This window comes from Lissotriton vulgaris, chromosome 1_1, assembly GCF_964263255.1.
Source record: "Lissotriton vulgaris chromosome 1_1, aLisVul1.2, whole genome shotgun sequence".
Taxonomy (NCBI): Eukaryota; Metazoa; Chordata; class Amphibia; order Caudata; family Salamandridae; genus Lissotriton; species Lissotriton vulgaris.
Window position 1 is genome coordinate 746,038,108 of NC_141685.1, and position 144,179 is coordinate 746,182,286.

Sequence of the window (144,179 nt, forward strand, 5' to 3'; positions counted from 1 at the left end):
GGCAGCAGGTTGTGAGGTAAGAAAGCAGAGCTTTCTGGTCAATCTAATTCGATGACTTCTTATTTAATGTTTTTCCTTACTTTTCTTGTCTTTCTCGGTCGCTTGGAGCACAGCTTCACATCTTTTTGACTGGATTACTTTTATCCCTCCAGTGCTTACATTCAGAGAAGTACTTTCTATTTTATTTAGCTCCGGGGCCCAAGGCTTTACAAACCGGAGTCCTTGCAGAGTAGATGAACAGCTATGCGTGCTGATAAAATAAAAGGAGAGCAATGGTGAAACATGAAAGCGGGCACCATGCTCATAAATCAAAGGCAACAAGATTTACAGGTCTGTTTTCAATTGCGCTTGAAAATGTGCTGTGCTAAAAGAGAGCTTTCCCATGCCATGGCATGCAGGAGAAAAAAGAACAAATAGTGTGCAAAACCAAGCCTAAAAATACACAAGTGGAAGGATACAAATACTGGGGTGTTGCTCTCTGTGGACTGAACATATGGCAAAAGGAGGGACAAATAGGAAAGATTATCCACTTGGAAGCAAGGATTTTTGAAAAACACTGAAATAAACAAATGAAAAGGAATGGGCCCACACAGTAAATACAACATGTCTCAAAGACACAGCACAAGCTCAGTCTAGGCTTGACCTAAAAACGAGTGACCTGAAAGCCATTTGGGTGCAGAACATGAATTTGTATTCTGCCAAGTCCCGGGAGACGGCAAAGCCATCTCCCTACCTCATTTAGACCTTTGTAAAGGAACCATCTCCTGATACCCCCCATAAAAAAACACACCCTGCCAAGGCATCATCCCCTGTTCAGCCAGAGTTCCCTTCAGTGCAGATGACTTTCCACAGGGCCAGCTACACCACTACCCTCTAAGCTGTCAATATTAAATTAAATTATTCCTATGGCCAAAAGGTAGTTAAAGATATTTTCTTGTTAGTGGCTCAACTTGCAGGCTCTCTGTACTAGGACATACACTCCAGTCCTCTGTCGGAGGAGGACCTTAAGTGAGAACCTTACCCTGAAGCAAAGTATGTGATATTCTGCAGATTCCAGTTTCCATGGGTGGATCCCTTTGCTACAGACCAGAACAGTAAGTGTCTTCAGTGTTTTGCATACACTTCCCTCTGAATGGATCCCTGCAAATGCTTTCAGATTCATCTGTGTCAGGGCCCATTGTATGCATTTTTACAGATTTTATCACTGTCAAATGTAGGAGGATCTAGCAAAACTGACCCTAAATACATCTGACTGGGCACATAGAATCTGGTGGTCTGGTCTGTTGACACTCACTATTTGGCCACCTCTTTCTCACCTGTACAAGGTGGACCTGCTCCCACAGCAGGATGGTCAGACCCTCCATCCGAGTCCTTTTGCCTTCCATGTGACATTACTGACATTATCTTGATAGCCAGCAAACCTGCTACAGAGTCTATTTTCATGGGTCACTGGATCATATATATTTATTGAATAGTGTGAGTCTGATGACCTTGATCCTTTTAAATCTTGCCTTTCCAATGCCCTGAAATTTGCTTTCTCCCATGCACTGCATTATGTGGCAGTGGCTACTGTTACCGTTATTGGGCTGGCCTGTCTGTCTTCATAAGTCTTACTGACCAACCAATCCCATTTGTGGCACATTTTCAGAAAAGTGTGTTCTATTTGTTTCATCCTTTATTGAATCTTGTGTTAACTTTCTTGATGGCATCGCGTTTGAGCCAATGCATAGCTGCCCTACTCGACGTCTCACCTTTAATACTGTATTACTGGTGTCTATATTTAGCTTTGTTACATGGCCATTAGGGTCATTAGCGACATTGCTAAGTTAGCCTAAGTTTTGCTGCCATGATGCTGCTTTTTGCACATGTTACTACATGACTTTATTTTGCAAGACTCAGTTTATGCTTTTCACATGAGAACTTTCTCCCTTACGCATTCTCTGCTAGTTTCTTAAGTTTAGTCTGATCATGATGTGCAAGGTTGATAAACAATGCCACTTTTTATTCTGTTCTGGCCAGTCCCTACCATCTAGACAAAACACAAAACACAGCTGCACTAGTGGAGTATCGTGCTTTGATATTACAGGGATGCATGTTGTTCGAACACACTTGGAGAGATACCTTTCCATGGAGAAGAGCTATGCTGTTCCTATGATATAAACCTTCCATCCAGGCTTTAAGGTACGGGATCTGCTGGCAAAGCCCAGAGATCTTCTTTTTTATAATAAAACTTCCTGCCAAGGGGAGGGTGGTTAGGCCTTATAGTCCCTCTTCACTGTCTGTATATGATGGCATCCCCCTTCATATTCTATGGAATTGTAACAATTCTCATTGTTCTGAGTTTATGCATTTTGCTGCTGGTAGTGGCTTGTATACTGCATTATAGAGCCTGATAGTTAAAATAAGCATTTCAAACTATTACCGTGACTCTGCCAATTCTTATTGTGGACAAGTACGAGTGAGTGAGCGAAAGGGTATGTCTTGCTATCGCGATTCCTGATCGAGTCAGGAGTGTTGTGTTCTGGGTTGTCTAATCATGTGTAGCTTTGTGATTGTGTAGGGGAACAAATGAAACACTATAGGTAGTTGGATTTGGGATTTTGTATACTAAGGTGATAGGAAGGTACAGCCCCTATACACCAAGGTCCTGTTTTCCTGCTCATATTTCTGTGTATGTGCAGAATCCCAGCAACAGCTTGTTCTGTCAGACACCTTTAGGGCCTCTCAACTTTTTGCCTTTCACAGTCCACATCCAAAATAAATTTGTCGTTTGGACATGGCCATCTGTCTTACTCAAGGTGGTATTTGCAGATTGGCTTGTCTATTACTTTTCCATCTTTCTTCCCTTCTCCTCATCCAAACTAGGAGGGCTGAACCCCAGAAGTGTGGTGTCATTTTACATGCATTGTATATAATAGGAAAAAGTGGATGTTGAACTCTCTATGGGCTTTACCAGTGCAAAGAATGGCAGGGTGATGACCAGACTTACCATTTCATGTTGGGTTTCTCTCTGTATTAACATCTCCTATGGGTTATCCAAGAAAGGTCCTCCTCAGTGCTTTCGTGCCCATTCCAGTAAGGCCCTACCACCATCACCAGCGGTGTCTCCGTGGCTGACATCTGCCTGGCAGCCACATATTTGCACACTTTTACCAAGCACTACTGCCTCACCGCTCAAGTACACAGTGCTTCTGCAAAGCTGTGTTGCATGACTTCCCTGGTTAATCAGCATTACTCAATCCCATTTCCTAGTGGGTAGCGATTTGGGGACTTATTCCTAATTTCAGAAAAAACAGGACGACCTATTCCTCAGAAAAGAAGTTACCTACCTTCGGCAATCAAATTGCTGTGGGACACAATCTTCCTGCAGATTGCTCATTACCCTGCCACCTTCTGTGTGAGTTAGTGCAATAATAAAAAACGATCCAGAGGTATGCAAGGATATTATGAGCATTAGAAATTCACGAACTGACTCAAGTAAACTGGTTGGCAACTAAAATATTCTGATTCATCATATCCAGAGGCATCTAGGACCACTGGATGTTCTTATGTGACCTGAAACTGCTCAGTGTGGCCAAGGACTGCATTTGAGGCTGAAACCAGATTAGAAAAATATAGTAGATTTCAATAAGTAAAACAAGACCAGAATGGCAAACACACTCAGTAGAACCAGAGATATACCAGTTTAAAGATTTAGGAGAATATAGCCCAAAAAAAGCACAAAGCGCCAACTGTGGATATCTGAACGCACATGACTGGGATAAAGTGACAAGTTCAGTCCGATGCAATGGAGTGTGCGCTGGTTACATGGAGACAGATAGGCCTGCTGAACAAGAGTCCCTTATACTGGTTGCAGAGTATTGTGAGGTCCAGCGTTGAGGATACGTCACGTAGCTGAGGTGATGTATCGGTTCCGAGTAGCTGTGCAGCTGAAATGTGATGTCCTGCGTCATTGTTGAGGATACCCTCGATGAGGGCTTGTGATGCGGAGTCAGGCATAGAGGATGTGTCGTGCAGTTGAGGCGATGCGTCGGTTCCAAGGAGCTGCAAGGCTGTAATGCAAGACCCTGTGACATTGTTGAGGCAGCCATCGAACTGAGATTTGCAATGTGAGGGCCTGCGTGAGAGACACTTTAACTCAGCGGCAGTTCCGATGCAGGATGCGAAGTTAATGCGGAGCCCAGCAGGACTCCTCGCTGAAAGACTCTTCGCAGCAGAGGCAATGCGTCAGTTCTGCTGGAGATTGCACTGCACAGCAGCGGAGATTCATCACTTCTGCTGGATCCACAATTGGGCTGGCATGACACATTCAGGCCTACTTCTAAGGGTGCAGAGCTGCAGGGTTTGATCACATGGCAGACTAGGACTCACATGTGACAAAGTCCAGGTGCTGGGTTCAAGGTAGTTGGAGCCTTATGTCCCTGAGGCTCTAGTCAGGAGGCCAGCCACTAGCCCTTGAAGTGACTCTGGGGTCCTGTGTTCAACAGATGCAAGACCAGTTCTTTTCACCTAGGTAAGGGGCAGCAGGCAGCAGCTCAGCACAGGAGGCATGGCAGAAGTCCTTCAGAGCAGCAGTCCAGCAGAGTGGCAGTTCTTTCAGCAGCACAGCAGTACTTCTTCCTGGCAGAGTATCCACAGGTCCATACGTGTACTGAAGAGTTGGTGTGTGAGGTCCAATGAGGTCATTTGAAGTAAGAGAGACTTCTAGCGGTTTCCCTTTGAAGTGCACAGGTTTCCTACCGACCCTGCCCTGACTCCAGACTAACTAGATGGTCAATGCAGCCCTTTGTGTAGAGGCAAAACACACGCCTATTCAAGTGTAAGTAAGGCTGTGCCCAGCTTCGCTCTCCCATCCTGCCATTGATAGCCCATCCAGGCACATAGTCGCTCTCTATTGTATGTAGCTGTCTAGGAGGGAGACATACACAATGCTCAACTGTCAACAACATTATGTCACGCTACCCAGAGACAGGCTACAGGCACTAAATGGGTAAGGCATAAAAAATGTAAACTTTCTAAAATTGCCATTTTTAAAATTGTTGCAAAAAATCGCACTGCACCATTAGAGAGTCTTTTGCATTACACTTCAGAAAATACCAAACAAGAGCTGGTTACCTGTTTCCATTTGGAAGTTACTGCTTAATAAATGTGGTAAGGTAATTCCAATTATATCCTATGGGACAAGCAGGCATTGCAGTAATGAAAAACGAATGTAAGAGTTTTTACTACTAAAATACATGCCTTACTTTTTAAATACACCCAGCCTCTTGGCTGTTCAGGGTCTTTCCGAGGGGTGACTTATATGTATTAAAAAGGAAGGCTTGGGCCTGGCAAAAAGATTATTTTTCCAGTTCAAAATGGCAGTTTAAAACTGCACACACAGGCTGCAATGCAGACAAGAGACATGTTTAACAGGCTACTTAAATGGCTACTTAAATCGGTGGCATAACCTGAGCTGCCGTCCTACTAATTTACCGGACTTGAGCATAGGTAGTGTCACTTTATTAGGAACTTACAGGATAATTAAATATGCCAATTGAGTGTAAGCGAAGTCTACCATGTTTTAGGGAGATAGCACAAGCATTTTAGCACCGGTAAACAGCCATAAAGTGTGCAAACTCCTAAGGCGAGCAAAAACGAGATCAGCAAAAATATAAGGGGGTGAAAGCAAAATGTTTGGGGGGTAAGACCACCCTAAGTCTGACAGGCCTAACAATTAACACACTCTGTAGAGCGTGCCATTTAAACTTTTGTTCCAAAGCCAATATTGTGGTTTGTTTTTACTCTATGTAAATAACTCTAGATCATAACAGCTCATGTTGGTAAAAACTTATTCCAATATACGATTTAGAGGGAAGGATTTTTCCACATTAATTCTTTTTGTATTGGTTGATGATTTACAGGGAAGGGGCAAATGTCTGAGATAGAGTTGTGTAATAGAGAGCTACAACTTGCAAATAAGGGATGCTAATGTGGTAGTGAATGGATCACTGAGCAGAATTTATAATATGTGCTGATATCCGATGCTATATTAATAATCTGATTTGCTATGAAATCTAACCATAATTAATCTTGTGCTCTTTATAACTTTCAGGGTAAGATAGGTCAAACAGGGCCTGCTGGCAAACAAGGACCGAAAGGGCCACAGGTAATTTGGTTGCCATATCATACTCTGTAGCTACTTTATTATGTGATTAATAAAATTAATTCAGATGCTCATTGTAGTGATGTTTGCAGGATATGAAAAATAAAACATGTGCAATGCAAAAGGTGCAGGTCTAGAAAAACAAATTGAAATATTGCTCCAAGATGTAGCAGATAAGAATTTGCATAAACTTCATTTAGTTTAATTTAATTTCAGTTTATGCTCCCCATACCCTCGCATATTTATTGTCTTTGATGTTTAATGGATACTTGTTCCCCCAGATTCCTTAACCCATTAAAACTGCCTCGCAGCAGCAGTTCCTCTGCTATGTCTGGGGAGCATCGCCCCTCTGCTAGCAACCTAAAAACGTGAGAAAAAAGAAATGATAATAAAACATGCTTATTACTGTTTTAGTCTTTGGGGGGGCATCAGGGTAACAGTGATAGAGGGGAAGTGGTGGGCACTGTTGTCAGTGCGCATGTTGGTTCGGACGACCGGCTTGGGATGGCAAAACTGACATGCGCACTGAGTTGTCTCCAAAATGAGCTGCATTGCCGGGTTGGAGACAGCAGGCAAAGGCTCCCAGTCTCCCTGGGAGTGCAAATCGAGGGCACTAAGGCCAGTCCAGATGCTACTCCCAGTCCATCAGCATGTGTTAACTTCTGAGCCAAGCCAACATTAGTACCTGTTTTTCTTCACTTCAATGGCTTAGCCAGACTTTGTGGTGGCCGTGGTGCCAAATTTAAGAGTCTGGGGGTGCTGGTGATCTCTTTGTTTGCTGTCCGGCCACAGGTAAGAGCTGGGGAGAGGCTGCTGCCCCAAAACTCATGGACCACAACCCCAGCACCTCTTTGCGTTAATCCACTGCTTCACCTAATTGACGCTCTCTAGAGCATGCTCTTGGTGTCTCACTAACAGATTCCTTGGCTTTAAACTGCCACTATATCAAATGTCTCCACAAATGGTGGCTAGCAGCTGAAGAGAATGGCCGCTGGTTAGTAAGGCTTTCACATCCCCACAGTATATCCTACATCATCCTGTGTCCCTGCAAGCTACAGAGCCCCTCTGTGAGTGACCCGCTAGCTAGGCGATCCACCGCTGCCGACGGCGAGGTGAAGGGACTCCTCTGTGGCCCATAATTGATAAAACGTTGCTGTCCGGCAGCGCGTACACCAACATGGCGGTGCAGTGATTCCCGATCAAAGTGAAACGACCAAGACGGAGCGACACGTAGGAGACTCTACAGGCACCGTGCTTAAGTGCTGGACGTTGAAACTAGCGGCCCCGGTTGCAGAGCTGGGAAAAACGAACACTGCTGAGCTGCTGCGACCAATTGGAGGTAACCGGGCGGGCGCTGCAAAGCAGAGTCCCCTAATTTAGGTCCCGGCTTTTACGGCCTGCTGGGCCTGGGCCCGGCCGGATTTATTGTGCAGCACTAGTGACAAGGGGGACATATGCGAGACATGCTGGAATAAGTTCTTGGGGCAAGATAACTATTGGTCGAAGATGACTGGACCATACCGTCTCAGCGCCCCCCCCCCTCCTCCTGATGTATGAGGCGAAGATCCGACCTCCGACGCAGGCACAGCATGAAGTGATCGCCTAGACGGGGCCAGCGAGCGCACACTGGTGACCGAGGTGTAAGCCCCCCATTAAGCATGGGCGAATTTTGCGAATTTGCGATCTGCGAATTCGCGAATTCGCGAACCGCAAAATTCGCAAATTTGTGCGAATTTGCGGATTTTTGGTTTTTTGCGTGTTCGCGGGGCTTTTTGCATCTTCGCGAGCCGCTTGCATAGCGAAGTTACCCATGCAGTCGTTTATGGGAAAGGGAGAGAGAGATAGATAGAAAGATAGATAGATAGATAGATAGAGAGAAAGAGAGGGAAAGAGAGAGGGAGAGAGAGAACGAGAGAAAGAAAGAGAGGCCGGATCTCTGAAGGGCCAGATTCCTGAGTTGCCCCTACAGAACATACAGCTTTTTATTTTTAGCAAAATGCATATGAAAATTGTGCTGTAAAGGTCTCTTTTAGTTTAACCCCTCCTGACAACTCAAAATGGGTGTATTTGCCATCCTCTCCCTTCTTCCTGTTTTTTATATCTGTAAGTGCTTCCTGATGAGGTTTAATTCCTTGGACAGGTGCCTCGTTGCCTACTTGTAACTATCCTCTGAGCCTGCTTCAAGGGTCAGAGCAGGGTCAGAGAATAGTTGCAAGTAGGCAACGAGGCGCCAGGAAGCAATTAGCAGCAGGTGTCCAAGTTGAAGTTAATTTGTTTGTAACCCTTTTGTAAAAGGTTACAAAGAAATTAAGTTCAACTTTTGCACCTGCTGCTGTAACCCTTGCTTGGCTGAAAATTCGTCCCCGCTGATTCGCGGTTTTAACTGCGATTTCGCGAGATTCGCGGATCGCGAAATCGCGGAAAATCCGCAAATTTGCCCGCGAAACGGATTTTACGCCCACCCTTACCCCCCATGCACCTACTTATCGCCAGCAACAACTTGACAGAGAAGTTGAGACTTGCGACGAGACCAGAGGCATATCAGCAGGACTATTTGCGGTGGCGCTGCTACCTGAATTGCTACTGGACGTAGGGTCCCCAGGACAGAGAGAGACCCAGGTATGGGGGGCAAAGGGTGTAGAACGCGGATGATCAGACACCCTGCAGTTGGTACCTGAGGCCACAGCATCCAAGGGGGGGATGGGGAAGGGGGGGTGCCCTGCAGACAGCACTTGAGGACCCTCACATGTATTGGGAGCGCCAACAGACCCCAGAATAGTGCACAACCTCCCAGAGACTGCCTTGGTCCCAGAGCAAACTGAGTGGGCACTGTAACAAGGGGAGATGCTGTTTTGCCCAGCTAGACGCCCTTGGAAAGGCGCAGCAGCAAGCGCACAGTGAGTGGAACCCCAAACGTCAGGGTGTGCTGGGACACAGTTGGTGCATTGACGAGGAGAGCGCTTGAATACAACTGGCAAAAGAGGAAGAGCCTTAGGGAAACCCGACAGGCCAACGGCGAGTTTGCAATACTCGCTGGGTAGGCGGCAAGGATTACAAGGCCTGATCCTGAATTGGATGTTTGATTAAACAACGACTGTCTAAACAACAACTTCCTTAACCACGACGGCGATACAACGAGCAATCCCAAGCCACTACTTATTTAACGAGTTCCTAAACCACGAAAAATCTATAAATTGCTCATTACCATTTTGCGCCACTATGTTCTTTGAAAAACACATCTTTTTGATATTTAAAAAAAGGTTATATTACATTAATTTTTTATAAACAATTTTTTGTGAATAATCCTTCCATTGACGTATTTTCCAATAAAAACTTTTGGCCACAAGATGGTAGTGTTGCATCACAATAATCCTAGCTGTTCAGGCCCGTTCCACACAGATTGCATAGAAACCAATATGTTGAAGTTACATAAAGATAGTTGTGAATAAGGCTGGATGTTCTTTGGATCTTGCAACAGACAGCATTTTCTTTTGGCTGCTCTTAAGAAAGGATGTATGCAAGAAATGGTCTTTAAAGCACTGTTGTGTGGCGTTTTAGGCTCTGAGTGAATTTTCCCGATTCATGCCCTTATATAGGTACAATTCACATTGCCCTTATATAGACATAGAAAGCAAGCCCTTATTTAGGCACAGCCCATGCTATTCAAATACAAGCATGGCTACTTCTACCCATACCAATCGTCACAACGATTTCTTGGAAAATCGGCTTAAGCAGTTAGGGAACTTCCCCTTGCTTGAATATTGATTTGTCCAAGAACTCATATACTTTGCAAAGAACAACTATTCCCTACTGGTTCTTTCCTGATATTATTATGCATGACTTTATATAAATCTATGGCATTCCTACACACCTTCAAGGTATAAATATACCTTCACTTGCTATGGCAAACTACGGTGGTTCGGAGCAGTTCGACCATCTACTTGCCCGACGCAGCACGCTACAGCAAGTGCTGAAGGAAGCCGACCCTCCAGCTAACGCACTGATCAAGAGACTGCCTTTCTCTTGCCGAGAATCCAGCTCCAGTGTTTCCAAGCTCCCCTTGTGGGGTGTTGGGAGATCGAGTCCTGAGAAAGAGATACCAGACCTCCTTCATTCTAAACCAAGGTATGGAGCTGATTAGAACCTAGAGAAACCTTTGGTAGATTCTTGGCAAAAACAACGAAACCTATGCTACACAATACTTACTTCTTCCCAGGAAACAACCTTTACAACGCAACTTTTACAATGCACTACCATTACAACAAAACTTTTACAACGCAACATCCATTACAACGCATGCCATTACAACGCAACCATTACAACGCATGACACTACAACGCATACCACTACAACGCATGTCATTACAACGCAGTCATTACGACGCATACCATTACAACGCATACCATCACAACACATAGTACCCTTACACTATCCAACACTTACCCTACTGTTGCACCCCCTGGAGTTAGAATAGTAATTTTTACCCCTACACTATCCAACACTTACCCTACTGTTGCAACCCCTGGAGTTAGAATAGTTATTATTACCCCTACACTATCCAACAATTACCCTACTGTTGCACCCCCCTGGAGTTAGAATAGTAATTTTACCCCTACACTATCCAATACTTACCATATATGCAATGTAATGGTATGTGTTGTAATGGTATGCGTTGTAAAGGTAGTATGCGTTGTAATGGAATGCGTTGTAAAGGTAGTTTAAAAAAATTCGTTGTAATGGCATGGGTTGTAATGGAATGCGTTGTAATGGATGTTGCGTTGTAAAAAATGCTTTGTAAAGGTATGCGTTGTAAAAGTATGCGTTGTAACGTCATACAACCATTGATAGACACCCAAGGCGGCCGGGGGCGAGACCAAATGTGCTAATGGCAGAATTTATGCCTACTATTTCAGCTGGAAGATGAGCTCAAACAACTGGAATTAGATCACATACATGGACCGGCAGAGGACACACAACACTGTCTTGCACTTAAGCAGGTAGAATACAAACTCAAAGCCAGGGAACATATGATGGCCAAGCACTCACTTACCCAACATAGACAATATGAATTAGGTGATAGAGACGGAAAAACATTGGCGTGGCTGGAGAGAAGAGAGCAAGGGGATAGATGGGTACCGAGGCTAACACTACCAACCGGTGAGCTATAGCGGAAGCATTCGTAGATCACTTGGAGGAAATATACTCCCCCTCTATTAATTACACAGTGAAAGATTCCCGCCAACTCCTCTCCGATAGTGACTTGCCAACACTCTCTGAGCTAGATAGGGATGCTCTTGAGAGTGATTTGACAGACGAAGAGATTCAGAAAGCCATTAGTCAAATCCGCTCTGGGAAAGCAATGGGGCCTAAAGGCACTCCCATCGAGTTCCTGAAAGTAACGGCCTCCAAAGTGGCCCGCATCAGCGAGCTATGTATAACGAAAGTTACGAGACTGGAAAGCTGCCCAGAGACCAGCGTCTTGCCACCATAGTAATTATTCGTAAACCAGGGAAGCCGGGGGACGCCTGCGGCTCATACAGAACGATTTCACTGATCAACGTAGAGGCTAAGATCTTAGCAAAAGTGCTTGCCACTAGACTAGTTGCAGTTATCCCCTCTTTAATTCACCCGCACCAATCTGGCTTTATGCCAGGTAGAAACACGACACTCAATATCTGCCATCTTCACAATGTGCTCACATGAAGAGACTACATTGAGGAAGATGCAGTGGTTCTTTCACTGGATGCCTCTATGGCGTTCGATTCTATAGAATGGCCGTACCTATTCACGGTTCTGGCAAGGTTGGGATTTGGTCAGAAGTTTCTGGGATGGATGCAATTGCTGTATACGGATATACAGCGACAAATACCAGATAACAATTACACATCCCAGGCCTTCACACTGCGAAGGGGTACCCGACAGGGCTGTCCTCTTTCGCCACTAATCTTATCCCTCATGTTAAAACCACTCGCTGCATTGATACGTCGGGATGTAATGGTAAGAGGGCTGAAATGGGCAGACGATCAGGAGGTTCGGGTATCATTATATGCTGATGATATACTGTTATTTCTTGCCTCCCCTTATAAATCCATACATGCTGTTCTGAACATCTTGACGAACTTTGGAAAGTATTCCGGTTATGCAATTAACTGGAACAAGTCGGTACTGTTTGTGCTTCAGGGACAGGTTTCTCATCTTCCGGCGGGCTGTACGATAGAAGTGGCTACGGATGGTTTCCGATATTTAGGAATCTTCGTCACATCGGATCAGACCCTGTTCCATGACCGTAACTTGGCCCCTCCGCTAGCCCGGTTGCGAGCAGATGTAAAACACTGGCGGTCCCTGCCTTTGTCCCTAGTGGGCTGTGCTGCCCTTTTTAAGATGCTGGCTCTGACGATGTTTTTATACATACTACAGAACTGTCAGAATCGAGTCCCAGATACATATGTTGCAGCGGTGTTGAGTGAGGTCCGTACACTACTGTGGGACGGCAAGGCCCCCCGAGTGGCACTGAAAAAGTTAACCAAAGGGTGATGTGATGGAGGAATAGACTCCCTGATCTTAAAATCTATTATTGGGCCTCTCAACTGGTAGTGGTGAACCACTGGATGTACCACCTCCCTAATGACCCGGCATACGTGCCGGACAGATATCAAACTGGTCGGTCCGGTTACTTGGGAGCATTATATTCCAAAGTCAAGAAACATAGGTATTTTGGGCCCACCTCTCATACGGTAGGAATCTGGCACCAGGAAAATTCATGCCTGGACTAATATCCTCAAAAAAAGCAACGCCACTGTGGCAGACCATAGACTGGGCACTCTATGCCACCAACCAGGGTTCGACGAGTGGGACATGATTGGGATCTCAGTGGTGGGAGATTTGATCCACAAAGGCTCTATACTTAGTTTTGAGGAACTCCGAGGGCGTTACCGAATGGCACAAGGGGAACAGTTTCGGTACCTACAAATTAGACATGCCCTTATGGTGGTTTTTTTAGACCTCAAAGACATACCAGAGTCTTCACCGTTAGAGGATAGACTGCTGGAGGGGCCACTGCACGCGATAGTCATATCCTTAACCTATAAAAAACGATATAATAACTTGCTGGACACTTTCGGTAAACTCGGAAAGCAGTGGCAAAGTGACCTGGGGCCAATCAACGATGACGACTGGCAAACGGCCCTGATGTCCACTAGAGAAGCCGCTTTCACCCTCCGCTTTCGATTGATTCAACTTAAATTCTACATCGGTCCTATCTGACAGGGGTCATTTTGGCCTGAATAGGTGCAAGGACTGACGCACTCTGTCTTAGGGGGTGCGAGCAAGTAGCCACCTTTTACCACACAATCTGGGAATGCTCTACCGTAAAACACATATGGAAGGGTGCCACAACTCACATTCAAACTGCATCGGGGAAGGAGTTAGCTCTTATACCGCAACTAGGCTTACTTAACATATGAGCAGCCACAGACCTCACAGAAATTGAACAACAGTTGGCAACATTAGGATATACATTAGTTAAGCGAGAGTCCCACTGTCCATTCATATATGAGCGAAAGAGCTAGACAAGTGTATGGTAGCGGAAAAGGAGGTATTTATAATATGTGGATGTCCTAAAATGTTGGACAAGAAGTGGAAGAAGTGGAATGTATACCGGGAAAGTATATGTGTATCCCCAACTGTGGAACTAGAAATGCGAAGACGTGGAGACGGAGCTGTGCCAGATTTGTAACTGTGACTTGTAATCCCCTGACTTTTGTATAGTGTGTTGATAATTGTAAAGAATAATGAATGGTACAATGTATATGACTATTGTTTAAATTTAATAAAAATATATATTTTTTTAAAATGGCTTCACAAATAGCATAAGACTTTAATCCTTGCTGTTGCAAGATGATTGTCACTTTCGGCCTCCATTATCATTGTATGGGGTATCTAGGGTCAGGTCAAGATGCCGCATGCTGCAACTCTTGCACCTACATGCCCCCAAAGCCAATCAGGGAGTAGGAGACCAAGTTATAATGCAACAATTGCCTCAGAGCTCACTCGGCACTAGCCAAGAAGTTCATAGCACAAATTATTACCTGTGTAGCAAGGTAAAAGCTAACTTTAGTGATGAATAGGCCTGAGAGAAATTTTAATTATGCTTGTATAATTTTCATAATTTTAGGAATTTAGCTTTTCATAAAATTATGTAATTATGTGTCATTCGTTTAAAAAATGTACCACAAATGAGCCTTTTACAGTAAAATTTTCCAGCAATTGATTAGAACGACACATTAGCATCTGTTGTTCGAGGTGCTTTTGTTTTTGCACTTTATTTAGCGTGAAATGCATCCTCGTGTCAAAAATTTGGCACAGGGATGCATTTTGTGATAAAATATAGAGCAAAATAGACAATTTGTGGAATTTCACATAATTTTGCCAAAATTTCACATAACTGTGTGAAAGCAAATCCTGCAAATTCTGCACACTGGGAATGAATACCCTTTGGAGAACACCTTCCCAGGACCCAGACATTCACTTGCTTGGAAGAGGCAAAAGACTTATTTTAACAGGTCGAAAGGCAGTTTAGTACTACCCACTCGGGTTGAAGGCCTGGAGACATATTTTATAGAGCTACTATGAGTGCTGCAGCCTCCTATTAGCATACAACTGACAGGCCTTTGGTGCAAGTAGTACCATATACTAGGGGCTTGGAAATAAATTAAATGGGCCAATTAGGAACATGCCAATTTTACCTTGTTCAAAGGGAGAGCACAAGCACCTTACCACTGGTTAGCAGGAGCAAAATTCTTAAAGTCCTATGGCCAACAAAAACTGGTTCAGCAAAAGAAGGCAAAAATCTGGGACAAAACCATTTACAAGATGGGCTTTTTTCAACACAACTTTTCTTGCAGAGTCTGGTAGTTAAATCACTGTCTTTACAGCAGAAGCAAGAAGTATTTCCCATGGCTCTTCCAGGCAGGGAATCCGAGATACTTGAAGCCTTGGGTCGTAAAGTCTTCACCTTCACTAATCAGGCCCTTCATACAACTAGGGCCAACTGCCATTTGTTGACAAATATGTCCATGAGTTAGGGGAACTGGAAAAATTACAGTTATTGACCTGCAAGAGTATATGAAACAGCTATTCTGTGACCTAGGTCCACATTGCACATAAAGCGCATTTTCATTGTTTGCACCGGGGGCAACGCGAAAAAGGTGTGCATGGTGCAAACAATGAAAATGCACCCTATTATGATGAAGCAAACTCATGCTGCCCTGGGGGCAGCGCATTCAGTTGAAAAACGGAACGGCTGCTATACAGGCACTCTGTGTTTTCACAGTGCAGGCGGCAACCTGCCTGCACTTTTGATGGGGATTAGAGATCCCCTTGCATGTGAGTGCAATCAGTGACTGCACCAGCCTGCAAAAGGATGTCTGGGGGTCCCTTTCCCCCACCAGAGGGCTGCCATCAGGGGGCGCAACGTGGGTGCGCCTGCTGAGGGCTTCTTTGCCTCTGCGCCCTCGTCTGAAATATGGTGTGGGTGCAGAGACAAAGGGATTTCCTCATTTGCATGGGGCACACCCCACATGTAAATGAGGGAACACCCCCTTGAAGATAGAACTGGTGCTTCATGTGCAGCAGCGCTATTGGTACTTACAAAAGGGTCTGCAGAGGCATCTGCGGCCCCTTCTGTAATACCAAAGTGCCCCGGGGGGCGCAAAGCAGGCGCAAATGCCCATTGCGCCCCGGGGCACTTTATGTAATGCAGCCCCTGGTGAGCAAAGGCCTGGATGCTTCAAAACAGATCCTAAAGTGTCACCTAGACTTGGAAGACACTGTAGCTTCATCTATGGGTACAGCTGTCACACTGCGTAGCTTCATCTATGGGTACAGCTGTCACACTGCATCAATAGGTTTGGATGTGTTCCACTATATTTTTAAGTGATGTCTAGAATACGCTTGTGGTTCACTACATTTTTAAGAGATGTCCAGGATACGCTTGTGGACACAGCCTTTAATGGCAAGCTGCTCCTGGAGAGAAAGATGACTCCTTCTCCACATGTTTCAAGAACAGCAGGGCTATGCCTCACTCCCAATGCCTGGTCTCCCCTGAATGGCAATGACATAGACAGAGTCAGAAGTTCCGCGGTTAGTCTTTGAGCTGTGTATTGTCGACAAAGGCAGCCATTTTAGGGCCAGATGTAGGTGGCCGTTTCAGGCCATTTACCGATCGGTAACGGCCGATTTTGGCCGTTACCGATCGGTAAATGGGTGACAGGTATGTAGGGGGAATTTTTTTTACCGATTCGGTAAAATTACCGAATCGGTAATTTTACCGAATCGGTAAAATAAAAATTCGGTAAATTTAGCGAATCTGAGGCTCCCAGATGTAGGTGGGACTCTTCTGAGTCCCAGAGGCCTTACAGAATCGGTATTTTACCATCAAATCCAATTTGATGGTAAAATACCGATTCCGGTGTGCATTCACATGTGTGCATGCACACCTATGCCATGTGACAGGCAGACCTGCCCTTAGGGCATGTATGCCTGCCACATGGCACCCAAGCCCGTTTTGGGGGTGCCAGAGGGTGTCAAAGTGACACCCCCTGCACCCTTGTGGAAATCGGTATTTACCGATTCGGTAAATACCGAATCGGTAATGCCCATTTATTCCTATGGGCTTCGAAGCCCATAGGAATGAATGGGCATTACCGATTCGGTATTTACCGAATCGGTAAATACCGAATACTTCCGATTCGGTATTCCAGCACATCTGGAATACCTACTTGTCCACAGCTTAGATTTACCGATTTTTAATTACCGAATCGGTAAAATTCGGTAATTAAAAATCGGTAAATCTATTTTACCTACATCTAGCCCTTAGTCTTTTCCAAAACCACAGCAAATATATTGCTTCTATGGGGGCAGAAATGGATCTGGGGGAACACCAACAGCAGAAGCAGTTTTAGTTTCCACCATTATCGCCATTCCTTGCCCACTCACTCCTAACCACTACAAAATCTAGGAGGCCTCTGAATTAAAATACGTCAAATCCACCATGTTTAGCACATTCATACCCAAAATGTCGTAGGGGCCTGGGACAGAACATAGATCCACAGACAGTATGTGAACAGAGGACTGATGAACAAGATTCAAGGGAGAAAGAGAGTCATTTCCAACCCATTCAACAGAAGTCGAAGACAACATTGGCAGGAGTGCAGCCTCTGTACAGGTACCATAAGTTGAAGGAGCATCTGGCATAAGCAATTGCTGCTCACAATCGGCATCTTGCTGCAAAGGGAGCAGAATCACAGGACAACACAAGTTGGGCAAACTGCAAAGGATGCACAAAATCCCCAATACAGAATCAACTTTTGCTGGGTGGGCGAGTCTCCAGGTTTGCAACCCATTGGGAGGAATTCATGATGGACAACTTAGTCATAAAGCTGAGAAATTGGAACTACTCCCATACTTTCTCATCCTCCACACAACACCATGCCTCTTCCATTAAAGCCTACTCCCCGACTAACACCTTAATACGAAAGATGTATGTCCATTCGTTACTGGACAAGAGATCCATAGAAGTAGTGCCTTTTAAACATATAGGCACTGGATTTAAATTTCTTTACTATATGGTCCTCAAGAAGGATGAAGGCCTGAGGCCTATCCAGGATGTCCACCTTATGAAGCTGTTCATCCAGAAGGACAAATTCAAGATACTATCCCTGGGCCAGGTTCTATTGACCTAAAACTAAGGAGTTTAAGGCCAATACCTGGACATTCATCTTTTGGTGCACCTCACTGCAGCAAAGTTGGATTACATTTCTATCAGTTTGTGGTCGTCCAGTTTGGAATAACAACAGTCCCAGAAATCCTTTCAACAGTGCTGGTGGTCATGGCAATTTCACTGGGGTGGTCATGAGACCATGTAATCTAAAGTTTGATGTATACTTTTAACAGCAGATCCCTCACCTTTAGTACATTCCTGGACGCGACAGACTCACTGGGCAGAGTGATTAGTTTGACAGTGGCCCTTCGACACCACACCTGGCTGAGGACTACTGGCTTTTCCAGCGATGTCCAAGGAATGATTAAGAACATGGCCTTTGATGGCTCCTGTCTTTTTGGAAAGAAAGCGGGCTCATCACTAGAGCGCTTTAAGGGATCCAAAGCTATGGCCAGGTTCTTGTGCCTTTCTATGGCCCCTCATCACCTGCAGACCGCCATAAGGCCCTTTTGTGGCCATGGAAGGGTTGTCCAACTGCATCCATACACTCCCAGGCACCATGGCCAGCAAGCTGCTACACCTTTTTGTGGTCAAATTTCATGTGGGACAGGTAGCCAGAGGTCGAGCCAGCCCACTACTACCCAGCAGCTACAGCCATCAAGCCCCTTTAGTTTGCCTTCCTACCATCATGGGCATCAATGGTGAGCACAATACACCATCACTTGCCCCACTGGAGGTCAGTAACATCAGACTGTTGGGTACTACAGATTGCATAAGTGGGCTACTCCATCCCATTTGTGGTTGCCCCTCCACCTATGTGACCCACTTACAACTGGTTGAGGGAGGACTGTCTTTCCTTACTCTGCCAGGAAGTGTTGGCTCTCTTGGCCTAGGGAGCTATAGAGATGGTATTCGCATCAGACATAGGTTGTGGTTGCTATTCCTGCTACATTGTGGTGCCCAAGAAGGATAGCTCTTCATCCTATACTAGACCTGAGCCTTCCAAATCTCTTCCCAAACAGGAGAAATACAAAATTCTCATGCTCGCTCAACTTCTGTCTGCCCTAGACCTGGTAGACTGGATGGTAGTGTTGAATTTGCAGGATGCATATTTTCACATCCCCATCCTGCCCACCCACAGACATTGTCTGAAGTTCAAGGTGGGCAATGAACATTTTCAGTTTGTCATGCTTCCCTCCAGCCTTATCAGCATCCCGCAGGTTTCCACCAAGGTGACTGAGGTGGTTGCAGTACATCTGCAGGAGTCTGGGGTGCCAGTCTACCCCTGCCTCAGTGATTGGCTGTTGAAGGTGGGCTCACTCTAGGTAGTATCTCCCACCTCCAGACTATGGCAAACTTCCTGCACTTGCCAGGGTTCACTATCAACATGTCAAAGTCACTCCTGACTCCATCGCAGATGCTCCTTTTCATCTGAGCTCTTCTGGCTCAGTTTTGCTATGCCGTAACAAAATCCCCCACAGCCCCTGGGCTCTGGGGGCCTCATTCAGCACTGGCAGGTCCCTGGCCTGACAACTCCGAACAGAATCCAGTACATCAAGGGCCCCATGCATGTACTTTGCAGGGGGGCCCCCTAAAATTTGGTTTGCCACTGCAGTTTAGGGCATATCCTCTTGAACGGCGAGTCCAGGATATTCAGAATTTAATACTGATGTTTCAGACTCCATCCTGGATTTTAGTGAGACAGACTCTGATGCTACTGGGCCTCATAGCCTCCTGTATCCTGTTTTATAGGCTCTGCAGTGGGGCTATAAGTTTCAATGAGTGCAACATCAGGGGAATCTCTCCGCGATGGTCGAGATCTCAGAGAGAACTGTGAAAGACCTGCAGTGGTGGGTGACAACCCGCGACTGGGTCAGCAACAAACCCCTCTACCTTCCCCAGCCTGAAGTGACTGTAGTGACAGATGGTCCACTCCCGGGGAGGGGTGACCATCTGGGAGAGGAGGAGATCAAAGGATTCTGTCTCCGGCGAAGTCTGGACTTCACATAAACTTTTTGGCGCTTCGGGCATATAACCCGACATTGAACAACTTTCTACCCTCCATCAAGGGAAGGCCAGTGCAGTTTTTAATGGACAACAACACTGCCATGTAGTACTGCAACAATCAGGGCGGGGTGGGGTCATGGACCCTTTGCCAGCAGGCGCTGTGTCTCTTGACACTGCTGGCACATTAAGGCATTTCCCTGATGGTCCGACATCTGGCAGGCCCTCTGAACGCCAGGGCGGGCAAACTTAGCCGGCGATGCCTAGCCAATCATGTATGGCGTCTCCATCCGGGGATGGTGCAAGACCACTCCTAAGAGTGGGTAGAGCCTTGGTTAAGTATATTTACCACCACCAAGAATGTGAAATGTCAGCAATTCTGCATGCTGGAGTTTCCAATGTGGCTCTCGCTCAGAGACGCGTTTCGCCTTCAGTGGAGCTCTGGCCTGCTGTGCGCCTTTCTGCCAATACAACTCCTGCTCAGAGTTCTAAAGAAGATCAGGAAGGACCGGGCCCAAGTCATTTTTGTGTCTCCATATTGGGCACGGAGAGTCTGGTACCCTGAGCATGGGTCCCCCGATCAGCCTTCCCTCTTCGGGAGGGTCTTCTGTCACAGCAACGGAGGAGGGCTCTGCACCCGAACCTGCACAGTTTCCATCTTCATGAAAGGAGATTGAGTGGTGACCTTGCTCCTGAAGTCTTTGATGTTTTTCTGGCAGTTTGGCGTCCCTTCACCAAATTGGTATATGCCTGCCTCTGGGACAGATTTGTGGTATGGTGTGTATCAAAATGCATTGATCCCCCATTTTTTTTCTTCTTTATTAGGTCCTATTATTTGTTGCTTCTTTGGCCCAGTAGAGCTCTGCTCTTGGCACATTTAAGGGCTACCTTTGAGCCATGTCTCTGTTTTTGTGGTTGCCAGACCAACCTTCCTTATTAAAGTCACCTGTTTTGCCTCAGGGTATTTATCATGCCCCACTAGGACTAGAAATTAGTCCTCACTTTCCTGATGTGCATGTCATTTGAGCCATTATACAACTGCACTCTTCATTTGTTAACCATCAAGTCTGCCTTTCTGGTGGCCATTACATCAGCCACGAGGGTCGGCAAGTTGCAGGCTCTCTTGGTGCACCCGCCTTATATACTACTTTTTATCCTGAAAAACGGGTTCTCCGGACACGTGCCTCCTTCCTCCCGAAGGTAGCTACTGCTTTCAATGTAGACCAGACAATCAGCCTGTCTACCTTTTTTTGCCCGCCTCATCCTTCTAAGGAATAGGAGAGACTCCACTGCCTGGATCCCAAAAAAGCGTTGTTGTTCTATTTGACTGCGCAGAAGAATTCCAGGTGAATAATCAACTCTTCATTGGGTACGTAGGGCCCAAGAAAGGCAAGGCTATGCAGTAATGAACCATCTCTGTATGCATAATGATCTGCATAAAGATCTGCTAAGCATTGCCAAAAAGCAACCACCTGAGGGCTTGCGCACTTGTTCTCCCAGAGCCAAAGCTGTGACTAATTTTTTAGCTTGTGGAGCTCCAGTCCTGGACATTTGTCAGGCTGCAATGTGGGCTTCACTGTACACGTTCACTAAGCGCTACAGTCCGTTCTGTCAGGATGGGTAATTAGCCCACTTGGTCCAGCAGGACTTTCAGGTCTAAGATTGGTTTGCAGACCCGCCTCCAGGGAGACATTGCTGGGTATCTATTGTAAGGTAAGGAACCTACGGCTAGTATTCAGATCAGATGAACAAGGTACTTACCTTTGGTGATGCCCTATTTGGTAGAGATCAAGCTGTAGATTCCTTACTGAAGCTTTGTGACTCTCCCCACTTTATGACCTGATTAAAGTATGAGGGGTTTTCCATTATAAAGGTACCTAGGAACTCACACCATTAGTGAGTCTTCATCGTGGTTGTGCGTTCCTGGCGTTGAATTTTGGGAAAGTGAACTGACATCCGCGTGCCAAGGTGGCACCTATATAGGTACATGTATTTAGCATCCTGTGCGGATGACGCAGGTGACACCAATGCGGAGCTGAATGACACCCCCACCTGGCGTGTGGGGTTACTGCTTGAAGATTTCCAGATCCACTCTGATGCCTGAGTATAATTCTAAGGTAAAGAATCTGTTGCTAGATAGAATCTCTGCCAGATAAGGCATTATCAAAGCAAGCTGTCCTCAGAGGCTCCAATATTTTTTTGGCTCCAACTCCGATCAAGCTTGCCACCACCCAGAGATGATTTTGGTCCTGGGAGATGATTTGCCCTCTCATCAGGATTACAGTTTCTACATGGACTTACATGAGGCCAGTAAACTAGATACTTTATATTGCCTTTTGGGCTACCAATGGAATAAAGTGTTCCTTTGGAGTGGTAATTTGATGTGCTGCTGAGGTCCTTGATCTACAGCTGCCACTGTTGAACTTAAGACATGTGTCCTTACAGACACCTTGCAGCCTTGGCCTGCTTCCTCTGAGCCCTTACTTCTGTTCAATGAGACCCTCACTGACACTTTGGTAGGCACTTGGTCTAAGCCGTTCTGGTGCCCACTGGTGAATAGACAGGTGGTCAGATGCTCCATGCCGGCACTTGGTGACCCTGATTTCTGTATGCAGCATGCTATTCCAGAATGATTGGTGGTCCAGGCTTTCACCAGCAAAATGAATTCTAACTTATTCTCTACAACACCAACGAGCAGGTAGCCAAAAAGGATTGAGGCATTAGGGTATTTAATGTTAACTTTATCCAGGTATCTTTGAGGTGGGTTAATGTTGTTTTCCCATTTGACCACTATATGCACTCCCTCTGGGACATGACCAGCAATATCTTGCCAGTGGTCCAGGAAGAATTTAGGGGCTTCTTGTCTCAAACCATTCAAGATAATCAAGATGCGGACAAATATCCATGCTAATCTGGATACTACTGATTTTCTGGGGTGAGCATACTGCACTAGTTTGGTGCTCCAGGGCCATGCCTGGATGCGATCCATGGGTTTCACAACTGTAAAGACATCCATTTTGGATGTGTCTTTCAATGGCTCATTTGGTGAGAGAGCTGAATGCGCCTCAAAATACTTAAAAGGGAGTTGGGCCATGACATGCGCCATGGCAGATAGTTTCCTCATGAGCTGCAAATCTTCTGAGGATACTGGAGGAGTTTGGTCTATGGGCAAGTCCAGTTTCCACAGCCCCTTCTAAAGTGACTTCAGTCCTTTTGAGGCTGAGGATGTTGATATGGCAGCCAATGCACCAGTCAGCACAACTGCCAGTTCTCCCAATACTCCTTACCTACAACAGCCTCCAAGCCACTTTAGTTTGGCGTTAGTGGTTTACAACTAGACAGGATTCAGTGCTCTCTTTAAGGGTGGCAATGCATCACACCCTACAGATGGTCCCTCCACATCATTCAGCATGGCTAAGCCCTTCCATTTCTTTACTCCCCATCTCACCTTCCTCCCACACCAGAGAAGCTATCAATTCCCTTTCAAGACGTGTTAGCAATACTTTCCTAAGGAGCCATTGAGAAGGTCCCGGACTCAGAAATGGAAAGGGGTTGTTGCTCCTATTATCAAATCTTCGTGCCTAAGTTGGATGTAGGTTGTTCGGCCTATCTTAGATCTTTGCCCTCATAAGGCCTCACTGTGGAAGGATACATTCAGAATGCTCCTGTTGGCTCACATCCTGTCTGCCCTCGATCCTTTCGACTGGATGGTGGCATTAGACCTGCAGGAGGTATCAGTCTTGCAGTCCCACAAACGTTACCTGTGGTTCAAGGTAGGTCAAGCGTATTTTCAGTTTGCAATGCTCCCCTTGGCCTCACTAGTGCACCTCAAGTGTTCAAAAAAGGGATAGCAGTGGTCATTACCAATCTTCAGTGGTTGAGGGTATCAGTGTTTACCTACTTTGACAACTAGATGTTGAAGGCTGGTTTGCCACCGTCAGTCATGGACGTCTCCAGGCAGCAGCGATCCTCCTGACATCACTGGGGTGCTCGATCGATCAATAAGCAAAAGTCGCACCTGACTCGTCCACAGAGGATCCCTTTTCTAGAAGGCTTCTTGGCCTGTTAGCTTCCTACATGATGACTAAGCCAGGTGGCATATGTGTGCTGTGCAGTAGAATCTGAAGTCTCAGTGAGCCCAGTACCATGAAAACCTGTCAGATGCTATCCAGGTTTCAGAGGAGACTGCACACAATCAGCAGTGGTCGCTGCTTAAATGCAATTGGACCAGTGGCAAAATCCACCTCCCTTCCAACCCAGAGATGATGGTGGTGATGGATGTGTTAATGCACGGTTTGAGAAGTCACCTGAGGAGGTGGATATCAGTGGACTCTGGTCTCCGGAGAAAACCCAACTTCATATTAATCCTTTGGGGTTGCGATCCATTCATCTGTTGCTGAAAGCCTTCCTGTCTTCCATCAAAGGGAGGCTGGTACAGGTTTCCATGAGTTCTGAAAAAGGTCAGGAGCAACTGTGCCCAAGTCATCCTAGTATCTCCGGATTGGGCCAGAACAGAGTGGTACTCAGAACTGCTGCAGATGAGCATCTGCCCATTAAACGGGTTACCGTTCTGGGGGGGGGGGGTCATCAGTTGCAGGAACAGGGCAGGATTCTGCACTCAAACCTGTGCAATCCACACCTCCATGCATGGAGATTGAGCTTCAGCAATTAACTGTGCTTGAGCTACCACATGAGGTTGTGGATGGCACCCTTACTATCAGGCATCCATATGTGTCCTGGTGTGGGGTACTCAAGACAGACACTTTACAAGCCAATCTATCGGATGTCTTTTTGTTTACTTTGCCTTTGACCCAGCAAGTCCTTGCAGTGGGCACTATTAAAGGTTATTTGTTTTCCTTTTATGCCTTTTTATGTTTGCTGGACCAAGCTTCCTTGTTTAAATCACCTATTTTGATGCTGTTTATTAAACGTTTGTACAGGTGTTCCCTCATAAACAGTTTGTGATGCCAAAGCTTAATTTGGACATTTTCATGTTTACTCCCTTCGAGCTAGTGCGCTACTACTTATTGCTTCTTCTGACCTTGAGTGTACTCCAGGCTCTCGCTGTAAAACCGCCCGACACCACTTTGTTTCCAGACAAAGTGGTAAGTGTTTTTTTTTCATTTGGATGACTGGCTAGTGTAGGAACATTCCACAGCTTCCCCAGCTCTGGTCCAGTAATGTCTCTAGCAGATGAAGTCTCTCCTAAATGACCTAGGTTTTACCAGCAACTTCTAAAAGTCTCACCTCTCTCCTACACAGTGGCTGACTTTTGTTGAGGCGTTGCTCAATACAACATTTATGATGGCCTTGCCTCCTCAGAGACTGCAGATATCCAAGTAAAGATTCTGATATGTCTGATTTAAGTTGTTCAGACACCCATTATGTAGACCTTGTACTTAATGGCCACATGCATTCTTTTCAAGTCTCAGGCCAGGTGGTGGATGAAAGCTCTCCAGAAATGTCTAAGGAGGCAGTGGCTGCCACACTTAGATAGTGGTGGGACCAAGGTGCAGATCTTCCAGTTGGTGCATCATGCTCTGCACTAGTGAATAGGCCCATTTAACCTTTTCAAGAGGCTCCATTCAACCATCTTCAGGCTCAGTCTACAGTGGTCATAAATACCTCCTCGTTGGGGTGGTGTGCTCATCTGTGGAAAATGACGATACATGGTCTGTAGCCTGTGCCAGAGCTTCATTATATCAACAAACTGGGAAGCGTGTTATTTTGAAATCTGTATCTGATAGAGACATATAGCCACAGATTCCTTACCTGTGATTTTACCACGTATCAGACTGGATCTGGAAGATTTTTATTGAGCAGTACCCGTGCGTGCTCATAGGTGGCACAGTCGACTCCCTGTGACATTGTCAGTGTTGTCAAGTCTGTGTTGTCAATATACGCACCACTTCGGCATGCTGGCGTCAGTCTCGACATTCGAGGGCTCATTCTATGGAGCGTGTGCATGAGTCGGTTCCGCGTTTACCTCCCTTTCTGGGACCAGGAGCGACCTCTGGCCAGTTATGGGAGTTTTATAAAGCCATGAGCGCCATATCAGCATCTACACTGAATCCTCTGTTTAAACAGATTTAGATTTGAAGTCAAGAGTCTGTCTGATTTCTGGCCTTTATAATAGCTACTCTGTGAAGATAAAAATAAACCACAGCAGAAACTTAAAAGCACGTGGATTTTAAATAAAATAAGTCAGTTTACATCACACAATTGAAGGCTATGTATGGGCCTCTCTCGAACCAGCGCGGGGAAGCAAACATTTCTTTTTTACATTGATGGAAGGAATTCACAGTTTGAACTATGTAAATATATCCCTAGCCCTCTCCTATTCCATGATAATTAGGCCTGTGCAGCAGTGGCCACTTTATGTATATACTGAATAGATTTGCATGTGTGGTGATGGGGCCCTAAATCAATGACACAGACACCAGTTAGGGGATCGTAACTCTGGCCACAAGCACGTGCACTCGGCCTCTTTTATTATCAGCGTCACCTGACCCAGTGACGTCTGTGGTGAGTGGGTGCACAGTGTAAGGTTACACGAACAAACAACTAGACTGCGTCCTTGCAGGACACTACATCCCTCCCAAAGTTTAATGAAAAGAAAACAAAATGTCCAACCTGCAAGAAAACAGGATAACAACAATTTACAGCCCCAGCAGATTTTCTTCAGACGATTGGCTGGGAGAATGTTGAAAGTTCCTGGATTACAAAGTCAGTCAGATGAGCTTCACCTGAGCGGTGTACTTCAGATCATCCTTGTCCTGCTGCGCTTATGTACATTGTTCAACACTTGGGGTATCTGGAGCAGAATAGGATTGACCCTAGAGGGGTCTCGCCGGTGTTCCGAGTCCGGTGAATGACAACGCTTGTTAGTTGTTGGATCGTAACTCTGGCCACGAGCACATGCGCTCGGCCTCTTTTATTATCAGCGCCACCTGACCCAGTGACGTCTGTGGTGGGTGGGTGCACAGTGTAAGGTTACACGAACAAACAACTAGACTGTGTCCTTGCAGGACACTACAGCATGCAGTGAACGCTGGATTTTCAAGTGTGAATGATAAGTTAGTGATATATGCAGAATTCCCTCCATTTTACGTAAACCATAAGGAGATTACAGACACTGAATGACAAAAATGTAAGGTGCGAGTACAAAAAACAATATTGCCAAAAATACAGGATCATGAATTCACCAAATAAATACAAAAATGCAATTTAGTCTAAACTTGATTTTGACCTCATTAAGGAAACACTTTAAAAATAAGACTGCCCGGTCGTGGCAAGATCTGTTTGCGGATGTGAGGAACGGGAATTTAGCAAGTATCATATAGACTAACGCGTTTCTTCTTTTTTAAATTAAAAAACATTGTATATCGACAATTGCATGATCAACCGGATTGGAAAGAATACGCCTGGTAGATGCCCATTGTAGCAAAAGAATATATATATAACCACATAGCACATTCATGTAACCATCAGGAAGTAATGGAAGTCAGGAAATCATGATATGTTGACGTCTTCTTGTGATTGCATTTAAGGAATCTCAAATTGAGATTCCTTAAATGCAATGCATGAATGTAAAATAGCTAGCGATTCCGCTGATAGGGGTCGCTATTTACCGTGAAATCAAACTTCATGGTAAATAGCGAAAACTGTGAAAAATGCACTAAAGTGCATCTTTCAAAGTTGTATGTTACACACACACATGTCCTTGGGACATGTGTGTGCGCAATACCAGTGTCCAGGTCAATTTAAGGGGTGCAACAGGGTGTCCTTGAGATTGCATTCTCAAATTGCGATTAGCTAATTGCTAATCGCAAATTGAGAATTTCTCCCCATTCATTCCTATGGGCCTCTTGGCCCATAGGAATCAATGAGATGTCATTCCTTATTTGCGAATCGCACTCTGCGAGTCGCAGATAAGGAATATTTAGGAATTTCTAATATTTTAGCAAATCCTACATGCATCTGATTTTGCGAGTCCCTAAATGCGAATCCTTAAACTTCGCAATTAAGGACCTGTAAAATCGAACGTTGATGCATCTAGCAGATACTATCTACTCTCCTGTGTATAAACTCAAGTTTTTGGTTTATTTTCAGCCATGTTTTCATGTTTACAAAACACGAAAACATATTTCTGACATAGTTATACCGTCAAACTGCATTTAAATCGCTTCATCGTCTGTGTCTTAAGTTAGAGTTACAATGAATGCTTTTCATTTTTATTTCATCACAGCAGATTTATGCGAGAAAAGAAAGCATGTTAAAGCTTTGTACTCATTTTTTCATGAAAAATATCTACAGTACCTGCAACAGCCGCAAATCCTGGTACCTTTGCATCTGCAGCGTCAAAATAGGTAGTGTTTCATGCTTGCATTACTCAACTTCCACGCTCTACACACCTTGAAGGTGTTGCATTTAAGGGTTGGAAGCAGAGTCTAGTCTTGTGTATGTTTATTTATGTACATAAGTGATTGGCGTATTATGAAGAGCAAGCCTGGAAGAGGAGCACTGGAGGCTGTATATAGATATGTCAGGGAGACATATCAACATTGTGTACATCAAAATGTGTGGGAGGATGGCGAGTAAAATGTCTCTGTGACACACCTGGGTGGTAGGCAGATGTGATCAAGGCTACACTTTATCAATGATGAAAATCTATTGTCATAATTTAGTTCAATAAATTGTATGAATACCCTCCCCCCTAAAAAGAATAATAGTCTTTCTGACTCTAGGTGAGGGTATTACTAAAAAGGCTCTTGTCCTTCCCTTTTTTTCCCCTTTTTTCTTTCTCACATTTTTATTTCACTTGTGAGTCTGATACAGTGTGTAAGGTTTTCAGTATGAGTGTTGGTTGTATGTCGTGTTCACTGAGGATAAAATGAATGATGCATGTTGTGAGCTTTGATGTTTTGATATTATTCACTTGTTACACCCACATCTTTTGTGTGTTTGCCTATTCTGTGTAAAAAGAATTCCTTTTAGCTTCTCTCCCTGTCTGTAATGAAATATTCTTAAAATTATCAGGATATAACAAAAAATACACTTTTTGAAAAAATTTAAAAATAAAAACTGATTGAATTTGACATTTGTTTGTCCTCGTATATATCAACAGTTTAATTTCGTTGATTATAGAAATTAGGTGTACTTATCTTGCAGTATAGGCATCTTGTCTTGTTTACAATCCAAGGCTATGAAGGCAGCCCTGATTCACCATCCAATTCCTTTTTGTGGTGATCTAGAGACTGATGCTTTAAGTCTGGAGAGCTGGTCAGAGCGCCGTGTCTTTGACTTGGCCCCACTTACCACCGAGTGGCCAAACTGACTTGTGCCTCTATCCCGTGGTTTACTGAGACGCTTAGGAAGAGCTGAAGCACCTGTAAACGGCTGTACAGAGTGCGGATGATTACGTTTGATCCCGAGGACAAAGTTAAATAGAAACAGGCCCTGAAAACCCACCATTACAAAATTTGTGAGGAAAATAAACTTTTTTTTCCTCTAAAATTGAGGTAGCAAGCAATAAGAGTAAGGAAATCTTTAAGATTTACAAAGATTTCTCCTCCCTGAGTGCGGTGGGAATCTCATTTACCCCCTCTTCTACCTGGGTAAATCATATTGCTGACTACTTTCATAATAAAATCTGTACCATTCAAAAGTCTTTTACCACTTTACCTCCTGTGAAGGCAGATAGGGTGGAGCCTCTTAGTCTGGCGGGTCTTGGTACCTGCCCCTCCTTCACTCAATTTCCCCCTATTTCTTTAGAGATATCTCTTGAAATCATGAACTCTTTGAAGTCGGGTTCCCCGTCGGACCTCTGCCCAGCAAAAACAATGTCTGCCAGCGCAGAGATCCTAAACCCAGCCGTCACTGCTGTTCTGAATTTGTCACTACAAGAGGGGCTGGTCCCTAGACGCTGGAAAATGACCAAATGTATTCCCCTCCTGAAGAAACCCTCTGCAGACCCGACAGTATTTCATTACTGCCCTTCTTTTCTTAAGCTCTTGAAAAGTATGTTAATTTCCAACTGACAGAATACATGGAGGCCAATCATATACTCCATGATAGTCAGTCTGGTTTCAGACCCCATCTGAGCACTGAAACTGCCCTATTGGAAGTCTCCGACACCAAAATAGAGCAGCTGGATAGAGGGGGCAGTGCTGTCCTAATATTATTGGATCTGTCCGCGGCTTTCGTTACCGTGCCCCACGATCGACAACTACAAAGCCTGTCGGACTGTGGCATCGGGGGCACGGTACGTAAGTGGTACACCTCTTTTCTGAACGATCGCCACCAGGAAATCTGGTCTCCCCCCTTTGTGGCTCCCATCCAAACCTATGAAGGTGGGGGTCCCACAGGGATCCATCCTTAGCCCATCATTATTTAACATTTATATGGCTCCTCCTGCACTTGTAGCTGAGTCCATGGGGCCAAGATAGTATCATATGCAGATGATACTCAATTATTGTTTATGTGTGACAAAGGCTCTGGTTTTAAAGGCGAGGAGATCAATGCCTGTCTTACAGAGGTCTTCTCTTGGTTACGGCTTAATCAACTAAAGTGCAACCTAGAAAAATCAGAAATCATCTTTTTCGGTTGCCGGCCTCGTGAATCATGGCACAAATGGTGGCCTCTGGACATGACCCCTCCTATTGCTCCTGTCAGCCCTGTAAAGAACTTAGGGGTCAAGTTAGATACTACCCTTACAATGAAAGCTCAAATCCAGACCGTGGTGGGCTCATGCTTTGGCATGTTGAAAATTATCAAAAACGTTCGTCCTTTGCTACCGGTCGAGTGCCGCAAGACAGTAGTTCAAGCCCTGATTACATCCAGGCTGGATAATGTTAATATCTTGTACCTGGGCCTAACTGAGTATTTATTGAATCATCTGCGGGTGGCTCAAAATGCAGTGGCTAGGGCCATCCTAACGGTAGGGCCCAGAGCACCTATGACAATCCACCTGAAGGACCTACAATGGCTTCCGGTATGTAAGAGGATCCAATTAAAAATGCTGGTCCTAGCTTTCCATGCCTTTCATGGCACAGGCCATGGTATCTTAGGAGAAGGATCCAACCTTACGTGCCACAACGGGCCTTGAGGTCCTCTCGCCAGTCACTAATACACATACCCAAGTTTCTCAGCTCCCATATAGGCGGTCGTTCGTTTCAACTGCTGGCCGTCTGCTCATGGAACCGATTGCCTCCTCATCTTAGGCAAGTGCAGGACCTGTTGACTTTCAGAAGACAGCTTAAAACCTGGCTTTTCCAGCTGTAATTCTTCCGGTGACCGTGGCCTGTTGGTAAGTTTTGTTTCTGTTTTCCAGTGGTCCCGTTGTCCGCACCAGGACACTCTGTGGAGTAGCCGTGCGCTTTACAAGTACCTATTTTCATTTTATTTCATTTCATTTCAACAACTGCAGAACTAAACAGGCAAGAGTTGTGTGCTGGGGTGGGGGGGGGGGGGGGTGTATTGTTTTAGATTCTGAGTGCAGTTGGAAACCACTTGCTTCCAGTTTTCTATTTTGTGCTTTCCTAGACTTGAGATGCATTTCTTTATTTTCTGTGACTTTCTGAGTATTCAGCAGCGCAGGGACATCTTAAGGATTTCGGGGACCCTGAGCCAAATGTAATTTGGGGGCCACTGTTCTGAACAGCTTTGGGGTCATGATCTAATTCCAGCTCTTTCGTGCCCTCTTTGGCATGGTGACTGAAGGTGCACAGGCGCGCACTGGTCCATATTCTAAATGTGTTGACATTTAATACTCAAAGATAATGGCCCCATTTTCTATATTAGAAAGTACAGCTGCATCTCACTAATATTATTGAAAATAATCTTTGTAACCCGAACCCATTTCTCGTTTGTGAGGTCCCGTTTTGATCTAAAAGAAACGTTTTTTATGGATGTTGCTAGTGTTGAAAAAAAAAATTCGGAAAAATGTCTGTAATAGACTCCCACATAAAAATTAAATTAAAGGAAAACGGTGCTTAAAATAATCTGTTTCAAAATTCTCCAAGGTCATCAGGCCAACACTCTGCAGAACAAAGTTGGCTGTATCAATGAGCGGGCCCCCTGGAAGGCTGGGCCCTGGGACAGGGCTCACTTTGGCCATGCCTTAAAACTTCTGCAGCGGCGGTAGCTGCAGTTTTTTTTATCCCTCTGTACCTCTGCAGAGAAACCTTGGTGCTCACGTTGGGAGAAGCAATGGAAATGAGACACCCGCAGGGTGATCAGTGGGGGAGTGGCTAACACTTCAATGACTTCACATTTTATTCAAAGAGCTTACACGTTTTGACAGATCGCAGCCACAGATAAAACACTTTCCTGTACAAAGTAACTGTAGTACGACCAGTGATCGGCAATAATTTATTTGTATCTGCAGTACCCATAACAATGAATTTAAGTGTTTATTATAGGTTTGTTTCCTTTGCGAAAAAGGAAAACTAAAGTTGGAAGATGTTTGATTAGCTTTGATTTGAATTGTGAATTCCCCACCCTTGCTCTCCCCTGGCTTGCATAACCTCACATTTTTCATCCTGATAAAGCATACCAGGTCTCAACACCATGTTTACTTCTTAATTGTGGATTCCTTCATATATCTCATGTCTCCTTTCCCCATCCAGGGACGTTTGGGTCTACAAGGAAGGCCAGGACCACCAGGCCCAGTGGGACCAGTGGTAAGTAGTTCAGTTCCATCAAGGCGCAAAGCAACTCCAGCACTGTTCCAACCCTGCCTATGTCCAACATGGTGCATCAAGCCTTACGCCTGCTTCAAGCAGGTGCAAGGTTTTGACGCAGCGGGGTCGGAAAAGTGACTGAGTGAAATCTTGTAGCTTTCACTCAGCCACTTTTGCGAGGCGTTCCTGCGCCGAACGCCCCACCCCCGCTCCGTAACACCCACATGAAACCTGACGCAGGTTTCATGTGGCACAGGGCTTTATAACATGACGCATCTCACTAGATGTGTCACGTTGTAAATACCCCGTAGCATGGCGCTGGCTTTATGCCGCCGTTGCGTCACAGAAGTGACGCAACGGCGGTGCAAAAGTAGCGTACTGGGCTTGTAAATCTGCCCCTAGGTTTTTGCTGTGCTTCCATTTGGCTTAACAATGGCACCTTGAGTCTTCACAAAGGTAATGATGATGGTTGAGGCCCACCTCAGAAGATCAGGCATCCTATTTAACCATACCTGGACAGGTGGCTGATCAAATTCGGGTCATCAGAGGTGATATTACACTACCTGCAGTCAACAGTGTCCTTGCTGTTTGACTTGGACCTTTCGATCAAGAGGCCAAAATATCACCTGTGTCCCTTCCAATGAACAAATCCAGTACATGGGGTCGGTACTGGACACCACTTTGATCTATGCCCCCCCAACCCCCAGAGGATTGGCAACATCAAGGAGATGGTTCAATCATTCAAATAAGGCATATGAGGACCAGTTCTGAAGGTAACATAACTACTAGATCTGTTAGCTTCCTGCATTCTCATAGTCAAGCATGCACTTTGGCACATGAGGGCCATGCAGTGGTGCCTCCACATCAGTGGCTACAGCGCAGGTGACCTTTTGGATTCCATTGTGATCTCTCCCAGGGCTCTCACAGTAGGTGATCTATCAGAAGAATTGAATAGTAAAAATAGGAGTACTCTCACAACAGGTCTAGGGCTCTGTATAGCAAACAGTGCTAGCACAAACATGAGGCTGTGACAGAAGGAATAGCTCTTATGTTGGTGGCCATTGCTGACAGCAGGTGCAATTCCAGATATGGTCTGCAGAACTGACAGTTTTCTGTGTTGTCAGTTTCTTTGAGAGCAGTGTTCACCCAAAATCATGTAAAGGCTGCCTATATTAGCCTACAATCCTCATGATGCCCTCCATGACTCTGCTATCTGTCTGCGACACCCAGTTTTATGTCAATCCCTGGTAAGCCTTTCCATTTCCAGCTAGCTGAAGAGGGTAGAGGGGACTGATAGGAGTCAGTATTTATGTAAGTGGGGGAAAGAGTGGTGCTTAAGATGGATACTCTCACCAGCCTAAGATATGATTCAGAGGCTGATAATCTCTTCCCTTCTTTTCAGTTGAATGCTTGACATCACCAAGATCTCCAAAATGCTAGTGGTTGTGGTGCATCCCCAAAAGGTGATGGTCAGCACTCTTCTGGCACTCCTTCCCCAATTAAGTTTGTTCATTCACATCTGTTGTCTTCAAGGCAGCGGAGGCGCTTGAATTGGCCATACCAACTGCGGAACCTAAGTTCAACATCCTCCGTGAAATACTGCAGACATCTTTTGCAGTCCCCGAACCACTCTTGCCATTTAACAAACTTTTACTGAAGCCAGTAATGACTGCCATGGAGAAACCTCTCTTGGGACAAGTAGTTCAAAAATGGTTGTGGCATGGTTACTTTGCCTGACTTTTCTGGCCAAAAATTTCCACCAACAATGTGGTCACTTTTGGGGCTTTTCAACTAGAAAACCGTCAAAGGAATGGCAAACATCTCAGTTGGTTCCATATCATTTTACCAGTTGATTTCCATGGCCATCCACCTACTGCAAGGAAGTGTTCCTGAGTACATGTCTCAATCTTGGAGGTGGTAGCTCTCGCCCAGTTGCACAAGGGGGCTATAGAAGCAGTGTCATAGAATGAAACAGGCACAATGTTTTACTCTATTGACTACTTGTTTTCCTAAGAAGTACAGGGATCACAGACCCCATGTTAGAAATAAGGATTCAGTACCTCTCTGATTAGCAAGACAAATTCAAAATGCTGACCTTAAGTCAGGTCCTTCTGGCCCTCAGTGCACAAGATTAGATGGATGGCATTTCTGGATCTCCACTATACCTATTTCCATTTGTCTATCGTCCAAGCTCACGGACATAACCACTGCTTCACAGTGGGGTCTCATCACCACTATTTGGCTCTACTGTTTGGTCTCACAACCATCCGTGAGTCTTCAACAAAGTGTTGGTTGTGGTAGCGATTTTACTCAGGAGGTCAGGAGTCCAAGTAAATCCATACTTGGATGACTGGCTGCTGAAGGCAGGGTTCTCTGCAGTAATCACAGACCATCTGCCCCAATGCAGTACTCCCTTTCACTGCTTAGGCTTCAACCGTCAGAAGTTCTGCCTCATCCTTGCAAAAAGGCTAAGCTTCATCTACACAGTGCTTGACACAAGCATATGTGAGATGTTTCTCCAGCTGAGAGGATTTTGCATCTTTGGAATGAGTCCTAGCCTTCTGATTCAGATTCTGATCCTGGTTCTACAGGCCCTTTGCCTGGCAGACTTGTTGGGTTCTTGCTGTTTGCGTTGCATTCCAGGTGACAGATGAGGACCTTTTAATAGTGTTTCAGGAAATATTGACTCTAGAACCACAGGAGTTTTTCAGCTCATGTAGACATCTTCTGTTCTGTCCTCCTGAACCTCTCTTGGTGGACATTTTCCCTCAATCTCAAGGAGAGTCTCTGCTTAATTTCTTCGCACTCACATGTTACAATTTCTGTGGATTCCACCTCGTTCGACTAGACTGACAATCTGTTGGATTCTCGGCTCAAAGTCTTTGGTACATATTAGAGCAACAAATATATAACAGCGTGTTAGGGTTGCAGGCGTTCATTTTGCCCTGAACATATTTCTTTCTTCCATCTTTGGGTGTGTTGGTCGGATGGTTTTGGATAACACCACCACCATCCATTATTATCAAAAGACTATATAGTGTTCCATCTAGGACCCTATATTGGGAGCCCCATGTTTGTAACAGTCGGATTTGCAATGGGCCATTTTCTCAGTGGTGGCCCATTTAGTGATCACTCTGAACATGGAAGGGGGATGCTATGAATTGGAATCACCTGTCACTGGAGAATCATGAATGGGCATGTCATTCAGAAGTGACATCTTGACTCTCTTCACTGGGATGCTTTTAGATAGGCCTCTTTTCAAGCGTGATGCATAGGACATGCTCTCAATTCTGTTCCTTAACCTTCAATCTACATGGCTCCTATGGGACACCTTCTAGTCCAACTGGCCATGGCAACTACTCTACGCCTTCCCTCAGATTCCTTCTCTGCCTGGGGTTTCCTGGCCAGCATTCTTTATTCATGTCTCAACTTCTTTATTCATGTCTCCACCAGTGGCACCATTTTTGAATGCTTTATTTTGCTTATTCCCCCTGTCCTTTTATTGTTCCACAGAAAGATTTACATTTAATGTTAACTTACTCATTGGTTTTGGTATTCGATCACAGTTGTTCTTTTCACCTACTTACACTTAAAAGGGCATTTTAGTGGAAATCACCTTTTTCCTTTAAAATCAGCGATTTACTGGTCTTCCCCCGTCTAACCACTATTACTGTTTTCTACTCAGACAAGCTGGTTCTCTGTACTTGTCTATCCTTTCAGCAGAAAGTTGTATCTGCTTTCCCCATTGTCTGATCTACAACTCTAACAAGCTTCTTTCCACCTCCTTTCCATTACAAGTAACTGAAGAAGTTACACACTGGACTATGAGCCTGCTGCATTGACTAAACATAGCATAACAGAGTAGACGATCAGCTCTTTGTACGCTTTTTCAGACCTATGAAAGAGAAAGTGGTGTCTCAGTATAATATTTCTTGTAGGGTTACCCTTTGATTCAGGATCTGCCATACTTTGGCCAAGTAAACCCTCCCTCTGTGGGCCATGGAAACTTTCAATGCCTTGTCAGGGGCAACCCTTGGCTGATATTTTTCACATGGTCACTTGTTTGTCCCTGCATACATTTGCAAACGTTGCTGTCTGATAGCTCAAGCACACTATGACAGATACTCCACCAGGGCTGTGTTGCATGACTTCCTTGTTTAATTGATACTTGTCAATTCATACACCCAGATGCGTATTGATGTGGGACTCATTCATAAGGTGAGGAATCTGCAGAGAAAAGTATATGTCATATGGAAAATGTACTTACCTTTGGTAATATTATTTCTGGTGAGTACTATATCTTCCTGTAGATTCTTTACCACCTCCCTCCTTCCCTTCTGAGATAGTGCTGCTCTTAATAAGGTCCCATCATGTGCAGTGAGGTTTCTGCTAGCATTGCTTTCTGCACGTTAACTCTCCCGTTTCCTCTCTGCATTTGGGTGCAGGATATACAGATAGCACCTTATGTAGGCTGGTGCCATCACATCCTGGGTGGGCGCAGCAGCGACAGAAGCCATGTGGCTCCACCTGGCAGTGCTGAAGAGCTATTGAGGGTAATAAAGCTTTCAGAATCCAGTCTGGCAACTGGAGAAATGTCATAATCTGTGGGTAAATATAGTTTTCACCACAAACGTTATCAAAAGTAAGTAATGTTATTTTTATGGAATATGAGCCATATTTACCATTTTTTCACACAACAAAACGCAGCAAGACATATTGTGAATTCTGTCCTCTCCTTGCACAGTCCCACTCAGTGCAGCCTTTTGACAATACAGTCGCCCTTGCCTCTTGGTGCAAGGGTGCCTGCGTTGCAGGTAGGATTGTTTTTTACAGAAATGGAAACCGTTCTGCCACTTAGAAAGAGGAACCAATGAGTAGAAATAAAGATATTTCTCGTTGCTGCGCCTCAGGTGGGAAGGCGTACAATTCTGCTGCATTTCCAGGCCTCCCAGAGTTGGTAGGTCTGGTGGTGCTTCAGAATGCATGGGTGGATGCGTGAGGGCACTGACGCTCCACCTATGGGATGCTTCCACCACGCAGTGTAAGGCAAGGCAGCGAGTTGCACTGCCTTGCAGTACACCAGATTTATCAAACTAGGCAGGGCCACGCGGGTGGACCTTGCGTGGCTTGGTGAACCTAATTCTAAGTTTTTTGTCGCCCTATGTCACATTGCGTGGCACAAGGAGAAACCAAAACAATGAAAATCCCCCCCCTAAAGGTTCCAACCCATATTTATCATAGTGTTGTATTACACATTGTGCCACACATGGGAGTGTAAGGGCGACGCAAGACTAAAGTCTGATTTATCAAGCCATGTAAGGCCACCTTGCAAGGCCCTGAATCGCTTGATAAATCAAGAGTAACAAAAGGTAGAGGGAAAAGCTGCCTTGCGTTACTTTGCCCGAGGGAGGCATGGGTGGAGCATGGGTATTCTCAAGCATCCACCCAGGGATTTTGATGCATTCACAAATTCACCATTAGTGGTAGACCTGAGAATGCGTCAAAATGCTACGCCTCCCCAGGGGAGATGTTACAAAGATAAATATCTTTATTTCACCAACTTTTTTCTCTTTCTATCTGTGCTGCATTCTTCAGCACTCATAGAAAGAGGAAAATCCCTCTCAGGGTTGTTTTTGTGCAGGAATGTGTACCTTCCTGCACAAAAACCTTCCTGCTAAAAACAAAGGCACTCTTGTACCTTGGTGCTGGTATATGGCAGTTAGGATCATTGTCGACATTGCTAAATGAGCATGCGCTCTGCTGCCATGATGCTGCTTTTGCACACGTTACTACATGACTTTATTTTGCAAAACTCTGTTTGTGCCTTTCACATGAGAACTGTCTTCTTTCTGCGTTCCCTGCTTGTTCCTGGAGTTTAGTCTGAACACGATGTGCAAGGTCGATAAACATGCCTCTTGTTATTCTGTTCTGGGCAATCAGTAGCACCTAGACAAAACATGCTAGACACAGCAGCACTGCTGGAGACACGTGCTTTGATATTACGGGGATACATGTTGTTCACGCACGCTTGGAGAGAGACCTTTCCTTGGAGAAGAACTATGCTGTTCCTATGATGTAGCCCTTCCAACTAGGCTCTAAGGTATGGGGTCTGCAGACAAAGCCCAGAGATCTTCCTTTATATAATAAACTTCAACTATCAAGGGGAGGTGGTTAGGCTTTATAGTCCCTTTTCCACTGTATATGATGACATCCCCCTTTCTATTTTATGGTATTGTAACAATGCTAACTGGATTCTTGAGAGAGTCGGGAGTGCTGTGTTCTGAGTTGTCTAATCATTTGCAGCTTTGTGATTATGTAGGAGAACAAATTAGACACTATAGCTAGTCAGTTCTAGGATTTTGGGTACTAAGTTTGTAGGAAGGTACAACCTCTATACACCGAGGTCCTGTTTTCCTGCTCATAGTTTTGTGTATGTGCAAAATCTTTCAACATGGCGCTGCCAACATTTGGTATGGTTCTTATCTGCAAAACGCCTGAGTAGTGTTTGTGCTTGTCCACAAACCCCTCACTTCTGTTTCTGGAGACAGCTGTGATGGTGTAGCCTCTTATGTTGTGATATTTTATAGGTTTTTCAAGCTTGAATTTTGAAAGGACTTTCTCTTTTATATTACCCTGTTATTGCTCTGCCACGCATAGGTTGTTCTAATCTATTATTGAAAATGGCGATTGTTATAGTGCCTCCTAACCGCGCACCACTCAGGGCTTATTTGACTTAATATGGATTACCTGATGCTGTTGTTGCGCTATCTTTTTTGTAGATCCAGCATTCCGCTTTGAGGTATTTTATTCTTGGGGCACCTTTCCGGCAGTCGATGGAACAGATAATTTGTTTCACAAGTACACTGCCAACGCGACTCAGCAGGATTAAAGATCTTATAGATCTCTTGAGGTTCCCTTAACAGCCTGGCAACACCAAATATGGTTTAATGGCCCTTCCTCACCCAATAACACCCATCCGTTTAGGCTCCTTGTCTGCAGATGGGGCCACTTGGCCCGGTTTGGCTGGGTACACCTGCAACCAACTTGTCTCACTGCTACAGTCGCAGAGCTACGCATATTACATTCTTCATTAATACGTATACATAGGGCTGTGTTTCTGTTCATGTTGCACAACTTCCAGATGGGACCACCTGGCGCTGCAGCACAAGCACCTGCACCTGGTGGTGTGACCATCAGTCCCTTAATGGTTAATTCTGTGATGGACAAGCGTCTGCAAAATAAGGATGAAGTTCCTTATTGGCTTGCTAAGAACTTTGGACAACTCAAAGCTGTTTTTCCAAATACCACACCTGTGGAGAAACACAGGATTTTGACCATAGTTTGCCTATGGCCTGGTTCCTGAATTAGCTGATTGTAACAGTTGGGGTAGAGTGTTTGCAGCGGTGTATTCAATGTGTTTTGGCACCCCCTCAATGACCATTCTCCCATCCATGATTAAACGTGTTCAGGATGAACATAAGGCCGAGGGGGCCATGGAATTGGGAATGGGACTGGTGGGTGTGTTCGATATTGTTTGCGATATGATACTTGCTAATGTTATGGGTGATGCTGTGTGCTTACAAGTGGAAAGCAGAAAAAGGGGGTGATTCTAATTCTGGACTAGAAAGGCTTGAATCACATACAAAACTAGTCTTACAGAGAATGCCTCTCCCACCACAAATCAAACATTATTCTTAATGCCTTCAGAAGTCATCTTTATTAACTCCGGGCCTGTTTTTCTTTTTCTTTGCTCTTTCTTGTATTCATTACGTTTTTTCTTATTTAATATTTACACGCACCTCATTATCTCTGTAAGACAAGTGGTGTGCTTACAAGTGGCACAATGGTTGGAGGCTGTGGCAGACGCAGATAAGCAACGCAAATTGCCAAAGATTATTGCTAATGCTTATAAAACCATAAGGCACAATAGCCTGGGAGTCAAACCTTCTACTCAATCGCAAACTCAACAAAAAGCCCAAACTCATAAGGATGGGCGACTGTTCTTTCCTAAAAAGAAGTGGAGAAATAATAAACAGGAGCAGCAACAACAGAAGCAGGGTTCGTGTGCTGGTTCACCGACACCCGAGTCTTCTGAGTGTACTTATGACTTGCGCGATCGTGCAAAAATTGAGACTCCTGTTAGATTCCAAGTCCCTGATCAGTGCTCTCCTAATTCTTTACAGTACACATCGAACTCTCAAGTCGGTGGTGGGGAACACTAGATCGAGCCAAGGGTCCAACCACACAACAAAGGCGAGATCAACTTCGACATTTTGACATTAAATTAAACAAGACCCCCTTATCAAACGAAGAAAGTTGCCGCTTTAATAGCGAAGTATGCCTCAGACGGTGAGAACGCATCTTCCAGATTGGACATGGGTGGTGACTCTGCTCGACAGTGCGGCAGAGGTAACCATAGTGAAGGAGGCACTGCGTCACTGCCTGGAGGCAAAAGCAACTGATTTCATTACAGTAGAAACACCTGATATACAAGCTGCCCTCCCCCGGATAGACTCTATGAAATTGTCTTCCAAATCGAAGGTGATATACAGCGAACAATCGCAGCAGTTTTTAGGGAACATTTGACTTCCACTCACGACATTTTGCTGGTGGAGGCGGATTGGCCCCCACCATCTGTGCAAACCTCTCCTAGAGGGGAAGACGTGATACTTCCGAGTTTTTCGTGTTACATCCCTGAGGAACATGCAAAAGCTTACGCGTCGGAGTGGGCTTTGGCCCTTGCTCCAGCGGTGTACCTTAATCAGGTGGACTGGGATAGAGATTCCCCGGCACATGCTGCAATATCCAATCAAACGAGAAGCTAATGCTCCTGTTTGTGACATTCTAACTCAGTTGGAGTATCAAGGAGTGATTGAATCCGTCATATCACCGATGAATAATCCTCTTTTTACGGTATCTAAACCTGGCGGCTCATATTGCATTGTATTAGATTATCGAAATTTGAAAAGTCATTGTCGTACATTTGCGGTATAGAACACACATAGCTCTTCACTAGTGAACAGTCTTATTCATAAGAAGTAAAAAACTACGATGTATAAAGCCAATGGTTTCTATAGTCACAATTTAGCTCATAAGAGCAGTGACTTGACAGCATTTACCACCGTTGGGAATCAGAAAATATGTATGTGTTTGCCTATGGGGTATAAGAATAGCCCCGGGGCTTTCGCTGCACGTTTGAGTCTTTGTTAGACAGCATAGGCCCTGATGCGTTCTCGTATGTTGATGATATTTATCTGATGGACGATAAACTGATACAACATCTTGTCCAAGTCGATCGCATTATTTTGTTGTTTGCCCACTATGGATACAAATTCAATTTTGCTAAATCGCACATTTTGCGGAGCTCTTTTTGAGCTACGAGCTTAATAATAAAGGTAGGGGGTTTGCCCCCAAGTTTCTGGAGAAATGTGCACAATTGTGACCTCCTTCTACACTGAAAAAGCTTCAGTCTTTGCTGGGAATTTTCAATTTCGGGGGGGGCGGGAGGTGGGGGGGGGGGGGACATTCCAGATTAAGCCCAGTGTATCAAACCGCTATATGCGTTGATACAAACAACATTTTCTTCTTACAGATGGCTTCCGGAACATACCTCTATTCTGCAATCTTTGCAAACAAATTTGCTTGCAACTAACTGCTTGCTGATGTGTGACAATACCACAAACCTGGTGATCCATATAGTACTGGGGACAGTGGGTTTCACATTCTTGAAGTTCAATGAGGGAGACACATTACCTATTGCATACAAATCACATTTATACATAGCGGCTGAAATGTGATTTTCGAATGTTGAAAAAGTTTTGCCTGCGGTCCAAATGGCGATTCTGAAATGCATTCTTATGGGTACACCTCTCCGTGCTTCAGAAGCAGTGACTGAGGCAAGTGTACCAAACTCTAACGCATTACATCCCTGTTGGATATAATGGGCTACTTCTTTCACATCGGCTGATGTCACGTTTATCTTTGATCCTGCTATTCAGACACAGGAGTGTTTATAGTATGAACATGTTCATCCTCCTCCACTGTTGTTGCTTCCTTTGGATGAGAACAAATGTATCATCTATGCTGATGGCTCGGCCCAACCGGCCGTCGGTTCCAAATACGCTTATTCAGCTACTTGCGCTATTGTAGCTGGTTCAATTGTCAAATGAGAATGTAAGTCTTCCATAGTGCATACACAGGCCCTTGAAGACTGTACAGCACAATTGGTGGAGCTGCATGCCCTTGTTCTTGTTCTCGAGTTAGCTGATCCTAATGTGAATACTTCTATTGTTTTCGATTCTTTCTCCCACTCACACAGGTTATCCATACTCTTGGCCACCGCGCTTGTCGGAGCACATGCTGTTGGTAATTCTTTCCGATTCAGAAAAGGGGGTGGTGATGAACAGAGTGTCTGAATTAAGCAGACCACTCTTACCCAGTCCTAAGATCAGGGCTTGATCCATCACCGTTATTTATCTCACTGCCCCATCCCAGCTCAGAACCTGGCTATATGCAAATCAGTCTGTCCCTGGCCCAGTGCATCATGGGAACAGGGCAGACTAAACTACCAAGCCAATTCTTCACCAGAAAGGAGACAAGCTACCGGGGACCGGTTTCTGGCATTTCAGCCGTCTTCGGCCCGGCTTATTTGAATCCTGATGGAGCAGTGAGAAAGGGACTCATGTCTGAGTATACCCTGCCACACCTATAGTGGCCAAAAACGATTCGGAAAAGGGGGTGGTGATGAACAGAGTGTCTGAATTAAGCAGACCACTCTTACCCAGTCCTAAGATCAGGGCTTGATCCATCACCGTTATTTATCTCACTGCCCCATCCCAGCTCAGAACCTGGCTATATGCAAATCAGTCTGTCCCTGGCCCAGTGCATCATGGGAACAGGGCAGACTAAACTACCAAGCCAATTCTTCACCAGAAAGGAGACAAGCTACCGGGACCGGTTTCTGGCATTTCAGCCGTCTTCGGCCCGGCTTGCTTTAATCCTGATGGAGCAGTGAGAAAGGGACTCATGTCTGAGTATACCCTGCCACACCTATAGTGGCCAAAAACGATTCAGAATAGGGGGTGGTGATGAACAGAGTGTCTGAATTAAGCAGACCACTCTTACCCAGTCCTAAGATCAGGGCTTGATCCATCACCGTTATTTATCTCACTGCCCCAGCTCAGAACCTGGCTATATGCAAATCAGTCTGTCCCTGGCCCAGTGCATCATGGGAATAGGGCAGACTAAACTACCAAGCCAATTCTTCACCAGAAAGGAGACAAGCTACCGGGGACCGGTTTCTGGCATTTCAGCCGTCTTCGGCCCGGCTTGCTTGAATCCTGATGGAGCAGTGAGAAAGGGACTCATGTCTGAGTATACCCTGCCACACCTATAGTGGCCAAACACGATTCAGAAAAGGGGGTGGTGATGAACAGAGTGTCTGAATTAAGCAGACCACTCTTACCCAGTCCTAAGACCAGGGCTTGATCCATCACCGTTATTTATCTCACTGCCCCATCCCAGCTCAGAACCTGGCTATATGCAAATCAGTCTGTCCCTGGCCCAGTGCATCATGGGAACAGGGCAGACTAAACTACCAAGCCAATTCTTCACCAGAAAGGAGACAAGCTACCGGGGACCGGTTTCTGGCATTCCAGCCGTCTTCGGCCCGGCTTGCTTGAATCCTGATGGAGCAGTGAGAAAGGGACTCATGTCTGAGTATACCCTGCCACACCTATAGTGGCCAAAAACTATTCAGAAAAGGGGGTGGTGATGAACAGAGTGTCTGAATTAAGCAGACCACTCTTGCCCAGTCCTAAGATCAGGGCTTGATCCATCACCGTTATTTATCTCACTGCCCCATCCCAGCTCAGAACCTGGCTATATGCAAATCAGTCTGTCCCTGGCCCAGTGCATCATGGGAACAGGGCAGACTAAACTACCAAGCCAATTCTTCACCAGAAAGGAGACAAGCTACCGGGGACCGGTTTCTGGAATTTCAGCCGTCTTCGGCCCGGCTTGCTTGAATCCTGATGGAGCAGTGAGAAAGGGACTCATGTCTGAGTATACCCTGCCACACCTATAGTGGCCAAAAACGATTCAGAAAAGGGGGTGGTGATGAACAGAGTGTCTGAATTAAGCAGACCACTCTTGCCCAGTCCTAAGATCAGGGCTTGATCCATCACCGTTATTTATCTCCTGCCCCATCCCAGCTCAGAACCTGGCTATATGCAAATCAGCCTGTCCCTGGCCCAGTGCATCATGGGAACAGGGCAGACTAAACTACCAAGCCAATTCTTCACCAGAAAGGAGACAAGCTACCGGGGACCGGTTTCTGGCATTTCAGCCGTCTTCGGCCCGGCTTGCTTGAATCCTGATGGAGCAGTGAGAAAGGGACTCATGTCTGAGTATACCCTGCCACACCTATAGTGGCCAAAAACGATTCAGAAAAGGGGGTGGTGATGAACAGAGTGTCTGAATTAAGCAGACCACTCTTACCCAGTCCTAAGATCAGGGCTTGATCCATCACCGTTATTTATCTCACTGCCCCATCCCAGCTCAGAACCTGGCTATATGCAAATCAGTCTGTCCCTGGCCCAGTGCATCATGGGAACAGGGCAGACCAAACTACCAAGCCAATTCTTCACCAGAAAGGAGACAAGCTACCGGGGAGCGGTTTCTGGCATTTCAGACGTCTTCGGCCCGGCTTGCTTGAATCCTGATGGAGCAGTGAGAAAGGGACTCATGTCTGAGTATACCCTGCCACACCTATAGTGGCCAAAAACGATTCAGAAAAAGGGGTGGTGATGAACAGAGTGTCTGAATTAAGCAGACCACTCTTACTCAGTCCTAAGATCAGGGCTTGATCCATCACCGTTATTTATCTCACTGCCCCATCCCAGCTCAGAACCTGGCTATATGCAAATCAGTCTGTCCCTGGCCCAGTGCATCATGGGAACAGGGCAGACTAAACTACCAAGCCAATTCTTCACCAGGAAGGAGACAAGCTACCGGGGACCGGTTTCTGGCATTTCAGCCGTCTTCGGCCCGGCTTGCTTGAATCCTGATGGAGCAGTGAGAAAGGGACTCATGTCTGAGTATACCCTGCCACACCTATAGTGGCCAAAAACGATTCAGAAAAGGGGGTGGTGATGAACAGAGTGTCTGAATTAAGCAGACCACTCTTACCCAGTCCTAAGATCAGGGCTTGATCCATCACCGTTATTTATCTCACTGCCCCATCCCAGCTCAGAACCTGGCTATATGCAAATCAGTCTGTCCCTGGCCCAGTCCATCATGGGAACAGGGCAGACTAAACTACCAAGCCAATTCTTCACCAGAAAGGAGACAAACTACCGGGGACCGGTCTCTGGCATTTCAGCCGTCTTCGGCCCGGCTTGCTTGAATCCTGATGGAGCAGTGAGAAAGGGACTCATGTCTGAGTATACCCTGCCACACCTATAGTGGCCAAAAACGATTCAGAAAAGGGGTTGGTGATGAACAGAGTGTCTGAATTAAGCAGACCACTCTTACCCAGTCCTAAGATCAGGGTTTGATCCATCACCGTTATTTATCTCACTGCCCCATCCCAGCTCAGAACCTGGCTATATGCAAATCAGTCTGTCCCTGGCCCAGTGCATCATGGGAACAGGGCAGACTAAACTACCAAGCCAATTCTTCACCAGAAGGGAGACAAGCTACCGGGGACCGGTTTCTGGCATTTCAGCCGTCTTCGGCCCGGCTTGCTTTAATCCTGATGGAGCAGTGAGAAAGGGACTCATGTCTGAGTATACCCTGCCACACCTATAGTGGCCAAAAACGATTCAGAATAGGGGGTGGTGATGAACAGAGTGTCTGAATTAAGCAGACCACTCTTCCCCAGTCCTAAGATCAGGGCTTGATCCATCACCGTTATTTATCTCACTGCCCCAGCTCAGAACCTGGCTATATGCAAATCAGTCTGTCCCTGGCCCAGTGCATCATGGGAACAGGGCAGACTAAACTACCAAGCCAATTCTTCACCAGAAAAGAGACAAGCTACCGGGGACCGGTTTCTGGCATTTCAGCCGTCTTCGGCCCGGCTTGCTTGAATCCTGATGGAGCAGTGAGAAAGGGACTCATGTCTGAGTATACCCTGCCACACCTATAGTGGCCAAAAACGATTCAGAAAAGGGGGTGGTGATGAACAGAGTGTCTGAATTAAGCAGACCACTCTTACCCAGTCCTAAGATCAGGGCTTGATCCATCACCGTTATTTATCTCACTGCCCCATCCCAGCTCAGAACCTGGCTATATGCAAATCAGTCTGTCCCTGGCCCAGTGCATCATGGGAACAGGGCAGACTAAACTACCAAGCCAATTCTTCACCAGAAAGGAGACAAGCTACCGGGGACCGGTTTCTGGCATTTCAGCCGTCTTCGGCCCGGCTTGCTTGAATCCTGATGGAGCAGTGAGAAAGGGACTCATGTCTGAGTATACCCTGCCACACCTATAGTGACCAAAAACTATTCAGAAAAGGGGGTGGTGATGAACAGAGTGTCTGAATTAAGCAGACCACTCTTACCCAGTCCTAAGATCAGGGCTTGATCCATCACCGTTATTTATCTCACTGCCCCATCCCAGCTCAGAACCTGGCTATATGCAAATCAGTCTGTCCCTGGCCCAGTGCATCATGGGAACAGGGCAGACTAAACTACCAAGCCAATTCTTCACCAGAAAGGAGACAAGCTACCGGGGACCGGTTTCTGGCATTTCAGCCGTCTTCGGCCCGGCCTGCTTGAATCCTGATGGAGCAGTGAGAAAGGGACTCATGTCTGAGTATACCCTGCCACACCTATAGTGGCCAAAAACGATTCAGAAAAGGGGGTGGTGATGAACAGAGTGTCTGAATTAAGCAGACCACTCTTGCCCAGTCCTAAGATCAGGGCTTGATCCATCACCGTTATTTATTTCACTGCCCCATCCCAGCTCAGAACCTGGCTATATGCAAATCAGCCTGTCCCTGGCCCAGTGCATCATGGGAACAGGGCAGACTAAACTACCAAGCCAATTCTTCACCAGAAAGGAGACAAGCTACCGGGGACCGGTTTCTGGCATTTCAGCCGTCTTCGGCCCGGCTTGCTTGAATCCTGATGGAGCAGTGAGAAGGGACTCATGTCTGAGTATACCCTGCCACACCTATAGTGGCCAAAAACGATTCAGAAAAGGGGGTGGTGGTGAACAGAGTGTCTGAATTAAGCAGACCACTCTTACCCAGTCCTAAGATCAGGGCTTGATCCATCACAGTTATTTATCTCACTGCCCCATCCCAGCTCAGAACCTGGCTATATGCAAATCAGTCTGTCCCTGGCCCAGTGCATCATGGGAACAGGGCAGACCAAACTACCAAGCCAATTCTTCACCAGAAAGGAGACAAGCTACCGGGGACCGGTTTCTGGCATTTCAGCCGTCTTCGGCCCGGCTTGCTTGAATCCTGATGGAGCAGTGAGAAAGGGACTCATGTCTGAGTATACCCTGCCACACCTATAGTGGCCAAAAACGATTCAGAAAAAGGGGTGGTGATGAACAGAGTGTCTGAATTAAGCAGACCACTCTTACTCTGTCCTAAGATCAGGGCTTGATCCATCACCGTTATTTATCTCACTGCCCCATCCCAGCTCAGAACCTGGCTATATGCAAATCAGTCTGTCCCTGGCCCAGTGCATCATGGGAACAGGGCAGACTAAACTACCAAGCCAATTCTTCACCAGGAAGGAGACAAGCTACTGGGGACCGGTTTCTGGCATTTCAGCCGTCTTCGGCCCGGCTTGCTTGAATCCTGATGGAGCAGTGAGAAAGGGACTCATGTCTGAGTATACCCTGCCACACCTATAGTGGCCAAAAACGATTCAGAATAGGGGGTGGTGATGAACAGAGTGTCTGAATTAAGCAGACCACTCTTCCCCAGTCCTAAGATCAGGGCTTGATCCATCACTGTTATTTATCTCACTGCCCCATCCCAGCTCAGAACCTGGCTATATGCAAATCAGTCTGTCCCTGGCCCAGTCCATCATGGGAACAGGGCAGACTAAACTACCAAGCCAATTCTTCACCAGAAAGGAGACAAACTACCGGGGACCGGTCTCTGGCATTTCAGCCGTCTTCGGCCCGGCTTGCTTGAATCCTGATGGAGCAGTGAGAAAGGGACTCATGTCTGAGTATACCCTGCCACACCTATAGTGGCCAAAAACGATTCAGAAAAGGGGTTGGTGATGAACAGAGTGTCTGAATTAAGCAGACCACTCTTACCCAGTCCTAAGATCAGGGTTTGATCCATCACCGTTATTTATCTCACTGCCCCATCCCAGCTCAGAACCTGGCTATATGCAAATCAGTCTGTCCCTGGCCCAGTGCATCATGGGAACAGGGCAGACTAAACTACCAAGCCAATTCTTCACCAGAAAGGAGACAAGCTACCAGGGACCGGTTTCTGGCATTTCAGCCGTCTTCGGCCCGGCTTGCTTGAATCCTGATGGAGCAGTGAGAAAGGGACTTATGTCTGAGTATACCCTGCCACACCTATAGTGGCCAAAAACGATTCAGAAAAGGGGGTGGTGATAAACAGAGTGTCTGAATTAAGCAGACCACTCTTACCCAGTCCTAAGATCAGGGCTTGATCCATCACCGTTATTTATCTCACTGCCCCATCCCAGCTCAGAACCTGGCTATATGCAAATCAGTCTGTCCCTGGCCCAGTGCATCATGGGAACAGGGCAGACTAAACTACCAAGCCAATTCTTCACTAGAAAGGAGACAAGCTACCGGGGACCGGTTTCTGGCATTTCAGCCGTCTTCGGCCCGGCTTGCTTGAATCCTGATGGAGGATGCATATAGCCAAGTTCTGCGCTGGGATGGTGCAGTGAGCTAAAAAACGGTGATGGATAAAGCCCTGATCTTTGGACTGGGAAAGAGTGGTCTGCTTAATTCAGACACTCTGTTCATCACCACCCCCTTTTCTGAATCATTTTTGTCCACCATAAGCGTGGAAGGGTATACTCAGATATGAGTCCCTAGCTCATTGCACCATCAGGATTCAAGCAAGCCGGGCCGAAGACGGCTGAAATGCCAGAAACCGGTCCCCGGTAGCTTGTTTCCTTCCCAGTATAAGAATTGGCTTGGTAGTTTGGTCTGCCCTGTTCCCATGATGCACTGGGCCAGGGTCAGACTAATTTGCATATAGCCAAGTTCTGCGCTGGGATGGTGCAGTGAGCTAAAAAACGGTGATGGATAAAGCCCTGATCTTTGGACTGGGTAAGAGTGGTCTGCTTAATTCAGACACTCTGTTCATCACCACCCCCTTTTCTGAATCATTTTTGTCCACCATAAGCGTGGAAGGGTATACTCAGATGTGAGTCCCCAGCTCATTGCACCATCAGGATTCAAGCAAGCCGGGCCGAAGACGGCTGAAATGCCAGAAACCGGTACCCGGTAGCTTGTTTCCTTCCCAGTATAAGAATTGGCTTGGTAGTTTGGTCTGCCCTGTTCCCATGATGCACTGGGCCAGGGTCAGACTAATTTGCATATAGCCAAGTTCTGCGCTGGGATGGTGCAGTGAGCTAAAAAACGGTGATGGATAAAGCCCTGATCTTTGGACTGGGTAAGAGTGGTCTGCTTAATTCAGACACTCTGTTCATCACCACCCCCTTTTCTGAATCATTTTTGTCCACCATAAGCGTGGAAGGGTATACTCAGATGTGAGTCCCTAGCTCATTGCACCATCAGGATTCAAGCAAGCCGGGCCGAAGACGGCTGAAAAGCCAGAAACCGGTCCCCGGTAGCTTGTTTCCTTCCCAGTATAAGAATTGGCTTGGTAGTTTGGTCTGCCCTGTTCCCATGATGCACTGGGCCAGGGTCAGACTAATTTGCATATAGCCAAGTTCTGCGCTGGAATGGTGCAGTGAGCTAAAAAACGGTGATAGATAAAGCCCTGATCTTTGGACTGGGTAAGAGTGGTCTGCTTAATTCAGACACTCTGTTCATCACCACCCCCTTTTCTGAATCATTTTTGTCCACCATAAGCGTGGAAGGGTATACTCAGATGTGAGTCCCTAGCTCATTGCACCATCAGGATTCAAGCAAGCCGGGCCGAAGACGGCTGAAATGCCAGAAACCGGTCCCCGGTAGCTTGTTTCCTTCCCAGTATAAGAATTGGCTTGGTAGTTTGGTCTGCCCTGTTCCCATGATGCACTGGGCCAGGGTCAGACTAATTTGCATATAGCCAAGTTCTGCGCTGGGATGGTGCAGTGAGCTAAAAAACGGTGATGGATAAAGCCCTGATCTTTGGACTGGGTAAGAGTGGTCTGCTTAATTCAGACACTCTGTTCATCACCACCCCCTTTTCTGAATCATTTTTGTCCACCATAAGCGTGGAAGGGTATACTCAGATGTGAGTCCCTAGCTCATTGCGCCATCAGGATTCAAGCAAGCCGGGCCGAAGGCGGCTGAAATGCCAGAAACCGGTACCCGGTAGCTTGCTTCCTTCCCAGTATAAGAATTGGCTTGGTAGTTTGGTCTGCCCTGTTCCCATGATGCACTGGGCCAGGGTCAGACTAATTTGCATATAGCCAAGTTCTGCGCTGGGATGGTGCAGTGAGCTAAAAAACGGTGATGGATAAAGCCCTGATCTTTGGACTGGGTAAGAGTGGTCTGCTTAATTCAGACACTCTGTTCATCACCACCCCCTTTTCTGAATCATTTTTGTCCACCATAAGCGTGGAAGGGTATACTCAGATGTGAGTCCCTAGCTCATTGCACCATCAGGATTCAAGCAAGCCGGGCCGAAGACGGCTGAAAAGCCAGAAACCGGTCCCCGGTAGCTTGTTTCCTTCCCAGTATAAGAATTGGCTTGGTAGTTTGGTCTGCCCTGTTCCCATGATGCACTGGGCCAGGGTCAGACTAATTTGCATATAGCCAAGTTCTGCGCTGGGATGGTGCAGTGAGCTAAAAAACGGTGATGGATAAAGCCCTGATCTTTGGACTGGGTAAGAGTGGTCTGCTTAATTCAGACACTCTGTTCATCACCACCCCCTTTTCTGAATCATTTTTGTCCACCATAAGCGTGGAAGGGTATACTCAGATGTGAGTCCCTAGCTCATTGCACCATCAGGATTCAAGCAAGCCGGGCCGAAGACGGCTGAAAAGCCAGAAACCGGTCCCCGGTAGCTTGTTTCCTTCCCAGTATAAGAATTGGCTTGGTAGTTTGGTCTGCCCTGTTCCCATGATGCACTGGGCCAGGGTCAGACTAATTTGCATATAGCCAAGTTCTGCGCTGGAATGGTGCAGTGAGCTAAAAAACGGTGATAGATAAAGCCCTGATCTTTGGACTGGGTAAGAGTGGTCTGCTTAATTCAGACACTCTGTTCATCACCACCCCCTTTTCTGAATCATTTTTGTCCACCATAAGCGTGGAAGGGTATACTCAGATGTGAGTCCCTAGCTCATTGCACCATCAGGATTCAAGCAAGCCGGGCCGAAGACGGCTGAAATGCCAGAAACCGGTCCCCGGTAGCTTGTTTCCTTCCCAGTATAAGAATTGGCTTGGTAGTTTGGTCTGCCCTGTTCCCATGATGCACTGGGCCAGGGTCAGACTAATTTGCATATAGCCAAGTTCTGCGCTGGGATGGTGCAGTGAGCTAAAAAACGGTGATGGATAAAGCCCTGATCTTTGGACTGGGTAAGAGTGGTCTGCTTAATTCAGACACTCTGTTCATCACCACCCCCTTTTCTGAATCATTTTTGTCCACCATAAGCGTGGAAGGGTATACTCAGATGTGAGTCCCTAGCTCATTGCGCCATCAGGATTCAAGCAAGCCGGGCCGAAGACGGCTGAAATGCCAGAAACCGGTACCCGGTAGCTTGCTTCCTTCCCAGTATAAGAATTGGCTTGGTAGTTTGGTCTGCCCTGTTCCCATGATGCACTGGGCCAGGGTCAGACTAATTTGCATATAGCCAAGTTCTGCGCTGGGATGGTGCAGTGAGCTAAAAAACGGTGATGGATAAAGCCCTGATCTTTGGACTGGGTAAGAGTGGTCTGCTTAATTCAGACACTCTGTTCAACACCACCCCCTTTTCTGAATCATTTTTGTCCACCATGAGCGTGGAAGGGTATACTCAGATGTGAGTCCCTAGCTCATTGCACCATCAGGATTCAAGCAAGCCGGGCCGAAGACGGCTGAAAAGCCAGAAACCGGTCCCCGGTAGCTTGTTTCCTTCCCAGTATAAGAATTGGCTTGGTAGTTTGGTCTGCCCTGTTCCCATGATGCACTGGGCCAGGGTCAGACTAATTTGCATATAGCCAAGTTCTGCGCTGGAATGGTGCAGTGAGCTAAAAAACGGTGATAGATAAAGCCCTGATCTTTGGACTGGGTAAGAGTGGTCTGCTTAATTCAGACACTCTGTTCATCACCACCCCCTTTTCTGAATCATTTTTGTCCACCATAAGCGTGGAAGGGTACACTCAGATGTGAGTCCCTAGCTCATTGCACCATCAGGATTCAAGCAAGCCGGGCCGAAGACGGCTGCAATGCCAGAAACCGGTCCTTGGTAGCTTGTTTCCTTCCCAGTATAAGAATTGGCTTGGTAGTTTGGTCTGCCCTGTTCCCATGATGCACTGGGCCAGGGTCAGACTAATTTGCATATAGCCAAGTTCTGCGCTGGGATGGTGCAGTGAGCTAAAAAACGGTGATGGATAAAGCCCTGATCTTTGGACTGGGTAAGAGTGGTCTGCTTAATTCAGACACTCTGTTCATCACCACCCCCTTTTCTGAATCATTTTTGTCCACCATAAGCGTGGAAGGGTATACTCAGATGTGAGTCCCTAGCTCATTGCACCATCAGGATTCAAGCAAGCCGGGCCGAAGACGGCTGCAATGCCAGAAACCGGTCCTTGGTAGCTTGTTTCCTTCCCAGTATAAGAATTGGCTTGGTAGTTTGGTCTGCCCTGTTCCCATGATGCACTGGGCCAGGGTCAGACTAATTTGCATATAGCCAAGTTCTGCGCTGGGATGGTGCAGTGAGCTAAAAAACGGTGATGGATAAAGCCCTGATCTTTGGACTGGGTAAGAGTGGTCTGCTTAATTCAGACACTCTGTTCATCACCACCCCCTTTTCTGAATCATTTTTGTCCACCATAAGCGTGGAAGGGTATACTCAGATGTGAGTCCCTAGCTCATTGCACCATCAGGATTCAAGCAAGCCAGGCCGAAGACGGCTGAAATGCCAGAAACCGGTACCCGGTAGCTTGTTTCCTTCCCAGTATAAGAATTGGCTTGGTAGTTTGGTCTGCCCTGTTCCCATGATGCACTGGGCCAGGGTCAGACTAATTTGCATATAGCCAAGTTCTGCGCTGGGATGGTGCAGTGAGCTAAAAAACGGTGATGGATAAAGCCCTGATCTTTGGACTGGGTAAGAGTGGTCTGCTTAATTCAGACACTCTGTTCATCACCACCCCCTTTTCTGAATCATTTTTGTCCACCATAAGCGTGGAAGGGTATACTCAGATGTGAGTCCCTAGCTCATTGCACCATCAGGATTCAAGCAAGCCGGGCCGTAGACGGCTGAAATGCCAGAAACCGGTCCCCGGTAGCTTGTTTCCTTCCCAGTATAAGAATTGGCTTGGTAGTTTGGTCTGCCCTGTTCCCATGATGCACTGGGCCAGGGTCAGACTAATTTGCATATAGCCAAGTTCTGCGCTGGAATGGTGCAGTGAGCTAAAAAACGGTGATAGATAAAGCCCTGATCTTTGGACTGGGTAAGAGTGGTCTGCTTAATTCAGACACTCTGTTCATCACCACCCCCTTTTCTGAATCATTTTTGTCCACCATAAGCGTGGAAGGGTATACTCAGATGTGAGACCCTAGCTCATTGCACCATCAGGATTCAAGCAAGCCGGGCCGAAGACGGCTGCAATGCCAGAAACCGGTCCTTGGTAGCTTGTTTCCTTCCCAGTATAAGAATTGGCTTGGTAGTTTGGTCTGCCCTGTTCCCATGATGCACTGGGCCAGGGTCAGACTAATTTGCATATAGCCAAGTTCTGCGCTGGGATGGTGCAGTGAGCTAAAAAACGGTGATGGATAAAGCCCTGATCTTTGGACTGGGTAAGAGTGGTCTGCTTAATTCAGACACTCTGTTCATCACCACCCCCTTTTCTTAATCATTTTTGTCCACCATAAGCGTGGAAGGGTATACTCAGATGTGAGTCCCTAGCTCATTGCACCATCAGGATTCAAGCAAGCCGGGCCGAAGACGGCTGAAATGCCAGAAACCGGTCCCCGGTAGCTTGTTTCCTTCCCAGTATAAGAATTGGCTGGTAGTTTGGTCTGCCCTGTTCCCATGATGCACTGGGCCAGGGTCAGACTAATTTGCATATAGCCAAGTTCTGCGCTGGGATGGTGCAGTGAGCTAACAAACGGTGATGGATAAAGCCCTGATCTTTGGACTGGGTAAGAGTGGTCTGCTTAATTCAGACACTCTGTTCATCACCACCCCCTTTTCTGAATCATTTTTGTCCACCATAAGCGTGGAAGGGTATACTCAGATGTGAGTCCCTAGCTCATTGCACCATCAGGATTCAAGCAAGCCGGGCCGAAGACGGCTGAAATGCCAGAAACCGGTCCCCGGTAGCTTGTTTCCTTCCCAGTATAAGAATTGGCTTGGTAGTTTGGTCTGCCCTGTTCCCATGATGCACTGGGCCAGGGTCAGACTAATTTGCATATAGCCAAGTTCTGCGCTGGGATGGTGCAGTGAGCTAAAAAACGGTGATGGATAAAGCCCTGATCTTTGGACTGGGTAAGAGTGGTCTGCTTAATTCAGACACTCTGTTCATCACCACCCCCTTTTCTGAATCATTTTTGTCCACCATAAGCGTGGAAGGGTATACTCAGATGTGAGTCCCTAGCTCATTGCACCATCAGGATTCAAGCAAGCCGGGCCGTAGACGGCTGAAATGCCAGAAACCGGTCCCCGGTAGCTTGTTTCCTTCCCAGTATAAGAATTGGCTTGGTAGTTTGGTCTGCCCTGTTCCCATGATGCACTGGGCCAGGGTCAGACTAATTTGCATATAGCCAAGTTCTGCGCTGGAATGGTGCAGTGAGCTAAAAAACGGTGATAGATAAAGCCCTGATCTTTGGACTGGGTAAGAGTGGTCTGCTTAATTCAGACACTCTGTTCATCACCACCCCCTTTTCTGAATCATTTTTGTCCACCATAAGCGTGGAAGGGTATACTCAGATGTGAGACCCTAGCTCATTGCACCATCAGGATTCAAGCAAGCCGGGCCGAAGACGGCTGCAATGCCAGAAACCGGTCCTTGGTAGCTTGTTTCCTTCCCAGTATAAGAATTGGCTTGGTAGTTTGGTCTGCCCTGTTCCCATGATGCACTGGGCCAGGGTCAGACTAATTTGCATATAGCCAAGTTCTGCGCTGGGATGGTGCAGTGAGCTAAAAGACGGTGATGGATAAAGCCCTGATCTTTGGACTGGGTAAGAGTGGTCTGCTTAATTCAGACACTCTGTTCATCACCACCCCCTTTTCTGAATCATTTTTGTCCACCATAAGCGTGGAAGGGTATACTCAGATGTGAGTCCCTAGCTCATTGCACCATCAGGATTCAAGCAAGCCGGGCCGAAGACGGCTGAAATGCCAGAAACCGGTCCCCGGTAGCTTGTTTCCTTCCCAGTATAAGAATTGGCTTGGTAGTTTGGTCTGCCCTGTTCCCATGATGCACTGGGCCAGGGTCAGACTAATTTGCATATAGCCAAGTTCTGCGCTGGGATGGTGCAGTGAGCTAACAAACGGTGATGGATAAAGCCCTGATCTTTGGACTGGGTAAGAGTGGTCTGCTTAATTCAGACACTCTGTTCATCACCACCCCCTTTTCTGAATCATTTTTGTCCACCATAAGCGTGGAAGGGTATACTCAGATGTGAGTCCCTAGCTCATTGCACCATCAGGATTCAAGCAAGCCGGGCCGAAGACGGCTGAAATGCCAGAAACCGGTCCCCGGTAGCTTGTTTCCTTCCCAGTATAAGAATTGGCTTGGTAGTTTGGTCTGCCCTGTTCCCATGATGCACTGGGCCAGGGTCAGACTAATTTGCATATAGCCAAGTTCTGCGCTGGGATGGTGCAGTGAGCTAAAAAACGGTGATGGATAAAGCCCTGATCTTTGGACTGGGTAAGAGTGGTCTGCTTAATTCAGACACTCTGTTCATCACCACCCCCTTTTCTGAAACGTTGGTAATTCTTTGGCTGATGAAGCAGCCAAATCTGCAGTAGCCACGTGTTCCCTAGCAGCAGTTACAAGGTCCATGACTTGGATAGATAATGAAATGTTGGCCGTGATTGCTGCTACAAAGGATGGAACTGCTTATCCGCAGGGCTTCCCTTCGAAGTATTCTTATCATTTATCTCCGACACAAGTTCCTTATGCTAAAATTCAATCAGTTGGGGATTGGCTGATTCCCAGCAAGGACTGCAGACCTGCTTTGATCGTTGCCGCGCATGAAGGCATGGCTTCTGTACATGCCGGAGTGTCTGCAACAATCTCTATTTTACAGCAACCTCACTGGTGGTGTGGTTTATATAAACAGACCCGTAATTATGTATGGCGCAAGGCAGTCAAAAGAGCCACAGTGCAAGGAAAGGACAGGAATGCGCCATATGATGTTAAATGTGGTTCATTCGTGCCTTTTCCCTTTCATGCAGTGCAGCTCGGCGAGGTAGCTTGTTGTGTTGCTCTGCGTGAAAGTATGATAAATATGCCCCTCCTTTTTTCTCTTTGTATATGTTAATCTCCAGGTACAATGTGTTGGCATTTTAATATCTATTTTAACCTTTACCCTCTGTCAATGCCCTGAGGTACAAATTGGAGAGAAAAGGAATGATGTGCAGGAGCCAGTGTGTGCATACAGGGGCAGAGCCTGTGGTGGGCAAGTGGCTGGGGCTTCCAAAACTTTAACTCAAGCAAACAATGTTCCTGTGCCATTTCTGTGTCTCGTGAGTGTGGAAAAAGGGGGGTTATTGACTTTCAGTACACATTTTTCTACAGATACATAATGAAATTCTCCATATTACAGAGCATTACACAAAGGCTCATGCAGTGGGCAGGAATAGTGCTGCTTTTGGTCTATAATCGATTTCAAAGAGTTTAAGCGTTCTGTCAATAAAGGGGACTGTATACAAAAGTCATATTCCATGTAGACAACCTATTGTAGACTATCATAAATACGTAAATTGTTCTTTTTTCTCCCTTCTACAGGGAATTCCCGGTCTGGAAGGAGTTAAAGGGATCCCAGGACAGAAAGGACACAAGGTATGTAACAGGAAGGCTGCCATAATATTGCGGCTCATCAGCCCTTTGACTCAAGAATCTTTGTTTATTAAGCAACGGGCATATGCTGCCCACACGTTTACTGAATTGTGCTTGCACCACAATATTTTATGATAGGGTTTTCTGTTCAGAAAAGTATTAATCTACTTTTATTTCACAGTATTCATTTTTGGATTATGTTAATGGCTACAAATGCCACAATAATAACAATGTTAACACACAGTAAACAAATTGTGCTTCTGTAAATTGTGGTGCCCCTGAGAAAACCAAACAGGTACTACGTGTTTACAGTAGTTCACTTAGATATATCCCATGAGCCGATGGAAGTGCGATAAGAGTTGCATACATCTTCCCACAGATTCTGCACTTTACGAATTATTCCAAGTTTAAGACTGGCTGGGAAAAATCTGCTGACTGCTTCATGGAAGACTTAATACTCCACACACTCCACCCAAAACGTCTATCTACCTGTTTCTCAGTGGAGAGAGGGCACCCTGGGCTGGAGCCCTCACCGCAACCTGGGGCCCGTCATGCATGTTCATTGCCGGAATCCTAAACTTCAGTGATCGGGATGCAATCCTCCAGGCGGCCAGGGTACAAGGAGATATACAATTCGAAATTTGCAACAATCAGTTTTTTTCCAGATTTCATTCTCCAAGTGCAGCGCTGTTAGATTTGGGGGTCCCTAGTTGGCAGAGGTAGGTACCTTTGCCCAAGTAGGGACCCTTGTGTCTAGTCAGGGTAAGGGGCTTTACTCCTAAAATAACCCCTGCTCACCCCCTTGGTAGCTTGGCACGAGCAGGCAACTTATCTCAGAGGCAATGTGTAAAGCATTTGAGAATACATACAGTAATACAGTGACAACACTACAGATGGACACCACACAGTTTGTATTATAAAAATAAGTATTTTTATATAGACTTAACACAAGACCAAATGACAAAAATCCACAATACAGTACTCAAGATATGCTTAAAAATAGGTTGTTCACTTAAAATCAGTCTCTAGCAACAGCTAACTCCAACGTGAGTTATCACGACGTCGTGACAGGAGAAATCCCAAATTTCGGTGCCGACCGCAAGGTGCGCATCGTCGGGCCCGGAGTCAAACAGACCCCCAAAGAACAGTACCATGGAAAGCGATGAAAAACAAAGGCAGCTCACGGCGTCAGGGAGTTCCGGCTTCGTTGGCGCTGCGCCGCGTCGGTTCCTTACGACTCCAGGGGAGGTGTAGACTCGGTTCCTTACTGCAGCGCAGGGGAGGTGAGATGATGGTTCCTAACTGTTTCGGGAAGGTGACGCCACGGTGGCGCCGAAACCACAGTTCCTTACAATGTCATGCTGTCGATGGATTCTCGGTCACCCACGTCTAGGATCAGCTCCGCGATGTTGATGTCAGCTTCAGAGTCAATGCGGCCCAGCAGCAGGCGTCGGGACCACGGCATAAGTCGGAGCAGCGCTCACGGCTTTGGGCAGGTTACGGCATCACTTGCTGGCGTCGATGTGGCACGGCGGCCGACGTCGGGTCTACGGTGCAAGTCGGAGAAGCGCTCACGGCTTCGGTGCAGAAGACAGTGTCACTCGCCGGAGTCAGCGTTGCAATTTCCTTCTGCAGCAGCTAAAACCTCAGTTCTAGATGAAGGCAAGCAGACGTGGTGACATCTTGTATCCCTGAGACTTCAGGCAGGAGGCAAGGTCAAGTTCAAGCCCTTGGAGATCTTCCTCAAGATGATGAAAGCACACTTAGTCCTTTTTCTCCTTTCTTTGGCAATGATGCACCCACTGCAGGCCAACCCCAACAACACGCAGGATATGGGTAGTCTTCGCCTTCCGTTTCCCGATTATTCTCCTCAGCAAAGGTTTGTCTTGATTCCCAGAAGTGATCTAAAGATCTAGGGTCTGGGTCCCCTCTTTTATACACCAAAATCCTTTGTCTCTGAAGGCTGATACTGCCTGTGCCTTGTCTAAACCAGTTCTATGCAGTCCTGGAGCACTTTGTTTACAGGACTCCTTCTCTTCCTTTGACAGTGTAGGCCAGAGACATAAGACGCATCATAGGAGGTGGACCCAGCATTGTGGAAGGCAGGCACAGCCCTATTCAGGTCCCAGGTGCTCGCCACCCACCACTCTACTTGCAGATGGGTCTATTCAGCCCTGTGCTGACTCACCCTGTCTCCTGGAATTCCCCAGCCCCTGTCACTCACAACCCAGACAAGGAATACACAACCTAGCAGAGGCATGCTTGGACAGTTAGGCAAGAAAATACCTACTTTCTAAAAGTGGTATTTTCAAACCCAGAATGTTAAAACCAACTTCACTAAAAGACGTATTTTATCATTCTGAGTTCAGGCATACTAAACTCGAATTTCTACCTAGTTGCCTGATTCAGTTAGGATTATAAGATGTCATAATCAAACTGCCCATTCTGGCCTGTGGGGAACAGGTAGCCTTGCAATAGTGAACAGCGAAAATGGCTGTAATTCACGATCAGCACATGCCACACACATCACGGCATGTTATACCGTTTATCTACAATGTACCCTGCCCTTGGGCCTACCTTAGGGGTGACTAATATGTATAAAAGGGAAGGTTTAGGGAATGGCAAGTGGGTGCACTTGCTCAGTCAACATGGCAGTACCAGACTGTATGAAAGAAAAAAAGATCATAGAGGGTCCTAGGGATATTTAAAGACCTATCACTGATTAATTCCCCTGTGTTTATTCCCTCTATCTAAAACAACAACTAAATCTGGTGGTCTGCTAAGTGGGAAGAGGACCAGACTGCACACAGGCTCTGCAATGGCAGGCCTGAGATACACTTTACAAGCTGCTCTGTGGGTGGCGCAATCAGTGCTGCAAGCCCACCAGCAGCATTTGATTTACAAGCCATGGGCACACGCAGTGCACTGTACCAGGGTCTGACAAGTAAACCAAATAAGCCAATCATGGAGTCACTAAACCATACATCAATTTACCATAGGGAGCACTTGCACTGTGCCACTGAATAGCAGGGGCGCAGTGCCAAAAAGCATCTAAAACCAGCAAAAACATAAGAGGCAACAGCAAATTAATGGAAGGGAGACCCACACCAATGGTGCCAGGTCTAACAAGCACCAACGCCGAACTTTTGATTCAGTTAAAAAAGCCCTCAGGGAGAAAAACATTAAATATATGATTATATATCCGGCCACACTAAGAGTGATTGCGGAGGGCAAGTCGCACTTCTTCCTGTCTCTGGAAGATACCTGGTACTGGTTAGATGGATGGAGCAAAGTGGAGCGCAAGAGAAACAAGAAAACAGACTCTGGACTAGAGGAGAGGTCTGACCCACAGAAATCATGACACCAGACCAACCCTCGAAGGATGGGAGAACAACTGCCTTAAACCGAACGTATTTACTGCTAGTTGTAGGGTGGGGGAGATCCAGGATTTGGGTGCGACTCACTTAGGAGCCTTGGGGTCTAGGTCAGTATCGGCAGTGCCCGGAGTCAAGTTTGAACCGACCTTCCTGACAGCTGGTGGGTCGGGGTTATAAGATCAAAGTAAATGTATGTGCAGTGAAGAAGTCTATATGTATGGGGGGGTTTATCGATGAGTCAGTTGATTCGTCGTCAACAGCAGTGGTGGTAACGCTCCCCGCACAGTTTCATGCTAAAATTTGGGTGACAAACACTCGGCAGGTTAAGGAAGTGGGAATTAAATAGGTCCCTATGCAGTGGGGCAGTGAGGGGGCTAATGTTTGGGAAGTTTGAAATTATTACATTCACACACCGTTATGCTCAAATACAACATCGGTTTGCAATGGCAGGGAGGGTGGGGCCTCTGAGGCAACAAGATCCTGTTACCATTCAGGAATCAGAACTAGATGAGTCAGGCAAGTAAACCTAAGGAGATACTCATTTGGTCGTGGAATGTGAACAGACTGGGAAATAAGATCAAAAGAATCCTGGTCCTCCAACACATAAAATACCACTCACTGGAGTTTGTTATTCTTCAGGCGGTGCATCTAAAGGGTAATCACTACAGAGCATTAGACCGATTCGGGTCTAAACTCCTAGTGCACCCTGGCTATTCTACAGGAGCCCGGAAGTGGGTATCATGGCCAAAACCTCAACACCAATTATAATCTCTAAGATATGGTGCGACTTGAAGTGCTGCGATGCGGCACTGTCGGGCCCCTAGGAGGGGATCACCCTGAATCTCTGTTCTGTATATATTCCACCTAGGCTACACTCCGAGGTCTTCCTACGTCTGGGAACCCTACTTTTGAGCTCCCAACAGGTACATTGTTGATGGGTGGCGACATGAACGCACTGATGTTCCCCGCCCAGGATAGATTTGGTGGGATCCAGGGCCACCCGGATCCAGGGGCAATACGGTCATTTGTGTCAGCAATGGGGATGGTGGATCTCTGGTGACTCCAAAACCCCCACCTGTCACAATATACATTCTTATCAGCCCCTCACGGCTCAATGTCGCGCCTTGACTACCTATTTGCCCCTCAAAACCAGGTGGGCACATTCACAGAAACAAGGCATTACGCACGGGGGATATCTGACCTCTCACCCATAGGAGTGGCCCTTCTGGGTCTGAATATTGACCAAATGGCCTTCCCTGGAATAGACCCCTGGCACTTCTGAGATGAAGAGCTACGAGAGAAGCTGGGAATCTCTGCAGAGCAATGTTTTGAAGAAAGCCAAGGGTCAGTATCGTCCCCAATCATACTTTGGGAAGCGTTCAAGGCGGTGATACGAGGCCAAGCCCAAGCCCAGGCCTTGGTGGTGGGGAAGACAAAGGAGGCAAGATTGGAATGCAAGACTATTGAGAAAGATATTATAGCCCTAGAGACCGTGGTCTCGAGGGGTGGAGATCCAGAAACACAACATAGGCTGCAGTTATGCCAGATTTGAGGTCGCTTGTTTATAATGCCTAATGTCATGGCTAGAAAATAGAGACAGGGACAGAACATGGGTGGTGGGGGTGAAAGATGGGTCCGGAGCCCTACAAACCACAAACAAGGGAATGGCAAACACCTTTGCCTCCTATTACACTGCTCTATACACACAGGTTAGCACCAGAACGAGATCAGACTGTGATGAATTTCTAAACGACATCTTCCTACGGACCCTCCCCAAGGAAGTGGTTGATACTCTGGAGGCCGACATCACACCAGAAGAAGTAGCGGGCCCTTAGAGCCCTACTATCAGGGAAAGCAACGGGGCCAAATGGACTACCTGTTGAGCTGTTTACAAATATGACAGAAATAGTAACCTGGCCTATGCTAAACATGTTTGTGGCAGCGGTGGAACAGGGGCAGCTGCCTGAGGATCAACACACCGCCACCATAGTAGTAATCCACAAAACAGGGAAACCCCCTGAAGAGTGCAGCTCATATTGACCAATCTCTCTGTTAAATGTGGAGCCAAAGGTCCTGGCCAAGATATTAGTGGCCAGACTCACGCCGGTCCTATCCTCACTCATTCATATGGACCAATCAGGGTTTATGCCGGGTAGAAGTGCTCGTCATAACTTGAGGAGACTGTACGGTCTTCTACATATGACTGCCCAGCCACAGATCCACAGACACCACTGATGGCACTAGACTCCTCTATGGCATTTGACAGTATTGAATGTCCATATCTCTTTGCTGTCTTGGCCACATTGGGCTTTGGGCCAAAGTTTAGAGCGTGGGTGCAGCTACTATATAACGCCCCTCTGGCGAGAGTGAGGGTGAACAGAACACTCTCATCGCCTTTCCAGCTGGGGCAGGGAACCAGGCAGGGGTATCCACTGCCACTGCATATTTTCGCCCTGGCGATGGAGCCCTAGGCAGTGTGGTTTAGAGGCGACCCAATGATCTGGGAAATTTGATCCGATAGCAGCTGGGAGGAGCGTATTTCCCCCTATGCGGACGATATTGTACTATATGTATTCCGACCTTACTTTTCAATAGCGTGTACCCTACATATTTTTTATCTCTTTGGCAGTTACTCGGGCTATAGAATAAATTGGACACAATCAGTGGTCTGACACTGTCAGGGCCCCTCCAGGTTGCCAACACAATGCGCGGCCTCCATAGATTTAGTAGGTTTGAAATACCTGGGTATCTTTGTGACCAGAGATCAAACCCTCTTCTTGAAATGCAATATAGTCCCTCAAATAGAACAACTCCACTCAGATGTGTCACACTGGAGGGCTCTCCCTTTGTCCCTTATGGGAAGGGCCACTCTGTTTTAGATGATGTCCCTACCAAGATTCGTCTACGTACTACAAAACTCGCCCTACCCTGTTCCCTCAACCTACTTTAAGCAAATTGATTAAGGAAATTTGTGTGTTGTTGTGGCAGGGGAGGGCCCCTCGAATTGCCCTTAAAAAACTCCAGACGGGTCTATGATGGGGGTTTTGCAGTCCCAAATATTAAAATGTATTACTGGGCCTCACAGCTACTAGTGATCAATGATTGGATATTTTCTGAGTGGGATGAAGCTGATTATAGGGTTGATAGAGAGGTGATGCCAAACAACAACTATGAAATAATTTTGCATAACAAAAAAGGCATGGAAACCCTTCCTGCCCCTACGGCTACAGTGGTAGGATGCTGGTTGGAGGCTGGGCTCCATGTGGGAAGCCGTAATATGTTGACGGCCATGCCCCCACTCTGGCATAGTGACAGACTGTCAGAGGTCGCTAACTTGATGGGGTTCTCAAAATGGACAAAAATAGATTTTGAACATTTGGGGGATGTATGGAGAAGTGGCGCCTTTATTACCTTTGAAACCCTGAGACAAGAACTCAACCTAGTAGTCTCCCAGACCTTACATTATTTCAGATTGGGACATGTACTGGGGGGTCCATATCCAAGAGGGAACAGTAATTCTGGACTCTTCACCCAAGAGGACCGTGTCCTAGCAGACCCAGTCCCTCAAAAAGGGGTCTCATTACTTTACAGAAAGTTAACAAGTAACTCCCCAGATCCATTGAGGCCTCTGAGGACAGCATGGATGGATGACATAGGTGAAATCACAGACGAGGAATGGCTGGATGCTTTTCAAGGCCCTCGGGAAATAGCAATCCAGGTACTGTTCAGACTGATACAATTCAAAATCCTTCATAGGATATACTACTCCCATACCCTACTTCACGAGATAGGGAGGGCGGGAGACCCCTAATGTGTGAGAGAATGTGGGCTGGAGGGGTACCTTCTTCCACATTCTATGGGAGTGCCCACGAATACAGTTACACCTATATTAGGAAGGGGTGACTGCCATATTGTCCCGGGTGCTCACATTAGACGTTCCACAAGAGGCCATGGGGCTTCTGTTAATGATACAGAGAGAGGAAGATTGGCCTAGGTACGCGAGGATATGGCTGACATTGGTCACAGGGGTGGCCAAGAGAAATATAGCACGAAGATGAGGGTCGCCCCTTCCACCAGCAGTATCTGACTGGATGAAGGACCAAGACTGGTGTCAGAGAGTGGAGGAAGTGGTATATCGTAGTAGAGGGGCATCAAAAAATGGGAAAACATATGGAATCCATGGCGAACATATCGAGGTCTGTCCCTGGAAGAAGAACACCCCGACAATGTATGTTAATTTCAGCAATGGAGGGAGGGATGTGTTAATAATGTATCCTTTTAATATCTAGAACTACTTGTTCATATTCTGAACAATCCATCTGTATCAATGTGGAATTGTTAGACGGACCGGGAGGGTCGGCCGAGTATAAGGGGAGAGGTCTCCAGGGAGAGCCGTCTCCAGCGATCGTACAGACAAGTAACTTCCCCCCCACAGACGGACACCACACAAGGATAAGGTTAAACGATACTTTATCAGCAATTCTTCGAGTACGGTCAAATGGTACAAGGAGGTCTGGACTCAGGGGTCCCCTCGGTTCGGGTCTCTGGTGGGGAAAAGGGGTAGCGGGACAGTCTTGTTACCAAATGGGTGGATGGATAGCTCTCAATCCTCGAGCTCGGCGTTCTAGATGATCGGGCGGCGGCGGAGCCAGCAGGTCCCAAGATGGTTGAAGGTGGCGACGGTCCGCGGCGGAGCCAGCAGGTCCCGATGAAGATGGAGGTACAAACGGTCCGCGGCCACGCCAGCAGGTCCCGACGACGATGAAGGTTTACGGAGGTTACGGCAGCGCCAGCAGGCAGGACGATAGTTCACAAGGTAGGGCTACGGCAGCGCCAGTAGTCCGTCAAGGATGAGTTCTTCTTTGCGTCTCTCGACTCCAAGATACAACTGCCTTCCTGCTCTGGAGCTGCCTCAGTTATAGGGCTGATGCCCTTTGATGTCCGGACCCTCGCACTTGGGGATCGGTGGGTCCAGGATGAGGGAGTCCAGACACCCAGCAGGGGGGTGGAGCCAGCGCCCGGGGAGGCTGAGGGCGAGCGGTACCTGGCGGGGGAGAGCCATCGACACCTCTTTCTCCCATTGACCTGCCAAGTAGTCCACTCACCTCCTGGGTGGATGTTGGTGCCGGGATGTCTGAGGCCTGGCCAGGCCCAGGGTTAGGGTCGGTCGGAGGCCACGCGGCCTCGTGGTGCAGTGTCCAAGATGGCGCCCAGGTCGGGCGCGCGGCCCAGTAGTGGATCGGGCCCAAGGGGTCGAGATGTGCAGAGGCAGGGGTCCCGGAGGGGACGGAAAACGTGAAGTGGTGGTGTGTAACACTTGAGGGACCGGGCTCGGGCCTGGTCAGGCAGAGGGGGAGCGGGTCCTTTATGTGGCCTGTCCAACATGCGTCCCCCCCAGCTGAAGGCGGGGAGAGTCACCCATCCTCTTGGGGACTCTCCTCGTCGAGGCGGAAAAAGCGTGACAGGCCATCCGCGTTGGCGTGGTCTTGCCCAGGTCGATGTTCCACAGTGAAGTCCATCCCCTGTAGGGATATGGACCAACGTAGTAGTTTTGGGTTCTCCCCCCGCATCTGCATCAGCCACTGCAGGGGTCGATGATCGGTCTGGACCCGAAAGTGTGTGCCAAAGAGATAGGGCCGGAGCTTTTTGAGGGCCCATACCACGGCGAAGGCCTCCCTCTCGATGGTGCTCCAGCGTTGTTCTCGAGGCAGGAGTCGCCTGCTGATGAAGGCCACTGGCTGATCAAGGCCTTCGGGGTTCAATTGAGACAGGACCGCCCCAATGCCGTGGTCAGAGGCATCCGTCTGGACGACGAATTCCCGACTGTAGTCGGGGGCCTGAAGCACAGGGGCGGAGCACATGGCGGCCTTCAGTTGTTCGAAGGCTGTTTGACAGTCTGGGGTCCAGTTGACCTTCTTTGGTTGATTTTTGGACGTGAGTTCTGTGAGGGGCCCCACTATGCTACCATAGTCCTTCACGAACCGCCGGTAATAGCCCGTGAGTCCCAGAAAGGCGCGTACCTCGGTCTGGGTGATGGGGGGCTGCCAGGACTGGATGGCGGCGATCTTGAGCTGCAGAGGGGCCACCAGGCCGCTTCCCACCTGGTGTCCGAGGTAGGTCACGGACCCCTGACCAATCTGGCATTTGCTGGCCTTGATCGTGAGGCCAGCTCGCTGAAGGGCCTTTAGCACCTCTCGGAGGTGGTGGAGGTGGTCGGACCAGTGGTGGCTGTATACAGCGATGTCGTCTAGGTAGGCGGCACTGAATCCTTCGAGTCCGGCCAAGACCTGATTAACGAGTCGCTGAAACGTTGCTGGGGCATTCTTCAGGCCGAAGGGCATGACCTTGAAATGATAATGGCCGTCAGGAGTGGAAAACGCAGATCGTTCTTGGGCCCGGGGTGTGAGGCCGATCTGCCAGTAGCCCGCCGTCAGGTCGAAAATGCTGAGGTAGCGGGCAGCCCCCATGCGGTCGATTAGTTCATCTGCCCGGGGGATGGGATGTGCGTCTGTTCTGGTGACTGCATTCAAGCCCCGGTAGTCGACGCAGAACCGGAGTTCCGGTGTGGTGCCGGGGGTGGCTGCTTTGGGGACCAGTACTACTGGGCTGGCCCAGGGGCTGTCTGAGGGCTCAATGACCCCGAGCGTGAGCATCTTGGTTACTTCTTCCTGGATGCAGGCCCGTACCCGATCTGGTACGCGGTAGGCCCGGTGGCGGATAGGGGGGCTGTCCCCCGTGTCCACGTCGTGCACACACCAGGAGGTGACACCTGGGGTGAGGGAGAACAGGCCGGCGAACTGCAACAGAAGGTCTCGGCATTCTTGGCGTTGTTCCAGGGTGAGGGCCTCCGAGAGTCGGACCCCGTCCACGGAGCCGTCCTTCTCCCGAGTCCGTAGGAGGTCAGGGAGGGGTTCGGAGTCTTCTTCGGCTCCATTGTCTGTGGCCATTAGGAGGCTGAGTTCTGAACGCACGAAATGGGGTTTCAGTCTATTAGCGTGGAGGACCCGGAGGGGGTTCCGTGAGGTTTCCAGGTCGATGAGATAGGTGACAGGGCCCTTGCGCTCGACTACTTTGAAGGGCCCCGTCCACTTGTCTTGCAGGGCGCATGGTTCGGTGGGGGACATCACCCATACTTGTTGGCCGGGTTCAAATTCGATGGAGGAGGCATTTTGGTCATACCACTTTTTCATGTCCTCTTGACTGGTCTCCAAGTTTGCTTTTGCCAGCTCTCTGAACCGTCGGGTCTGGTTGCGGAGGGTTAGGAGGTATTTGAAGACATCTGGAGGGTTCTTTAGAGGGGGCATTTCCCAGCCTTCCTTGACCAGGCTGAGCGGTCCCCGTACGGGGTGTCCATACAACAGTTCAAACGGGCTGAAGCCGAGGGACTTCTGGGGGACCTCTCGATATGCGAAGAGGAGGCACGGCAGTAGCACATCCCACTGGCGACGGAGGGGCTCTTCCAACCCCCCAATCATCCCTTTGAGCGTGCGGTTGAACCGCTCAACGAGTCCGTTTCCTTGAGGGTGATAGGGGGTCGTGAATCGGTAGGTGACCCCACACTGTTGCCAGAGGGACTTCATATATTTTGAAATAAAGTTCGTGCCTCTGTCGCTGACGACTTCTCGGGGGAAGCCCACACGGGAGAAGATCCCCATCAGGGCCCGGCCGACTACCGGGGCTGTCACAGTACGCAGGGGAACAGCCTCGGGGTAGCGGGTGGCGTGGTCCACCAGTACCAGGATGAACCGATGTCCTTGTGCTGTACGGGGGTCCAGGGGCCCCACAATGTCTATCCCGACCCTCTCGAACGGGGTGGTAACCACTGGAAATGGTTGCAGGGGGGCTTTTAGTTTGCGGCCGCTCTTCCCACTGGCTTGGCACGTGGGGCAAGATCGGCAATGCTGGAGTACATCATTCCTCATTTTAGGCCAGAAGAAGTGGGTCACTAGGCGGCTGTAAGTTTTATCCTGGCCCAGGTGTCCAGCCAGGGGGACATCGTGGGCCAGATTTAGCAAGAAGTCTCTAAAACGGAGGGGCACCACTAGCACTCGACTGGCCCCCAACTCCGCGATCCTTTGTTCACTGTATAGCAGTTCATTGTCCCAATAGACCCAATGTGTTCCGGAGGTATCCCCTGCGCTCTGGGCGAGGGCTTGTTGGCGGAGTCCCTCGAGGGAGGGACAGGTCTTCTGCTCTTGGCGAAACTGCTCCTGTGTGGGCCCCCCCTCTTGATGCCACTGGTCGAGGCCAGAGAGGTCCGGAGGTTGAGCTGGTTCTGGGGGGACGGCACGGTCGGCGTCTTCGACTGGAGCGACCGGGGGAGGAGGCGCCGGCCATTCAGGTTCCTCGGGTCGGGGGTTGGTCCGGGCGGCCATGGACCGGGTGGTGACGCACGCCCAGTCCGGGATGCCTAACATCCCCAGGTGTTCTCTTCGTTCTACGGCTGCCCACGGGGAGCTTTCAAGGTCATTCCCCAGGAGGCAGTCGACGGGGGCATCATCTCGGACCGTCACCTTCAACATGCCGGAGACTCCTCCCCATTCGAAAGGGACGCAGGCCATCCGACACAAACTTTCCGAGTTATCGGCTGAACGGACAGGGCAGAGAATATTTGGTAGGAACTGTTCTGAGGTTACCAGGTGACAGCGGACGGCTGTTACACTGGCCCCGGTGTCACGGAGGGCTTCGGCCCGGCGTCCATTGATGCTCACCCATTGGCTGTACTTCCGGGTGTTAGCGGGTAGGGGGACCCGCTGGACCATGTCTTTCCCCCCTAAGCAGGCTAGAGCCATGGCGGCTGGCTCCCATTCTTGATGTTCTTGCTCATATTCTTCTTGTTCCTCGGAGATCTGTTCTTCCCCCAGGGCAGCGGCAGCCACCTGGCGGGGTCTCGGGCTCTGGTTCTGTGGGCAATTTGGGTCGTTTGCGTAGTGGCCGACTCGCTGGCATCGGTGACACGTGACATTGGCCCTATATCCCGGTCGTGCCGGGGTGCTGCCCCGGTTGGCCGGGGGAGTGGTGCTGGCAGCGGGGGCGGCCGGAGTGCTGTCTCTTCCTCTTCCTTGGCCCCCCCCTCCTCCTCCTCGGGGACGGTGCTGACCGTGGTGGTTTCGGTTCTGTTCATAGGACCCATTTCGGCCCACTCTGGTGATTTCCCACCGGTCAGCTTCGGCTGCGAGTTGCCGTGGATCAGTCAATTTGCTATCGAGGAGGTGCTGCCGGAGTTCGATGAAGCAATTGTTTGACAGATGCTCCCACACCATTAGATTGAAGAGTTGTTCGTAAGTTGTGACATTGCTTCCTTTGATCCAACCCTCGAAGGCTCTGCTGAAATAGTTAACGTACTCCACCCAAGTTGTACCCGGGATGCGGGTGCAGTCTCTGAACCTCTGGCGGTACATCTCGGGTGTGAGCCCATAGCGGGTGAAGAGGGCCGCTTTCATGTGGTCATAGGAGGTCATCAGATGGTCCGGGAGCTGTAGCAGGGCATCGCGGCCCTCATTGAGGAATCTCCCCCACAGACCGGCTCCCCAGTCGCTTCGATCGATCCGGTGGGAGGTCATAGCTATTTCGTAGGCCTTGAACCATTGTTGGATGTCGTCCTCTCGGAAGTATTCTCGGACGACATCCTTGGGGATGTGTACTTTCTTATCTGTTGCTCCCGGGGTGCGGGGTTGCTCGGTCGCCCCTGATTCCTTGTTCTGCTTGCGTAAGTCTATCTCAGCTAATTTGCGCTCATGTTCATATGCCAGTCTTTTTTCCTGGAGCTCTCTTTGTCTCTGTTTTTCCTCTCTTTCTTCTCTGAGCCTCAGATGTTCTAAGTTCAGTTTCTGTTCGGCCAACTTGAGTTCACCATCCATTTTGAGCCGGGCCATTTCTAGTTCATGTAGTCTTGTTCTTTCTCGTTCCTGGATCTCGTTTTGCGAGAGACCCGTTCTTCGCTCCTCGGGAGCCGCGGTGTCTTTTTCTACTGCTGCGATATTTTGGTCCGGGGGTCTGACGGCCCCGGTTTCTGCCCAGGACTCCAGGGCCTGTTTGAAATCATCTTTGGTACTTAGACCGGTGGTAGCGATACCTAGTTCGATGCAGAACTGTTTTAATTCACGATGGCTGTATTCTTCCACTTTCTCCATCTGAAATTTCTCGGTGGATCCGCTTTCTTTGGTAGTCATCGTGATTTCGTCGTGGGGTGAGCTACTCTCTGTACGATTATGCGGTGATTCGGATCGCGCCGCTGGCCACCAATGTTAGACGGACCGGGAGGGTCGGCCGAGTATAAGGGGAGAGGTCTCCAGGGAGAGCCGTCTCCAGCGATCGTACAGACAAGTAACTTCCCCCCCACAGACGGACACCACACAAGGATAAGGTTAAACGATACTTTATCAGCAATTCTTCGAGTACGGTCAAATGGTACAAGGAGGTCTGGACTCAGGGGTCCCCTCGGTTCGGGTCTCTGGTGGGGAAAAGGGGTAGCGGGACAGTCTTGTTACCAAATGGGTGGATGGATAGCTCTCAATCCTCGAGCTCGGCGTTCTAGATGATCGGGCGGCGGCGGAGCCAGCAGGTCCGGAGATGGTTGAAGGTGGCGACGGTCCGCGGCGGAGCCAGCAGGTCCCGATGAAGATGGAGGTACAAACGGTCCGCGGCCACGCCAGCAGGTCCCGACGACGATGAAGGTTTACGGAGGTTACGGCAGCGCCAGCAGGCAGGACGATAGTTCACAAGGTAGGGCTACGGCAGCGCCAGTAGTCCGTCAAGGATGAGTTCTTCTTTGCGTCTCTCGACTCCAAGATACAACTGCCTTCCTGCTCTGGAGCTGCCTCAGTTATAGGGCTGATGCCCTTTGATGTCCGGACCCTCGCACTTGGGGATCGGTGGGTCCAGGATGAGGGAGTCCAGACACCCAGCAGGGGGGTGGAGCCAGCGCCCGGGGAGGCTGAGGGCGAGCGGTACCTGGCGGGGGAGAGCCATCGACACCTCTTTCTCCCATTGACCTGCCAAGTAGTCCACTCACCTCCTGGGTGGATGTTGGTGCCGGGATGTCTGAGGCCTGGCCAGGCCCAGGGTTAGGGTCGGTCGGAGGCCACGCGGCCTCGTGGTGCAGTGTCCAAGATGGCGCCCAGGTCGGGCGCGCGGCCCAGTAGTGGATCGGGCCCAAGGGGTCGAGATGTGCAGAGGCAGGGGTCCCGGAGGGGACGGAAAACGTGAAGTGGTGGTGTGTAACACTTGAGGGACCGGGCTCGGGCCTGGTCGGGCAGAGGGGGAGCGGGTCCTTTATGTGGCCTGTCCAACAGGAATGATGTACACTTAATGATTTACGTATTGTATTGCATTGTAATTGCATTTATATGGCGCTTACTACCCCTGACGAGGTGTCAAAACGCTTTTTCGGTACTCGGGGACCCATAGAGGATTATTGTTGAATTAGTATAGTGAAACATGCAAGTACATTTTAAGTGGTGGATAGGTTAGTCAATTATTTGGAATTGGAATGATAGCATAAGGACAGAGGAGGACAAAGGTTTGTATTTATATAGCGCTTGTTGACGCACGCTATTCAGGAAGCCTCCAAAGGATTAGTGGTAAATTAATATGGTGAAATATGAAGTGATTTCAGTGGTGGATATTAGTCAGTTACTTGGAGTGAGAAGGATAGCGGAGGGATAAAAGGGGAAGAAAGATTTGCATTCATATAGCACTTGCTACCCCTGATGGGTGTTTTTCTGGCGAGTAGCACGCCACTCCGGAACCCATAAAGGTTTACTGTTGAAAATTAGCATAGTAAAAACATATGAAGTAATTTGAGTAGTGGATATGTTATTCAGTTATTTGGGTAGTATATTAGTAAAGTTAAATATGGAATTTGAGAAGTGAACATGTTAGTCTGTTAATTTCATTTGAAGAGGATAGTGGAGAGAAAAATGAGTGAAGGATTTGTTTTGTTTAGGTCTTAGCAGTAGGAGTAGGTTTTGGATGAGTAAAAAGGAGTTTTGGAGTGGAGGACTCAGAGGGAAGAGTTTAGAAAGGTTTGTTTTAGGGGATCGGTATAGTAAAAGAGGAGTCAGATTTTTTTTTTAAGCCACTTGTATTGGCATTTAATAATCAGCATAAAAGAGGTGTAAGATGATGCAAGGAGGGGTAGAGTAGGATAGTCTAGAAAGGGTTAATTTGGCAATCATAGTAGTGGTATGGAGTTTGGGATAAATGAGAGAGTGGATGTAGAGGATATATTGATAGATGTGTAGGATGAGAGATAGGGTAGTGCATTGGAAGGAGTAGTAGAAGAAGTTTGAGATGAGTCAGAAGGTTGGGCTAGAAGATATATTGAGCGAAATATAGGCTGTGAAATAGGGTAGTGCATTGGAAATGCTAAATTAGAAGAAAGTGATAAATATATAGATCCATAATTACATTGAAAGTATATAGATACATAAAGGAGGTAAATATATGCAGATTAAAGATATTGATAGAGGCACAGGATGAGAAATAGGGTAGTGCATTGGATATGCTTTTTCAGGAGAAAAGTAACAGACACACAGATCCAAGTACATGGAAGGTACATAGATGCACAATGGAAGTATGCACATGTAGACCAAAGATGATTTTTATTTATTTATTATTATTATTATTTTTCTCTCAACATAATTATTTCACATGTTTATACAAAGTAATACACAAAGATAGGTACATATCTATAGTGAAAAAAATGCTTGTATACAGAGGGATTTGCTGTAAATTTCTGTTTGCGTATGGTGCTTATATGGGGAAGAGCCAAATCTTGAGTAGTTTTCTGAAGATAAGGTGGTTGTTGGTGGACCTTATGGTGGGGGGTAAAGAGTTCCATAGTTTGGCTGCTTGATCAGAGAAGGATGTGCCACCCATGTTTTTTTCGTGTATGGTGGGATTTTGAGGCGAGATGTTCCTTTAGAGAGGAGGTTCCTTTGTTGAATGTGTTTGGTGATTTTATTCCTGATGAAGAGTGATCCCATTCCATGTATTTCTTTGTGGGTGATACAAAGCAGCTTGAACATGGATCTTCTGGCAACCGGTAACCAATGCAGGGCTTTCAAGGCAGGGGAGATGTGTGGTCTCACGGTTTGATATGCAAGAGTAATCTGGCAGCTGAGTTCTGAATCCGTTATAGTCTTTTCATGGTCGTTAAAGTTGATCTGTGGTAGAAGCTATTGGCGTAATCGAGTTTGGACAGAACACAGGAGATGGTAGCTTGGACCTTGTGTGGAAATCCCAAATGAGGGAAAATTTGTCGCAGCGTTTTTATAGTAGCAAAGCTTGATCTTGCTAGTTTATCCACTTGGGCATTCATTGACAGCTCGGAGTCCATGGTCATTCCGAGCTTTATTACTTCCTTCGATACTTTAGGCAGTGATCCCAGTTTATAAGGCCATGCGGCAAGCGGGTTGTAATGTTTCTAATCGCCACAAGTGAGTATTTCAGTTTATGAACCATTCAATTTGAGATGGCTCCAGGTCATCCACTGATCCACGGCTCGGAGACAGTTGAAAATTGGTGATTTTCCAATGTCTTTGGGGCATTCCAGTTGAAGGAGTATTTGCTTGTCATCTGCATAGTTATAGTACGTGAGGTGAAATTTATTGATCAGTACTGGTAATGACTTCATGTAGATGTTGAAAAGCATGGGCGAGATGATAGCACCTTGAGGGAGCCCTGCTTTTGTGGAGTACGGTTTGGACGAGAAAGGTGGGGTATGGATGACATTAGTTCTGTTTCGAAGGTAGGACGCGATCCAGTGTAGAACAGTTCCCTCTATGTCGGCTTCATAGAGTCTTTGTTTCAGAGTGTCATGGTCAACCTTGTCAAAGGCAGCTGAGAGGTCCAAGAGGAGTAGCGCAGCAACCCCGATGCGGTCAACTGTATTCTTTGGGTCATCCCAGATGGCAAGGAGGGCAGATTCAGTGCCTCTTCCCGGACGGAATCCTGTTTGGAAGTCTGAAAGTATGTCATTCTCTTCAATGAATTGGGACATCTGGGCAAACGCTGCTCTTTCTATCAGTTTGTCCTCTCGACAACTATCACCTGCTAATTTTTCATTGGTAAGTAATGAGCAAGTTTGATAAAATAGTTTTTAAAAAGCCCTTGGAAGGAGAAATACTGTTCATCTTCTAGAAACTGTCCCTCTATCAGTCTTTTCTCCTGCTGGTCTCTTCATCACATAAAAGTACTGGTTCTGAAAAAGATGAGACTGGTGGTTCAAGGGCCTTTGGCCAAACTCACCCTGGTCAAGGCCATCTGGCTGGCTGTGCTGGATCTGTTCAGGATGGCTCCTATATTATCTTGTCTGTTGCCAAGGGTAAGCACATTCTGGTGGGCTTGGTGACTCCAGCAGTTCTAAATCCAACACCTCCACCTGCCAATGTTTTGAAAAACGTCCCCAAGATGCACTCAATCAAAAAAGCTTCATTAATATTTCAAATGTTTAGATTCAGTTTTAATTGTGTTTATTCACACATGTTTTGTCTTCATTTTTTCATTTTGCCATAACATCCAACAAAGATTTCTACCCAATGTATTTCGGGCTTAAGCCCTTCTTCAGGGGACTTAATATTCTGCAATTGTGAATTAACAACAGTATTACCAAAAAGAGTGCTGGTTCTATCTGAATTACACAATTTATACATCGTACCACATAAATGCGGTGTTACTCTATGTTGCAGTGGTTATACCCATCGCTTATTCATGATTTGGTTAATGAGAATGGAATTGAGGGAAAGGATACAGAAACAGGTACTTTAACAAACTTCCCTGAGTGTTCATATGTAATGAACTAAATCATGCAAATTGTACATAAAGGTGAACAAAATGTGGAAAGGTGAAAAACCGAATCTAGCTACGTTAAATTGGTGACAAAGATAAGAAGTGCCCACGAGGCGAGGGTAAATGACAGGCAACTTATATGATAAAAGTGATCTGAGTGTGCAAGGTGAAAATCCAAGACACGCTACATTGTACTAGTGACAAAAATAAGAAGTGCCCACGAGTTGAGGGTAAATGACAATGTGTCAATCTAAAATTACTCACACGAGTTTTAGGATGTGTATGTGTATTCCCGTTACACTGGGAAAAGTAAACAAAGATTCGAGCATCCAATGTTTGAAACCGTTATAAAGTTAACTGGCTGTACGGAAAAAAGTAAAAGTAGATTTGAAGCGTGAAGTTATCCTGTTTGAAAAGGAGGTGCTATGCACCCATCTCGACGAAAAGCTTATCCCAAAGGCGGCGCGGCGTTATCCATGCCTTTTCAGTGTTCGTTTGCTGTTAACATCCAATGGGTATTTAAACGTTATCATTTCCCCCCCGAGGGATAACTCAAGTTCTGAGAGTTATTACACCCTCTTACTAAGGAGGGTTTACCAGTTTGCACCTACCCCCTGGTTTACTCAATTTACCTACATTCTACCAGGAGTGCGACAGTCCCAAATCCATTGGCAATCTTATAAACCTGCCAATGTGACATGCCTGTTTGGTAGAAGCCTACTCGCCATTGATGGTGCTTCACCCATGGAGCTGACAACTAAGCCATTCTTGAAGCCAGTGGCATTGGATGAAATTACCTGTGCAGTAATGGAGAAAGTTAAGGTGAATTTCCATGCGAATCCATTGGTACCTTGCTTGGGCTTATAAAATTCAACAGGGTGGATGAGTTATTTGGGTCACACTCTGATACTTTTGCAATGCCTGATAAGTACTATGGGGCACACAATCTGAACATTTGGACATTGATAAATTAATTCCTCTCAATAATTCTAATGCGGGTCTGTATCTGGACTTACAAAATGCAAGTGATCCGGGCACTTAACCAGAAAGTGACATCACTTTCTCCATTGGAACTCCTTCAGAGGAACTTTCTTGACTCACAACTGTGGTTTGAAAACAGCGGAAAACTGCCCTCTGCTGAGGCAAAATCTAATATTTTGACTGAGATCTTGCAACCCTTTTCCTCAGTACAGATCATTTGCTTCAATTGAATGAGGCCCTTCTAGATCTTGCATTGGCTGAACAGAAGAAACCAGTCTAGAGCCCTGCAGTCCGCAGACATAAAGCCAGATGCCAAAGGCCTGCTGTGGGTGACCCCAGCGTTTTGTCCTTTCAGCCATCACAGGAGATTCTGGTTGTCCAAATGTCCTCAAAGCAAACCTGAATCCCTTCTCCATGGTGTGTTTTGATATAAAATGTCAAGGAAATTTGACTCTATAAGGCAAAAAGTAGTTGCTTCTGGCAGCCCAGCTCTCTGCACTGCTAAGGCTACTTGCCTCATGGGCTAATAAGGTCAAGCCTTGTAGAAATTGATTAAACTCACAATGATCACCTTACCAGAGCACATGAAAAAGCCCTGTAGTGACCTTGCCAATGACTAACTGGTTGCATCCAGACATACACTAAAGTGCAGTATGGATTCTGAGGACACCATTGCTCGGTCCATGTGCCCAGCTGTCATACTGCACTGGTGCGCTTGAATGCTTCCACTGGCTTATATAGAGCACACCTATAGATATGCCTTCGAAGTGATCAACTGTTTTGAGAGAAAGCAGACTACACCCTGCATGGCTTCATAGACAGTAAAGATTGCACCCAGGGTTTAGATTCACAAAATCCACTAAGGATATATAACGTTTCATAGTTAATCTCGGGCAGTAGAATTCTGGCAGAGACAGCCTGTCCAGGCATCTTGCCTCACCTCCAACAGCTGCAGATCCAGCCACTACTATTATCTGCCATATCTGCTGTCTCTAAACATCTGAGTCCTCCACCTCAACCCTCTATCTTCAGCTTGTGGGGAGAGTCTGTCATTTTTTGGCCAAATGGGAGGCAATCACAACAGACTGCTGAGTCATCCAGCTAATACACAAGGGCTGTGCTCTACCTCTTCTCTTTTCTCCGCTCCCTCCCTCCAGACTATTCTGTTTTCCACCTGGATGTGCTCTCTGGCACATGCCTCAGTGTTGGAGGAGGAAGATCTTATCCTGCTGAACAAAGGGGCCATAGACATGGGGTCTCTGAGAAGAAAGAGGCACAGGATTCTATTACATTTACTTTTCAGTAACCAAAAATACAAAAGTCAGACCCATCCTGGATCTTTGCTTTCTGAACTTGTATATTCGGCAAATCAAGTTCAAGATGCTGTTCCTGAGCCAAGCTTAATTGGTCCTGCATGTGGGAGATTGGTTAGTATCCCTCAAACTTGAGAACACTTATATTCATCTTCCAATTCTCCCTGCCCCCAGACGTTACCTGAGGCGGCGTCTATATACTCCAGCGACGTCATCACGGCGCACAACGCCAACGACGGACGCGGAGCCACAGGGGACGCCTGCAGACGACGCCTACCGACGCGCAGGGGTACTGCTACGCAAAAGTTTCCGGATCCAGACTGACGCCTGGGGATATTCTAAGGTAAGGAATCTAATACGAACTAATGTTTCTTACAGATATATCGTTACCGAAGGTAAGTAACTTGTTCAATAGGTAAAATTAATACATAATTTAATACAAATTATTATTAATAAATATATAACACATAATATTTTTTTCATTAATAATAACTCTAAATCAATTATTTTCATAACTTTTAAAGAAATAATATTATAATAAATTACTAATACATTTATATACATTAAATAATCATATAAATAACAATTAATAACAACATAAAAGTAATACAAAACCAAAATACATTTTAGATAGCGTATGAGTAAAAATTACTATTCCCACTCCAGAGAGTGCGACAGTAGGGAAAGTGTTGGATAGCGTAGGGGTAACAATTACTATTCCCACTCCAGAGAATGCAACAGTAAGGAAAGTGTTGGATAGCGTAGGGTTAAAAATTACTATTCCAACTCCAGAGAGTGCAACAGTAGGGAAAGTGTTGGATAGCGTAGGGGTAAAAATTACTATTCCCACTCCAGAGAGTGCAACAGTAGGGACAGTGTTGGATAGCGTAGGGGTAACAATTACTATTCCCACTCCAGAGAATGCAACAGTAGGGAAAGTGTTGGATAGCGTAGGGTTAAAAATTACTATTCCAACTTCAGAGAGTGCAACAGTAGGGAAAGTGTTGGATAGCGTAGGGGTAAAAATTACTATTCCCACTCCGGAGAGTGGAACAGTAGGGAAAGTGTTGGATAGCGTAGGGGTAACAATTACTATTCCCACTCCACAGAGTGCAACAGTAGGGAAAGTGTTGGATAGCGTAGGGGTAACAATTACTATTCCCACTCCAGAGAGTGCAACAGTAGGGAAAGTGTTGGATAGCGTAGGGGTAACAATTACTATTCCCACTCCAGAGAGTGCAACAGTAGGGAAAGTGTTGGATAGCGTAGGGGTAACAATTACTATTCCCACTACAGAGAGTGCAACAGTAGGGAAAGTGTTGGATAGCGTAGGGGTAACAATTACTATTCCCACTCCAGAGAGCGCAACAGTAGGGAAAGTGTTGGATAGCGTAGGGGTAAAAATTACTATTCCCACTCCAGAGAGGGCAACAGTAGGGAAAGTGTTGGATAGCGTAGGGGTAACAATTACTATTCCCACTCCAGAGAGTGCAACAGTAGGGAAAGTGTTGGATAGCGTAGGGGTAACAATTACTATTCCCACTCCAGAGAGTGCAACAGTAGGGAAAGTGTAGGATAGCGTAGGGGTAAAAATTACTATTCCCACTCCAGAGAGTGCAACAGTAGGGAAAGTGTTGGATAGCGTAGGGGTAACAATTACTATTCCAACTTCAGAGAATGCAACAGTACACCCATAACCCGCTACAGAACATATTTATCAATTATTCAATTAATTAAAATTAAATTAAAAAATCTAAATTAATTAATTAATAAATCCTACTAATTATTAATTATTTTAACATAACTAAATTACTTCCCACACTATTCCCCTATAAAACCATAACCCGCAACAGAACATATTTATCAATTAATCAATTAATTAAAATTAATAAAAAATGATTCTCAATTATTTATTAATTCCTACTAATTATTAATTAATTTAACATAATTAAATTACTTCCCACCCTATTCCCCTATAAACCCATAACCCGCTACAGAACATATTTATCAATTCATCAATTAATTAAAATTAATTAGATATTATTCTCAATTAATTAATTAATAATTCCTACTAATTAATAATTAATTTGACATAATTAAATTACTTCCCATCCTATTCCCCTATAAACCCATAACCCGCTACACAACATATTTATCAATTAATCAATTAATTAAAATTAATTAAAAATTATTCTCAATTAATTAATTAATAATTCCTACTAATTAATAATTAATTTAACATATTTAAATTACTTCCCCACCCTATTCCCTTATAAACCCACAACCCGCTACAGTACTAAAACACAACTTTTAATTAAATGACATTAAAAATACATAATAAAACATAATAAATACTATATAATATACACTAAATTTATTTAAAAATCGATATTAGTAACATCGAAATTATTTACTTTGATATTACTGACATCGATATTTAAAACTTCGATATTACTAATATCGATATTAAAAGTGTCGATATTACTTACCTTCTATATTATGTCCCTTCGATATTTAAACTTCGATATAATTGTATATCGAAATTTAAAACTCGATATTTCGTCTGTGTACTGAGTGCCACATTGGTGAATCTTCCCGATAGTTGAACATCCCGCAGGCTCCCTCAATGTGAGCCTGGATATTCTCAGTCATCTCACTGGCAAATCAAAACCACCTGAGGAAGTTTTTTCAGTGGTATGAGTCAAAAGACCTCAACCTCTTTAAATCTTGCCTTTCGTTTTCATTGTCCCTTGAAAAGTTGGTCTGGCATTGGCTCCAGGTCCTCTGTGTCAAGATATCTGCTACACCTTGATAATGAAAAATCCCTCAGAAGGCATTTTTCCATGACTGCCTCCACTGATCTCTCCAGAGGCTTCCTGGTTGCTGACATAGGCAGCATAGCTACATGGCCATTCTTGCATAATTCTGCCAAGTACCACTGCCTTATGTCACAGGCACACTTTTGACTGCAGAGTCCTCATCTTTTCAATTCTTCCCCAAGCATCAGACGGAATCCAGAAACTCATGAGACGTACCTATTTGCTCTGGTAAATGGCATTGTGTGGCCCTGCACTGATATCGTTCCACTTTCGTAATGATGTGCAAAGCCACTATATGTACCACTCCTCTGTGCTGATGTCAGTTCCTTTCTTTTAGCACCATCAGATATGGAGCTACCTCTCGTCTCTTCAAGACCATTGTACCTCAAAAAACTCTCAAAACAAGTGTGTAATGGAAAATGTTACCTCTCAAGATGATAGGGTTTAAACTTTGTAGGGACTGTTGCAAGCAAATGACTGTGACAGATCCCCATCAGGTTTTCCTCTGGTGCCTGGGGTCGACTCATGGCTCTAAGACCTGCAGTGACTGCATGTCATTAAATCCGTAGGCCATTTGGGGCAATGTGGCAAAACTCTGCATCACCAAGCAACAGAAGACACCACATCGGGACCAATCCAAGTTGAAAGGTCAGCCTAGATCCCATTCCTTGTCAAGAAGTCGGTCTCAAAGTCAGTTGTCGTTGTGCTCCAAATCCTCAAGTACGTCAAAGATGAACCAGAAGAAATCCAAGTGGGCCTTTGCCCCTTCCCGCCACTCTTGTACACCTAAGAAGGTACAAGGTGTCATCATGCTTCTTGATCTTGATCCCGAAGTTGGTCGTTGTCAGAGCCAATCCTGCAACTAGTCCCAGCACAACAACACCAAAGTTTCTAGGGCTGTCTGCGACAGTGAGACAGATCCAAGAGTGTTGCTAGATCATGCTACGGCTCTTTAGGTCCCTTTCAAATACCTCTCGCACATCTGTGGGCGCATTGAACCATTTGGACCATCTGAAACCACTACTGGGACCATATTGAGCCTTTGCCAACTCCACCTCTACATCCTACACCTGACCCCGGAACATCAACGCTACTGCCAGCTTCATTGACGCTGAAAAACAAGACACTACCCATTGAGCTTTCTGACTCCACATGGACACTGTCCAAGCCTCAACTGAGGTTGAGATTGGTGTCTATCAAGCCACATCCCTTGCCTGCTTCACCTGAGCTTCTCAGCATCCCGGTACAACAGGAAAGATCTCCTACTCAGCATTCCCTATTTGGGCCAGACTCTGAGAATAAGTATGATGTGGGAGATGAGTTTGAGCAACTCTCCCATGAAGACAAATAATAAGATGATGGCCTAGTCCCACCTCCAAGCCCTGTCACTGAGGAAAATGTCTTCTTGGCAATGGTTATGTGGATGACGGGCAAGGTGCTTGACCTCCCCACCACTGAGGTCAAAACTAATGTGGGAATTGAATTTCTGCAACCAGGCCAGACTAATACTGAGCCCTTGTTGACCTTTATTGAGGTCCTAACAAGCACTTTTTAGGGGCCTGAACCAAGCCATGTTCTGGTCCACCAGTGAATTGCCAGATTGAGCGGCGCATAGGCCTGCCTAGGCAACCCCACTATTCTAACTCAGCACCCTTTTCCCAAGAGCTTGGTGGTGCAAGTTTACACCAACAGGACAAACCCAAATGGTTTCCAGACTACTTCTCTGGACACTGAGTCTAAAAGGGTACAGACATTTGGCAAGAGGCTATTTTCTTCCACAAGTTTAGCTCTGTGGTTGGTCAATGCAAGCTGCTTTTTAGGCCACTATTCCCATGAGCTCTAGTATTCTGTAGCTCAAGTTCTCCATGGGTTCCCAGAAGACCATCATCCTGTACTAGCCCAAGCCATACAAGATGGCTTGGATGTTGAAAATGTATTATCCATTGTGGCCTGGATATCAAGGATTCCATTGAGTGAGCCATTGGCACTACCATTGTTATATGTCACCATGCCTCGTTGAGATCTACGGGTTTCTCAGTGATATACAGTTGTCCCTTATGGACATGCCCTTTGATGGGACTCTCCTTTGGGGGTCAAAGTGAACTCCACCCTGAAGCGTTGCAAAGAATTCAGGGCCATAGTACACTGATTGGGCTTCCTGTCATGTCACGCTAACCCCACCAGCCTTTTGAACCCTTTTATGGTACTAGAACAGGCTTCCCATACAGACGATCACTTCAGCCTCAACAGGGTTCCCAAACCTTTTGTGGCCGAGACCTTGGCACCCGCCAATCACATTGTCAGGTGCATAGTACCAGTCAGTCTACCATCTACCCCGCAACTCCACCTGCCAAACCTCTTTAGCATGTCCTTATTGGAGCACAGCTGCCTGCTTTGAGGCAGGCTCCAACTAATTTTACAGGGCTGGCAGCCATAACTCGGACAGGTAGGTCCTGCAAATTGTACATTAGGAGCATGCCCTACCCTTCCCAATTGGTCTGCCGGACCTTCCACCATCCCCATAATGACTGACTGTGGACCACTGTCCATCTTACAGCTGGAAGTGCAAGCCCTTTTGGCCAAAGGGGCTATTGAGATGATGCCTGCATTAGAAGTGGGTTGTAGTTGTTATTCCCACTATTTCCTGGTGCCTAAGAGGGACAGAGGACTTCCAGGCCTCTGCCCTCTCTATGCCTTCCTTTGGAAGAATAAGATCAAGAAACTCACGCTGGCCCAGGGTATGTCTGCTCTCGACCATGGAGATAGGATGGTAGTGTCTGACCTGCAGGGCGCTTATTTTCACATACCCATCCTGCTGGCCCAAAGGCACTATCTGCGGTTCATGATAGGACAGGACCATTTTCAGCTCATTGTGCTCCCCTTTGGCCTCACCAGTGCCCCTCGGTGCTCATGAAAGGGGTGGTGCTGGTGGCACTTCTTCAGAGATCTGGGGCCCTAGTCTCCCCTACCTCACCGATTGGCTGTGAAAGGTGTGAAAGGCGGGCTTTCCCCAGGCAGTCATCAGCCACCTCCAACCCATGATTGAGTTGGCCATTCCCAGGGGTTTTAAGATAGCGAGGCTAGACCGTAGTTCGGGCAGAGGGGGAGGACTAGCAATAATTTATAGGGACAAATGGTCTTTGATGAAGGAATGCTCAGGGGTCATTGAGGACGGGGAAGCATTGGAATTTTCGATAGCCCTCTCTCCGCAGTTCACCTTGGGCGGGATGCTGATCTATCGTCCCCCAGACCCCCTGGGCTCCTTTATCAAATCTTTGGAGGAGGTAGTCGCCCAGAGGGCGTTGAGGTTCCCCAGATTCCTGCTCTTGGGGGATCTTAATATCCATATGGATGCTCCGACAGCCCCGGGGGTCAGGGATCTGGGTGATCTATGCGACCTAGTTCATCTTAGGCGACAGGGTCAGGACATCACTCACCTTGGAGGGCACTGCCTTGATCTTGTCTACTCCAATTTTAATATTACATCTGCCATCCCTCGCCCAGTTACGTGGTCGGACCATTTCTTTGTAGGCTTCTCTTGGGAGATGGACAGGACTCGCGCTTTAGCTAAAGAGCATCAGGATCCCTTCCTCCAAAAAATTAGTATTCCAGCCTTAGCATTAGCTTTGACCCATACCCTTCCGGTCAAGTCTCATAATATAGAAGAAGCTGTTGAGAATTTCTCGACCTGGATAAGCTCCTCGGTTAGCTCGCTACCACAGCTCAAAGGTAAAAAGCGGGCTAGAGCCTCTCCTTCCTCTCCTTGGTATACGGAACATCTTAAAACCTTAAAGATAGAGTGTAAGGAGCGGGAACGAATTTGGAGGCGAGAGTACTGCCCAGTAGCTAAGCCGGAACTCAGGGCAGTGCAAAAAGACTACTATGCTGCAATTAAGAAGGCTAAGCGAGACCACTATGCAGACAGGATCTGCAAGGCCAAAAACAACAGCAGAGAAATTTTCTCTAACGTCAAAAGTTTTACATCCCCAGCTGCAGAAACTTTGTCGGCCCCTATATCTGCAGGCGGGTGTGAGAAACTGTCCACTTATTTTATGGAAAAAATACGTAAAATTCAAGCAAGTCTTAAGCCTTCCAATTTAGTTTACTCCCCATCTGATCAGAGGGCTCGGGATCAAGTTGAACTTTCCGGATCCCCTGTCTCATCTAATAGCATAGAGTCAAAAGATGCAATGTGTTGTTTTAGAAAAGTTGAAGAGAAGGACGTATTGGCCATCTTAAAAGCTTTGAAGTCCGGGTCTCCAGTTGATCTTGCCCGGCTAGAGTTTTGAGTGGTGTGGCGGAAGTTATTGCACCTATAGTAACTGACTTGGTCAATGAGTCTTTACAAACAGGGGTGGTACCCCTCCAGTGGAAACAAGCATAACCTCTCCCACTGATCAAAAAACCTTCAGCGGATCCTCTGATTATCTCCAATTACAGGCCCATCTCTTTGCTCCCTGATTTAGCCAAGGTCTGTGAGAAGGCTGCCTTTAGGCAGCTAGAGAAGTTTGTGGAAACATCGGGGGCGCTACATCATGCCCAGTCCGGATTCCGCACCTCCTTCAGCACTGAGACCGCGCTCGTGGAAGTCACCGAGGCCATTAGGGAATGTCTGGATGGGGGCAGTAGAGCGGCTCTAATTTTATTGGACCTCTCTGCCGCGTTTGACATGGTTCCCCATGTCCAGCTCCTCTCTAGGCTGGAGGATATTGGCATCACGGGCGCGGCTCTCAGATGGGTTAAATCTTTCCTCACAGACAGGTTCCAACAAGTATGGCTGCCCCCCTTCCATTCATCGAATAGCAGGGTAGATACAGGAGTTCCCCAGGGGTCGACTTTAAGTCCCCTGCTTTTTAATGTTTACCTGACCCCTCTTGTCTGTCTGGCTGAGAGCTTGGGTGCGAAAATAATGGCTTACGCCGACGACACCTAGCTTCTCTTCACTTGGGACAAGAACAACCTCTGTACCGATGGTGTCTGGCAGTGCTTGTCCTCAGTTTTTGCCTGGCTGGCCCAGGCCTGCCTCAAATGTAATGAGGACAAGTCAGAGATACTTTTGTACGGCCACTTCCCAGTGGCTTTTAAGGAATCCATTTGGCCCAGTGGATTGCCATGCCCCATGGGGGACTGTGGGGCTGCTAAAAATCTAGAAATCTGGTTTGGAGCTGATTTATGCTTCAGGGAACAAATCAGGTGGCTGGCAGACACATGATTTGGTACCTTAACCACTCTCTGGAAGTTTTTTCCCCTTCTTCCTCAGGAGGCAAAAGAAACAGTAGCCAGAGCACTTATCCTCTCGCGTCTGGATTACGCTAACGCCCTTTACATCGGTGCGCCTGACTTTTTGATACGCAAACTACAGGTGGTCCAGAACGCGACTGTAAGGCTCCTCTTGGACATTCCAAGGAGACTTAGCATGCGCAAGCAACTCATGGAGTTACATTGGCTTCCAGTAGCTCAAAGAGTACGCTTCAAGACCTTGGTTTTGGCTTTCAAAGCCTTACATGGCCCATGCCCGTCCTACCTAAGGGACAGATTTGCTTTTTACCAACCTCCTCGTCAGCTGCGATCTGCCACCCTTAGACATTTGGTCATTCCCAGATTCAAGAGAGTTCATCTAGGGGGGGAATCTCTGACGGTTAGAGCTGCTCATATGTGGAACAACCTTCCCGACGCACTTAGGCATACGACAAACCTCACATGCTTCAAAAAACATCTGAAAACACACTTATTCAGACAAGCCTTGTAGATTCCCTGCGTTTTCCTTCAGCTGATACCACGATCCTCTCTCGCGCCAGGACAGTTTCGACTAACAGTGCGCGCTATAAGCAACCATATAACATAACATAACATAACATGATGAACCTACTGACTTCCTTGGAGTTCACTATCAATATGCTGAGTCACCCCTCTGCTCAGATGCTCCATTTCATCTGAGCCATTCTGGATGTGGTCCTGTTTCATGCCTTTCCCCCAGAAAGAAGAGTTTAGAACATTCAGGCTATGATCCCGATCTTTCAGCTTCTGTCCTGGATTTCAGTGAGGTTGACTCTAAGGCTACTGGGAGTGAAGGTCTTATGCATGCTGCAGTTCAAGCATGCTAGGTTGCATATGCAGGCTCTGCATTGTGATCTGAAGTGCCAGAGGCCCTAATATCACAGGGATCTCTCTGGCATGACCATCATCCCAGTGGAGGACCACCTGGTGAGATTTTTGAACACTAGGATGGATGACTCAGCCATGGGTGCATAGCTGATCGTGAGTGGCAGTTACACCTTGAGGTGCTGCAAGGTCTTTTCAACGCTTGGGGAACCTTGGCATGATCTCTTTGCCATTGCCGAGAACACACAATGTCAGCAGTTCTGTGTGATGGAGTTTCCAATGTGTTTCTGTCTCTCAGAGAACACATTCTGGCTGCTGTGAGTCTTAGGATTCCTGTATACCTTCCCACCGATACCTTTCCTGCCCCAAGTTGGAAAGAAGATCAGGAACAATTGAGCACAAGTCATCCTAGTGCAAGCCTCTCCAATTAGTAGTTTGCGAGCTACTCTTAGCTCACCTATTACCTGAAAGTATCTCTCCTGTGTGCATCCTATCCTACTAAATTAGAAGGCTTTGCTTTCATGAATTAATATATTTAGAACAACATTGAAAAGTATATATTTGAGATGAAATTGTGTGTATTTTTAGAACTCCTAAGCAAGTGGTTGGAGAAAAAATGGTTGAATTTCCTAAATGTAAGTCAAGCTATTTGAGTGATAAACCATTTGGTGCTGGGGAGACTTATTACTAATATTATTTCCTTGGTTCCAGGTTGATGCAGCTATGACTGTTATGTATTACCCTGGTAACATCATTCCAGATTGACAAATCCTTTTTTATGTTATTGCTGGCCACCCTGCCTGATGCACTGAGTGGATCACTGATGCTAATTTTGAATAGAATGGCCACTAATGTAGCTTGGAAATTGAGAGGTGACAGCTGCACACTTTTGACCTTCCTCCGAAAGTAGTTGATGTCATCTTGGCAGCTAGATGTCCCTCGACAAAAAACATATATGGCTCTCATTGGGGCAAATTTGTGGTGTGGTACAGCATAATATAGTCAGACACACTCCAGTCGGAGTTGTCTGGGTTTTGTTCTTTGTTCTCTCCCTTGAGCAGAAAGGCTTTGCTTTGACTCAGTCAAATAGTACCTTTTGGCTCTTTTAACCTTTTTATGATTACCGGACTAGCCATCTTTGTTTAATTCATCTATTCTGATGCATTTTTTAAAACGACTCCAACATTTGTTTCCTCCTTCTCCCATTGCTATGCCACAGTGGTATCTTAACCTGGTCCTCAAATATTTGATGAGTACTCTTTTTGAGCCTCTTCACAACTGTCTTATGCAACTTCTCACCCTCAAGACAGTGTTCTTTGTTGTCATAACATCGGCGCAGCAGGTAAATGAGCTCCAAGGTCTTTGTGTCAACCTGCCGTATACCACCTTTTTTGCAGACAAACTGATTCTGTAGACAAGTGCGTCCTTTCTACCCAAAGTAGTGATGCTGTTCCATGTCATTCAAATCATCACCTTGCTGGCATTCTATGGTCCCCGTCACCTCTCTAAGCCTAGACCCCAAGAGAGCGCAGAGCTTCAATATTGATCTTATCAGAGAACAGCTAATGGACAATCAGCTCTTTGTGAGATTTGGGAGAATGAAGAAGGGAAAAGCTGTGCATAAAAGGACTCTCTTGTTGGGTGTGTTCTACATAAGGTTCTGGTACACACTGGGCAAGAAGCAGCCACTGGAAGGGTTAAGTGTTTATTGCACCAGAGCAATGGCTGCTACTGCTTTGGCTCGTGGAGTTCCAGTCCTTGACATTTGCCAGGCAGCTAAGTAGGCGTCCCTCCACGTGTTTACTAAGCACTACAGTCCGGACAGCCAGGTATGAGGAGAAGAACATTTCACCCAGTCAGTCCTACAGGACTTTTTGGTTTGAGCCAGTTCACAGACCAAATAGATATTGCTTTGGTATCTATTCAAAGGGTGGCGGATCTGCCATTAGAAGTTGCCATCAGAAGAACAAGTTACTTACCTTTAGTATCTCTCTTTCTGGTAAAGACTGTATCTAACTGTAGATTCCTTGCACCCACCCCCACCTGTCTCCTCCACCCTGTTCTTTAAATTGATCTCTGCCACTAAAAAGTCTAGGAATCTTCACACTGGTCGATACCATTTTGTTGTTGGGGCTCTGTGTCTGGCGGTGCAGACAGCCTCAAAGGAAACTGACATTGGCACACAAGAGTGTCTCCTATATTGATTCTGCACGTTATTTTCAAAGTGGAGCAGCCTGAGTGTTGAGTGACACAGCTTCACCTACTGACGCACAAGGTATTGCTCAAAATGTAAATCTGTATTTGTAAAGCGCAAACTACTCACCCTTACGGGTCTCAAGGTGCTGCGGGCCATCATGGAAATTAAGTGAGCTATTGCCCAGAGTCACATGGTGCTGAGCTGAGCTACCGCTGGAGGTGGGTATCGCACTATGAACCCTGTGCTCCTAAGTCAGCTGCCCTGGCCACTGCACCACACCTCTCCACGGTTCCAGATCCAGTCTCATGCCTGGGGAAGTATTCAAAAGGTGAGGAATCTGTGGTTAGTCTCAGCCAGAAAGAGTGTTGCTGAAAGTAAGTAACTTGTTTGAAGGGTACTTTTCGAGAGCTGTGTTAAAAGTCTTCCTTAGTTAAATGCTATTACTCACTCCCACCTCCTAGGGAGGTATCGTTAAGGACTCATTCACAAGGGCAAGACTCTGCAAGAAGATGTATCCACCCGAAAAAAAGTTACTTGCTTGGATAATGTGGTTTTGAGTGGATGCGTTATCTTCCTGCAAATTCCTCACTGCCATCTCCCTTACCCTGATGAGCTAGTGCTATACACTAATAAAATCCCAAAATATGAAAACATGATGTGTGCTGTGCTATGTGTGCTGTGCTTGTCGCAAATGTTGCTTTCTTGTTTCCCCTCTGAACCTCTTGTTGGGGTGTGGAAGAAATGTCAGCAATTGACATCAGCAGGTGTGTTGGCTTCTAATGTACTTTGGTGACATAATGATAAGATTCACGTTTCAGCAGCGTGGTGCCACCAGATGGCATTGGAGAGTCAATGCTGGGCAAACATTTTGTGGACCAGTCTGAAGCCTGGAAGGAGAATTCATAAGGAGGAAATATGTGGAAAGAATGTGGGGCATATCATAAACAGAATGCGATAAGTATCGTAAAACACGTTTAGCGCGTTTTTCCGTATCGCCGTGTATGGCTGGTTCACAGCGCCGGTGTAGCGGCGTATCATCAACGCTTTTTACCGAGGTGATGTAAATCCAGCAATAGCAGTGATTAGCATGAGGAATCCAGCGATATTAGGTGTGCACTAATGCGAAGCTTGATAATTGGCAAGCGTGGACCTAACCTGGCAATCCACCTGCCATTATAAGTATGGCTAAGTAAATTTTAAACCAGGCATTACATACCTGCGACAACTGCGGTTAGCGCTGTTTATTTTATCGCTTCGCGGGTTTGCTCAAGGCTTGTAAATATCGGGATGCCGTGTCAGCGAGGATTTCCATGGAGTAATGGAAAGGAACGCCCACTTTTCATGTCATTAGCGATACTTATCGCTGACATGCAAAGTGGAGGAAAAGCGGCTGCTAAGTCAAGGAAACACGCACTAAAGCCTTTTTGTGTATCCTTGTAAATAATGCGATAATTAAATCGCTATGTGAAAAAAAAGCAGCGATATCTCTCTTGTTAATATGCCCCTGAGTATCCACCAGAAACAGCGTTATTGAAGGTAAGTAACTTTTACATTAGTGCAAGTGTCCTGTGTTAAAGATACTGATACTGAGGCATCTTGGCTATAATGTGGAAATTGGTGTATAGTGGTGCCAAGCAACCTGCAGCCCGAAGCTGCTGGTGTCAGTGCATATAGATGCATCGAGTGTAAAGCAGTTTATACTGCACAGCATAGCTTTCTTAGAGCCTTTGCTTTCAGAAGTCACACACATGTGAGGTTTACGCATACTGGGATGGATGTTCATCACCTTGGAGGACCAAGATGGTCTCCGAAGATCATTGCGTGATTATATCAAGGGGATGAAGGGATGAGGGTGATGGTGAGGGTGGGGAGCGATGGTGCCAGTAAAACTGTGCTGGTGGGCAGCCAACTATCGATCAGTGATTTACAGCCTTATAGGGCTGATTCTGCATGTTTTACATCCGTTTGTGTGAGTATCCCTTGATTTGAATGAGTACCACGACGTATGGTCATAGTAACTCATATACGAAGCACCCGGAGATTATTCCGTCATTATTGTCATTTTTAGAGTAATCATTATGCACTCACTGACCTCTATGGATGTATCATCATTTTTCCCTATCCAGGGATTCGCTGGAACTAAAGGCAGGGAGGGTATCTCAGGAGAGCCAGGAATACCGGTGAGTGGTTACTACACTATTATCTACTCTCCATCTATCCAATCTGTAATCCATGTATTCCTCAACACAATTTCTATAACATCCATTTGTCTTACCTCATCTAGCTCTTCATCTTCCCAGTCCTTCATCCAGTAGTCCATTTTCCGCTCAAAACTTCCGTAACTTCTCCTTTTCGCTATGGATAGCATTGTTTACTATACTATAGAGCAGAGGTCTTCAAACTTTTGGATGCCAAGACCCCCGTCAACATTTTCAGGTGTGAGGACCCCCTCCTGACAAAAATGTCTAAACCTGTAGGCCGGGCTACTGGAATTATTAGGCAGGTGAGGACCAAACTACGCAATAGGTTTGACTAAATTGTGTGGGAAGAAAATGTAAATAATATTATGTTATGCAGCGTATTTTGGTTCTTCGGCGCGATTGTGCACCGGGACGCCATCTGAAGTTCCATCGCGAACTCGCGGACCTTAATTTTTGCTATCACGCTCCCAAGCCGGGTATTGGAAACTGCCAACCCTCACCCTACCGCGCTCCACAGCCGGGTTTGGAAATTGCCAAATCGTAGGTTAACTACCGGATCTCTCATTCATTGATTGTGGAGAAGTGTGGAGAAGTGTGGCTCACTGGTTAGAGCAGGCAGACCCTGAAGCAGAGGTCAGACCCGGGACCAGGGTTCAATTCCGGACGCGGCAGGGTCTTGAGCTCAAATGTCCACGGACTCGATAATTCTCGCTTTCTTTGCCTGACCTAATCATGGGTTCACACTCTGCAAGTCTGGGCATTAAGCTTGCTTAATCTCCACAACGGCCCCCCGCAGCGGGATGCCTGGCTTTCACCTTGGGGATGCCCTGTAGGGGCTATCTCACCGGGAAAAGCCAGGACGGGTACCCAAGGCAAGCGCTATATAAATCCAATATACAATACAATACAATACAATTGATTGCCATCCCCCCAATGGCCCCGGGGCCTCCTGTTGTGCTCCGTCCCCGCAACTGTTAATGTTACTTGTGCTCCCTGGGGCATACACCTTAAGGCTCCCCATAGGCACCCCATGCCGTAACTATCCAGCAGCCTTTCCACCTATCCCTTTTGTTTTGTGGCTCATCCGGGTTGATCTCCATCTCCGTGAGGTTCTACACACTTAAGTCGGTTGCCTTAAATCTTATTCCTGTAACCGTAATTCAGCCCAACTGGAACCCTACCTAACTCCTGCATTGGTTCACGTTTGGTAGCCCGACTACCGGGGCTAGTACACTTGCCTTACAAATTCTATGCCGAGGCTTCCAAATTCAGGCAAGCACTGAATGTCCTGATGATGATCCATATACTGTACTGGATCGAAACGCCGTCGACAAAATATGTGGTTTAAACACTAGCTCACTATTATGTGCCAAAATGTTGTGTTTTCTACATATGTGAAGCAAATAGATTGCATAATTACTTTTGTTTGCTCCTGTACTTTTTAAATGCCTGAAAAATCCCTAGTTAATTGTAGTGTGTACTGTATGCTGAGCACTGTGGATGCAGGATTGTGTCCCACTGTTTTATTGTCTTGGTTGATTTGACTTATTCAGTTATCAAATAAATTTTGAAGTCCGGCTGGACTTTACGTGCATTATAGCGCACATTGTGGCCTATAATTATTAAGATCAGTATTCTGCCTTGTCAAGGACTGTTGTTCTTTTCTCAATTGATACCTCAGGTCCTTGCTTACCTAGAGGGTTCCCTTGTTCTTAGTAATCGTATTTTGCGATAGCATTGCTTCATTATTTTGACATTTTTTACACACAGTAACACTGAGGAACGATTTCACCACATCAGTACCAGTTTATAACCAAAATACAGCAATTAACATCAGAAAGAGGTCTAGTCAACCTTTGTGAAGGGCTCTCCACTCTGAAGGAATACGTGCTGCCACATTAGAAGCTCACCTGGCCCTGGCCATGAGCAGCAGGGGTCCCTTAAAACCCTGGCGGTCTTGCGCAGAGTTAAGCAGTTTACCCTTGCTGCTTTCATCTCAACCCCTCCCTTCCATCTCTCTCTTCTCTCGTCTCCCAACTCTGGATCTCTCTCTCACTTTGCAGGCCATTTTCTTTCACCCGTTTTACAACTTCTGAACTCTCCCCATGCAACCTCTCACTTCACCTTTAATCACCTCTTGCCATTCTGTATTTTCACTGACCTCATCTCTAACAAACTCTCGCATTTATCTCATTGCCTCTCTGGCCCCGTCACCTCTTGTGCCCCTCAGCACTTCCCATTCACCTCAAGTCTCTCCATTCAAATTTTTGTCTTATTTGTACTCTCCAGTCCCCCATTCATCTTTCACATCTCCCCTTTGTTCTTCCACACCTTCTTGAACCAACGTCCCCTGTTACCTCAGCACCAGTGCCTAATTTGAGCCGGTGGTTTCCGGTGCTCCCTACTGGCACCTAACTGTGCGCACTGGCACTTTGACAGACTTCCACATGGTGGCGCTGCTCTGACTGATGAAAAGAAATCCTTTTAATTGTATGCGGAACTGGAAATGACACAGCCAAGTTCCCTAAGGCAGCCTGTCCTGTAGCTCAAGGAACAGTCACCAATGCTCTTATTTAATGAAGTTTGTGCAGGAATACACTGGCGCATGTAGCTGGGTTTACTGCTGTGCCTGAGGGCCCATAAATGACACGTAAATTGCTCTGTGTTTTGCACTGTGTTGCAAGCGCATGTGCTAAACTTTAGTAAATAAGGGCTCAAATCTCTCTGAAGAAGAGGAGCAGATGCTGCATAAGTTCAGAGGATTACAGAGTTGATTACAGAGCTACAGGCGTAGCATTTTGACGCAATCAAAGGTCTACCACTAATGGGGAATCTGGGAATGTGCTTAAATCCATGGGTGGATGCTTGAGAACACTAACCCTTGGCAAAGCACTACGCTACGCTCGCGTAGTTTGCGAAGTTTGCGCAACTTCGCACTACGCAAATTGCACGTAGCGCAGTGCAAACATGCGTAGCATAGCGTAGTGCATCGGTCATTTTTTGCTTGCTCAAGGTCCTCAACATCAAGTTGGCAACCGAGAGCAAGCAAAATGACATCCTCGCGAGATTTTTTCCTTGTTCGCAATCAGCAACATCAAGTTGGCGATCGCGAGCATGGAAAATAAACCTCCCAGCGAGATTCTCAACGCGGGGAGGTCAGGTATTTCATTGCGAGTGGACGCACATGCTCGCTCCCGCTCGTGATGAGAAACTACCAGTCCGTGTTGAGAAAGCTGCAGCTCCAGTAAAAATCTAGTCTAGCAGAAGAAAAGTACAGCTCGCACTGTGCAAGATGCCGTTTTCAATGATTGCGCAGTGCTGGATGCTTGTCTGCACTGTGCAATCATTGAAAACGACATCTTGCACAGTGCGAACATGCTAATACGCAGTTCGCGTAGTGCTACGCATAGCTTGCGTAGTGCGAAGTGCACTTTACGTAGCTACGCGTAGCGCAACTTCGCGAATTACGCCCACCCTTAGAGAACACCCATGCTCCACCCATGAAATCTCTCTATGGGGCGAATAATGCAAGGCAGCAATTTGTGCTGCCTTGCGTTAATCCAGATTTACCAGGCCATGCATGGCCATGCAAGGTGACCTTGCATGGCTTGATAAATCGCACTTCAGTTTGGCATCGCCCTTGTGCCCCCTTCCGTGGAGCAATGGCGATGCAATACCTTGATAAATCTTGATGATAAATGAGCATGATAGTGCTTTTGGTGAACATAAGGAAAGGTACAGAGAGTGCAGAATCCATTGTTGTTTTGACTCACAAAGATCCTCTGCATCCACTAGAGGCCATGCTGAACAGAAGCAAATTTGTAAGGAAAAATTCAAAGCTAAATGTGTTGTGCTTTGCATTCAACTCTGTTATAAACATGCAGCTAAAGAACTACGCAGATGGCTGAGTGTACATAACACAAAGTTGATTTCCCTTACAGCACTTAGCCAAGGCGTACTCATGGAATTCTACTCACTTACTCACAGGACGCTAATGCTTTGATGCAGGCACAAGAACGTGCGCTACTCATGCACCAAGCAGTGCTTAAGGGTGTATTTAAAGTATACAAAAAAGTGATAGATGGAATGCTTGAATTAATCCCAGCCTCTGGTAATTATTGTGGTCATATCCCAATCCATTGTTACTTTGCATACCTCAGTTTGGACCCAGATATATGCAATTCAGGCTTGACGCTGCTCCAATTGGCCAGCCCGAACTTCCAAGCCAGGTCCTGCCTGACCTGGAACACATTTAACCCAGGACCGGTTTCACCCTAGTTATGAACTCATCAGCAGGATGCAGTTTGGCTCCAGTGATACACTGTGCACGGTACCCATGTCTGGGGATAACCTGCCAACCTAGGGCAAAATAATAAGTATACAAAGAAGTGATTGATGGAATGCTTGAATTAATCTCAGCCACTGGTAATTACTCTGGCTGCATCCCAATCCATAATAATTTTGCACACCATGCTGCCTCAGTTTGGACCCAGGTATATACAAATCAGTGTCATACCTGCTCCAGTGGGAACATGCCAGCCGAAACTGCCATGCCAGGTCCTCCCTGGACTGGAACACAAGCAACCCAGGACCAGTTTTGCCCTAGTTATGGGCTCATGGGTTATAAATATGAATAGGCACACTCTGGGCCATCAGAGCTGCTTACCGTTGAGTATGTCAGCTGGGGCGTGGGGTGGGGTGGTTGGGGTACAGATAGAGGGCATTAATGCATGACAAATTATTGCTTCATCTGTGAGACATCTGTGAGACCCCACCTCTTCCTGCAGGTGCACTGGATTAAGAGGCTGACTTTACCTTCACATCCTATTCCTTATACCACTGCTTACTAATGCCCCACATCACAAGGACACACACACACACACACACACACACACACAGAGAGACACACACACGCGCACACACCCACACACACACACACACACACACACACACAAACACACACACACACACACACACACACACACACACACACACACACTCTTACACACTCTCTTACAGTGTGTGTGCCTGTCTCACTTGATTTTACCAAAGGGTAACAGCCTACATTGGCAGCTAAATTTATTGTGTCAAGATCACAAGCTGTTTTTAGACATGATCCATTCGTTAGTTCCATTGACTCTTGGATACAACCTGAGAGTGGGAAGCTGTTCTCTGGAGCAGTTCAAATTATTTTCACCACGTGGGGAAAGTTTGTAAAGAAATATGATTATTTATTGGGGTGGGTGGCTACCCTCCTCCTGGAATAATCATTACCCTTGTCATGGTGAACCCTTTAACTCACTACATTTACCCGAGCTCAATCCTGTGGTAGCTATGACACAGAGCAGACAGGCTTAACTTGGGGCAACATTTAAAGTATTTATGCAGTACCAAAACTGTAATAAAATCGAAATGCAACACAATAAAAATATCCTAAACCAAGTTAGGAAAATAGAGTACAATATAATAAACAAAATGACATGAAAGAAGTCCAGTAAGGGTAACTGTTTAAAGTTTTAAGTAGGAACAGTGCAAGAAGCACAAAGTGCCAATGATAGTTAATGGTTGCAGTAGACCAGTACCAGGTGCAATTTGATGCAGACCACAATGAAGCCTAGGTCGTATACACCAACCAGATTATTTCTAGTCAAAGATTTAACCCTCTGACTGTAGTCCTTTAGGTCCACAACAGGAGTACATTTCTAAAGCCCCCCCTATGAGCTCAAGAGAGGCCGTTAGAAACTCACCGGGTGTTAGGCAAAGGCCAACCAGCAGGGTTCATTCCAAGTCCAGTTGCCACTGATCAGCTGGGCAGTTGCCAGAAATGAATTCTTGCAGCTTATTGTGTCCCTGCAGCTTTAACAGGAGGCCATCCTTATGACCCTTGAAGTCCACTTCTTTGTCCTGGGTACAAGAGAGAGCAGGTCCAGGTCTCTAGGGCTGCTCTACTCAGGTCACAGACAGCAGGTTCAGTCCTCGTCTGATCTTCCTCAGATCCAGGAGTGTTTTGAAATGGGGCCTGGAGATGCCACATTTATGCTTAGCTCGAGCTAGGGTTAGGAATTACTCCTAGTCACATCCTAAGCAATAGGGTAAAAGTTCTTGGGGATAACCTTACTCACTTTGAGCATTTTTGAGATGGCAGAAATATTTGGCCACACTAAACTTGGGCTCTGAGGACTGGGAATATGTCTGGAGATTGTACAATGTAATCCTAATATTCTCACATATCTAACACTAAAATGCAGTTTCGACAGCTATTGTCCATCCAATAAACCCAGAAACAAAAGTCTGGAAGAACAAATCAAGGTTTTCCAGCAATGAGGCATTGGATGCAAAATAAATGTTTTGGCATCATGTCCTCACCCCTTTAAGTGCACCCCAAGTGTTATATGTGAAAACCCAGCAGACCTGTCAGGCAGGATTCAACACTCCAGCAGTGTCAAACAGTGTCTCACTGTGATTGGAGTCTGCTGGCTCTGGGGCCAAAGGAATTGCTCTGTCCAGGTGTCAGCTAACATTTGCCTGTGATATGGAAAGTCTCTTTGAAGTGTGCCTTCAAGTGTTATATGTAAACCCTCAGCAGACCAAGATTTGACACTGTAATGTGAAAAAAATACTCACAGCCCACTTTGCATATTCTGTCAGGTTCAAAGGAGTCATCTCTGCCCATTCAGGTCACCATATTCTTTGCTCCTAGGAGGCATTTCACATCCATTCACATGTCAATTACTAGCTGGAAAGATTGGGAGAAGAAATGGAAACAGGCCTCCGAGGGAATTAGGCATGGAAAAGGTAGCTTTCTAACTGTACCTTTTCCTTAATATTTAGCAAAACTTTGACTTCAGCATTGAATTGGATTTTCAATCATTATTAATAATAGTTACTTAATAATTTTTCTAGCTGTTTCCTAACCTAAATTATCATTAATACATCAAACATTGTAGCATAATGTGTTCCGCTGGAACAGCCCCCCTTTCTACAGTGAGAATAGCTTTGGGGCTTTTCACTGTAAGCACCAGTTTAACACTAAATTCCTAAATGTTCTTCTTTTAAATATTATGCACCCCACCCTCCTGGCAATAAGCCCTACACAGGGGTGATTCATACATATTTAAAAGGAAGGTTTTGACTTGTCAAAAGGGGTTATTTTGATAGGTCGAATTTCCAATTTAAAAAAACCACAGCCAGACTACAACTGGTAGGCCTGCACTCATGTTTGCACTGTCACTGTATTGGGTGGCACAATGGATGTTGTAGTCCACCAGTGTTCTTTACCTTACAGGGACCTACAGGTAAATGTAATATGCCAATCAAGGCTATGCCGATTTCACAACCTTGAAAGGGGGCACACAGGCATTTCATCATGGGATAGCAGGGTTAAAGTGCAGAGTTCTACAGCCAGCAAAAATATAGGGCCCAGAAAAATGTGAAAAAACCAGGGTGATCCTACACATGGTTGATTATTTATTTCAGGGAAGAAGGCTGAATGGGCAGCTACAATGTTTCTTCAGGACTGCTCTGTTTCTGGAGATGGAGATGGAGTGCAGTCCATCTTCAGCCTGCTGTTGGAGCTTGAGGGAAAATTTGCGAAGGTGACCAGATTCCTTAGAGCAGTTTAATAGAGGAATGGCAAACTTATTGTCGTATGTTACCGTTGACAATTTAAAGGTTTCTGCTATAGCAAGAGGTGGAATGGTGGCTGCAAAAGGGCAAATATATCTGAAAGTCTTCAAGGTGGATTTGGCTTGGAAAGCGTGTCTATTAAAAATGCTATTTTCTGGTTATAAGTTCTTTGGGGAAGAACTTGAGACTGTATTTCACAAGTTTTGTTTAAAAACAGGAATGTACAACCAGTTAGGTATCAAACAAGAAACTATACCAGGAACAGGAGCCTGAATGAACGTCCCAATAATAAAATATATGAACCATCTTCCATTAAACCAAATTCCAACCCAGAGAACAGAAAGGTAGTTTCAAGCCTACTCAGGAGTCCAGAAATAACCATTGGTCCTTACTATGCTTTCACTCATCTCATTTCAGAGAAGATTTGAGGCCACTTGAAGTTGTTTTGGGAGAGCTAGTTCCCGGTTATCGAAGATCAGAGAGGGAATTAGGTGGTTTCACTGGGATATTCTTTGGAATTTCAGACCCCAAATACTAGACAATCGTTTTTTATCTTTCTCCAATTCTGAAGAATCCAGAGAAAAGATTGCAGTGAGGAGAATATTCTGAGTCTTCTGGACAAAAGAGCAATACTCCCAGTTCTGGAGGAGAAAAGGGGATTATAATGGTATTTCATTATTTTCCTTCTAAGGGAGTCGCAAGAGGAGGTTTAGTTGGAAATATATTTGAAGAGCTTATACCTTTACTTCTTTACAACATCCTTCAAAATCAATACACAAGTAATTATTTCGATATCGAAAGGGGATTTTCTAGCATTAATAGTGTTTCATGACGCTTATCTACATGCACAAATAAGATTAAGCCTCTTTAAGGGTTTTGAGATCTTAAGGTCCAGGTTAAGGATCATTTTTATGGTTTGGCGTTTGTTGGTGGTTTTGGAAACATTTCAGAAGCCTCCTTTTGAACATTTGGATGAAGTTCCTTATTTTAACTGTACCTTTTCTAGTAGTGATAGTTACCTCCTGGCATTTAGGAGAAGTAAGTGTTTTGATTAGTTATTCCCCTTGTTTGAGAATTCTTGAGGACTGAATTGTATTAAAGTTGGTTCTGAATTTTATTCCGGAAGTGAATTCAGTCTTTCATAAATCATTGGTTATAATCCTTCCAGTCTTCTGTGCTAATTATGTGTCAGAACAAGGTCAATTGTTATATTTACTGAATGTGGTCAGGGCAGTCAAAATGTATCTAGAAAGATTGGTTGAGTTTAGGAAATGTGACAGCTTAGTCATTCATTTTGGTTAGGCCAATAAGGGTGGTAAATCTTCATTGTCCATCCTGGGATGATGGATTTAGGAGGATGATTTCTACTGCCTATTTTAGTTCAGGATATATTCTTCCAGGTTCTGTGCATTTTTGTTCTGCTTGGAGCATGTCAGCTTCCTGGGCAGAATTGCGTGGCTGATCCATTACTGTTATTTGTGCAAAAGCAACTTGGGCTATGCAGTCAATTTTCATTAATCACTGTAGATTAAGGGGTATATTTATTAAAGAGTTGCATCGCCCTTGCGCCACGCAACAAGGTGCAAGAGTAACAAAACTCTTAAGTTTGATTTATCAAGCCACGCAAGGGCACCATGTGTGGCTTGATAAATCTAGAATAATGCAACCAGTGAAGTAAAAATTGCTGCCCTGAATTACTCTCCCCAAGGGAGACATTTCATGCGTGGAGCGTGGGTGTTCCCACTCATCCGCCCGTGGATTTTGGCGCTTTCCTTGATTTACCATTACTGGTAGACCTGGGAATGTGTCAAAATGCTATGCGTTCCCAGGTGAGGCATAATGAGGAGAAATATCTTTATTCATTCTGCAGCACACATAGAAAGAGGAAAATGTCTCAGGGATTGTTTGTGTGCAGGAAGGAATTCCTTCCTGCACAAAAACAATCCTGCTTACAACGCAGGCACCCTTTCACCAAGGTGCAAGGGTGCCTGCGTAGGTGCTAGGCAGCACATTGTGCACCAGCCCTGGGAAATGACAGGAATACGCCGTATAATGTTAAGTATGGCGCATATCTGCCCTTTCCTAATCACACAGCGCAACATGTTGGCTGGCTGCACTGCATGATTTTTTAAATAAATATGCCCTTAAATTTGAGTTTGATTTTGGTACAACCCTTATCGGTTCTGCAAAAATACCACCTGATCTAAATTCAGATTTGTGATGTCTTTCAGATAAAAATGTGTGTTTTGCAGCATGATTCTGCTTGGTTGGACTTTTTTGCATGCAGTTTTGCTCTTTGCTTTGGCATGACTACATTAAGTAAGGACCAGGATGAGGAGTAGGATTGAGAGATAATGCTTTGATCACTTGCCTCTAATCTTCATTACTCTGATTTCTTAATATCTATCCTAGAACTTATGTTTCTATTCCCCTCCCCCCTGTTTATGAGGGATTTTAAAAGACGCTTTTTAGAAACTACAGGATGAGCTGAATGGTTCATCCCTAAAAGGATAGCGTTAAATATAGTCTGCATAAATGCTCGATATGTCCATCCTACAAGAGACTATGGCCACTTCCAAGGTAATGCCTGTGCCCTGAGGAGGAGCCCCAAGTCTAAGGTGGGTAATAAGCAAAATGATACTAACTGATAAACAGCTAGAACCCTACCATGTAATGAGGTCCACTTGTGCTGCAACTGGCAGGTAGAGATGTACATGCTGGTGCCTCTGTCTGAGAGTGGTTTTAAGGTGTTTTCTTTCTGGGCAGGATGTCCATACCTGTTATTTCAAAAATGTTTGACTTTTTTCAACGGGCTAAACAGAAATGTAAGGAGTAAATCCATAAAACTAGCTTTAAACAATGCATTTGCCGTCAGTAAATAGCTTGATAACATGCCTGCTAATGAAAGCCTTTGTTATCTGCCTGTCACGGGGTTTAATATCAGTAAGAGCTCTAGGGTACCATGTTGCTGTACAAATGTGTTTGTAATGTGCTGCGGGTTGTTGCCTCTAGTCTAGCAATGTGTTCTTTGCCTACCTCTCCCTTTTTCAGTCATTTCTGCACATACTGCCAAATTTAATTGCATTGTATATCTTTTGAGGTGTTCTCTTTCAAGTGTCCTTTTCAGTCTGCTATTCAAACGCAACCTTTGTGAAAGCCTTTTCACAACAGTGTCACAATGAAGTGTGACATTTTGCACCTGGCTGTCAACAGTTTCTCTGAGTAGTAATCAGGGACAGAGAAAGCCAGGCCTGACCTGGAAACTGCCTCACTTGCACAACAATATGTGTAGTCTCACCCCTTCACCCCTACCAACTACCAAATGAAAGAAATAATCAGAATACCTTTAATAATCAAAGGGCAGATTTACCACTTTTTCTTGCGGTGCAGCGCAGCAGCTGCAAATGCTGCGCTGCTTGAAAAGGAGAGAGGAGGAGGAAAACGCCAAATTTACTGAAATATGGCACTCTTCTCCCCTTTCCCTAGCGCTGGGGCTGAAGTTAGCTGCCATTCGCCAAGGAGACACCTTTGCGCCATGGTGCAAGGGTGTCTCTGTGAGTTTAGCATAGGCTTTGTACTTGAAGGGCACCCTGCCAGTACAAAATATTATGAATAGGCTGACTTAAACAATTTTCCCTCTTTGTATGTGTGCTGTACTGTGCAGCACACATACAAAGTCGGAACAGGACGGAGAAGTTACAATATTTCTCCTTTTACTTCTAAAGGGCACAGATTTCTGACGCTAAACCCTGTTTACTTTTTTAGTAAATTGGGTTTAGTGTCAAAAACCTTAGTGGTTGCATGGGAACACCCATGCTCCACCCATGATACGCCCCTTTGGTGCTAAGTAGTGCAAAGCAGAGCTATGTGCTGCTTTGCGTTACTTTCACGTTATTTCCAGCGCTAGACAAGTTTAGTGCTGGAAAGTATATAAAAAAAATAGATTTTGCGGAGATTTGCATCACTTCTGTGACACAAATACAGTGTGAAATGTTGGTAAATGTACCCTAAGGGTTCATGGAATTTCTACGGGTAGCCCTGTCTTCATCTGCATCACTTCAATGTCTGGATCCCCACCCTCCAACAAGAATGCAGTCAATACACTTTTACTGTCTGGGAAAACGGTCTCATCCTCCATCTTGTGCCATGCTAAACCAGAGACATGCAAAATGATTCCCATTGCCACTATCAGAAGTCAGACTCCTATTTACATGCACAGATTCCTACTACTACACATGTGCTACACACATAGTACACAGGGTGGCCACAAAATCACAGGATGTCAACTCAAGATACTGAGTTTTCATACTGTAGTGACGGAGCCACCTGGTCTGTCCACTCAGGCAACACGCACACACACACCCAGAGGGCGGGCTTGCCCAAGGGTATAAATAAAAGGGCGCGAGACCGCTCGGGTCTTCGGCCCAGATAGTGAACTGTTCTGTGATTGTGTATTGCCACTAGTGAAGGCCCAAGCCTGAGGCCTAGGTTACCATTTCCTCTGGTGACCTCCTCACCACACTGGTGACGAGGCAGGTCTGTCCCACGCCTCGGCCCCACGAAGGCACGTCGGCTCCTGGGCCCTGTGTCCGTGGTGCTTGCGCTGCCTGTGCTAGAGTTGCCACCGGGACCCAGTCGCGGGTGCCTACTCCGCCCACTGCCGCTGCCTGCGTCCCGTCGGGTGCAGGATTGAAGAGGTTCTACCATCGCGCCGGGACTGGCGCAGAGGTGAGGCCTTCCCTGAGCGGAGGCGGTCGGCTGTGGGCGCTGCTGTCCCTGCGCTGTGCCGCCTCCGCCTGCGAGACCAGCCCCGTTTCGGTGCCCGGCCGCACTCCCGGTCACGTGGTGCAGCGGGCGGGCGAAGCCTCACGCTTGACTCGGCGCGTGTTGGCTTGCGCTCGCACGGAGCGACGGTTCGGCCCTCGCGAGCTGCGGTCTACCAGATGTGTGCTCCCACCGCTCTACAGAGTGTGCTGCCCACGCCATGGCACACAACAATAGCGCCCCACAGCCCGTCATTTTCCCGCCACAACGAGGGAAGAGGGCAACCTTCTGCACATGGGACCAAGCCACCAGGGGGGACACACCCCGCTCCTAGACCACGTGGAGCTTGCATAACACCCCCCCTTACAGTCCAGGGGCAGGACCTTCCACAGGGGAACAGCTGAGCCTGCCAGTATATCCATTTTGAGCCCCGGTGAGTAGCCGAAATATCGAAATAAAAATATCGACATACAGTAATATTGATGTTTTCATTTGGATGGTACAGAATATCGATTTACAATAATATCGATGGACGGAATATCGATTTTTAAGGTAAGTGATCTCGATGGTTTTAATATCAGAGTTAGTAATATTGATATCAAATATATCGATGTTACTAATATCGAAATTTTGTTTAGTGTTATGTATTTTATATGTTTGTTAAACATGTTTTTTAATGTATGTATAGAAATTAGTAATTTTGTTTACATTTTGCGCTTTAGTATCAGAGCGGGTTGTGGGTTTCTAGGGGAATAGGGTGGGAAGTAATTTAATTATAATTAATTAATTATTATGTTTTTTTAATATTAACAATTAATAATTAATTGTTAATTAAAAAATAATTGGTAATTAATTATTATTAATTACGAAATTAAATTATTTAGAGTTAATGTATTAATATTTGTTATTTTTTGTTATTGTTAATTATTAATTGGTAATTAATTATTATTGAGTGATAAAATGATAATTACATTTGTTATGTGATTTATTTATGTGTAGTGGGTTGTGTGTTTATAGGGGTATAGGGTGTGAAATAATTAAATTAAATTAATTAAAGGAATTGTATGTATTTATTGGTATTTATTATTAATTAATTGTTAATTAATTAATTGTTCATTAGTTTTTTTAATTTTTTTATAATATTAATTATAAATAATGTATTAATACATATTGTTTATTCTTATTGTAAATTAATTTCTTGTTAATTAATTATTAGTTGGTCAATAATTATTAATTGCTAATTAATATTTGCCAATTCGTTAATTTATAATTACATTTATTTATTAATATTAATTGTTATTAATTGATTAATTGATATTTAGATTAATTGTGTTTTTTGTATGTGTAGTGTGTTGAAGGGGGAGTAGTGTGGTAAGTATTTTTTTGTTACTTAAGTAAATATTTATTATAAATATTTGGTATTTAGTAATATATTTTTGTAAATAAAATATTACATCTTTTTTTTTCTATAAAAAAAGATGTAATTGATAAGTATGTTAATATAACCCCTACGCTATCCTGCGCTTTCCCTACTATTGCACCCTTTGGAGTGGGAAGAGTCATTTTTACCCCTACGCTATCTAACGCTTACCCTACTGTTGCACCCTCTGGAGTGGGGATAGGAATTTTTACCCCCACGCTATCCAACGCTTTCCCTACTCTTGCATCCTTAGGAGTTGGAATAGTAATTTTTACCCCTACGCTAACCAGTGCTTTCCCTACTGTTGCACCCTCTGGAGTGGGAATAGTAATTTTTACCCTTACGCTATCCAACGCTTTCCCTACTGTGGCACCATTTGGAGTGGGAATAGTAATTTTTACCCCCACGCTATCCAACGCTTTCCCTACTGCTGCACCCTCTGGAGTGGGAATAGTAATTTTTACCCCTACGCTATCCAACGCTTTCCCTACTGTTGCACCCTCTGGAGTTGGAATAGTAATTATTACGCCTACGCTATCCAACGCTTTCCCTACTGTTGCACTCACTGGAGTGGAAATAGTAATTTTTACCCCTACGCTATCCAACGCTTTCCCTGCTGATGCAATATGTGGAGTAAGTATATATATTAATTTATATGTACAGTTTTTAATTTATTTTTAATGTATATGTATTAGTTATTATTTTTTAAATATTTTTAATGTTTATATCTATAATTTTTTTATTATGTCTTTTTAAATTATTTTTACATTATTATTAATACATTTAAAAAAATAATATTTTTTACTTCGATATTTTTGAGCTACGATATTTTTTTTCCGATATTTTTGTACTTACCTTTATGTAGATACAACTTCGATATTTTTGATGTCGCTATTTTTGCTTCGATATTTTTGTATGTCTATATTTTGTCTTTCGATATTATGTCATACATCCGTGAGCCCCACACCCGGATGCGCAGGCGCCCGCACATTGTCGGTTGCCTGCCCAGTGGCACCTGAATGCAAGGAACGGGGCACGTACCTGCGTCTGCGCCAAGACCGCCCGTGCGCAAGTGTTCCCTACAGCGCTGAGCGGACGACCATGCCCAGTGACAATGAACAACCCGGCCGACACCAATGGGGCCATCACTTCAACTGCGCCGGCTCCTCCGCAGGCCGCACTCCAGAGCCGTGTGCCTCAGCATGCCGCCCACCAGGCTCCTGCTCCGATTCAAGCTGCCCAGCACGCTCCTGCTCCCCCCGGCCCCGGAATAGCTGCCCCGCTGCCGCCGTTCAGCGAGCTCTCTGACCCGTCCACCGCTGCGGCGAGATGGCATTCCTGGATTGGTCATCTTGATCACTTCTTCGTAGGCATAAGGGAGACGGATGGAAGGGTGAAGAGGTCGCTCCTCATGTGCTATAGCGGAGCAGAACTGTACAACCAATTCAAGACCCTGCTGGACAGAGGCAGGTATGACGACTACGCCGGGGCGGTCGTGGCCCTGAACTGCCACTTTGATCCCCAGATCAACCCGCTTTAAACTGCGGCAAGCGCGGCAGGGTAAGACCGAAACCGTTGAGGCTAGAAATCCACACACAGCTCATCCAAGGTTGCCGCTCAGTCCCGCTGCAACGCCTCATCTCCGACAGCCAGGCATTTCCCTCGACGAAATACTGATCCTTGCCAGGTCTCACAAACTGTCCAATGGCCGGGCGGATGAGATGGAAGTGGCACTGAATCGTCCTACAGAGGCGCTGCGGAACCCCGCAGTCAAGGAGGAAAAGGTGGATATGATCCGCAGACGGCCACAACAGTCCAGAGAATGTGCGAAGGCTCCGCAGTCTCCCATGTGCGGCAACTGCGGCATGGACCACCCCCAAGGAGGCAAATGTTTTGCGAAGGGGAAAACGTGCTCACAGTGCGGCAAGCTCAACCATTTCACCAAAGTCTGCCGGAGTAGTGGAGGGCGGCGCAACACCCCAGGCCCACGCGGATCTACACAGGGGGTGCGACAACTGACTTTGGAGGATCCTGGGCCCTGTAGTGACAACTCACGAGCACATTTCGACCTGGAAGGGGAAGATGATGATGTGCTCTTTGTGTCATTCGTTGGCAGAGAGGGCTCCAGGAGAAGGCCACCGCCCATGTGCAACATCACCGTAGCAGGGTCTCCGGTGTACGCCCTCATAGACACTGGTGCGTCAATCAATGTGATGGACGGCATACAATACAAGAAGCTGGTGCCTCGCCCGCCCCTCCTACCATCCAGGGCAAAGATATACACATACGACAGCGATGAGCCACTCCCTCTGCGAGGAATCATGGAGGTGGAGATCACCAGTGATGGCCGGAGCCTAAACACGAGATTCCATGTCACGGAGGGGAAGAGAGGAACCCTCCTCAGTTGCCACACAGCAGAAGATCTAGAGCTGGTGTTCTTTGCTAACCAGGTACATGAGCTGCACGCACTGGAAATGCTCAAGGACTTCCCCATGCTGTTCAAGGGTTTAGGCTGTCTCAAGGGAAAAACTTTAATGCTGCACGTGGATCACACGGTCAGACCCATGGCGCTGAGGCACAGGAGTGTGCCATTACACCTGCAGCCGCAGGTGGAGGAAGAACTCCGAAAGCTAGAAGAACTGGGGGTGAAGTAAAAGGTGTCGGGCCCAACCCCGTGGGTCTTGCCCCTCGTCTTCGCCCCGAAGCCGAAACTGCCAGGGGCCATTCGACTATGCGTCAACATGCGCTTACCAAACAAGGCCGTGAAAAGGGAGCATCATCTCACACCTACGATGGTTGACATTGTTGCTGACTTGAACAGTGCCAGATGGTTCACCAAACTGGACCTCAAAGCTAGGTATCACCAACTAGAGCTCCACCCTGACAGCCGAAACATCACCACATTTTCCACACACGTTGGTCTGCGTCGCTACAAAAGGCTAAGTTTCGGCGTCTCATCTGCGGCAGAAGTGTTCCAAAACACCATAAGGGAGACACTCTTCAGCTGTCCGAAGTAATCAACTTAAGCGACAACATACTTGTTTTCTCCAAAACCCTCGAGGACCACCACACACACCCCAGGGCCACACTGCAGCGTCTGGCAGACAACAGCCTCACCCTGCACTGAGCGAAGTGCTCCTTTTACCAGGAGTCAGTAGACTTTTTCGGCTACATTTTGTTTAGAGATGGGTTGCGTGTAGACCCAAAGAAGGCGGAGGCGATCCGGTTGGCACCAAGATCTACAACAGCCACTGAGGTCTGAAGATTCTTGGGGATGGCCACATATTGTGGCTGGTTCATCCCCAACCTCGTGTCCATCTGCGAACCGCTTCTAGTCCTAACGAAAGCCGGACAACCCTGGGCCTGGTCAGCCAAGGAAGATGTGGCGTTTCAGGCGGTCAAGATGCCCTAATCGACGATCGAGTAATGGCGTATTTCCGCCCGAACAGAGGCACTGAGGTCATGGTGGATCCGAGCTCCGTCGGCCTAGGGGCTGTCCTTATGTAGGAAACAGAGTCAAGAGATTGGGTACCCACCGAGTATGCCAGTCGGGCGCTTACCGCCACAGAGATGCGGTATGCTCAAATAGAACGTGAAGCGCTGGCTATAAAATGGGTGTGCCAGCACTTCCAATATATATCTCTACTGACATGAGTTTCAGGTGATCATGGACCACAAGTCTCTTGTATCCCTCTTCGCTGGGACCGCCAGACTTGCACCCCCACGGATCGAGAGATGGGCCATGCAGCTGCAGGCTTAACGCTTTGAGGTGTATTTCCGACCTGGGGCCGACAATCCGGCTGACTTCCTGTCACGCCATCCTGGCGCGTCCCTACCATCTCTCACCCCGGGGGATGTTGACGATTTCGAGGAATTTGTTCAGAAGATCTCCCAGGAAGCGTGTCCTGTCGCACTCACGCTGGAAGACTTAGTGAAAGCCACGGAGTCCAATGAATGCCTCGCGAGGGTGAAGAGCACACTGAGCTATCGAAACTGGAGACACTTCTGGATGGCATCAGCTCCCTCACAGCAGAAGAACAAGGTTTTCGACAGCAAGTTTGGAGAGCCCAAAGTGAGCTCAGCGAAGACTCTCACAAGGTAATACTCCATGGAACCTCCCTCGTGATCCCGACAAGCCTGCAAAAAGAAGTAATCCGACTGGCGCATCAAGGCCACCAAGGTGCATCCAAAACCAAGGCCAGACTCAGATGCAAAGTATGGTTCCCAGGGATGGATGTGATGGTGGAAGAAATGGTGTGCAACTGCCACTCATGAAACATCCCGAGCGTAGACCCGGTGCCACACCCGGTGATCACTGAAGACCCATGTCCGGATCCATGGTCCAAGCTGAGCATCGATTTCAGATCATTCCCAGATGGACGGAACACTCTGGTGCTCATCGACTCGCATTCACGATTCCCGTGGTAGAAGTGGTGCCCTCAACGGCGTTCTCCCATGTCAAAGCGGTACTGGATCGCACCTTTGCAATGATGGGTCTGCCTTAAGAAATCCGGTCGGACAACGGACCACCCTTCCAGGGCCGAGATTTCCAGGCCTATCCGGCCTCCCGTGGCATCAGGCACCAGAAGATCACTCCACAGTGGCCCCAGGCAAATGTGGAGGTGGAACAGTTCATGCAAAGCCTGAACCGGGCCCTCCGGATTGGGGTAGAGAAGAGAGAGGATGCCGAGCACTGCCTCTCACAGTTCCTCAGTGCCTATCGCCAAACTCCACATTGCACCACCACACCTGCTGTTCCGAAAGCTCCCCAGAGACTGCGTACCGGCTGACCCGTCCTGGAGTCCCCCGGAACTGGACCAAAGCGCCACACAAGGAAGAAGGAAGTTGTCCAAAGACAAAGCAAGTTAGGCTTGAAGAGCCCAACCGATTAACTTTGTGGTTGGGGACAGAGTGATTATGAAAGACCGTCACCCGAACTGGAAATATTGCACAGCATATGAGCCTGAAGTGTGGGAAGTGGTCAACACCCAAGGGACCATGGTGTCGGCTATGCGAGACACCCGGGTGGTCACACGAAATGCACCCTGGTTTAAGAGAGTCCCCAGGAATCTGGGGGCTGTTGATGTACCGACTGAAGAGCTGGGGTGTGAGAAAGGAATGGTCTCCGCAGAAACCTCACAGAACCAACAGGAGGAAACTCAAACGCAACCGCGGAGAGAACCAAAAGCGACAAACGTCAGGAAGGGTCCCACGGAGTGTGAGACCATCCCCATGGAGGACCCTGAAGGGTCGGAAGCAAGCAAGAACTACCGGAGCCAGAAGTATGGTCTCTGGCCAAATCCGACCCCCAGCCAGAGACTGAATGACTTTGCATGGTGTGCGCGCAAGACCTGAGAGCTCCCCGGAGAAGAGTTTATGTATCCGAAAGATTGGAGGGATGTAGTGACGGAGCCACCCAGCCTGTCCACTCACGCAACACGCACACACACACCCCGAGGGCGGGCTTGCCCAAGGGTATAAATAAAAGGGCGCAAGACCGCTCTGGGTCTTCGGCCCAGATAGTGAACTGTGTCTGTGTTTGTGTATTGCCACTAGTGAAGGCCCAAGCCTGAAGCCTAGGTTAACCTTTCCCCCGGTGACCTCCATCACCACACACACAACAGCAGAACTTTACATGAAAGTGGACAGGAGCGAACACCCTAACTGACCCAAATAAAATGGTCTGATCAACCATAGCGTATCACAAACACACAATATTTTCCCACCACTGTCTTATGTGCTAAATCATAGACAAGGACAGTAGTCCTTTATCCAGTCTGAGTGTACACTTGGTGTGCCTCACCTGGCTTCAAGATAAGTCCTGAACCATGCATTATCAGGAAGAGGCCTGGGTTCCATGCACATGCTAGTCTTGTGCTATGCCAGGGCAAAATTAAAAGGTCAGAATACCAGTGATCAGTGATCTTTATTGTCTCAGCTTTACTAATGTAAGCCATACAATACAAAAATAACGTAAGTTAATGTTTAATATCACAGTTGGGCTTATACATTGCTCAGGACAATTCATAATACAAAATACAAAATGCTCGGCAGTCTACATTATTTCCATTCTGGCCAGGCCAACAAGTTGCATGACATTTTAAACCGTATTTTGAATAGCCAGTAGCAGTAGCCAGACTATCCGGATAGCGCCGTAGTGGCTTAAAAACGTTTGGTAGAGGAGGGAACAAGTTCAATCTCTTCCTCCCACGAATAAACGGTTCCTGAACCGACCAATATTACAAATACAATCCAGGCAATAAAACATACGTTGAGTCAACCGTAAAAATTTCAGACAGCCATAAAAGTTTTAACTAAACGTATCGAAGGACAGAAACATCGGCTTGATATGGCAGATTGATTTTAGGCCAATTATCCAGCAGCGATAATCAGACTTTTAAACTAGCACAAAATTAACAAAGAAAATATTTAAATAGAGAAGAAGGGTGAGAAATACATCTCATCCTCAGGCAAATAAGCAGTTCATAAACCGTCAGGAGAAGTTGAATTTATGAAAGAGGTTAATCTCAGTTACAATTATACAGATATATTCCAAGCTTGGTGAGCTGACATAAAGCTCAAGGGAGCAGATTTACAAGCCCCTTGCGCCACATTTGTGTCACTTTTAACGTGGGAAAAGTGACGCAAATGTGGCGCAAGAGGCTTGTAAATCTACCCCAAGTAGTTTAAAAGTGCCATGGAAAAAAACAATATGATAAGCTTCTATCGAATGTTATGAGTACTTTGCGAGTATTGCACGTGCTAGACTAAATGCAGCCTGATTCAAGAACGAGTACTCTTTGTTCCAGCTGTCCGAACTACTAGTAATTGATGCAAATTTGCAAATATAAAGTGCTTCTATCAAGACTTACAGAACTAACTTAAAACAAAATCCTAAACTTACTACCATTTTGGTATTCACAGAAGGCACTTACACATTTTGGTATTCACATGAGGCACTTACTCATTTCGGTATTCACAGAAGGTAGAAGTCCTAACTTTAGGACTCCTAAATGCCTTCTGTGAATACCGAAAGTCTAAAGTTAGGATAGTTCTAAGTTTAGGCATAGTAAAGTTAGGACTCCTAATTTTAGGACTCCTAAATGCCTTCTGTGAATACCAAAAGTCTTAAAGTTAGGATTTTTCTCAGTTTAGAAGTAGTAAAGTTAGGACTCCTACCTTTCGGACTCCTAAACTGAGAAAAATCCTAACTTTAAGACTTTCGGTATTCACAGAAGGCATTTGGGAGTCCTAAAGTTAGGACTCCTAACTTCTATGAATACTGAAATGAGTAACTGGCAGATGCATCAAAGTAATGTTTTGCGAGTCCTTAATAGCGAATTTTAAGGAATCGCTATTAAAGACTCGCAAAACGGGATGCATGTAGGAATCGCAATGTTATTAGCGATTCCTTAAGATTCCTTATTAGCGATTCGGTAATAGCTAATCGCTAATAAGGAATGGCTTCCCCATTCATTCCTATGGGCCTAAAGGCCCATAGGAATGAATGGGAAAGCCATTCCTTATTAGCGATTAGCTATTACCGAATCGCTAATGTTCCGCTATTTCAAGGGTGCCAGGACGTCCAAAGGACACCCTGTTGCACCCCTGAAATGGACCTGTGCACAAATGTTACACACACACATGCCCTAAGGGCATGTGTGCGCGCAACATGTAACTTTGAAAAATGCACAAAAGTGCATTTTTCAAAGTTTTAGCAAATTACCACGAAGTTCAACTTCATGGTAATTTGCTCCCCCTATTAGCAAAATCGCTATTTTTTTGGGTTTCATGCATTGCATTTAAGGAATCTCATTTTGGGATTCCTTAAATGCAAGAGCAATTTAAGGAATCTCTATTTAGAGATTCCTTGAATTGCGATTTCTGCATTTGGGATGATGCATCCCAAATGCTAAAATACCGGGAGCAAACGGGCAGATTCTGAGAATCTGCCCGTTTGCTCCCGGTATTTTCTTTGATGCATCTGCCTGTAAGTGCCTTCCGTGAATAACAAAATGAGTAAGTGCCTTCTGTAAATACCAAAATGGTAGTAAGTTTAGGATTTGGTCTTAAGTTAGTTCGGTGAATCGGGCCCTAAAACTTTTAGCGGCTGCTCAGTTTCTGTATCGAGAGGCTCCTAACTCATCCAGTGGCGTAGCTGGATGTGGGGGAGGTCCACCCTGGGCGGCACGAGTTTCTATCCCCTCCCAGGGTAGCCCTCCCTATGAACTTCAGTACCTGTATCTAAAGACAGAGGAATCAATTAGGCACAGATGCAGATTATCACTGTTAACTTGGTGAGGCTTAGAACGCAACTCAATCACTTGTTCTTTACTTTTGTTTACTTTGAGCAGATAGTCTCAAGTTAGCAGGCAATACTCCACTAGAGCATATTTCAGTCCCTTTGCTTCTTTTTATGGTGAAGCTTCGTGATACCTGCAAGCTGTTTCTCGTAGGTCGGATATTGAGGCAGTGCAGCCTGCTCCTTCCATCTTTGCAGTAGACTCTCTTTGCTGGCAATATTGTTGAGTTATGTTAGCACAGCTGGTCCAGGAACACCTCACAGATTCTCCAGCAGTTGGGGCCTCCCTGGGTGATCAGGATCACTGCAGCGACCTGTAGTTTCATCGTCCCAGGTTGATGAGGTTCACAACAGCAAGGTGAAAGTACAGCCTCCCACAGCAATCGGGTTCACAGCGGTGATGTGCAGCTGTGGCCTTCTAGTGTGAACAGGCTTATAGCTAAAACATGCAGTGGGGGCTTCCCAGGCTGTTGAGTTTCATGGGTGGGAAAGTGAAGTTGTGGCTTCCCGGGCCACTTAGGCTCTCAACAGCGAGGTGCAATATCTGCACGCTCTGCCAAACAGGTTCACCGAAGCGGGGCGGTGCCAGCTTGATATTCTCTCATCATCAGCACTTAATCACTGCCCTCAGTGGTTAATGGGCACGTCCGAGTTGATGAAGTCTTGGAGAAATCTTTTGGTAGGAACTGCGCAGAGAGACCTTGGGGCCCACTCATGATACACGTTGTTCCTTGCTTCACTCTCTGATACTGTCTTCTTTCTTTGGTTGCTCGACACACCAAGAAGATGTTGGGCTTCTCCTCCTTGACAGTTTCCTCCTGCAGGGCTAGGTATGCTCCTTCCCTGTCGAAGCAAGCAAGTAGGCTTCTAGACACCAGGCAGAGAACCTCAGTTCCTCCAGCATAAAATGTAAACTTAGGGTGATGTTCCCTTACATCCGGGAGACCGTCAGGAAGTCTCAGGTCTTGGTTACATAGCAGTATTTTGAGGACTCTCCGGAGCACTCCCTTAATTGATCAAGAAGAACTTGGGACTGAAACAAAGTTGGGAGGCCTGGATCCCCATTTTATACATATTTTCCTGACAGAGATGTGGGTCCCCTGTCTCAAATTTCAGAACCGATTGTTTGGTGTGTCCTTTTCAGCCTACTCTCCAGACACAGCATTTGTGTAAAGTGATGCTTCTTACAGCAGGGAGAACTAATGATGTCTTTAAGCAGGACTACACACCACATGGACAGAATGAAGTGTGAGTTATATGTACCTGGCTGTCATTAGCCTTTCTAAAACACTAATCAGAGACAGGCAAAAGGGCAGGCCTTGCATAGTCATTTCCTCACTATGAATAACATAATTTGCAGTCCTACTCTCCACCAATACCATCTAGAAAATGACAATACTCAGGAAGAACTAATTAGGAACCCCTTGCTAGCAAACTTTAATAGAATTTCCAAAGGTAGCCCTGCCTCCATCCTCCTCGTTCAGTGTCTGTATCTCCCCCCTCCAGCCACAGGAATGCAAGCAATACACTTCCACTGTCTGGAAAAGCTGACCTCACCCTTCATTTTGTTCCATGCTAAATCATGGACATACAAAATGGATCCCAATGGCTCCAGTGCTTATGCTCATTTACACATAAAGCCTTACTACTGCACATGTGCTATATGTGTACTTTGCAAGAGTCGCAACTGACATATACACAGGATGTCACCGCAAGGTTCTGGGTTACTCATAACTGTGGAAGTGTACATGAGAGACGTCAATAGACCATACACTCATTGACAGAGATTAAAGGTCTGGTCATACTAAGGATTCAGAAAATACAGTGCGCAGTACGCTGCCTTCACCACTTTATGTGCTACACCCAAGAGAGGGGCATAAGTCCTCAGTCCCCTAAAATGGCAGTCTATGCACACCCGCCAAGTCTCAGCGCATATTCAGGGACAGGCCTAGGCCTCTGTGCATGCGCTATATCATCATGACGCTATGGCCAAAATAAAGGTCAGGACACCAGATTCACATGTAGTTAGGCCCCCGGTAAGGTATTATGCCCATACACTGTAACCGTCCGTTCTTGTCACATTTCATCGGCTTTAGGATTTTAGTGCACAACGAAGCAGTATACATTAAACCACTATATTTACCTGAAGCCTTTAGCATTGCAATACTAGCACATGTCTGGCAATTAAGTTTTAACATGAAATTGTATCCCTATTTATCTGTCCATGATGCCAAGATATCTGTACTTTCTGAATTTAACAATGAATGCATATAGGAAAACAGATTGTTTTCTATCTGTCATTATTTTGTACAATATGCCTTTGCTCACTTCTTGCCCCAATAATTTACCATCCACCTCACCACGGCTCGTTAGTAATAAGTTAGAGTTATGTGATGTGACAAAATCGATAAAGGACTAATGAGAGGGGAAGAGCGCAAGATGGAGGGAGTGAAAGAGATCAGCCAGACCAATAACACTAATTCAGAAGACAGATGTAAAGAGCGTCATAGAGAGAGTGGTGTCTATTGAAGGCAGCTCAAACACCATTTCCGATAGAGACTTCCAGTCACAGATTCCTCACTTTTTGATTATTCCCCAGGACTCAGACTGGATCCAGAAACGTTTTGGCAGTACCTCTGCCTGCCAGTAGGTGGCACCAGACAGCTTTGCATTGGAGCGGTTCTGCTCCTTAAATGACATATGGGCACCACTTCAGAGTGCTGATGTCAGTTCCTTTCTTTTTGTGCCAGCAGACGTGGATCAAAAATTAGCTAGCATTTGCGCCAAGAATTTTCAATTTAATTAAGGAAACGGAGGCGAGGATTATGCTTCTCTTTCTTATATTTGCTACTCACAGCAGCCAATGAAAAACGTTTTGTATGCAAATAAAACTACATTTCCCATGATGCTTGTACATACATCACATCCTGTATAGCCCCATAAGAGCTGCTGTACCCTGTGTCTCCTCCTCTTTCTTTGCTCGAACATATACAGTCCACACATTAATAAATCCAGTCCATTCCACGGAATATGAGTCTCAATAAACATCCCTCAACATGGAGAACCATCGTCAAACAGGAAAGATTACGTCTTCTAAGCCAGAAGAACACCTGCTCCTTCTTCTGTACTCGAAGCTGAAAGGAATGAGACAGGAAAAACCCGTAACTTCTGCTGATACAGAATATCAAGTACATGCGGGTGGGTAATTATTACCAATACTGTAATAAACCGGGTGGGATAATCCTCGCCTCCATGTCCTTAATAGAATTGAAAATTCTTGGTGCGAATGCTAGCTAATTTTTGATTCTATTACAGGACCGGAGGCTTCGGATTATGCTAGTTTAACGCTTATTAAACACAACTACAGTCTTAAATCTCCCACCGGTACATAATACACTGTTTAAATAGAGTCTGAGAAACTCCATCAGAAGAATTAAAACTTGCACAACAATGGGAATTATCAAAACAAGAATGATAAGTATTGTACTTGAGCAAACTGCATCTCACAATTGGTTCTAACACCCATTCCGGACAAAGGCCCTCAACCATCGGCTGTAATAGCCTCGTACCCATATAAAATGTCAATAATCATCAACAATCATATGAACATATACGCGAAAACCTCAGATAGTAAATCCGAGAATCATCGTTGTAAGCCATGAGGCATCTGAAGAAACACCCATAAAGTGCATTATCTTGAATTCGTGTGACCAGGCCATGGCCACATGCAGTTCAGACCTCGCTGACAGAGCAACTTCCTAAAGTATATACTGTACCTGTAAAACGCGGGCTTGCCTCGCCATAGGAACACCCGAAGGTGGAATGCTTCGTAACACCGCCTGACAATATTTAATGTCCAGTCGACCTACTATTATATGTCTTGTAATAAAAAGGAAATCACAAGAATTAGTCCGGTTTGGAATATTTACGCCAACAAAAAGAATTCGAAAGAAAAACCCGACACAAGTTCAGCAACCTGCCCTGAATCGAGAATGAGCCACAGAAAAACGGCCAAAATGGACGCTATAAGGTGAACGTTACTGAAGTCCCCGTACATTATTTGGTAAATAATTCACAAGTAGAGAAATCAGTCCTCACAAAGCCGCCAAATGGTGTACATATCAACAAAGCGACCCTCTATCCCCGAAACGTATGTCGGGAATGGAAGGACCCAGAAATACAAAATGAACGCCCTCAGCGCGTTCAAAAACCAGGAAAGTATTGTAGATACCAGAAACTTGATCGTAAATAAAGCAAAGTCGGAATACATACACCTAGTGAAAACTGTACTTACCACATTTCCATGTGTCAAACCCAGACCCGTGCTTACTAAACGGCAACAATGAATCTGCGGGCCGTAGCTCCCTGGTGAACCATAAAGGCATCTGCCTTAATCTACATGAGTGCTACTTCATGAGAAAAAGGAAAATTGTAAGGTAAGGCAGGAAACCGGGCCGGCCTCCGCCGACCCAAGGGGCATTGGAATTTCAAAAATGGAGTCCACCCTGCACGAAAGTTGCGACCCAGTCGCCGGAAATACAAGAAAACCGAATGGAACAATCCTTTACTGTCAAGTAGGCTAAGGAGGTAAACCGCAACAACCTAAATATGAAAGTTTCGGCAGAATGGCCTGAGTCCTGGAACAAGTCCACTAAGAAGATGACCTATATGCCCATATCCGCTGACCGTTCTCGCAGTCGAGATATTGCGCATGCTGAACCGTAAGCCTCCAAGGCGTGCACGATAAAGAGCCCAAATGACTGAAGGATCATAAAAAACTGTTTGAATGAAGGTGCCCAACACACCGCTACCGTGGCACTCACATGAATGGAAACTCTTGTACTGATACCATCGGTAAGTCATCCTCGCATTGTAGATTGGGTCGTACAACCAGAGTCGCGTGGGATTGAGATAAACCTGGAAACCTAAACTAAGAGCCACAAATGTATGAAGGTTATAACCGGGCTATTCCAGCACGTCAATCCGATGTCTGGAAATGTGAGGCCAAGGCCTGTTAAGATAGACCTATCCATACATATTTGTATCCAATTAACTTGAAAGGTAAAATAACTCAGTACTCGGAGGGTACTAGAGAACTGAGAGCTTGGGATGACATATACCTTGCATCAACCATTAGAACCACCACCGGAACAACTGCCATTGTAGGGAAGGAGGAGAGCACCAGAAGCTGCGGAAAAACTATGGAAAAAGAACCGACCAACTAGTATGAATGTGACCACAAGCAAAAAACGTCTACCCTTTATACACTCAACGATAATAAACCTGTCCCTAGGGGCCTGTCGCAAAAGGCCTACCTGGATCTGGCGTCCTGGTGTCCAACCTTATGAAAGGCTTTGCGCCTCTCGGACGATCTAGCGCAAATGGCGTCATACCGACGCCTATCGCCAATCGTGGCTGACTACGACATTGATTTGCAGCCTGTCAAATCTGGGAATCCCTTTCTGAGACGACTAGAAAAAAGAAGACTGGCGACGCCGTCGGGTAATTCCTCAGCTATACCCAAAAAGGGGGGTCGCAACGCCCTAGGCTAAATCCTGTCACACGCGCGTGGCTGCCTTACGTGCTGGCGAAAAGGAAATACGAAATCAAAATAATAAATAAAAATAATAAAGATAATAAGTACATAGATAAAAACAAAATCATGCTCAAGGATTTGTGGTAGCAGAATGAAAATGGGCGTCAATCAAGCCCTGTCACCCTGAGTTACGTAACGTCATACTCGAGACCCTGTTTACCACACAAGAACGGGAAGAACCTGGGTGTCAACATAATTAGGTCAGGAGGCTCTTGCGCTCCTATCAGTTAGTTGTCATCCTCCAATATATATATATATCCCATCATCCCCCTCAAGGGATATCTGTATTCAATATATATAGTAGTGCAAAGCACAGCTCAATGGAGGAGCAGAGGGGGAGCCAACCCTGTGCACACTAAAAACAGAGAAATGAATAATGTAGCGGCTCCTCAGCAAAGCTGTAGTCACAATACCAGCCCAAAGGGCGTCAGAGTCATTGTAAAATACAAGGAGCGTGTGCGCACTCCGAGGGCCAGCCTATTGTTAAAGCCTGGAGGCTACCAGGAAATCTGCTCAGGTAAAGCAGGAGGCACTGAGACCTCGAAACAAAACAAAGAGGGGACGCGTGCAACGTGCGTAGGCCAAATCGCCCAAATGTAGCCCAATTTGGGATACGCACACCGGAGCGTTATGACTCCATAACCGCACTCGTCTACTAGGGAAAGCCTTTGGCGGGGAAGCGCGAGACCGCGCAGTGATCAGCAAAACCCTATGGAAGTAACCGGAGTAACGTCAATTCAGAAAACCATAATCACCGAAATCCATGATTTGAACACCTACATTTTTGAGTAATAATGTATACCTTAACCACTGTCTCACAGTGACTCTCTTTTAATGCTGCCAACAACAGCACGACATCTCCGCCCCCGTGGGAGCGACCTTATTCTGGGCCAGCGTGGCATAATCAATAGCGTTATCACGCACACACAAGCCAGTGCAGCATTAATATTGAGAATAGATAAATAAATAAAAATTCTGAAGCCTAAATTTTATGAATTCAAATTTAAATATAAAGTGGAAATAAACTACAAATTTGTAACATTTAAAAACACAACCAGGGAAACCAGGGTTTGAACCCTGAGCCTTCAGGATAGGAGTCCAAGACCTTGCCCCTAGGCCACATTGACTCAATGATGTTATTAAGCACATAAACATGAGGGGAGCCTGTGGCCTATAAACTTGCATATTCAAATAGCGTTATCACGCACACACAAGCCAGTGCAGCATTAATATTGAGAATAAATAAATAAATAAAAATTCCGAAGCCTAAATTTTATGAATTCAAATTTAAATATAAAGTGGAATTAAACTACAAATTTGTAACTTTTAAAAAACACAACCAGGGTTCGAACCCTGCCCTTCAGGATAGGAGTCCAAGACCTTGCCCTTAGGCCACGTTGACTCAATGATGTTATGAAGGGTATACACCCGTTACAACGCATCTTTTACTCCGCACTACCATTACAACGCGACTTTTACAACGCATACCATTACAACGCATTGCGCTGGGGGGCGCTCTAGGATAGGGAATAAGTATAATTTACTATCCAACACCTTCCCTAGGGTCCACGGGGACTGGAGTTAGAATAGTAAATTATACTTACCACTATCCAGCACCTCAAAGCGCTATGCGTTGTAATGGTATGCGTTGTAATGGTCGCGTTGTAACGGTAGGTAGTTGTAACAGTATGCGTTGTAACATGGTACATCCGTTATGAAGCGCATAAACATGAGGGGAGCCTGTGGCCTATAAACCTGTAAATCTAAGCTGCTGAGGACAGCGCAGTACTTTGTGACCGGCAAGAAGTGAAAGTAAGCTGGTCAGGTCACTCGCGTTAAAGTGTTTCACCGCTCCCAGAGGGAGCGCACTGCGTTAACTGCTCCTAGCAGGGGATCGTGTTAATTTATTCACTGCTCCCAGCGGGAGGGCGCCACAACTACAACCACTGCTCCAGGCGGGAGCCTGCCAACGCCCGGAGGTCAACTAATCAAAGCGCGATGCAAACCTGAAAAAGAAGATTACTCGGCAAACAGCGCTATGAACGCGCAGCCTTAAATAAGAATGGAGGGGGGCAGGGAGGTGGGGGAAGTCACAACCCACGGCGCGATATGCACATACAAATGCCGAACAGCAAATTAAAAACGTAGCACGATCTACGCGCAACCATAAGCACAACAATGACAATCTCAATAATTAACAATCAACGTGCAATAGTAGACAAATACATCATCATCATATTATAGATCTTGAGCACTTAACTTCCTGCGTGAGCAGCAAAGAAAGAGGAGGAGACACAGGGTACAGCAGCTCTTATGGGGCTATACAGGATGTGATGTATGTACAAGCATTATGGGAAATGTAGTTTTATTTGCATACAAAACGTTTTTCATTGGCTGCTGTGAGTAGCAAATATAAGAAAGAGAAGCATAATCCGAAGCCTCCGGTCCTGTAATAGAATCCAGAGCTCTGTGTTGTCTCTCAGAGACACTTACCTCAATATTTTTTGCCCAAATTTCTCAGTGTGCCGGATGTCACCGCAAAAACTACAGATTTTAAGCCCTATAGAGACTGTCGCAAACAAATGCGTGTGACTGAGCCCCATTAGGTGTGCCTGTGGTGCCTGGGGTCGAGTCATGACTCTAAGACCTGCAGTGGTTGCACGTCGATGAACCTGAAGGCCATCCGGGACCTCAAGGCGAAGCTTTACATTTGTCCAGGGTTGGATTGGGATTAAAAATCGGCCCGGGCCATACAGCGAGACATAGGAGCAAACACAGAGAGGGCGAGAGACAAATGGAACACTGCGCTAGGCACACAACTCACGGATGACGAATGGTTAACGGCCTGCCTACTTACAGGTATGCTGACGCCAAATGGGAACCTGAGAATCATTCACTATAAGTACCTACATCAAATGTACTATACCCCAATGAGATTGCAAAGATATGGGTTACGAGACGACTCCAGATGTGTAAGATGCAAACAAGAGAATGCAGACTTCATGCATTTGGCGTGGAGTTGTCGCCGGGTGGCAGGGTTTTGGGAGGGGGTGATGCAGGCACTCAATGAAATGCTTGGGATGTCAATGCAATGTGAAGCCAAGATATGCTTATTGGGTGTTATCCCGCAGCTGAGGGCACAAAGACGTAAATTCTGTGGGGTGGCATTGCTGATGGCCAAGAGACGGGTGTCAATGCATTGGAACAGTAAATTGGGGCCAAAGGTTAAGAACTGGCTGGAAGATTTGACATATTGCAGGGACATGTTGGTCGTGTATGAGGAAGAGTTGCCAGTGGGGTCGCGGCCCAGAGACTACTGGATGTACTTACGCAAATATTTATTGGAACATGAGTTGGTAGACGATGTTGATAACTCATAGAGTGGACTAAAGCGGACATGAAGAAATGTGGTGTAGTGATATCAACATGTGACGGGGGGAAGGATGCTGTGACACAGTGATAGTTCTTCTCAGATTTCCTGGGTTTTTAGTTGTTTAAAGAGTTTTAAATGTTACCCCACAAAAAATACAACAGAAAAAGTAAGATGACTAACGTGGTTTTCATGTGCATACGCACTGCTCTGAAATGTCATATAATATTCGCCACACCGCCGCCGGTCCCCTGGATGTCGGCTGATGGGCTGTGTACTTAACAAACACTGTACGTATGATATTCCTGAATAGCCGGCCTGTTGAGGTTGTAGGCGACACCATGTATAATTATGATATGATAAAGTGCAATAAACTTCTTACACCAAAAAAAAAAAATCGGCCCGGGCACGCATAAAAAATCGGCCCACATTTGCATAATGCCTTCCCTCAAATCACTGGTTCAGCGTAATTTTACATAAAAGGGAGTGGGGGGGGGGGGTTTAAAAAAAAAAGAACATGCACGCATCAGTTTACACTAGTGAAACACACCTGAAAACAAGTGAGGCCACTTTTGTTCAGGCCCCTGACCCACTCAGTATGCCTACATTAATGGGAGGCCCAGCGAGACAAAAGGGGTGACACCTCTACCTGTTGCTGCTAAACGGGAGGTAATGAGTGCCCATCTCCCTCCAGAAGGGCCACTTAGACACCCACTGGGCAGCTGGCGGGATAGTCGAACAACAGAGACACTGCCCAAATCGGCCCCCAGGCTGCTCAAAAGCAGCCTTCAGGTGGAACTCGGACCCCGGCCCCTCGGGGATTGTCCGAATGCCCCCGTTACCAATCCGACGCTGCATTTGTCAAGCACAAGAAGGCTCCGCAATGAGACACAAGTTGCTGTCCAAGTCCAAAGTTAAGTCCTGGTCCTGTTTGGGCTCTAACAGGTGCCGAAGCCATTCTAGAGGCCGGTCTTCATCAGGATCTAAATCTTCAGATAAATTGAAAAAGAAACATAAAAACTCGAACTGGGATTCAGCCCTCTCTTTATTTATTTATTCAAAAAGTTTTGTATTACGCGAACATGACCCTAGAGGGTATCAGAGCAGTTTACAGAGAATTACGACACACATAAGGGGGGGGGGCATGGGGGGGTGGGGGCAGTTGTGGAAAAACATCAGCAATAGACAAAAATAACAACAGGTACATAACGTCATAATAATGTAGGGTATCAGCACCAAAACATTGCAAGAAATCATAAGTAAGCAGAGGAGCATGACAAGGAATGCAAAAAAACATGTAAGTATAATACAGCAAGAAGAGTCGTCATGACAGTAGATGAAGTGGAGCAGATCGATGGGCTAGGAAGGACCCACCAGTTCTAGGCTGATATAACGAAAGGCTGCGGTTAAACTTGTAACTCAGGAAAGTGTTTATCAGTAAAGCTTTCACTTCCTTTTTGAAGGACACTGTTGATGGAATCAGTCTAGTTTCCGCAGGTAGGGAATTCCAGATTCTCTGGGCAATCCCTGAGAAGGAGCGATTGCAAGTTTTCATAAACAAAATGTGGGAGGGTTTAAGCAAGAAGGTACTGGAGCTCCTGGAGGAATGGGCACCGCCCAACAGCTCTAACTTTTTTTGCGAGGTACGGAGGAGTGTTGAAATGAAGGGCTTTATAGGTTATGCAGGCATGTAATAGTTGTATCCTTGCCTCAAAAGGTAACCAATTTAGAGATTTCCAATCCGGGGAGATGTGATTGTTTTTCTTGGAGCCTGTGATGAGCCTGGCAGCAGCATTCAGTAAGGCACTGAGAGGGGCCAGTCTATGACTCGGTAGACTGCAGAGGGTTGCACCGCCATATTCCAGGCGTGAGATGACTAATGCTTGCAGAGCAGACTTAAAGTCATTGGGGGGAAGGAAGGGATTTAATTTTCTTAGGATGCTCAGTTGGAAGTTTGCTCCTTTGGTAGATGCGCTGCTGTGATCCTGCATGTTCAAGTTATTCTCCAGCACTATTCCCAGGAATCTCATAGAGTCTATGATATGTGGTATGCAGTTGAGAGCGGAACCATTTTTCATATATTTCTCCAACATGGGCGCTTGCTTAGGCGGGGAGATAAGGAGAAATTCCGTTTTGATGGCGTCCAGTTTGAGATGGCTGAAGATTAACCAGATTTGAGGATTTCAGTAAGAGGTTCAATGAATAGGTTAAAAAGTGTGGGTGAGAGAGAGAAGCCTTGCGGAACCCCCGGAGTGCAAGGACTGGAATTGGAGAGGGTTTGGTTGGTTTTAACTCTGTGTTCTGTTATGGAGAAAAGAGGCAAACCATTTTAGTACTGAGCCCCATCGTATGTTCCAGAAGGCTCAGGAATTGTCATGTTTGACAGATTCAAATGCTGAGAGGTCGAGTAGGATTAATAGGCAGCATTTGTTCCGGTCAAGCATTGTAAGAGCTTCATCGACTATATGAGTGATGGCTGTTTCGGTGCTGTGGCCCTGACGGGAGCCTAATTGGAATTGATCAAGAAGCTGGAATTCCTCAATGTGGTTACACAGCTGTACATGAACACATTTCTCAAGGAGCTTTGCCAGAGTAGGGATGTTTGTGATTGGTCAGAAGTTATTCAGATCCTCTGGGTCAGCCGTAGGTTTTTGGAGAATAGGCAGAACCAGCCCAGACTTTAAGCATTCAGGGATATCATCTCGACGTAGGGAGGCTTTAACAATCTTGGTCCAGAGTGGAACTAAGGACCTTATCATCTCTTCAAAGAAATGGGAGTGAAGGGTAACGTTGAAGTGATCTGAGGGTTTCAGGGTAGAAAGAATGTTAAGAATGGATGTATCGTTGAAGGTTAAGAAATTACTCCAAAGAGCATTGTTTTTAGGGGTGTGACGCAGAGTCAGTGCTTCCTGACCACATGTTGGGTGAGTCAGGACGCACTGACTCATCCAACATGTCACGACAACCCAGACATCACCGCCTCCACTCACTGATTGCTGGATTCACTGACAGCCATAGCAATGGTTACCTTTCTAACACTTTCTCCATATCCATACATTCTCGCATTAACCTAGATACTGCTTTCTTGCCTATCACTTTGCTGCAGGTTCACACATTCTCCCTCATGAAGCCGGCTCTCTCAAGCAACTATAACAGCAATATCCCTCATTCCTTTGTAATTCCCCATCTCTTGAACCTAACTCCCCTGCCTCCCAAGCTCCTTAACCACTTCAAAACACCCTCACCCTGCCACTCCCATCTGGCCAACACAGCCTGAACTACTCCTTTGGGGACAGCCCCTCTCCTATAGTCCTCATTTTTGTTCCACGACTACTGCCACCCTGTTGGAGGTGCAGAGAATCCCAAATAATGTAGCTCAAGTGGTTAGCAGAAGGGTCCCTAATGGTTTGTTACAATAGTGAAAAACATCAATAGGAAGGTTGCAAGTTGAGTGATTCCCCAGACGTTGAGTGTTAACAGTACTGAAAACTCAAATGAACTGCCTTATTGACCCCCACCTTACCAGGATGGACAATGTGACTCGAGGAAGCAGCAGCAGTGAGCCAAGATGGCCGCCGCATTTGGATATTGAGGAGTTGAGTGGGTAATGAAGAGCTGTGTGAGTAACCCAAGTTGTTAAATTAGTGCAGGACGTCAAAAGGAGGTTTAAGTTGTAGGTGTAGTGATTCCCCAGTCGTTGTGATTTAACAGTAATGAAAACTCAAGTGAACAGTAGCATTGATCTACACCTTACCAGGATGGATAATGTGACTCGAGGAGGCATCAGCAGTGAGCCACATTGTTCCAAGATGGCCACCGCATTAGGATATTGAGGAGCTGAGAGAGTAATCGAAGATGGCAGTAAGGATACCACAGTGAAGACCAGTGTGAGGAAAGTAAAATGCAGAGCAGGGTCAGGAGAATTCGTAAAGAACTGGATGCGCGGGCCCGCACTGTACGGGGACAGAGGCATCCACTTAAGTTACAAGCATGAGCAATAGTCGTAAATAGAGTTTGCTCTCTCATGGTGACTCTGCACGATCTGAAGGCTCCGGAAAAGCAGTCAGCCGGCCCGACCCATGCAGTGGTGGAGGGAGGCGGATCTGATCAACTGGGCATCGGCTCACTTCACCCGTGGGGTGGGTCGAGTCAGGACCGGCTCTCAGGAGGCAAAATTGACCCGACCAGCCAAGTCTCAAGCTGGAGCAACCTGTCCAAAAGGAAGTTGGGACAATTGCGGCAAAACTGGTCAGGTGGAAAAGTCAGGCGAAGAAGTCAGACCTGGACACTAGCGAGCAGATCCAGATGGCCGGGACTCTCAGAGAGGCGGCGCAGCAGCTCAGCAGAGTTGAACTCATTGGTGAACCGATCCGGTCCCAGCGGCTGGGGCGGGGGCTCACCCTTCTCAGAGCCTCGCCCTTACCTTATCCCGCAGTCAGTAGCAGACCTCAGATCTTGGGCAGAGGGCGGAGGACAAGAAGGACGCCTCCGATGTTGGATCATCCTCCTATGGTCTGATGACATCGTCCTGATGAGGTGAAGAAGGGGCCCACCATACCTCAGGTCCCAGGCAGAGGGGAAAGGACGTGGAAGGTGTCTCTGGGGTCGATCGTCCTCCTAGGGTCAGCTGTCGTGGGAGACGGAGACCGAGACCTGAGGGTGTGCGAACATCTTCGGGGGGATCCATGCAGAAGTAGTCGGCCAACACTGGATCATCTGTTGTGGTGCCTGTGATCGATTCAGAAAAGGGGGTGGTGATGGAGAGAGTATCTGAATTAAACAGAACACTCGTACCCAGTCAACAGATCAGGGCTTGATCCATCACCGTTTTTTAGCTCACTGCACCATCCCAGCTCAGAACCTGGCTACATGCAAATTAGTCTGTCCCTGGCCCAGTGCATCATGGGAACAGGGCAGACCAAACTACCAAGCCAATTCTTTTACTGGAAAGGAAACAAGCTGCCGGGGACCGGTTTCTGGCATTACAGCCGTCTTCGGCCCGGCTTGCTTGAATCCTGATGTTACAGTGAGCAAGGGGCTAATGACTGAGCATACCCTTCCACGCTTATGGTGGACAAAACGATTCAGAAAAGGGGGTGGTGATGGACAGAGTATCTGAATTAAACAGAACACTCGTACCCAGTCAACAGATCAGGGCTTGATCCATCACCGTTTTTTAGCTCACTGCACCATCCCAGCTCAGAACCTGGCTACATGCAAATTAGTCTGTCCCTGGCCTAGTGCATCATGGGAACAGGGCAGACCAAACTACCAAGCCAATTCTTTTACTGGAAAGGAAACAAGCTTCCGGGGACCGGTTTCTGGCATTACAGCCATCTTCGGCCCGGCTTGCTTGAATCCTGATGGTACAGTGAGCAAGGGACTCATGTCTGAGCATACCCTTCCACGCTTATGGTGGATAAAACGATTCAGAAAAGGGGGTGGTGATGGACAGAGTATCTGAATTAAACAGAACACTCGTACCCAGTCAACAGATCAGGGCTTGATCCATCACCGTTTTTTAGCTCACTGCACCATCCCAGCTCAGAACCTGGCTACATGCAAATTAGTCTGTCCCTGGCCCAGTGCATCATGGGAACAGGGCAGACCAAACTACCAAGCCAATAGCAAATTGGTGCCTGTGATCGTCACGCAGTATCCATGCTATAGGCCGAGAGATCACAACTTGGATCATCTGCTGTGTGGGTCCAGTGATTAAAGTTTGCAGGTACTTCACTTGTTTACTCACATTCACCTGAGCAGGCATAGGGGTAGCGCCATGGTTCTAGATCTTGCTCCCAGATTCGCTCTACTTTGAAGTCAATCCCGCAACTGGTTCAAACACATGAGTTTCTGGGGACTTCCGCAACTCCACAACAGATCAAAGATTTCTGCCCAGCCATGGTCCTGCTCTTTAGATCCTTGCTGACAGTCTTGCACTCCTTATGGTCGTAAGGAGCTGAGAGGTTTTTCATATAGAATACTTATGGTGGGTTCGCTCTCACCATCAGTTGCTCCCTCTAAGCCTGTCACAATGCCTCTGATCCTGCTTCTGGTGCCACGGTCCATGCCGGTCCCTGAAATTTTGGCACTGGTGCTGAATCCATCAACACCAGACAAGGTGATACCTATAGCATAGTACTTGTTGGCTTAGAGTCTGTGCCCCTCCAACCTCAACCAAAGCCATGCCCAACAAACCTTGAGGCACCACTTACTGACTTGATCTGCTGCCCCCACAAGGGAGAACACACACCTTACACTTCCTTTTTGACAGCGACTCTGACAATGATGATGATGTGGATGATGAATTCATTCGCCCCTATCAAGACGGCAGTTGGTATGATGACTTGCAGGAATCCAGTGGTCTTGTTACGTCCACTGAAACGTGTCTTTTCTCACCCCCAGATCCTGACACCGAGAAATCCGGTTCCTACTCCATGGTAATGTTCAGAGTGGCCAAAGTCCTAGACCTTCAGCTCCCCACCTTGGAGGTCCAGACTAATGTGTTGACAGAAGTCCTCTAACTGTGGCAGATATCCTCAGAGCCCCTTTTAACATTTAATGAGGCCCTAATGGAAACCATGTTGGGGGCTTAGGCCAAGCCTTGTTCTGGCCTCCCAGTCAACATACAAATAGTGAGCAGCTATCCACCTTCCCCAGATGACCCTGTGTTCCTCTACCAGCCCCTTCCCCCTAAAGTCTAGTGGTGCAGGTGTCCATGAGCAGATCTAACTCCAACACTTTTCAGACTACTCCCCGATAGCTTGTCCAAATGGGTGGAGACATTTGCAAAAAAACACATTTTTGCTTCTACCGGGCCTGGCTTTCTGTTCAGTAAGGGCCAGCTCCCTCCTGGGTCCTTATTCCCTCGCCCTTTGGGACTTGGTGGCTCAAGTCCTCCCTAGTGTCCCTGAAGATCTCTGATCTGTCCTTGCCCAGGCCGTTCAAGACAGTCGTAATTCAGCCAAATTCACAATTCACTATGGCAGGAACAGCACCAATTCCATTAGTCGAGACATTAGCACCAGAGTAGTCATTCATCGCCATGCGTGGCTGTGATCAGCCGGGTTTTCAGGTGATGTTCAGACTATCCTTATGGACATGCCCCCTGGTTGGGGAAAAGACTGATTCTGCTTTACAGTAATTTAAAGAAAGCAGAGATACTGTATAATCTCTGGGCATATTTGCCCCACCTTGCCAACCACACAAACCTGACTGGTACTTTCTCTGATTTGGTAGAGCTGTCCTGTGCAGCCAGCCTGTCCTGTCTCAGATAGAAGCCCAGCAGTGTCCTGGTCGAGGCCATGGTGCTCACCAGTCCTGCAACCATGGTCAGTGGGCCACCTAGCTCACTGACCCCCCCATGCACCCCACCTGCAAACCCCCTTTAGCCTGCCATTAGAAGAGCACAGACACCTTGTGGGAGACAGTATCCAAATATTCTTCCTGAATTGGTAAGCCATTAATTAAGACAAGTGGATCGTTTGCAAGGGCTATGCCTCACCCTTCTTCCTCTCTTCTCCCAGTACCTTCCATCCTCCACCTGGTAACTGACGGAGGACTATCTCTACCTTTTGCAGCAGGAAGTGCAAGCGTTTTTATGGCTGAAAGGGCTGTCCAGAGGGTGCCAGAACACAAACTTGGATGAGGTTGTTATTCCCACTACTTTCTGGTGCCCAGGAAGGACTGAGGCCTTCCTCCTATTTTAGACCTGTGCCCTCTCAACGCCTTCCTCTGGTAGAACAAGTTCAAAATGCTCACCCTTGCCTGGGTCTTGTCTGTTCTCGACCATGGGGACTGGATGGTGGCATTGGATTAGTATGAAGTCTATTTCCTTTTACCTCTCTTGCCGGCCCATCAGTGCTACCTGTGGCTCGTGGGGGGACAAGAGTATTTCCACTTCACTCTGCCTCCTTGTGATCTCACCAGCTCAGGATGGGTGTTCACGAAAGTGATGGTGGTGATGGCAGCACACCTTTAGAGGTCGAGGTGTCAGTCTTCTCCTACCTTGACAACTGGCTGTTGAAGGTAGGCTCACCCCAGGCAGGGGTCAACCACCTCTAGAATCCAGTGAACTTCCTGTGATCCTTCAGGCTTACTATCAGCGTGCCAAAGTCACACCTGATTCCTTCTCAGATGTTCCTCTTTACCAGAGCCATTCTGTTTTTTCTTTTTCGGTTTTTTTTGTGTCCTCATACATGCCACCAGAAGATAAGAACTCTAAGTGGGATCACTCCAAGCCACTTGCACACTAAGTCTTCTTGGATTCCACCCTTGATGGAGTGTGCGGAGCATACAGAGATCGCCCAGAGGTAAGCTATTTCTTAGTCCAACTCCCCTTCATCACGTTACCTAGGAGGACCAGACCTATAACCTCTGGCATAATCATTGGACTTCAGTTATTTTTCGGCCCAAGTTCTTAAAGCTGACCACACTTTACTAGCACTTTCGCCACCACACGCCATGTCCGACTGACTTTTCATCATCATATTCCTCAGGCACTCCACTCTCTACATATTTCTCTCCTTGCGATCACAATTACATAGAAGATGAATTGTGTGTCTGGATTATTAATCAAGTACCCTTGTGGGAGACCAAAAAAGATTCATCTAGGGCAACAGGTGATCGATATTAACAAAACCTCTTCCAAAAAACCACACACCTGACTCCAGTAACTAGTAATTTGAGGGCACTCAAGAAACATGTGCAGGTCATCAGCTGCTCCCAGCTTACACTTTCGGCAACAATATCTCTCAGCTGATATCCTGGAGAGTTTGGCCGGAGTCCAATACACCCAGTAAGTTGTAAACAGGTGATTCCTTCTGAGATTGGCTGGTTTGATTGTCTTTTGTGATATTGCAAATGCATCAGTCCAAATGTTCCTAATCTCCTCCGGATTTTCTGCTAGATCTCCACTCCAAGGGCCAGATATTTCGGAAGTTAAAGTGTCTTTTGCCCCTAGCAGAGTGCTATAACAGAAGGCCACCTCACGCTTCCAGACACTGCCTCTATCGATAAGATCTAAAATATGGGACTCCTCCTGCATCCCCCAACATTGTCTCCCCCACCATGAGGACAATTGATAGAATTTAAATCTTGTTAGGGACCCCCCGGTAAGATTTACTAAAGATTCCCAATCTAACAGCTGAGAGTTAATACTAAGGTCTGCCCACTTTGCAAAACCCGCCTCTCTCAATGGGATTGCCAGTCGATCTAACAAACAGTCGGGGTACCAGGTGAGTCCAACATGGGGGCATGCATATTGTAGTAGGGGATTTGCAAGACTTTCCGGAGGTACAGCCAAGTTCTTAATGCAGCCTGTAGAATTTTCAGGCGGACCTTTTTGTGAAATTTTTGATGGCCAAATTTATAAAGAAAGAATTCCGAGCTTGATGGCTGGTCTGATAACATTGCCTGAAATAGGCGACCGTGTGAGGAGGAGTCAAGCCTCTTCGGCAAGATTCTAAAATTTTTAAGCTGGAAGGCGTAGCAATACATCAAAAGATTCGGTAACGCAAGGCCTCCCAACTTCAACCCCCTTCTCAACTTCCTCCAGGCTATTCTGGGTTATTTTGTAGCCCAGGTGAATGAGCCGATTTCCCCTTGTAGGTTGGCGATGTCCTTGTGGTCAAATAATAGTGGTATGTTATTAAACAAAAAAAGTTATTTTATATGAAATATACAAAATGGTTATTAATTCAGTTTTTTAAAAAACATAGACCTATTACTCTGGAACAATCCTATCAGGCACTGTTAAATCTAGATAATGAAGAAGTAATTTGTCGTACCGGTACCTTTTTAAAAATTGCCGTTGGTGCACGCAAAATGATGGAAAACGTTTAGATTGTAATTTAACATGTTTTTATTGTATTTTAATGGATAATAGTATTTTATGGAATATATACTATGATATGTACTTTTATGAATTGAAAAAATTCGAATAAAGATTCTTTGAATTGAATTGAAAAGTTACTTTGGGGAGGATGGTCATTTTTATTACATTCACTCTTCCATAAATGTTCAAAGGAAGGGTCACCCACCTTGATAATAACTTGCTGACTTCTTTTACCACCATCTGCCAGCTAGTTTTAGCGGTATCTGCTAGTAAGCTGTATTCCTAGATACCTCATTGTTTGTTTAGCGCCCTGTACTGGGAAAGTACTATTCCAACTCATGATTTCGGTCTTTTCCTTATTTATTTTGTAACCCGACACCCTTCCAAAATCTTCAGATAGTTTAAACAGTATGGGGATCAATTCTGTAGGGTTAGTAGTATAAAGAAGAAGATCATCTGCATATAATGCCGTTTTAAGTTCTACCTCCCCCATTTTAAAGGGCAGAATAGTGGGGTCCGATCTCAAGGAACATACAAAGGGCTCAATGTATACATCGAACAGTAGGGGAGACAGGGGACAGCCCTGCCTTGTGCCTCTGGAGATATTAACACCTTGGCTGCTAAGGGGTTTTCCCGCTGGGTGCTGCATTCCCAGATTTTCCATTGTTCATGACAAGGTCAACTCGTCATAAGCACAGGGCAGGTAAAACCCATGACGAGTTGACCTTGTCATTAGCATGGAAGTGGTTAAACCAGTCCGTCATGTCCCCATTAATCAGGACTCTGGCACGGGGGTTCTTATATAGGGATTTAATTCCCTCAACAAACATGGGGGGGAACCCAAGCCTGGCCATTGTCTCCCAGAGGTAAACCCAGTTTACCTGGTTGAACACCTTAACGGCATCTATCGCTACTATTGTAAGTAGAAGGCCTCTTTCTTCTGCAACATCTATTGTCCCCAACACCTGGAACGTAATTTCGTTGAGCTGCTGACCAGGTATAAAGCCTCTCTGATCTTGATGGATTATTGACTTGATAACATTTTCTAACTGGAAGCTAGTCAGAGCCATTCTGGACAAAGTTTGCTTTTGTGCCTTTCCCCTAGGAGAGAGAGAGTGTTAGACATTTAGGCTATGATCCCTATCTTTCAGCCTTGGTCCTGGATTTCAGTGAGATTGATTGAGGCTACTGGGGCAGATGACCTGCTGCATCCTGCTAGTCAAGCACACCAGGTGGAATATGCAGGTTCTGTAGTGGGGTCTGAAGTCTCAGTGGGCCCTACATCAAGACGGCTTCTTCGACCACATTCAGATTTTGCAGGAGACTGCACAAGATCTGCAGTGAACAGTGATTAAGTCTGACAGTGATGACAGATGCATTGCTTCTGGGTTAGGACTACCATCTGGGACAGGTGGAGATCAGAGGACTCTGGTCTCTGGGGGACTCAGCTCCATATCAACCTTCTGGAGCAGAGGTCCATCCGGTAGGCGTTAAAAGCCTTCATTCGTCTGATTAAAGGGAGGCTAGTTTAGGTGTTCACAGGCAACACCACCACCATGTGGAACTGCAACAGAAAGGGTGGGATGGGGTCACAGACCTTGTACCAGGAGGTTATGTGCATCTGGAAATGGTTGGATCACTAGGAGATCTTCTTGGCAGTGAACCACCTGGCAGGCTGTTTGAATGGCAGGACAGATCAACTAAACTGTCAACGCCTAGAGACTTATGAGTGGCAACTGCATTCAGAGGTGGTGCAAAGTCTCTTCCATGAATAGGAACAATCTAGGCTTGGTCTCCTTACCAAATCTGAGAACATACAATGTCAGCACTTCTGTGTGTTGGAGTCTCCAAGCCCTCTCTCGCACGTAGACACATTCCAACTCAAGTGGAATTCAGAACTGTTCTATGCCTTTCCAGCGGTATTACTCCTGCCTCGAGTTCACAAGAAGATCTGGACAAACTGGGCTCAAATCAACCTAGTGGCTCCGAGTTGGGCACGGACAGTATGGCATCCAGAAATCCTGGGCTTGGGCATCAGTCCTCCAATCAGGCTGTCCCTCCAGGATGATCTGCTGTTGCAGTAGCAGGACTAGATCCTGCACCCAGGCCTTTGCAATCTCTACTTTCATGCTTGGATATTGAGCGGTAACAGCTGAACACAACTGACCTTCCTCCGGAGGCTCTGGATGTCATCTTGACTAAAACCATATTCGCCTTTTGTTGGGACAAAGTTGTGGCTTGGTGCAGCACTCACTTAAAAGAAACCCTCCAAGGAAAGGTTCTCAGATGTTTTATGTTTGTTTTAGGCCCTAACACAGCAAGGCGTTGCTCTGTGCACAGGTCAAGGACACCTTTCGGCTCTTTCAGAAATTTTACGATTGCCTGATCAGCCTTCATTGTTTAAGTCTCCAGTTGATCTGCATCTATTAAAAGGGTTACCTTTGTTTCCACCCTCCCTCTTTGTCATGCCACAGTGTGACCTTAACTTGCTCCTTACGTTTCTGATGTACCTTCCATTAGAGCTGTTTCACAGCTGCCCTGGATGTCTTCTTATCATCAAGACCGTTCTTAATTGCTTTTACATATGGCGTGATGAGTTAGTGAGCTTCAAGCTCCATGTGTAAACCTGTTGCACACCATCTTTTTCCCATCCAAACTGGTTCTCGGGACACGAGCATCCTACTTACCAAAAGTTGTGACCCTGTTCCACATTGATCAAACCATTACTCTATAGTGTTCTATGCTCCTCCTCACCTCTCTAAGGAGGAGAAACCCCATCACTTGGAACCGAAGAGAACGCTGATCTTGTTCATAGATTGTACCAAAGAACATTGGCTGGATGATCAGCTCTCTGTGGGGTTCTCTAGAACTACAAAAGGCAAGGCACTGCAAAAGATTTTTCTACTAGATCATGCTACTAAGAATTGGCTAAAAGCAGCCTTCGGAAGGACTCTATGCTCATTCTACCAGGGCCAAAGCTGTGAGGTGAGCTACATGGGCGTCCCTCGATACATTCACAAAGCTCTATTGTGTGACCAGTCAGGTCCATCAAGAGGGGCGGTTAGCCCGCTCGGTAATGCAGGACTCTATGGTTTGAGTCCATTCACAGACCCCCTTCATATAGGTACTGCCTTGGTATCTGTTCAGAAAGTGAGGAATCTGCAGTTCGAAGTATCTATCAGAAGAACAAGTTACTTACATTTCCGAGCATTCTTTCTGGTAGAAACTCTGTCTAGCCGCAGATACCCTTCCACCCTCCCCTTTCTGGGAGTTCAGTCTGTCTTTAATGAGATCCCTAGTCTAGGAATCTGCACACTGATCACACTAACTTGTTTTGGGGCTCTCTGTGTTGAGGGGCTGTCTCAAAAGCAACTGACATCAGAGCACTCGAGTGGTTCCTATATAGGAAGGGTGTCAGTGTGGAGCTGCACAGTGCCACTTACCAACGCTCATATCAGAGGTACTGCTGCAAAGTTTACAGATTCAGGGTGATGCCTTTGGAATATTCAAAAGGTGAGGAATCTGCTGCTAGATAGAGTCTCTACTAGAAAAAGTGTTACCTGAGGTTCATAGAGGCTCCGCACCTCATATCCAGAGCGGAACAATGGCAGTGTGGAGATTGACGCCTCCCCCTACCGTCATGCAGAGGTAGCGCTTAAAAGTTTCAGAATCCAGTCAGACACCTGGGGAATATTCTAAAGGTGAGGAATATGCAGCTAGATAGAGTCTTTACCAGAAAGAGTGTTACAGAAGGTAAGTAACTTGTTCATCTATGCACTAGGACATCCAAGAAATTATCAACAGCAGGACAAAACCATTAACCAAGCAGCCATCACCAATGTTTTTTGTAAAGTGTTGTATCCTAGGACGATTCTGGTTACCCCACAAGGACAAGACCTGTGTATCCAAGGACCCCCGTTCTATAGAGCAATAAATATGTATATTTAGAAGGCATTTGACAAAGTCAAGTTAGAGCAAGAAAATATAATATATTAATTGAGAGTTTTTGTGTGGCAATGAGAAAGTGGTTGGTGGTAACCCAGATCCCTGACAGTTCATTTATTCCAGTGAAAGGAATCTTCAAAGAATCTCGCTCTTCTACCACAAAATCTTACTCTACTTGTGGGACATTTACATCCAGCAAGATAGACAGGAGGATGACATTGGGTAAAAGGCTAAGCTAAGTCAGAATTCTGTGTCCCTGACAGTAATGTTACTCTATTTTGGACAGGGGTGGCTCTTCCATTGGAGCGTCACTCACTCAAATAAAACCCAGAGCTCATTACCATTTTATTTTTCTTCCCCCACCCCGAACATAGTGTCAGGACGGGGCGGGCCTGCTAAGTGACATAGGCAGGGAGGAGGGTGCACATGTCTTTTTGGCTGGCGGTCTTGCGATGGCCACCCACACATGCACACTTTAAACATCTCTAGCACAGCTTTCTTAAGACAGCTGGGTTAGAGCAAGTGCAGGCCTCTAGAGTGCTGTGAAGCACTGTGTGAGGCTGCTCCCTCCAATCAGGGTGCTGCTCCTATGTTTGTTAGAGCAGTGCCAGGATTGGTCAAGGAAGTTGCTGCATCCAGTTTCTGGAATTAAGAATTCGGGAGTGGAGGAATCGTGTATGCCTTCAGGTAAGTGTTAACTTTTTATTTTTATATTATTTTCGCGCACAAAAGTATGACTTTGATGGCGCAGTTACCTGGAGGGCAAAACAAAAAATGGACATTCGAAAGATACAGGGAGGACACAAAAATGAGTTAAACAAATTAAAGAAAGGAAGATGCATGCTGAAACAATCTGGTTATTTTGTGTAGCGATAAAATGGGAATGTTAGACGTTTGTATTGTGCCAGTCACAGAGCAGCAAAGAACAGGAGATAACATGTAAGGCCTGGCCAGTCAAACGTTTCCCAAGTAACATACGGATACCCAGCTGACCCTTCTGTGGCTTTTTTTCCTGCAGGGGACCAAGGGAGCTCTCGGAGTCAAAGGGCGCCGTGGACCTAAGGGAGCTCAGGTAGGAGACCACATGTCATTCAACAGACATGTTCTTTGTCTTTTCCTATGCTTTAACCTGAAATCGCAAACTCATATTCCACATCAACCACTACCTTATAGATGTATCCCTCCTAATTTCTTATCTCCTTTCTCCCTTAATTTATGTTCTAATGGAATATCTAACCACACATTCCTAATCTTTTTTAATCCTGCCAGACGGAAACCGGCATTTCATTCTGCAATAGCTCCTGCGTGCTGGCATGTGGTGGCAATGGACTCCATGGCAGCTCTGCCCCACCTCTGGAAATGACAGCATGAAGCTGCATATTGGCACCATCTCTGTGCTCCTCTTTTTCTATGCCCTTCTATGTAGATCTGGAGCTCTGCTCCCATCTATTGTGGCATTTTTCCCATTTTGCAAAGTGAATTACTGGACAATATGCAGGGATGTCTCCTTCTAAAACTGCAGGGTATAAGTTGTGATGTGCCGGAGGAATTAAATGTTGGTCATAGACCCATGCAATGGTCTGACTCTAGTTGCTTCGCTCCAAGCAAGGATCAAAGTTACGCAACAAATGTTCCTTTATGCACCAGAAGGCAATAAGGGTGCACAAAGCTATGAAAAACGTAAAAGGTATGGCTGGTCCAGTCGAGATCGCACACCCGTTGTAGATCACTGTCATTGCATAAGTTCAAGTCCAAGCTAAATAACAAGCCTTGAGGGAAGCACTAGAAGGCCAAACAGTATTTGAGTCTGTCTCTCTGTTCCTGCTCCATGGGCAAGTTGACTAGTCAGCAATGGAAAGTTCAGACTCCAACATCGTTGTTTAACACCTTGCCTGCGGCAGGAATTCCAGCCCAGTGCTGGACATTCCAATCGCGGGCGGGGTTGTGTCGGAACCCAGCTGTCATGCGCACAGGCCACCCGTGGCTCATGACAGCTGGGTTCCGTCAAGAGCATTGAAGGGGTTAATTCAAACCCAATTCCAATATGGGAGCCAATGCACACCAAATTTCCCAGTCATTTTCGACTCCTCCTCAAATTACGGCTTTTAACGAGTTCATGCTGAAATTCGTTTGGGGGATTTTGGATCCCTCTGGCATGCTTTCGGCCCCACAGACATATCCTGGCCTGTGGCTGGACTTCTACCAGTGGGTCCTTCCCCAGCACTGACTGGCTGAGATCAACTTCAGCCTGACCCCTGGCCAGACCATTCATTGACATCTGGGCCACAGGCTCTGCCAGTAATGTTCACGTGAAGCTGGACTTGGCTATAGAGGGACACTCAGTTCCAATATTGGATGTGAAATCAATTTTAGCCAGGTCTCAACCTATGTTGCACTATAAGATAACTAAAGCATAACCTGTAACTTTGATTGATTCACCTACCCTTCCTTTGCGCTGGTGCCTGCGCTATCCAAGCTTGGAAGCCATTTTGGTTCTGACTTTGATGCAGTTGAGGGTCTCGAGCAGGTTCCCTGCTACAAAGATGATGATGAGGAAGTGAACAATTACTCCCCCTCATTATACTGCTGGATTCAACTGTGAACTCCAGAATGCTAGTGATTTAGACATGTTACCTGATATTAAACTGGATTTGCCATTGGCCCACTGACAAAGGGGTCCTTTGCAGTAGCTATTCACAGAGCCATTTAGTCTTGCATTTACAGTTGCCCAGATTTGAAACCAAGGCAAACGTATTGGCTGAAATTTTGCAGCTGGTACCATTAACTATGGAGCTCTTACTACCATTTAGCAAGGCTCAAACTGAGGCGGTATGGCTGCCTGGTCCAAACCATGTTGGTTATTACCCATGCACTACCCAATTGCTTAGTGCCACAGGGCTGCTCCTAGGATCCATCCTTCCTAAGGCAACTTCCACCTCTGGAAAGTCTTGTATTTCAAGCTTCGGCAAGAAAGGTGAACCCTCAAACTTTCCACTCTCCTCCTACTGATAGAGAATCCTCAAAGATTAATGCTATAGTCTGAAGAGTTGTTTATTTCTGCCAGTTTGGCCCTATGCTCAGTGAAAGCTATCTTCCTCTTGGGCTGTTATATTGACGTACTTTGCAATAACATTTTCTCTGCTGTCCCTGAGGACTTTGCAGCTTAATTTGCTGAGAATGTATGTGATGGCCAAGATGCAGACTTGCAACCGGCTGGACTTTAGGGACTATGTCATTTGTGGCTAGATGACATGTTTGGATGCAGGCTACCGGATTCTCTATGGCCATCCAGGTATATTTAAAACCTATCCCCCCTCACGGGGTCATGTTCTTCAGAAAGATTCAGTGTTGGAGTGCTTTAAGAATACCGGGGCCAGTTGCACTCCCTGGAATGTCTGGCTTGCCAGTTCCACCAGCAGTTTCAGAAATTCTGAGGGTACATGAGAGGCATTGCCTGCTGACAGAGGCAGCCCCCAAAGCCTGTTCAGCAGCTTTTCGTAGCTCCATAGAGAGATGGTGTGAGATGTTGGGCCCAACAGCATACGCAGCAGTCCTCACTGTCTTCCTCACCTGCGACAGCCTACTACAAGAGTCATACATAACTAGAAATGGGAAGCATTCAAATCTGTTGGGCACTTCCAATTGTTCAATTTTGTTATACCCTTCCCTTTTTGTCCACTCTTCCACCTGCTCCACCACTTTGTGCTTAGGCAGAGCATGCTGCTCTCTTAGCCAGACAAGTTCAGACGCTGCTTGCCAAGGAGCAATTTAATTTGTGCCCAAGGTGGAGAGGGGCACAGGATGCTACTCCTGGTACTTCTGGGTCCCAAAGAACAGTGTGGGTTTGATGCCTTCCTCATAAAGGCAGGGCAAGTTCAAAACGAAATAGTGGATGGCAGAGGCCAATCTGACATATGGCCGGCCATTCTGAGCTGTCCCATCGAGAGCTCATGGTAGTGACAGGCTGGGGAAGTCACCTATGTAGTTCAGAGGACTCTGGTCAACAGAGGTACAGCGTCACCATATCAACCTTCTGGAGATGTGTGCCATATGCGTGGCCCTCAAGACCTTTCTGCTTTCCATTAAGGTTAGGTCAGTCCAGGTCTTGGTGCACAACATGACTGCCATCTGTTACTGAAATAATAAGGATGGAGTGGTATCGAATGTCCTCTGTCTACATGGTCTGAGGTTGTGATGATAGCAGGCCCTTTACATGATATCTTTACAGTCAGTCACAGCCAGGTATCCTGAACATCAGGGTGGATACGCTCAGCAGGCATTATCTTGCCCAAGTAAGTAGCGTCTACTTCCAAGTGTAGCTCAGGACATCTTCATGCAGTGGGGTGTGCCCTCAGTAGATCTGTTTGCTATAAGCTAGAATGATCAATGTCCAGCATTTTGCTCCTCGCAATTCTCTTGTCAAGGCTTTCTAGCTGATGCATTCTACCTTTTTTGGTACTCTAGACTCTTTTATGTATTCCTATCTATGTTGATGATCCTGCAGGACCTGAAAGTGGTCAGAAAGGATCATGCCCAACTCATCTTGATAGCCCTAGATTGGACTTGGAGGATTTGATACCCTAACCTGCTGAATCTGAGCATCTTTCATTCACTCAGACTGCCTCTTCGGGAGGATCTTATGTCCCATCAGGGTGGCAGAGGCCTGTGTTTGACCATCCACAAACTACACTTCACGGCAACGAGATTGAGTAGAAGCTCTGATTTCTCTCTGGAAGCGCTACATGTGTTTTTCATAGCTCGCCATCTCACCATGATGTCCATCTACTCTGGCTGCAGGTGTAATTTTGTCACCTGGTAAGAGGACATATATAATCTATGCTCTGTAAAAAAAAGTATCCTCCTGAGGGTCTTCAGACTCATTCCACCCATGTGAAAACGTCACCCATAGCCCAGCTAGAGGGATTCCTATGTGAACATCTGTCCCTATTCTAGATGGGCATCTATCCTTAACTTCACCAGGTAGGACTGCCTCGACGCTCAGGTTTGTAGTCAGTGTCATTTTGCCCACTCAGTGTTCAGTTCTTTTGTTATTTAATATCCCTTTCTGAAGTCTTCTTATTGCCCTTCCATGTCGTCATTTCCGTCTTTCTATATTTGTATCTTCACCTTCCCTGTTTCCTCCCCTTAATCCTTCTCGCTTTCCTTTCACTCACTCTTCTACCACATTTTTCTCCTCTATCCATGGTTTATACTCTCCACTCTCCTTTTCAGCAACCTCCATACTGTTCACACCATTCTTTCTCTCTATCTCATACCATTCACAGGTGTTCCTTCTCTCTTTACTCTTTCTCCTCTTTCTCTACTACTTCTATTACCCCTCATCCTTCTCCGTATTATACGTCCTTGCCTGCCTTTTCTGTTTTTTTTTCTTTCATCACTCATTCAGCTTACCTCCTAAGTCTTTTTTCAGCTCGCTTTTCTCTTTGCCTTCCCCATATGCCATCACTTTTTCACTATATAACCTCTCACACTGTCCTCTAAGTTCTCTCTTGTCTCATTATTTTGTTTCTGTTGTGCTTTCTCTTTGATCTCTTTTTTCTATTTGGTCTTTCCTTTATCTTCCTTTGCATTCCTCTGTCCTGTCTTGTTCATCCATAATTTGGGAAATACTTTATTATATTAGTTTTTCCCCTTACTTCTTCCTTAGTCTCTTCTCTTCTCACTCTTTCATCCACCTCCCTCCTATTGTTGGCTGCCATCCTATCATTCTCTCCTTGCACTTACCCACTCTGTTCTTTCTGTATCCTTCAATCTATAATTTCTTGCACTTTCCGCCTCATTCATTACCTTTATTTCTCTGTTTCTTCTTTGTGTCCAAATGTGTGAATATATTTACTTCCTTTTCATCTATTCCAGGGAAGTGATGGGATATCAGGTCCACGGGGGCCCCCAGGGCTACCAGGAGCCACAGTAAGTGATTGGAATTCCATATAGCATTTACAAAAACAGAGCTTTCTTAATCATAAAAGAGGGTAGCTATATCAGACGGATGATAATGAGTAAAACGTGTCAGGGGTTGTTCAACACCTTTGATTGACACTGCATTTGTCCATTATACTGAAGTTTTAATTGGAAGCAGTTAAGCAAAACTTAAGGTGGTCTTCAGTAAAAACATATGTACCCAGAGAGAGCCATGTAAGGAATACACAATTTTTGGCAATTTGCACTGCAGTCAAGTAGATATTTTTAATGATTTTTCGTATTTGTCGAAACATTTACATGTGGTAGGATTACAAGAACTAATGGACATTTGGATGCACCTGGATAAAAAGATGTGGGCCCACTTTCTAACTCTTTTTTTTCTATGGTAAAAATCATTTACAAATCACTTCATTTTTTTCCCATATCTAACATTACAATTTTCTGATGGCTACATCTCCAGGCAGATAGCTCACCTTGTGAGTGTTCTGCAGGTAGGGTGACCACCTTCCTTCAGGTCATTGGGGTCTCCGTTTCTAGTCCTTGACTTTTCTGTGAAGGTCTAATGCATTCTGGGTGTTGTAGTTTTATGTTGCTTCCATTGAACGTATTAGGTTAACAGTCCTGAAATCGCTGTTTTTGTAAGGACAGTTTGACCTGGAGAAATTTCCACAATGTATGGTAGTGAGGTGGCCACCCTGCCTCCAGGCACCAGACTAGATATGGAAACGAATCCCCAGCAACAGCTATCCAACATCCTCACAAGTGGATCTTCCACGCTACTCCAGCTGAAACTCTACCTGCCTGATGTGATGATTTTAGAGTATATCTGATAGAGAGTTCTAGCCACAGAATCCTTAGCTTACAAATTATCCCCAGGCATCCGACTAGATCCAGAAATTTTAAGCAGTACCCCTTTGCACCGGTAGGTGGTGTAGTTAGGCTCTGTGCCAGTGGCATCTGCACCAAAAGTGACCTGTGCAATGCCTATATAGGTACCACCCCCTGCACGCAGACATCAGTTAATTTCTTTCCCTGCTAGTCAGAGCAGATGCGAGAAGTGCTACCCCCAAGCAATTTTTGACTGACAGTTTCTCAACTGTTGTCCAACACTTTTGAGAATTTCTTCTCCTGCTATGCTAGGGGTGCCCCCTAGGAAACCAGTGGGGTTCAAGTCATGTGATGCTTGTTAAAGGCAGATGTCTGTGACAGATCCACACATGGTTTGTCTTTGGTATTTGGAAAGGGACTGTAGCTCCAAGACCTGTGAGCACTGCTGACCATGCACCTTAAGGCACCAAGGGAGTGTTCCCTCTAGTTCCTCACCACCCAACGTTGGACGATTCTGCAACGCACACTATACTGGCCACATGGAAGGTCATGGGACCATTTGTGCAACTGCTCCAGAGTTGCCGTCCAGATCAAAGTCGTCGGATGAGTTCCACCAAAAGAAAAAGTCTAGGAAGTAAAAGAGACCTTTGACTTCTCTGCACCTGTCCAAGTCCTTGGATGAGGCGTGGAAGCCTGGGCACTTTAGGCCTCGCTCCTCCGTGGAGCCCATGCCATGGTCCACTCTGAATCACCCTGATTGATCGGAAGCGGTTCCACCTGCGAGAACACAACCTTCCTTAGGGCCTGCTCCAGTACCACTGCTCCCGCCTTTTTTATTTGACAGGCCTGGACTGGGTCGGATGATTCTTATGGA

At 46.3% G+C, this 144,179-nt stretch overlaps 1 long non-coding RNA gene across 1 annotated transcript; it reads left to right on the forward strand.

The window, feature by feature from the left end:
* Window positions 1-32,496: 32,496 nt before the first annotated feature.
* On the forward strand, window positions 32,497-91,653 carry LOC147747752 (uncharacterized). Its single transcript, XR_015299690.1, has 3 exons — window positions 32,497-32,551; window positions 57,843-57,896; window positions 91,602-91,653. It is a non-coding gene; the product is annotated as an uncharacterized LOC147747752 (long non-coding RNA).
* The last annotated feature ends 52,526 nt before the right edge of the window (window positions 91,654-144,179 follow it).